The sequence below is a fragment of the Bufo gargarizans genome, chromosome 4, assembly GCF_014858855.1.
Source record: "Bufo gargarizans isolate SCDJY-AF-19 chromosome 4, ASM1485885v1, whole genome shotgun sequence".
Taxonomy (NCBI): domain Eukaryota; kingdom Metazoa; phylum Chordata; class Amphibia; order Anura; family Bufonidae; genus Bufo; species Bufo gargarizans.
Genome location: NC_058083.1, coordinates 297,229,691 through 297,373,869, shown reverse-complemented (window position 1 = coordinate 297,373,869; position 144,179 = coordinate 297,229,691). Strand labels below are relative to the sequence as shown.

The following is a 144,179-nucleotide window of genomic DNA, read 5'->3' as shown; positions in this document are numbered from 1 at the left end:
TAGAGGAGTAGGTAATCCGCTTAGGATGAAACATGACATATCCTAAACATGAGCGTCACCCACAGTCAAACGGATATTGTGAACTATGCCCTTTAACGATCTTTGAGAAAGTGGAGCAAACATTAGCCAAATGATTTATACCCCCACAACAGAAACAAACCCCCCTCTGAGAGCTTAATCCTCTACTATCAGAGGCAAGCAAACCCAGCTGCATGGCCTCCTCCTCAGAGGGGATTGAGAGAGACTGAGAGTTTGTGAGGAAGGTGAACTTCTATGCTCATACAAGAAAAGGCGGTATTCCAGAAGAGGGGAGTGGCGTCTAAATTTGAAAAATTATGGTTGCCATGGATAACCAATAGCCCTCTGCCTACTCGTAATCTGAGAGCTACTTAGGTGTGGGACAGAGGAGATAGGGATGGACGCTTGCACCTGAGACCAGAGTGAGAATGAGAAGGGGTGGGGTTAGAAAAGGGCACGGGGGAGTGTAACGGATCACCTGGCACCCCGACTGAGTGCCTCCGTTGCTAGATGCTCCTAGTGCTTTCCGAGGACTCCAAGCACTCCACTTGACACCGTACGCACTGCAGACCCCACGAACCGCCGTAGCTTGGTTGGGGTCTCACCGTCCTCCACTCACGCTGGACCTACTACAAGGCTCCAGGCTCCAGTGGGTGAACCTCTCCTACAGCCAGAGAGCAGCAACAGCTCTTACAAGAGCTAGTAGTTATGCCAGGGGAGTATAGCAAATCTTCAGCGTAAAGCAATCCCCCAGTTTGATCAGTTATCCAAACACCAGTCTCAACATGATGAAGGATAAAACAGGAACACTTTATTGAGGGCTACTCGCCAGTATTTATGCAGGTCCCCATCTGGTGGACACGCCCCCAGGGGACCAGAATGGAGACTGCGACACACCGAACAGATACAACACATCCCCACAATGCATCATGGTTTCCTCCTCTCTGTCCCGGAGACAACCGAGGGCAATCCAATTATCTCTCAGGACAAAGGGGAGATCGCCAATACACATGTGGAGACAACAGGACAGACATCACCATTTAAACACACAATGTCACACGCTCCCAGCAACCACAGACATTTAACATATTCCCAGATAGCTCAAGTCTGAGTGCATATCATTAGGTGAATGGCACTCAGAATACACGAATACAATTAAACTAGCCATCTGGGTGCCCTCACATAACAAAATACAATTCCAAAGACAGATTTAAGCTGTGCGGCTGGCCTGTCTTCTTTAAAGTTAGTATGGGCCATAATCCTGAGGCAGGAGGCTGGCAACCAGCCCCCTCCAAAACACCGTGGCGAGGTTGGTTTCGTCACAGGGAGTTGGGATGGGGGGAGTTGGGATGAGGAAAGGGTGGGATATAAATTGGAAAATATCTCTGATTGTGACTAATGGATATATGTCTGTATACTTTTGATATGTATCATGGTTGTACAATGGAAACACTCTGTATATACAGTATCTCACAAAAGTGAGTACACCCCTCACATTTTTGTAAATATTTTAATATATCTTTTCATGGGACAACACTCAAGATATTACACTTTTATACAAAGTAAAGTAGTCAGTGTACAGCTTATATAAACAGTGTAAATTTGGTGTGCCCTCAAAATAACTCAACACACAGCCATTAATGTCTAAACCACTGGCAACAAAAGTGAGTACACCCCTAAGTGAAAATGGCCCAATTGTGCCCAATTAGCCTTTTTCCCTCCCCAATGTCATGCAACTTGAATGTGTGAATGGGGAGCAGGTTTGATAAATGTGGTATTATCAGTCTCACACTCTCTCATACTGGTCACTGGAAGTCCAACATGGAACCTCATGGCAAATAAGTCTCTGAGGATCTGAAAAAAATAATAATTGTTGCTCTACATAAAGATGGCCTAGGCTATAAGAAGATTGCCAACACCCTGAAACTCAGCTGCAGCACGGTGGTCAAGACCATACAGCGGATTAACAAGACAGGTTCCAGGCCTCGCCATGGTCGACCAACGAAGTTGAGTGCACGTCCTAAGCATCATGTCCAGAGCTAGTCTTTTTAAAATAGATGTATGAGTGCTACCAGCATTGCTGCAGAGGTTAAAGTGGTGGGGGGTAAGCCTGTCAGTGCTCAGACCATACGCCATACACTGCCTCAAAGTGGTCTGCATGGCTGTTGTCCCAGAAGGAATCTTCTTCTAAAGATGATGCACAAGAAAGCCCACAAACAGTTTGCTGAAGATATGCAGACTAAGAACCATGTCCTGTGGTCTGATGAGACCAAGATAAACTGATTTGGTTCAGATGGTGTCAAGGATGTGTGGTGGCAACCAGGTGAGGAGTACAAAAATGAGTGTTTCTTCCCTACAGTCAAGCATGGTGGTGGGAGTGTCATGGTTTGGGGCTGCATGAGTGCTGCCAGCTGTGGGGAGCTACACTTGATTGAGGGAACAATGAATGCAAACATGTACAGGGGTGTGGAATTTTTTAAAAAAAACTACTTGTCGAAGGACTAAAGCGGGGTCTCAATCTACTTGTCCCTCATGACAATCTACTTGTCCTGATACAAAAAGTAATTTTAAATCAAAACCATATTTAAGTCAATCCCTTTAATGTACATGCCATACTGGGCCAGTGAATCCCTTTAATATACATGCCATACTGGGGCAGTGAATCCCTTTAATGTACATGCCATACTGGGGCAGTGAATCCCTTTAATGTACATGCCATACTGGGCCAGTGAATCCCTTTAATATACATGCCATACTGGGGCAGTGAATCCCTTTAATGTACATGCCATACTGGGGCAGTGAATCCCTTTAATGTACATGCCATACTGGGCCAGTGAATCCCTTTAATGTACATGCCATACTGGGGCAGTGAATCCCTTTAATGTACATGTCATACTGGGGCAGTGAATCCCTTTAATGTACATGCCATACTGGGGCAGTAATCCCTTTAATGTACATGCCATACTGGGGCAGTGAATCCCTTTAATGTACATGCCATACTGGGGCAGTGAATCCCCTTGATGTACATGCCAGTATGGGGAAGTCTGACAGCAGAGCATAGCTGACCCAGAGCAGTCACCACACACACTACCTGCTGGGCTATCTATCACGGCACGGGCTGCCACCATGTCAGGAGCTCCTACTACAGCCGCTGACTAACGTGTGCCTCTGCTGGGAGCTGACTTCCGGCCCATGGCGCCCGACTTCCGGCCTGCACAGGAGCGCTGATAACACTGCGGTAAGCAGCCCGGACTTGCTGCACCGGGCTGTGTATTAGAGGAAAACACGGCACAACCCTAGCCCTGCTACTTGCCCGCAGGGCTAAGCTGCCTGCACAAACTACCTGCCCGGCGCCTGGAACTGCATGTCCCGGGCGTCGGGCGATAGGAATTCCACACCCCTGATGTATTGTGACATACTGAAGCAGAGCATGATCCCCTCCCTTCAGAAACTGGGCTGCAGGACAGTATTCCAACATGATAACGACCCCAAAAACACCTCCTTCCTAAAAAATTAAAATAAACTGAGGGTAAAGGTGCTGGACTGGCCAAGCATGTCTCAAGAATTAAACCGTATTGGGCACCCTCAAACGGAAGGTGGAAGAGCGCAAGGTCTCTAACATCCACCAGCTCAGTGATGTTATTGGGCAGACTAGATGGGACAAATGGTTCTTATCTGCCGACACATTCTATGTTTCTATGTCGTCATGGAAGAGTGGAAAAGGGAAAAGGATTCCAGTGGCAACCTATGAAGCTCTATTGAACTCCATGTCCAAGAGAGTTAAGGCAGTGCTGTAAAATAATGGTGGCCACACAAAATATTGACACTTTGGACACAAATTGGCCATTTTCACTTAGGGGTGTACTCACTTTTGTTGCCAGCAGTTTAGACATTAATGGCTCTGTGTTGAGTTATTTTGAGGGCACACCAAATTTACACTGCGTAAGTGATCGCTCTCTCTCAGGGGTCTCAATCACAGATTTCTCACAGACAACCGTATTGAAGTCCAAACAATGCTTTATTTTCTAGCACTTTAGCACAATACAGCAACCAAAATAACTCCTGCCCGTCTAGGCACTACTTAATACATAATTCATTCCCTGACTTAACTCTAAAGAACACAGTTCACACACGTGATCAGATGCGGCTTTCTCAGCCCAAACAGTCAAGCAGCCTCCAGGCTGTGACTACTTGAGGACCTTTTGGGGGATTATGGCCTAGTAGTCCTCCTGACTCTGGCTATGCGACCCTCGCTCCACAGGCGTTGCTGGGTCCCCCAAAAATTGGGCTATCATGTTGCCTCGTTGCCCCTCAACCTCCTGACTGAGACCACTCAGAGCCTTTGCGGGTCTCTGTTCCAAATCACCCTCTCCGCAGACTAACACACAGAGGGTTGATTTTATGCTTCATTGTTTAGAGCAAGCCTCACCTACGATCACCTCAAGTGAAAGGGAATACCTGTGCCGGAAGGGTGTGGACTGGCAGATCCCACTATCAAACCTATCTGCCAATCCAAGTCAAATCCAGCCCAGAAGAAAATGTATACAAAACTGTCTCAGCAAACTATACTTTGCTGACACAACTGCAGCTTTCTGGATTTTAGTTATGTCACCCAGCTTGGGTATCTGGGTGGGATACACATGCCTTCCTGCACTGTCCACATTACCACAACTGTTATACAAGCTATACACACTTCATATCTTCAGTGTTGTCCCATGAAAAGATATAATAAAATATTTACAAAAATGTGAGGTGTGTACTCACTTTTGTGAGATACTGTAGGCAGATGTCACAATAAAAAAAAATCAGTTTCTCACTTTTGTGAGATACTGTAGGCAGATGTCACAATTTAAAAAAATCTGTTTAAAAAAAAAAAAATGATTAAAAGAGAATTAGATTGCACATCCACAAGCTTAGCTTTGATCTATAACTGCTTCTCAGCAAAATTACCATCACTTCTCAGCGCAATAATTAGTGTATGACCCCCTATACTGCATGCTATATAAGAGGCATTAGTGTACTTTTTGATCAAAAGGCATAAGCCCACTCACCGCGCCAAGGTTGCCTCTTGGAGTGGGACCTACTCTAAATTTGGCGTGGCACTGCCTGGCGACCGCCGGCGCCCTCAGCTCTGCACCAGTGCCTGGCAATGCCACAATAGCATCGGGTCCCACCAACCCACCAGCCAGGCGCCACAGCAACAACAGCCACCACCCAGCACCGCACCGTGTGAACAGCTGTCAAAGCTCAAAAGTTGTCAAACTTCTTTTTACCTGCTCTCAGAGACTCAGACTGAGGGCTGGTAGGTCACTTCACACTTATTCAGGCTGCTTCTAATTAAAAGCACTTGTACCGAATGGGAGGAGTGCTGATCCTAGACAGAATAATCATACATGATAAAAAAAAAGAGAAAAAAGAGAATTATATTGCACATCCACAAGCTTAGCTTTGATCTATATCTGCTTCTAAGCAAAATTAACATCACTTCTAATTAGTGCTATAATTAATGTACAGCCCCCTATACTTCATGCCATATAAGAGGCATTAGTGTACTTTATGATCAAAAGGCATAAGCCCACTCACCGTGCCAAGTTTGCTGTGCGCTGCACTGGTGGGTTAGTGGGACCCTGTGCCAGGGTGGCATTGCCAGGCAGCAAGGGTTTTGTTCGGCGGCTGGATCCCGCCGCCTGCTGGTGTGGGGCTGTGGCACCGGCGGTCGCCAGGCAGTGCCGCGCCAAATTTAGAGTAGGTCCCACTCCAGGAGGCAACCTTGGCACGGTGAGTGGGCTTATGCCTTTTGATCAAAAAGTACATCTTATAAAGGGAATACTAGTGAGAGCTTCCATAATGGGGACCCCCATAAGGTCTTAATGGGGGTCTGGAGAGGTTTGTTGGGGAGTCTAGAGGTCTTACTGGGGGTCTGTAGTGGTTTGACTGGGGGTATAGAGAGGTCTAATGGGGGTCTGGAGGACTGACTAGGGGTCTGGAGAGGTCTAATGGGGGTCTGGAGAGGTCTAATGGGGTATAGACATCTGATTGGGGGTCTGAAGGTCTGACTGGGGGTCTGGAGATGTCTAATAGGGCATAGACATCTGATTGGGGGTCTGAATAGGTCTAATGGGGGTTCTGGAGGTCTGACTGGGGGGTCTAGAGAGGTCTAATGGGGGTATAGACATCTGATTGGGGGTCTGGAGGTCTTACTGGGGGTCTGGAGAGGTCTAATGGTGGGTCTGGAGGTCTGACTGGGGGTCTGGAGAGGTCTAATGGTGGTCTTATCTGAGGTCTGATATTGGGTCGGGGTCTTACATGGAGGTCTAATGGGGGGTATGATCTGAGGTCTAAAACTGGGGTCTGACATAGAGGTCTAAAGGGGGTTTGGTCTGAGATGGGGGATCTCATTTAGGGTTTTATAAGGGGGTCTGATCTAAAAGGGGTATTTTTTGTACTGGCGCACAATATAAAGGAGTGTTTTTGTAGTGATGCTCTGTGTGGTGCCAGTATATTCAGGGGGACTGTTTCTGCAGAAAAGTATTGGGGAGCACAGTGGACACAGTATTGGGAGTGGCAGGATGGGGTGTTGAGAAGGTGAGGAGGATGGAAAAGTAGGAAAGTAAGATGTCTGTTTGTTAAACTCTGCAGAGATGAGGCGTGACAGAAAGAGGTCACCATGGCGGTCTGGTTTGAGAGGAGAAGAAGAGAAAGAGAAGTCACTGTATGGATAAGGTACATATGTGGCGCTGTATGACCCTGTATGTTCTGTAGCGCTGTATGTAATGTTTTCCAAGTATGTCTTTAAAGGGGTTGTTCGCTTTTTTTTGTATGAGCGCTACCTTCTCTGCTCTGTTTACCTGCCTATAACTGCAAATGCTATGGTGAGCAGATGAACAGAGCAGAGAAAGCAGCTCTCATATGAGCGCTGCCCTCTCTTTAAACAGCTGATCGCCGGGGGTGCTGGGGGACCCTGCCGATCTGATATTGATGACCTATCCTGAGTATAGGTCATCAGTAGTAAAAAGAGGACAACCCCTTGAACAGCAGGACTGGAGGGAAGGGGTTAGGTTGAGAATTTAGCATGTGGGGGGGCGTTTCAATTTTTGCCTCGGGCAGCAGAAAAGCTAAGCGCACCAGTGCTGAGTGAAGGGGGGTGGGCCCAAGCTGAACTCCTGCACAAGGGACCATGAGCCTTTAGCTATGCCCCTGAGCGTCAGATCGCTATGTACCTGGTTGGTGGTCGTGAGGAGGGCTTGGGCAGCCCCACGGGCATTGGCCCACCAGGAAATTTCCCTGTAGGGTCTTTCGCCAGTCCGCCCATGGCTGAACTCAGAAAGAGCAGAGATTTAAAGAGGACCTTTCATCGGTCCAAACATTGTGAACTAAGTATCATGACATACAGCGGCGCCCAGGGATCTCACAGCACTTACTATTATCCCTGGGCGCCGCTCCGTTCTCCTGCTATGCCCTCCGGTATGTTCGGGGACTTGGTTATAGTAGGCGGAGTCTGCCCTTGTTCTGCTGGGCGTCTCCTTCTCCTAGGCTGTAGCGCTGGCCAATCGCATCGCAGAGCTCACAGCCTGGGAGAAAAAAAACCTCCCAGGCTGTGAGCTCTACGCTGCGATTGGCCGGCGCTACAGAAGAAGGAGACGCCCAGCAGAACAGGGGCAGACTCCGCCTACTATAACCAAGTCCCCAAAGTCTCCGCCTACTATAACTATGTCCCGGAACATACCGGAGGACATAACGGGAGAACAGAGCGCCGCCCAGGGATAATAGTAAGTGCAGTGAGATCCCTGGGCGCCGCTGTATATGTCATGATACTTAGTTCACAATGTTTGGACCGATGAAAGGTCCTCTTTAAGTGTATGAATTACACATTTTAATAAATATTTACCCACACAACTATACAACATGCCTCCTGCAGATTGCACTGTATTTTGTGGTGAGAAGTCCTCTTTCAAGGGGTTCTCTCAGCAGAGACAATGAGGGGCATTTACTAATGTCTTTGTGCAGGGGTGCACCTAGCCTTTCTGCTGCCTGAGGCGAAAAACTAAAACGGCACCCCCCCTTGCCAATTTCCTAACCTAACCCCTTTGCCACAATGAAAGTGCTCATTGCCCATGGCCCTTCTGCTGCTCCCCTCTTTCCCCTTCCTGGTGCTGCCTAAGGCGATCGCTTCACCTGGCCTCATTGGTAGTACACCCTTGTCTTTGTGTCACAATAGACTTCAGCTTCTGGCGTACGGACTGCCAGAGATGCGCCTAAGGGTCCATTCACACGTCCACAAGTGTTTTGAGTTCCGCAAATTGCGGATCCGCAAAATAGAAACACCGGCCATGTGTGTTCCGCATTTTGCGGACCGCACATGGCCGGCACTTTAAAGATGCCTTTTCTTGTCCGTGTGTGCGGAACGGATCCAGATCCATTCATTTTCAAAGGGGCCGCAAAAGATGCGGAGAGCACACAGTGTGCTGTCCGCATCCGCACTTCAGTTCCGCCCAAAAATAGAACATGTTCTATTCTTGTCTGCAAATATGGACAAGAAAAGGCATTTCTATTTAAAGTGCCAGCCATCGCATATGGTCAATATCCATGTTTTGCGGATCTGCAATTTGCGGACTGCAAAACACTTGTGGACGTGTGAATGGACCCTTACTTATTAGGAGGCATCTGATCTTAATAAATTAGACGCATCTCACTCCGGCTCAGAGGGATAAGAATGGAAAGTCTTGCTAAATGTCCCTCAATGCCTTTCAGATTAATCTTATCTCTATATATAAAGAAGGACGTATATATGTATGTATGCATGTATGTATGTATGTTCCGCGATCACTCAAAAACGCAACCATCGATTTCAACAAACTTGGTATACGCATCCCTTGCTACCTGGAAAGAAATCTTGTGGGGGGTCACAGCTCTCTAGCATGTACCGTTCCTGAGATATTCCCCCAAAAATGAAAATATGGTACATCACATGTCTCAGCCAATAGAAACTCGCAGGTCGTTAGTCTCCACACACAGTTTTACACCAGGTTTCCATAAAAACCCAGCCATTTTTCTTCACTGCTGCAGGTCAGCTTTAAAAGGGGCAGGGCGCTGTGGATGACACTGTTAGGGCTGTTTCACATGAGCGGATGCCGTGTGTGACATCTGCTCCGTGAAAGAGTGCCAGAGCTATTCAAAAGGACATCCCTGTGTGAGATATTCCCAAAAAATGCGTTAGCTAATAGAAGCCTGGTCACATGACCCTTATCAGCCAATAGGAGCTCGCAGGGCCTTAGTCTCCACATACACACAGTTTACACCAATTTTCCATAACAAACCAGCCATTTTTCTTCACTGCTGCAGGTCAGCTTTAAAGGGGCAGGGTGCTGTGGATGACACTGTTAAGGGAGCGGAGTGCTGTGGAGGTCACAGTTCAGGGGCAGGTAGGGTGGCCATCCTCAAAAGATGGACCTAAAAACCTCACCCCCCCAAGTCCCGCTAAGCCATGCCCCCTCACACTCCGCAGCCGACAGGGATTGAAAATAATGAAGGTAAAAATCAACTTCTGTCAGCTGCAGGGGTGGGAAGGTGACTTTCTCCCCGCAGCTCACGCCCAGACAGCATAGTGCTGCTGTCTGAGAGTGAGCTGTTCAAAAGTGCATCCCTGTGTCCGTCCAGGCCCTGCACCGGACAGAGGACAGGGAGTCTGAAAGCAGGACTGTCCGGGCTAAAACTGAACCTCTGGCCACCCTAAGGGAAGGCTGCTGTGGAGGTCACAGTTAAGGGACGGTCGGCTATGGAGGTCAGTGCTAAAGGGCAGATTTCTGTAGAGGCCACTGTTATGGGAACAGGGTGTTGTGGAAATCACTGTTAAGGACATGGAGTACTGTGGAGGTCACTAATGAAGGGGCGGCCTCTATGGAGGTCACCGTTAAAGGGGTAGGCTGCTGTGTAAGTCACTGTTAAGGGGGCGGGATGCTGTCAAGGTCACTGTTAAAGGGGCAGGCTGCTGTGGAGGTCACTGTTAAAGGGGCGGGCACTGTGGAGGTCACAGTTAAGGGGACGGTCCGCTATGGAGGTCAAAGTTAAGGGGCAGGGTGCTGTAGCAGTCACTGTTAAGGGGGTGGGGTGTTGTGGAGGTCAAATTTTAAGGGAACAGAGCTCTGTAGAGGTCACTGTTAAGGGGGCAGGTTATTGTGAAAATCACTGTTAACGAGACGGGGTACTGTGAAGGTCACTAATAAAGGGGCGGCTGCTGTGGAGGTCACTGTTAAAGGGGAGGGCGCTGTGGATGTTACTGTTAAGGGGGCAGGCCACTGTGGAGGTCACTGTTAAAGGGGCGGGGTACTGTAGATGCCAATGTTATAGTGGACACTGTCAATATCTTTTAATGACACACAAACATTAAATGAAATAGATGAAATATTCCCATGCAAAGCCGGGTCCTTCTGCTAGTATTATATAAATTAACCTAGCCTACTTTAAAATTAGGAATTTAAATAGTACAATCAATATATATTAAGTCAATGATTTTATGCTATTCTGCTTTCTTGAAAATATAATTGAAGGAACAAAAGCTTTGTATTCTGATTGTCAGATTGTTCAGAGCTCGTTCACAAGGTAAATAGAAGGATGTTATCTGAGATATGGCTGTATCTAAGCTATTTGTTTTTCTTATCATAGACACTGAACAATGTGGAAGGAACACATTGCCATTTAGATAAAAAATACACTAACAACTCTTTAACCTATAGTGATGATCTGTAACATACTGTATATGTTTCTATTTGGAGCCAACAGAAATATGGACTATAATATAGATTTTTTTTTTATACCAACCCAGGCTTTCTAGCAACTCAGGCTACTTTCACACTCGTGTTTGGTGCGGATCCGTCTTGTATCTACACAGACGGATGCGCAACGATAATGCAAAAGCTTGTAGCCGTTCATAACGGATCCGTTTGCATTATAATAAAACAAAAAAAGTCTAAGTCAAAACGGATCCGTCTTGACTTACATTGATGGGGGGGACAATGGGGGACAGATCCGTTTTCAATTGCACCATATTGTGTCAGTGAAAACAGATCCGTCCCCATTGAATTACCTTGTAAGTCAGGACAGATCCATTTGGCTCCTGCATCGTAAGACGGTCACCAAAATGCTGCAAGCTGCGTTTTAGTGACCGTCTATAAAACACAACGGAGACCAAACGCAGCCAAAATGATGCATTCTGAACGGATCCTTATCCATTCAGAATACATTGGGGCTGAACTGATCCGTTTTGGGCCACTTGTGAGAGCCCTGAAACTCACAAGTGGACCCAGAAACGCCAGTGTGAAAGTAGCCTTAAGCTACATTCACATGTCACACAACAATTTTTAGAACCAATTGAAGTCAATGGGGCTATTCACATGGCCCTTTTATTAACTGCTAGTGAACAGCAGCTGTCAAAAATTAGGACATGTCCAGACGGGCCCCATTTAAATCAATGGGACTGTTAGATAGGAGTGCACCCAGGTAGAAATGGCCTTTGAGGAAATAAAATAAAAAAAAACTACACACCTAATCCTCTTGGACACGCAGAGGCAGTCGCTCATCTATTGATGCTGAAGGACCTGCGCATGGTTACATCATCACACTGGGAGGGGAGCAGCTGCCTCTGTGTGTGCAAGTGGATTAGATCATTTATTTTTTTCAGCATAAAAACATTTACAAATTATCACTGCCGGGGGCCACTAAGTAGGCAATTATCTATCATTGCTGGGGGCCACTAAGGAGGAAATTATCTATCACTGCTGGAGGGCTACTAAGTAGGTATAAGAGAGAGAGAAAGAAAGTGTGAGGGTCAGACCGATCTGTTGGAAAGGGGTTCCACTAGATCTGAAAGACTTGAGGCGCCTCGGGTTTATAGGAGTGGAAATGGAGAGAAGGTTGGGTGTTGAATACTAAAGGCTGCTCCGGGTATAGTCAGGTCGACAAGGTGTCTGCCTGTAGAGAATACAGTAGTGAGCCAATTAAGGGGACTGGTGGGTAGAAATACCCTTCAGATCTCGCCTATTTGGAATATACCCTTTTGAGCGCCAATAGTGGTTGAACGTTACTGGTTGGTATTTGGGCTTTGTGTTGGTGTGAGGAGCAAGTTTTTTGGATGTAGGGGTGTGTATATATGTCTCGAGCTGTGAGATAAAAGCACATATATGTATACGCATTTATAAACGCATATAAAAACCTGCATAAAAGGTCAAAAGATTGTATCTATATAAAAGTCTAAAACATTTTCCACACGGGTAGGATTACTGCAAACTGTCTCAGGTGCCTAAGAGACTGTGTTCTGCAGCATCGTGCGCTGTATGGTATGGTACAGTATGTAAATCAATGGGTTAAAAATCTGTATCCAAGGATACCATTATACATATATTTAAAATAACATATATATAATATAAAAAATAATATTTTTAAAAATAATGTAGTAACGTGGGTTCAGTTACTCACTTCACGAGGGGGGCGGTTTACCAGGATAAGCATAAAACACCTGTAAACCGAGTACCCCCCCCAGCCTGTATCGCTTCTAGAGTATTAACGGATGAAGGCAGCAAATCACACGGGTGCTTCTCTTCAAAGGTCTTTATTTGCATATGTAAGTAAATCCGGCTCAACGCGTTTCGGGACAGGCACGTCCCTTCATCAGGAGCAATATTGTCCATGTCTATATTCCTAGGTATATATACCCTCAATGTCTTGTTTAATTGTTTGTTAAAATGGCCCCTAATTGGCAAAAGGGCGCCAGAAAACGAAAAATGGTGCCAAAATATCTTTGGGGGACCGCCCATGTGTGGGAGAAGGCGTTTTTCAGTCTATCCGTGCGATCGGCCGAAAGTAAGGGTGACCGGCTGCGCTTTTGCGCATGACTGGAAGTGGGTGCGTTCCACGCTGGAGCGCATCGTAACGTCCGGTCTAGTCAGTGGTTTTCCTCGTTCTTCTATTTCGTGCGCTGCGCATGTCCGGAAGTTCGGCCTTGCAAAAGCGCAGCCGGTCACCCTTACTTTCGGCCGATCGCACGGATAGGCTGAAAAACGCCTTCTCCCACACATGGGCGGTCCCCCAAAGATATTTTGGCACCATTTTTCGTTTTCTGGCGCCCTTTTGCCAATTAGGGGCCATTTTAACAAACAATTAAACAAGACATTGAGGGTATATATACCTAGGAATATAGACATGGACAATATTGCTCCTGATGAAGGGACGTGCCTGTCCCGAAACGCGTTGAGCCGGATTTACTTACATATGCAAATAAAGACCTTTGAAGAGAAGCACCCGTGTGATTTGCTGCCTTCATCCGTTAATACTCTAGAAGCGATACAGGCTGGGGGGGTACTCGGTTTACAGGTGTTTTATGCTTATCCTGGTAAACCGCCCCCCTCGTGAAGTGAGCAACTGAACCCACGTTACTACATTTTTTAAAAAATATTATTTTTTATATTATATATATGTTATTTTAAATATATGTATAATGGTATCCTTGGATACAGATTTTTAACCCATTGATTTACATACTGTACCATACCATACAGCGCACGATGCTGCAGAACACAGTCTCTTAGGCACCTGAGACAGTTTGCAGTAATCCTACCCGTGTGGAAAATGTTTTAGACTTTTATATAGATACAATCTTTTGACCTTTTATGCAGGTTTTTATATGCGTTTATATATGCGTATACATATATGTGCTTTTATCTCACAGCTCGAGACATATATACACACCCCTACATCCAAAAAACTTGCTCCTCACACCAACACAAAGCCCAAATACCAACCAGTAACGTTCAACCACTATTGGCGCTCAAAAGGGTTTTTTCCAAATAGGCGAGATCTGAAGGGTATTTCTACCCACCAGTCCCCTTACTTGGGCTACTAAGTAGGCAGTTATCTATCACTGCTGGGGGCCACTAAGGAGGAAATTATCTATCACTGCTGGGGGCCACTAAGGAGGAAAATAGCACTGCTGGGGGTCACTATGGTGGACATTATCATTGCTGGGGGGGCCACTATGGGGGAGATTATCACTGCTGGTGGCAACTATGGTGGACAATATGTATATTGTAGGGGTTGGGATTTAACCACGTCAGCTCCCCTAGCTTAAACCCCCTTAATGACCAGACCACTTTTTACAATTCTGCACTACACTACCTTCACCGTTTATTGCTCGGTCATAAATTTTACCACCCAAATGAATTTTACCTCCTTTTCTTCTCACTAATAGAGCTTGCATTTGGTGGTATTTCATTGCTGCTGACATTTTTACTTTTTTTGTTATTAATCAAAATTTACCGATTTTCTTGCAAAAAAATGAAATTTTTCAATTTCAGTTGTAAAATTTTTCAAATAAAACTACATTTCTATATAGATTTTTCTCTACATTTATTGTTCTACATGTCTTTGATAAAAAAAATGCAATAAGTGTATATTTATTGGTTTGCGCAAAAGGTCTAGCGTTTACAAACTATGGTAAAAAAAAATAGAATTTCCGCATTTTAAAGCAGCTCTGACTTTCTGAGCATCTGTCATGTTTCCTGAGGTTCTACAATGCCCAGACAGTAGAAACACCCCACAAATGACCCCATTTTGGAAAGTAGACACCCTAAGGTATTCGCTGATGGGCATAGTGAGTTCATAGAAGTTTTTTTTTTTTGTCACAAGTTAGCGGAAAATGATGATGATTTTTTTTTTTCTTACAAAGTCTCATATTCCACTAACTTGTGATAAAAATAAAAACTTCTATGAACTCACTGTGCCCATCACGAAATACCTTGGGGTATCTTATTTCCAAAATGGGGTCACTTGTGGGGTAGTTATACTGCCTTGGCATTTTAGGGGCCCTAATGCATGAGAAGTAGTTTGAAATCCAAATGTGTAAAAAATGCCCTGTGAAATCCTAAAGGTGCTCTTTAGAATTTGTGCCCCTTTGCCCACCTAGGCTGCTAAAAAAAGGGTCACACATGTGGTATCGCCGTACTCAGAAGAAGTAGGGCAACGTGTTTTGGGGTGTATTTTTACATATACCCATGCTGGGTGAGAGAAATATCTCTCTAAAAGTCAACTTTACCCATTTTTTTTTACACAAAGTTGTAATTTTTGCTTACCGGTGATTTCCTTTTTTGTTTTGCATTTTTTACCTTTTTATAGGACAAACCTCTCCTTCCCCATGGGACAATGTGCAAAGCGCAAATCGCCCAGAGATGTGGCGAAGTACATTATGCCGCAGGTGAAAGGAGAGGTTTGCAGCAGCTCTGTGTGAAAGGGCCCTAAGAGCCCTGTGTGCCTGTCCTGTGAGATGCAATCCCTATGCTAATAGTGTACCTGTGTGTGGTACTTCCAGAAACACTCCCCTAAGCAGAGGGCAGGGTGGTCAGGGCAGTCAGGACAGAAATAGCGGGTGTCACGCCTTATTCCACTCCTGCTACAGACACAACATCTTTTTCGGGGTGGCGCTTGGGTTGAGGTACCAGAAACGACATTGGGGAAATGTCGCTCGTGTAGACGGCTCACTACACTGGTGGATGGAGCTATGGAACCTCCTGGATACAGGAGGTTCTCGATGATCTCTTCCTGAAATTTGAGGAAGGATCCTGCTCTCCCAGCCTTACTGTAGAAAACAAAACTATTATACAGAGCCAATTGAATTAAATATACAGACACCTTCTTATACCAGGCGTCTGGTGCGGCGGGACACTAAATAAGGAGCCAACATCTGGTCATTGAATTCCACCCCTCCCATGAGCAAATTATAGTCGTGGACTGAGAGGGGCTTTTCAATGACACTGGTTGCTCGTTCAATTTATATTGTCGTGTCTGCATTAATGGAGGAGAGCATGTAAACGTCACGCTTGTCTCTCCATTTCACCGCGAGCAGTTCGCTTCGTTACACAAGGCAGCCCTCTCCCCCCTTGCAAGACGGGTGGTAACGAGCCGTTGGGGGAAGCCCCGGCGACTAGGCCGCGCGGTGCCACAGCAGCCAATCTGTTCTAAAAACAAATGCCTGAAGAGGGGCACACTTGTGTAAAAATTGTCCACATAAAGATGGTTCCCCTTGCCAAATAAGGGTGACACCAAGTCCCAGACTGTCTTCCCACTGCTCCCCAGGTAGTCAGGACAACCGACCAGCTCCAGGGTCTGATCTTTACCCTTAAAGACACGAAATTTGTGCGTATAGCCTGTGGCCCTTTCACAGAGCTTATACAATTTGACCCCATACCGGGCGCGCTTGCTTGGGATGTATTGTTTGAAGCAAAGGCGCCCGGTAAAATGTATAAGGGACTCGTCTATGCAGATGTTTTGCTCAGGGGTTTGGTGTTAAGGTGGTTTATAGGGGGCTGAATTTTGTGGAGCTGGTCAAAAGCTGGGTGGCCTCTGGGACAAGAGGTACTGTTGTCACAAAAGTGCAGGAAACGCAGGATGGTCTCAAATCGTGTCCTGGACATGGCACCAGAGAACATGGGCATGTGATGAATTGGGTTCGTGGACCAATATGAGCGCAATTCATGCTTTTTTGTTAGGTCCATGTTGAGGAGAAGGCCCAGAAAAGTTTTAATTTCTGAAACTTTGACTGGTTTCCACCGGAAAGACTGGGCAAAGCTTCCCGGGTTGGCGGCTATAAATTGAGTGGCATACCGATTTGTTTCTGACATGACTAAGTCCAAGAGCTCCGCAGTCAAGAACAGCTCAAAAAAAAAACAGTGCCGATCTGAGCTGTCTCAACCCGAACTACAGACTGGGCGGTGAAAGGGGGAACTACTGGTGCGGCTGAAGTTGGGGGCTGCCAATCAGGGTTTGCCAGCACCTCAGGGACTCTACGGGCCTGTCTGTGCGGTGGCTGCGACGGGGGAACTACTGCACGTGCCACCGTACCAGCTTCAACTGCCCTTCTGGTGCTTGCCACCATGTAAATATGGCCTAAATAGGCACCAATACTAATGAGTCTGTGCAAAAGCAAATAAGGTCAATTTCTAGACTCACATGGTGACTGCACTGTCCATAGTTGTTATAGTCATTTCCATTTACACATACATTAACTTGTTCACCTCTACTATGCATGTGGTCAATTTATATTTGTCACTTTTTCACAAGGCACTTAGGGGCATATTTAGACTGTAATCTTAATAAGCCCTATACCAGGCGGTGGATCCGCCGGAGTTATGAAGAGGCGCTGGCTTCAGGTGCTGTTCCTAGCTGTCTGACATTTAGACCAATTTTGACGCCTTAAACAAGCGCCAGTCCTTTCCCACACCATACCAACTTTTTTATACCTGGAGTGAGCGGGGTAAAGTTTGCGATCTGCGCCAGAAATACGCCTAGTAAATGCTTAATAAATGACCCCCTTAGTGTTGCTGAGCATTGTGACATCAATGATGACAACTGACGTCCTTGTTGATGATAGCATTCATCTCTAGATACTGCAGTTTGGGAGAGATTTGTCAATAATGGTGCAAAGTCCAGCATTTTATGAGCCAGTGAAAACAGTAAAAAAGACATGCTACACGGTTTACTCATCCTCATTCCACCTCAAAAATAAATTATGCACACTATTAATAGTATTGGCACCTTTTACTACACCTTTTTTCCTGGACACTATTCAAATCTGTCAAGAAAGCACAAAAAGTGCGTAAAAGACATAAGAAATGTGGCCAATTCACTACCTGTCTCCAGACTGTGTTAAAGGAACCTGTCATCACCTTTATGCTACCCATACTAACAGCACCATAAAGAAGAGACAGGGGAGTTGATTTCAGCTGTCTGTCATTTATAAGTTAAAAGTAAGTGGTTGCCGAGAACCAACATCACAATCACTGTAGACTAGGCCTGGAGAAGAGTCCCAGACACTTGAGAAGAGTCCTGGTTATTCAAGACTTCCTGCTCTCCTGCCTATCACTGACAGTCTTCTACCTAGTTTTCTCCCTGTCTCTCTAGGAGATAACTGCCAGTCATCAGCTGGTGGATGAGAGAGCAGGAGATTATGAATAACCATGACTCTTCTCAGGTAGACCTGACTCTTCTCCAGGCCTGTGCTGCAATGGTTACGATGCTGGTTCTCGGCAACCACTGACTTTTATCTCATGAGTGACACACCTCTGACATCAGCATTTCTGTCACTATTTTATAATGCACTCAGTGAGGTCACCATAAAGTTGATGACAGGTTCCCTTTAACCTAATAAAGTAATTATGCTTCCCAAATGTCTATATACTCCACAGCACACTGCAGTCACCACCCCAAAGAAACTATTTAAGGAATTTTAATCCATCACTACTTCCTTCATTTTGGGGAAACTCCCATTTTAACTTGTGTGACAACACTAAGGGTGCTGGCACACAGTGTAGGTCTGACATGCATTCAGGATGCAGTTTTCAATTTAGCCAGCTTAGCAGCCTCATTAACCCCTGGTGTTCTGCATTGTGGGAATGATTTAATTCATTTCAGCTTGCTACCATAAAAAAACGGCATCCTGAATACGTGTCAAAACAGCGCTGTGTGCCAGCAACCTACCTAGACTGAAAGACCAGGCAGGACAGCTGAAGTTTCTAATTACCGTATTTTTCACTTTATAAAACGCACCCGATGATAAGATGCACCTGCATTTTAGAAGAGGAAAATAAGAAACAAAATATTTTGAACCAAAAGGTGTGCTAAAATATGTGCAATACATGGGTGCATTAGTATGGATAAAGGGAGGGGGGAGTCATATTTAACAAAACGTACCGTAATTGTTATAACCAGGGATGAGCGAATCGACTTCGGATGAAACATCCAAAGTCGATTCGCATAATACTTCTACAGTATTAGAATGTATTGGCTCCTATGAGCCGAAGTTATTACTTTGCGAAGTCTCGCGAGACTTTGAACAATAACTTCATAAATCAATTTCTACTGTAAAAATACATTTCCCGAACTCGGGTTCGGTTCCAAGTGGTACCTTGTTTTATCCAAAGTTGATTCGCTCATCCCTAGTTATAACCTGCTCATCCATAAGACTGCACCCAGGGCCGCACCGCCAATTAGGTGATAGCCTCAGGTAGCGCGGCCCTGGTGACAAGTCAGGGGGCGCCAGGGCAGCAGGAGTGGAGATGAGTGTGCAACACCTGTAGGCTGGACGTCTGGGGTATCCCTTGCCCCTTAGGAGGTTTTTACAGTATATGTCCCTTTTACAGAGCAAGTAGTCGTGACGCCAGTTGCAGTTAAGCAACAAGGACATGGAGTCCCCTTTGTAGATAGTAATGTTGGTACCCAGGTGTAGGATTGCCAAAGTGGTGTAGAGCGACCTACAATCTCCCTGAAGGTGTTGTATGCACGTGTCACGGTGCTCCTACCTGGATATCCTTGGATCCTAGACGTGGTGTTCCGAAGTACTGCAAAAGGGATGAAAACCTTGGATGATGAAGGAATAATTGAGTCCAGACTTTGTATTAACGTTGAACACAGCTTTACTTGAATAAACAGTAATCCAAACAGTTTCCAGACATTATCTTGGTCATCAGCAGGTATTGGCTTAACTTCTGGCAGGCAAACACTTCTGCAACAATCTCAGCTCTGCTATACTAGCTGGATCAATTAGGAAACTTTTCCTCTTCTGCTGTAACTGTAACTTAACTTCTGGTAGTCTGTCTCTAACTTTATATTGATCCAGGGAATATTCTCTCCTGGCTTCAGAGGCTTGTAGATGCGGCCTTTGGGCCCAGCGGAGCAGGCAGTGCTCTGCTAACCGACACACAGCCTTCCCCTTACAGGGGCTGCTCTCAACTCACAACCTCTCCCCAAGGAGGGGAGGGGTAGACTGCCTACACTAGCTAACTCCTCCCTCTATAGAGAGGGGAATAGAATGGAAGGAAGGGTTCCATCCTAGTTAACTCACATGTAAATCAGTTACTAAACCATATATGCTTTTACACAGTGTGCAGGATATAGTATTATTTGCAGGAGATGACACAGGATCAATCATTACAGATAGTGGGGGTGCAGAAAGAGTGGTAATGCCTCTGGAGTGTTACATTTGCTACCATTGTGGAAGCGCTCATCTATATATTCATTTGTATCACCATTCTTAGGACAGAGATACAGATGAATGGTGCGGCGGGAGAGGTGTCTCAATTCCCCGTTCCTCTGATAGGCTGTAGGCACTAGACCCGCAGCCTATCAGAGGCCGGTGCATCTCTGCCAGCTTCATGGAGGTAAGTATGTGAGTTAATTTTTTTTATCTGGCACACAATTCAGGAGTGGAGCTCTATGGGGGCACTTCTTACTGGTACATTATTGGGGGGGCACTATGGGGGCACCTTTCTGGCACATTATTGGGGGGCACTATGGGGCATCTATTGAGGGCACAAAGAAGGGGTATTTTATATGGGGGGCACTATGGGGAAAGGGGGAGAGAAACACTATAGGGGCATCTACTGAGGCCACAAAGGGGTATTTTAGATGGAAGGCTCTGTATAGGGGCATTTTATATTGGGACACATTATGGGTGGTACTATGGAGAGGAATGCTAAGGGGGTATCTAGGGGCACTTCTTACAGGCACATTATTGGGGGGTCATCTACTGAGGGCACAAAGAAGGGGTATTTTATATGGGCGGCACTATGAATAAGGGTGGAAAGGAGCACTATGGGGCATCTACGGGGCACTAAGAAGGGGTATTTTATACTCGCACACATTATGGGGGCACAATGGGGACATTAGCTCAACTGGGGGCAGTAAAAGGGGCATTTTTTGTACTGGCACACATTAAAGGGCATTTTTCTACTGTCACATTATAAGGAGAATTATTAGTACTGGGGGGGGCATTGAGGTGGGCTTTATTACTACTGGGGGACTATGGGGAACATGATCACTATGAGAGCATTATTACTTCTAGGGCACAGTGGGGACATGTTGGGGACACTGTAGGGGCACTATTACTACCAAGTGTGCTCTAGCAGAGAATTATTACTATTGGTGGGACTTTGGGGAGAACTATTACTGTGGGGGGCATCCTGGCACAGTATCAGCTTAACACAATTATTTTAGGGGGACATTATGTTTACACTAGTAGTATCAGGGACACTATTTGCCGGGTGCAGTTACGTTAGGGCAGTGTGTGCCAATAATTATTAAAGGGCACTATCTGTGTGGTACTAGTGTTATTAGGGTGTTTATCTGTTTTTGCAGTATAATATTGGGGAGCACTGTTGAACAGTATCGGGGGTGGTAGGATGATTTGTTCAGAAGATGGGAGGATGATGGTAAAGCAGTAAACTAAGATTTTTTTTGTCAAACTGCAGAGACAAGAGATGGGTGAAAAATCATCATGGTGGTCTGGTCTAAAAGGAGAAGAAGAGGAAAGAGAACATCTACATCAAAAGAGACGTCACTGGATGTAAGAGGTATGTGGTGCTGCATTTCCCTGTATGTTTTGTAGTTATCCACGTAATGTTAGGAGGGAAGGGGTTAGGTTAAGAATTTGGTATGGGGGGAGGTGCGCTGTTTCAATTTTCGCCTCAGGCAGCAGAAAGGCTAGGTGCACCCCTGACTGTACCCATGTACTGCAGTACATGGATGTATTCCTATGGATGAGGGGGTTATGGTGACATTTAATATAGGTAAACACTTAGGGAAATTACAGTAAAATCCCAGGACAGTGTTTATATTAAATGTGACTATAAACCCCCTCATCCATTGGAATACACCCATGTACATAGGTGTATTCCTTTGGATGAGGGGGGTTATAGTCACATTTAATATAAGAACTTAGGCCAAAAATGGTACAGTCCCTGGACAGTGTTTGTATTACACATCCTTAAGAATATACCCATATACTGCAGTACAAGGGTTTATTCCTATGGATGAGGGCAGGTTAAGCTGATTGGTGTAGGCGGTGGAGCAATCGGCGCTCAACGCCAATCAGCTCAACATGCAGGGCAGCAGTGCAGAGGAGAATCCCTCTCCTCTCTCTATATCCTCTGCCTTGGAGTGGGATCCAGCTCAATAATGTTGTCAAAGAGCAGGGATGGCCAACCTGTGGCTCTCCAGCTGTTGCAAAACTACAACTCCCAGCATGCCCAGACAGCCTACAGCTATTAGCCTATAGCAGGGCATGGTGGGAATTGTAGTTTTACATCAGCTGGAGGGCCGCAGGTTGGCCAGCCCTGTCATAGAGGCTATAGTTCCCTTGTCAGAGAGGATGGCCTGACAAAATTTAACAACAATATCCACCAGGAACTTCAAATTTATATGTATAGTAAATATAGCAAATAATGAATATATTCAATCTTTATATATGTCTTAGCACGTGCAGAGTACTACTTTAGTTTCTGTGCTTGTTTGCTTTGCATTACAGTCACAGCAATGTTAACACACACATTTATTTCATGTAAATATTTATTTTTTCATTGTACATTTTGGGATGTGATTGCCTCTGTCAAAACTCCCTGACAACCCAAACCAGTTCATCCCCTATATCAAAATGACAAAACGGAAAAAAACATAAAACACAAAGAAAAGGATAAAATATTTATACAAACATAGTACAAATATAAAACCCCATGGATCACATAAAAACATATTATTTGTGTAACCTAAAGCTGCAGTTGTCAAACCTGCCCATAGACATCATTAGGGGCTTCAAGAAAACATGAAAAAAGCTTTTCTTGTCAGAGGTAAAACCACCACAAAAGAAAACTATATGCACCACTGCCTAGGGTTCATTCACACGTCCGTGGAATGAGTCCGCATCCGTTCCGCAATATCCGGAATGGGTGCGGACCCATTCATCCTCAATGGGGCAGGAATGGATGCGGAGAGCACACTATGTGCTCTCCGCATCCGCATTTCCGGAGCGCGGCCCTGAACTTCCGGGCCGCGGCTCAGCAAAAAAATAGAACATGTCCGATTCTTGTCCGTAATTGCAGACAAGAATAGGCAGTTCTATGGGGGGTGCCGGCCGGGTGTATTGCGGATCCGCAATACACTATGGACTTGTGAATGGACCCTTAAAGTGACATTCCTATTCAAGAAAACAAAATTCACATTAATTAGGGAAAGGACAGAACACTTACATGGTGTCCTCAATTTCATTTTTCTAGCTTCAGATCTTCTGTATCCTGGATCCTCTTCTACCACCAAAGCTGACCACGGTGCTCCTCAGACTGCCCAATGCACAATGTGCACCGGTGGTCCAAGGCACTTTCAGGTTTTTTTGTGCACGTGTGATCAGCGCAGGCCAATCTGAGAGCAGAAGAATATCTTGGACACAGGAAATCTGCTGCCCAGAAACTGTGATTTTGGTGCCAGCATCACCTATTAAACAAGCATTTGTTTGTTCATCGGGTAATCAGAGGCACCTTTACACGGCGTTCATATGAATCGTCCGATATAAAGGGATCTTTAGTCTATATGGTATGATTTTAAAAAGTATCACTAAATCTAACCACCCATTTAACAACATACACAGAAAAGTTCCAAACAGCTCGATAACATTTGGAAAAAAATTACGATCGTATCCCTTTAATGATAATGCTATAAAAGGGGTTTCTCACAATCAATAATTATTACCTATCCACAGAATAGAATATAAACGTCTGATCACTGGGGCCCCACCCCTAGGACCCTCAACAATCGGTAGAACGAGGGTCATGAGCTCCCGATTCCTCCTTACTGCAATAGACAGAGCAAGGCTATTAAGTGGTGCAGTATAATTGATTGTCATGTTAAACACAGGGAAATTTGTAGCTATCACATTTTCACGATTAGAAGTGTTGTGAAAACAAATCTTCTCTGATTTGTACAGCACAAATGCTCACAATCTGATGTTGGATGAGATTACAATGTACCTTACCTGCCTTGTTATCCTGCAAAAGCTAGCACTGTATGTTCCAAGTGACATTGAGTTTATTGGCCATATCTAAAAGTATGTCAAATTGCAATGCTTAATTAATAGCCGTGTTCAAGATATTTATCACCTATCCTTAGGGGTAGGAGTCTGACACCCAGCACCCTCACAGTTCAGCTCTTCTGGGCAGCCTCCGGCATCACAAATAACTCAGAGGATGCAGCCAGAAACGGCCATACTGGGTTACTAAAACCAAGCTCCCATTCACATGAACAGCAGATCGGTCAGGGGGATGGGCGTTGGACTGCTGCTGTTCTGATATTGATGACCTATTCTAAGGATAGGTCATCAGTATCTAGAAACTGAACTACCCCTAAAGGAGTTGCTGTAGAAACAATCCATGTCCATATGCCTCACTGGGGCACATGAATCTAGAGAATAGGTCCTCTATAAGAGAGCTACTGCATCGGAGAGCTTACACCTTTGGGAGCCTTAGTACAACTATATATCATTGTGTTGGAGTACATGGGTTTACAGTAGAGGTTGTCCATATGGGTCAATCCCTTGAGAAGTCTGCTAATGTCCTACAGCAGGCACAGTACCTTCTCACTCATTCAAAGAATTCAGAATTTCCATGATGGTGAAAGGAAAGTATGTTTCTTTAGAGCACTCATCAGTCACCACTATCACTATATGCGGTAAATCATTCTGTTCTGATATATACAGTACGTAGTTTAGATCACTACATTTAGAATACAGAATTACAACAATCAACATCATATGAGGAAGAAAGTTCTGGGATACAGACAAAACTAAATGTTAAGTAATACGGAAGTGAATGTAATTAGGACGTGATAAACAGTCATTAAGCATTGCAACAACCAAATGCATTATTTGCATATTTCAAGATGTATGCAAAACACCTGTCAAGCCTAATGCTAATATGAAGGGAGCAGCTGTCTATTAAATTGTACTGTCAGATCTGTCAGTGGAGTGGGAACAAGCAGGGGCACCAATGTGTGCTCCTGCCAGTCCTGGGCTCACCAGGGCGGATACTATAGGACACAGAATCCATAAAGCACATATACGGCTATGCTCCAAAGTGAGAAGTGCTACAGAATTCCCCAACTTCAGGGGCCTGTTTTGCTAATAAATAAAATATATTACAAAAATTGTAAAGGTATAAATGTTTAGGTACACTTTAAGTGTATGCCACAAACTGTTATGTATTATGGAAAGGAAAAAGAGGAAACATTCTTGTATATTTTGGCCTGTGTGTCCTTTATGTATATAATATATATATATATATTTTGAAGAAAATCCAGCGGGAGCACCACCCAAGATACGGGTGCAAAATCCACAAGGGCAACGGCAATGCCCCAATAATATGGTTGAGAAAAATAGGACTGCACTCCAGATAAAGGTGAAAAATAAGTGGAAGAAGGCTCTTGTGAGCCGAAACGTCGCAAAGTTGCCATATCATGGGTGAATTAAGTTTCACTTATTTTTCACTTTTATCTGGCGTGCAGTCCTATTTTTCTCAAACTATATATATATAGGTCCCTGCAGGCTCGGCTCTTGTGTCATTCGACGTGTGTAGTTTATACACGTCGATTGACCATGAGCTCGGCCTGCAGGCCGTTGAGGCGTGTCTTAGAAGTTCTGATTATTCTGAAATTTGTCAAAATTTTTTACTTTCATTATTAAGATTTGTTCTCACGAAAAATTATTTTCTTTTTCAGGACGATTTCTTTGTTCAGTTGCGTGGAACCGCGATGGGGTCCAACGTGGCGCCCACTTATGCAAACATCTACATGGCCCACCTCGAGGAGTCGTCGATCTATGGCAGCCACCACTTCAGACATGTTCTGGGGTGGTGGCGCTATATCGACGATATCTTCTTGGTGTGGACGGGCGACACGTTGGACCTCCTTGCGTTCCATGCTTTTCTCAACGAAATCGACCCCACTGTGAAATTCACTATGGTGCAGTCCATGGATAAACTACAGTTCCTGGACACAGAGGTCCGGATCATGGGACGAGGTTTGAGTACTGATTTATTTGTCAAGCCTACTGACAAGAACACTCTGTTACGATATGACAGCCACCATCCTCGTTCCATGATCCGATCTCTACCCTACAGCCAGTTCTTGCGAGTATATCGCATAGTCAAGGACAGACAAGTGAGACATACTAGATTCCAAGAAATGAGTCAGAAATTTGCCATACGTGGATATCCGAAAAAGCTGATCAGAAACACCATTGATAGATTGGGGAATCAACTCACTGATACTACCGTTCAGAAAGAGGCCCAAAGTCCTCGCATTCCCTTCATCTCCCATTTCTCGACTGACAGCCCGCAAATTGCGGGTGTCATTCGGAGACATTGGAGATTGATAGGGAATAGTTTTCCCGAAATTGCGGAATTTAAATCACCCCCTCTTTTCTCCTATCGGAGAGGACGGAATGTGGGTGATAGACTGGTGAAGGCGGATGTGGGCAGTGCCAGGATCAATGTGAGGACAATGTGTGGTTCTACTCGTACTGGCTGCTACCCTTGCTATCATTGTATAAATTGCAAACTTATGATCAAAGGAGATACATTTTTAAATCCGGCCACTGGTGGGATGATGAAAATCACTCAATTCTTGACCTGTGACTCATCCTACGTGGTCTACCAACTGACCTGCCCGTGTGGGAAGTGGTATGTTGGTGAGACCACGTGGGATGTAAAGACACGATTGAATCAACATCGCTACTCCATCAGGAAAGAAAAGATGGATTTACCAGTGTCCAAACATTTTAAAGAGGCAGGGCACACACAGAGTGATTTGAGATTTCGTATTTTGGAACAGGTAGAATTGGGGAGGCGTGGTGGAGATAGACAGGCTATCCTTAAAAAACGCGAGTTATACTGGATATATACGCTAAAGACGTTAAAACCTAATGGGTTAAACGTGGACTTTAGGGTGGATTAGTGTAGTTTGGTCCTGGCACTGCCCATATCTTATGCCTTCTCTACTTTGCAGGATCCGTATTCCTTTCTGTAGGTCAAATGCACGTGTGTTTCTGCATTTGAATGATTATCTTGAATCAAGTATAATTTTTTATGAGAATTGCTAAAATTTTCTCTTTTTGTTTTTAGATTCATTTTGATCTCACTGCCTTGGTGGAGGCACTGCATGATGTGACGTTCATCCTGGTTCCAGTTGGCTCCCCAATATCTATTTACTCTATTCAACCAATATATGCCTGGTTCAGTGCTTTATTATTTGTGCGGGATTTGTTGTACATTGTTCTGGATGCCCCCGTATACCGTTCATATAGAAAAATTTGATCCGTTTGACCATGGTACCTGCATTATTATGGTTGTTTTTCACCTTTTTTCCTTGTATTGAATGCTTATATTCATTTATGGGTATCAATGTTGTTACTTTTTGAGAGAATAGTGGCGTTCCGTGGGGATCCCCCTGCGATGTAGGGTTGTTTTCCCATTGTTCACGCCGACATCTCATTATTATGAATTGTCAATTAATATGTGACATTCATATACAAACCATGTAAAACAATTTTTTATAATTTAGATTTTGGATCTTTGGGGCACTGTGCCCGACTACCATACGTGCTTTGACATGTGGGTGGCCGTGCGGCATTGCCCTAGGACCCATTTATTTATAATATCGGGTTCCATGGACTAGCAGCTCTATTGAGATCACTTTGATCATGTGATATGTGTTGGGTGGCACCCATTACTGCTCTGACATGCGCACAATGCATTTGATCCAGTTTCGTCCATCTTAGTTGTGGGCGTTAGCCAGCCGCTCGAAAACGGAGGAATCGCGAGATATGATATATTCGCGCATGCGCTAATTACGTGTATTTTCGCGCATGCGCTAATTACGAGATTTTCGCGCATGCGCTAATTACGTATAGTATTTTCGCGCATGCGCAAATCATGCATGGGGACGCCAATGGAGCATGTTTAACGCCAACCATGCAGCTGCCCACCTGACAGTGAGTTTTTAATTCACCTTATTAGGGTAATCACTGACACTTATTATGTTATATTCCATATAAATCACGATATGTGGAATTAATGTAGTTTTACTTTGATGTATTATTTTGGCCAAATGAGGCCAATTTGTTACATGTATTTTTTATGATCACATGTATTGTTCGTTCACTGTATATTCACTGTATTATGTTCAATTGATGTTAATCTATTTTCGATTGATGCCCTTATTTAAAGTGTGTCTGTAACACATGTGCACTGTGCTTGATAAAGACAGCAACAAGCTGTTAAAACGTCGCCTGATTTTGGGTCCAATAAATCATCAACTTTTGAATTGATTTGGAGTGCTGCTGGCTATTTTTCACTTCTCCTATATATATATATATATATATATATATATTAGTGAGACAGTAACAGGAAAAGTGATCAGGTAGTTACATTTCCTCAAGTTTCCTCACATACTGTATGTGTATTAGAAACTAGGAAGTATATATCTCTTCCAAGAAAAGTTGGAGGAGATATCAGGAATCCAGGAAGGCTGAGTATTAGTAGTAAAGTAGAGTCTGCTAAAATCTTTGCTAAGTCCAGTTTTTGTACCTGGACTATTATGGAATGATGGGCAGATTGGTAGTGGGGCTTATCATTCCCTTCCTGGCCAGTATAAGTTTTCTTTGTAAAACAGTCCAGCTCATTATTGGGTTATTTAGGTGCAGGGTGTACTCTAGAGAGAGAAAGCCATCTGAAGAGACAGAACCTGTCTGGATAGATAATTATTGTGATTGCTAGCCTCAAGCATTTACTGTTGTGAGGTAAAACACATTCTGGACTGACCGTTCGGGCACGGACCGAGGGCCCGCGGCCACTAGGGGGCCCGTAAGCAGTGTTCCCTGTAAGCTGCGCGGACTAGTAGCTTCCTTTATGCCTCCGCTCAGGTCCCTTAGGACCACTAACCACCGCAGACCTCTTTTCCCCTGCACAGGGAACAGCACAAGCAGCGCAGCAATGCTGCCTGTGCCTGAACTTACCAATAGCCAAGCTCTATACAGTGAGGAGCTTTGCTATTGGTTAGTTTGGGTGGGCGCCAGAAGATACAGCGCTCTGCAGCAAGGGAAGCCGGCAGGAGCTGAAAGGGGGAGGGGCCGGCTCCCCGATGTATGAGGAAAGCAGCCAGCAAACATGGCATGGAGAAGGAGTGCTGGACCACTGCAGGGGCGCCTGGACATCCAGTGTGACCTGCACCACAAGGTAAAAGTGCAGCAATGTATCGATGTGCGTAATGTATGTAGTCCAGTGTGTGATCTACACACTGCACGGGGCCACCCACATAGTCTACAGCACTGTCACTGCCTCCTGGCCACACATACCTTGTCCCTCAATCTGTTTCTTAGCATTTGTAACCTCAGATCCTGGAGGAAAGCCACATGAATATGAGGGAAACATGCAAAGTCCATGCAGATGTTGGTTTGCTGCAATGTATTGAGCCACCGCGCAAACCCAGCAGTGAAAGGGTTAAGGGCACTTCTAGTATCCCGTGCTACTTGCCCCTCCAGCAGCATGTGCAAGAGAAACGCTGCATGTGCACAAGGCTCTCCTGACCTGGACCTGGTCACTACACCCCCTCCCATCTTTCCTATGAATTTTAGAGTTTACTGTCAACAACTGAGAACCTACCGTCTAGTGTCACCACAGAAAACCAAGGCCCGAAACTTACCTGCCTTCACCGGATGCCAAAGTAGAGGATGACTTTCTCTTCCCACCCCCAAAAAGGATCGCACTCCTTTCCCTGTGAAGGATCTGCAGCTCCAAACACCCCGCAAACTTCTTGTGCCCAAACTCCATGCAGTCAGTGTGCAGGGTGCTGTAGGGTGCAGGGCGTCATTTGATCATGGTGAATTAAGGCTACTTTCACGCTTGCGGCAGAGTGACCCGGCTAGCGGTTCTGTCGCCGGAACTGCCTGCCGGATTAGGCAATCTGCATGCAAATGGACAGCATTTGTAGACGGATCCGGATGTGGATCTGTCTCACAAATGCATTGCAAGAACGTATCCGTCTCTCCGTTTGTCATACAGACAAACGGATCAGTTTCTATTTTTTATTTCCACATTTTTCCCGGTCTGCGCATGCGCAGTCTGGAAGGACTGATCCGGCATTGCAGTATTTTTAATGCCGGATCAGGCACTAATACATTTCAATGTAAATTAATGCCGGATCCAGCTTTCCGGTAACTGATCCGGAATTTTGGACGGAGATAATACCACAGCATGCTGCGGTATTTCCTCTGTCCAAAACACCGTTCAGTGACTGAACTGAAGACATCCTGATGCATCCTGAGCGAATTGCTCTCCATTCAGAATGCATGGGGATAAAACATTAGTTATTTTCAGGTTTAGAGCCCCTATGACGGAACTCAGTGCCGGAAAACTGTAACGCTAGTGTGAAAGTACCCCCTAGGGTACTTTCACACTAGCGTTAAAGTTTTCCGGTATTTAGTTCTAGGGGCTCAATACTGGGAAAAACTGATCAGTTTTGTCCCAATGCATTCTGAATGGAAAGCAATCCGTTCGAGATGCATCAGGATGTCATGAGCTCAGTCACTTTTACGATATTTGGACGGAGAAAATATCATCACCAGTACCATGCCCACAGTGTTCCTATGTCTTGACGCAGCTGCATCCGGACATTCTGTGCGGGGCAAGAAGAAGAAGATGGAAGAGGAGGCAGCGCCGCCAGCATGGAGTCTGTGGGAGAAGCACAGGGAGGCACACTAAGGACGTAGGTAACACTATCACATTATCAGGACTAGTGTTATCTGTTGTTTTATATAGGACTGCTGGTAACACTACCACATTATCAGGACTAGTGTTATCTGAGGTTTTACATAGGACTGCAGGTAACACTACCACATTATCAGAACTAGTGTTAGGCTACTTTCACACTTGCGTTCAGAGCGGATCCGTCTGGGGTCTGCACAGACGTATCCGCACATATAATGCAGATGATGGGATCTGTTCAGAACGGATCCGTCTGCATTATATTTTAGAACAAAATTCTAAGTGTGAAAGTAGCTCAGACGGATCCGTCCAGACTTTACATTGAGTAGCTCAAATGGATCCATCCCCATTGACTTACAGTGTAAGGTTGGACGGATCCGCACGGCCAGGCGGACACCCGAATGCTGCAAGCTGCGTTCAGGTGTCCGCCTGCTGAGCGGAGGCCAAACGCTGCCAGACTGATGCATTCTGAGCGGATCCGCATCCACTCAGAATGCATTAGGGCAGTACGGATGCGTTCGGGGCTGCTTGCGAGAGCCTTCAAACGGAACTCACAAGCGGAGCCCCGAACGCTAATGTGAAAGTAACCTTACCTGTGGTTTTACATAGGACTGCAGGTAACACTACTACATTTTCTGTACTCAGCCATCACTGTGTTATCTGTGTTGTTACATAGGACTGCAGGGGATATCTACTATATTATCTGTACTCAGATAGTTATCACTGTATAGGGGGACCTAGAGACTTTATCGCCCAAGGGCCCACATGAGCCTGGAGCCGTTGCAGCATGTGGGTGGGGGTGTGGCTTGATTGTGGGCGGGGACACAGGGGCCCTATAATCTCCTATTGCCCGGGGGCCCCATGAGTGGTCTGTCTGCCCCTGAACACATTAATGGAATTTTGTTCAAGTGATTGGTAGTAAGTTGCTTGTATAGTCAGGAAACAGTATATGTTTAGTTAGTGCTCATCCAAGGAGTGGCTGATTTGTGTTTCGAGCCTGAATGCAAAGACTACAAAAATAAAGAACCTGTTTGAAATCAACTTATGTGTCACTGTCTCTGACTGCATTTGATCCAATTTTGCCTACTGTTCAGCTAATTGCCACTATATATAATATTTCTTATGTGTGAAGTCTAAGGCCCCTTTCACACGGGCGAGTTTTCCGTGCGGGTGCGATGCGTGCGGTGAACGCATTGCACCCGCACTGAATCCTGACCCATTCATTTCTATGGGGCTGTGCACACGAGCGGTGATTTTCACGCATCACTTGTGCGTTGCGTGAAAATCGCAGCATGCTCCTCTTTGTGCGTTTTTCACGTAACGCAGGCCCTATAGAAATGAATGGGGTTGCGTGAAAATCGCATGCATCCGCAAGCAAGTGCGGATGCGGTGTGATTTTCACGCATGGGTTCTAGGTGACAGTCTATTCACTGTATTATTTTCCCTTATAACATGGTTATAAGGGAAAATAATAGCATTCTGAATACAGAATGCTTTGTATAATAGTGCTGGAGGGGTTAAAAATAATAAAAAAGTTAACTCACCTTCTCCTCTTGTTAGCGCAGATGCCGGTCTGTTCTTTATCTGTGGGCTAAAGGACCTTTGATGACGTCAGATCACATGCTCCATCACCATGGTGATGGACCATGTGATTGGAGCATGTGATCTGACGTCACCTCAGGTCATTCAGTCCACAGCTAAAGAACAGAGTGGAATCTGCGCGAACAAGAGGAGAAGGTGAGTTAACTTTTTTATTATTTTTAACCCTTCCAGCACTATTATACTAAGCATTCTGTAGTCAGAATGCTATTATTTTCCCTTATAACCATGTTATAAGGGAAAATAATACAATCTTCAGAACATCAATCCCAAGCCCGAACTTCTGTGAAGAAGTTCGGGTCTGGGTACCAAACATGCGCGATTTTTCTCACGCAAGTGCAAAACGCATGACAATGTTTTGCACTCGCGCGGAAAAATCGCGCATTTTCCCGCAACGCACCCGCCTCTTATCCGGGCAAAAAACATGACGCCCGTGTGAAAGAGGCCTAAGGCCCCTTTCACACGAGCGAGTTTTCCGCGCGGGTGCAATGCGTGACGTGAACGCGATGCACCCGCACTGAATCCTGACCCATTCATTTCAATAGGTCTGTGTACATGAGCGTTGTTTTTCACGCATCAGTTTTGCGTTGCGTGAAAATCGCAGCATGTTCTATATTCTGCGTTTTTCATGCAGCCCAGGCTTCATAGAAGTGAATGGGGCTGCGTGAAAAACGCATTGCATCTGCAAGCAAGTCCGGGTGCGATGCGTTTTTCACTGATGGTTGCTAAGAGATGTTGTTTGTAAACCTTCAGTTTTTTATCACGCGCGTGAAAAACGCATCAAAACGCATTGCACCCGCGCGGAAAAAACTGAACAACTGAACACAATCGCAGACAAAACTGACTGAACTTGCTTGCAAAATAGTGCGAGTTTCACTGAACGCATCCGGACCTAATCCGTCACGCTCGTGTGAAAGGGGCCTTACAGTCTAGAGCAGGGATGTCAAACTCGTGGCCCTCCAGCTGTTGCAAAACTACAACTCCCATCATGCCTGGGCATACTACAGCTATCAGGGAATGATGGGAGTTGTAGTTTTGCAACATCTGGAGGGCCATGAGTTTGACATCCATGGTCTAGAGGCTCCCATACACATTGGACTATTCTCGTCCACACGACGTGTCCCACGCGGTGGTGGGACACGCTAGCTGACAATTTAATGTGTATAGGAGTTCTCAAATCCTCCCTGACAGATGATGTCTAGGACAGGAGAATCAAGTGTGTCAAATTTGAATGCCTAATCGTTTTGTTTTCCCATAACATAAGCCACTGCCAAATGTGTCTTTGTCTGCACATACAGAGGTGCTTGAAAGTTTGGGAGCCCTTTAGGCTTTTCTATATTTCTCCATAAGTGACATAAAACTACATCAAATTTTTCAAAAAGTAGACAAAGCTAACTAATTAAAACAAATGAGTCAAAATATTAGACTTGCTCATTTATTTATTAAGAAGTTATCCAATATCACATGTTTGTGAGTGGTATGTATGTGAAAAGTACATGAACCTTTAGGATTAGCAGATAATTTGAGAGTGAAATTAAAGTCAGGTGTTTTCAATCAATAGTATGGCAATCAGGTGTGAGTGGGTGAACTGTTTTATTTAAAGAGGACCTTTCACCAGAAAAAAGTATCTAAACTGACTATACAGACGTGTAGAGCGGCGCCCAGGGATCCCTCTGCACTTACTGTTATACCTGGGCGCCGCTCCGTTCTCCAGTTATAGCCTCCGGTATGTTCATAGTTAGGCTCCACCCAGGGGAACCTGCCGGCGTCTCTTTCTCCTATGCTGTAGCGCTGGCCAATCACAGCGCTCAGCTCATAGCCTGGCTATGAGCTGAGCGCTGCGATTGGCCAGTGCTACAGCATAGGAGAAGGAGACCGCGGCAGGTTCCCCTGGGTGGAGCCTAACTATGAACATACCGGAGGCTATAACCGGAGAATGAAGCGGCGCCTGGGGATAACAGTAAGTGCAGAGGGATCCCTGGGCGCCGCTCTACACGTCTGTATAGTCAGTTTAGATACTTTTTTCTGGTGAAAGGTCCTCTTTAAAGAACAGGGATCTATCAAAGTCTAATCTTCACAACACTTGTTTGCGGAAGTGTATCATGGCATGAACAAAGGAGATTTCTAAGGACCTCAGAAGAAGAGGTTTTGATGCTCATTAGGCTGAAAAAGGTTACACAACCATCTCTAAAGAGTTTGGACTCCACCAATCCACAGTCAGACAGACGATGTACAAATGGAGGAAATTTAAGACTGTTATAACCCTCCTCTGCAAGGTCACAAAAGAGCGCAAGCAATCTGTAAGCATCTAAAGGTCTTTCTCACATTAGCTAATGTTCATGAATCCACCATCAGAAGCACAGTCAATAACAATATTGTGCATTGCATGATTGCAAGGAGAAGGCCACTGCGCTCCAAAAAGAACATTACTGACTGTCTGAAGTTTACTAAATATTACCTGGGCAAGCTAGAAGGCTATTGAAACAGTGTTTTGTGGATGGATGAGAACAAAATTGAACGTTTTTGTTAAGATGAGAAGCATTATGGGGGTCATTTACCAAGACCAGCGATTTAGACGCTAGTCTTAATAAACCCCTGCGCTGCCGGTGGATCTGCCGGAGTTATTAAGAGGCACTGGCATCTACCACTGCTTCTAAATGTAAGACAACTTCCTAGCTGTCTTAGGGCTCTTTCACATCTGCGTTATAGTCTTCCGGCATAGAGTTCCGTCGTCGGGGCTCTATGCCGGAAGAATACTGATCAGGATTTTCCTAATGCATTCTGAATGGACAGTCCGTCCTTCAGGATGCATCAGGATGTCTTCCGTTCCGGAACGGAACGTTTTTTGGCCGCAGCAAATAGCGCAGCATGCTGCGCTTTTTGCTCCGGCCAAAAATCCGGAACACTTGCCGCAAGGCCGGATCCGGAATGAATGCCCATTGAAAGGCATTGATCCGGTCTTAAGCTAAACGTTGTTTCGGCGCATTGCCGGATGCGACGTTTAGCTTTTTCAGTACACTTTCAGTACACTTGCGTTTTTCCGGATCCGGCGTGTAATTCCGGCAAGTGGAATACACGCCGGATCCGGACAACGCAAGTGTGAAAGAGGCCTTAGGCTACTTTCACACTAGCGTTTTTCTTTTCTGGCACTGAGTTCCATCACAGGGGCTCTATACCGGAAAATAACTGATCAGGTATATCCCCATGAATTCTGAATGGAGAGTAATCCATTCAGGATATCTTCAGTTCAGTCATTTTGACTAATCAGGCAAAAGAGAAAACCATAGCATGCTACGGTTTTATCTCCGGCGAAAAAATAAAAAACTGAAGACTTGCCTGAATGCCAGATATGGCATTTTCCCCCCTAGGAATGTATTAGTGCCGGATCTGGCATTCAAAATACCGGAATGCAGGATCCGTCCAAACGGTCTGCACATGCGCGAACCGGTAAAAATGTGAAAAAAGATACAAGATGGATCCATCTGTCCGCATGACAAGTGGAGAGACGGATCCGTTCTTGCAATGCATTTGTGAGACGCATCCGCATCCGGATGCGTCTCACAAATGATTTCAGTCACATCCAGATCGGCGGATCCAGCAGGCAGTTCAGACGACGGAACTGCTTGCCAGATCACACTGCCGGAAGTGTGAAAGTAGCCTTACATATAGACCTTTTTCTATGCCTGAAACAGGCGTAGAAAATGGTAAATGAGATTGTGTAATGACCGGCAACACGCACAGGGAGGAAAACAGGGAAAGCCCTGCCCAAGGGAGAGGTAAAGGTGGTGACCCCTAACTCACCTTGCAGCTGGCACCTGCCTGCCCTGACGTCCCTAGACGGGTTCCTCACACGTGCGGCGATCACGTGCCTAAACCCTGGCTCTCCCTGAAATGAGCCCTAGATAATGAACGGGCCGGTGGGATCGCTAGTCCTCACCACTGCACTAAGAGGGAAACACCAGGGAGAGGACAGACAAACACAGACAAACACAAACACCCAGGTGGATGGCAACAATTGTCCACAAAGGTCCAACAGGGATCCGGAGGGTAGCGTTCTAAGGCAACACTCAGAGAACGCAGCAACACAGCTCCAGTGGGTCAGAATAGATGTCCAGGCAGGAAGCTCTATATCTGGCAACCAGAGAAGTGTGAGAGGGGAATATAAGGAGGATTGGGAGTGCTGGACAAGGAACAGCTGAGAGAAGGAGCTACGGATCCCTGAGTGAGCCAAAAGGGTTTGTAAAGCAAACCCAGAAAGCTACAATAAGGAAACTTCCCTATCTGACATAGAGCGCGCAGCCAACCGCTGCGACCTCCTGACCCCGGGTACAACGGAGTCAGGCGTGGGTCTTGACACCCTCGTGACAGTACCCCCCTCTCTACGAGGGGCCTCCGGACACTCAGGACCAGGTCTCTCAGGATGAGAGGCATGAAAAATCTGAACTAGCCTGTCGGCGTTTACCTCAGACGCAGGAACCCACATTCTTTCCTCGGGACCGTAACCTCTCCAGTGCACCAGATATTGGAGAGAGCGGCGGACCCGACGAGAATCAATAATTTTGGATATCTGAAATTCCAAACTACCATCCACGACAACAGGAGGGGGTGGCAGCAGGTGACGGTTCTAGAGGTGGAACATATTTTTTGAGTAACGACTTATGAAAGACATTATGGATTTTAAAAGTCTGAGGTAACTCCAGGCGAAAAGCCACGGGGTTGATGATGGCTACAATCTTGTAAGGACCAATAAACCTAGGACCCAGTTTCCAAGAGGGAACCTTCAACTTGATATTCCTAGTAGACAACCACACATAGTCATTCACTCCTAGGTCCGGACCTGGCGACCGTCTCTTATCAGCCATGCATTTGTATTTACCTCCCATATTTTTCAAGTTAGCTTGCACCTTCTGCCATACTGATGAAAGAGATGACGAAAACCGTTCCTCTTCGGGAACCCCAGAAGACCCCCCCTCTTTGAAAGTACAGAATTGGGGATGAAAACCATATGCACCAAGAAATGGTGACTTGCCAGTGGATTCCTGACGACGATTATTTATGGCAAACTCAGCTAACGGTAAATATGACGACCACAACTCTTGGTTTTCAGACACAAAACATCTTAGATATGTCTCCAGGTTTTGGTTGGTACGCTCAGTCTGTCCATTCGACTGAGAATGGAAAGCTGAGGAAAAGGACAAGTGAACCCCCAAACGGGAACAAAAAGCTTTCCAAAATTTAGAAATAAACTGGGTCCCCCGATCCGAAACAACATCGGAGGGAACCCCGTGAAGCTTCACGATCTCACTGACGAATACCTGAGCAAGAGTTTTAGCATTAGGTAGTGTGGGTAACGCAATAAAGTGTGCCATTTTGCTAAACCTGTCCACTACTACCAAAATCACTGTTTTACCCGCAGACAAAGGTAAGTCAGTGATAAAATCCATAGACCGATGTGTCCATGGTCTATTGGGAATGACGAGTGGTAATAGAGACCCTGCAGGACGTGTATGTGAAACTTTTGCGCGCGCACAGGTAGAACAAGAAGACACAAAATCCAATACATCCTGACGCAACCTTGGCCACCAAAAACGACGAGACAATAGCTCTAAGGTTGCTTTACTACCCGGGTGCCCAGCAAGTGCCGAATTATGATGTTCCTTTAATAATTCGAGACGTAGGTTCAACGGTACAAACAATTTCTCTGAGGGGCAAGAGACCGGAGCGTCCCCCTGGGCCTCTAACACCTTCCCCTCCAAAGCAGAGTGTACCGCAGAGACAACCACTCCTCTTTGTAGAATGGGTACCGGATCACTCACATTACCCCCTCCAGGGAAACAACGAGATAGTGCATCAGCCTTGGTATTCTTTACCCCAGGACGATAGGTAATCACAAAGTTAAACCTGGTAAAAAATAGCGACCACCTAGCCTGTCTAGGGGTGAGACGCTTAGCTGATTCGAGGTACAGCAGATTTTTGTGGTCCGTAAACACAGTGACGGGGTGTACTGCCCCCTCTAAAAAGTGACGCCACTCCTCAAACGCAAGTTTAATAGCTAACAGTTCCCTATTGCCAATATCGTAGTTCTGTTCTGCTGCAGATAGTTTTTTAGAAAAGAAAGCACAAGGACGCCATTTGCCAGGAGACGGACCCTGAGACAGTACAGCCCCCACTCCCACCTCTGATGCATCGACTTCAACAATAAAAGGCTGAGAGACATCAGGTTGGACTAGTACAGGTGCTGAGGTAAACCTCTTTTTTAGAGAGGAAAAAGCAACTTTAGCGGCGTCAGACCATTTAGAAAAATCAGTCCCCTTCCTAGTCATGTCAGTAAGGGGTTTTACGATCACCGAATAATTTTTAATGAATTTCCTATAGAAATTCGCGAAGCCCAAGAACCGTTGTACCGCTTTGAGGTTCTCAGGAAGATCCCAATCCAAAATTGCCTGGACCTTCCTAGGATCCATACGGAAACCTGACGCAGATAAATAATAACCTAGGAATTGTATCTCCTGAACGGCAAAAACACATTTTTCAATTTTAGCATATAATTCATTCGTCCGTAGGACCTGTAGTACTTGTCTGACATGCTCCTCATGTGTTCTCAGATCAGACGAATAAATTAAGATATCATCTAGGTATATTACCACAAACCTGCCGATTAGATGACTAAAAATGTCATTAACGAAATGTTGAAAGACGGCAGGAGCATTGGTCAGGCCGAAAGGCATAACTAGATTTTCATAATGCCCCTCAGGGGGTGTTAAAAGCTGTTTTCCACTCATCCCCCTCTTTAATACGAATCAGATTGTAGGCCCCCCTAAGATCGAGTTTGGAGAACCACCTAGCACCCGCAATCTGGTTAAACAGGTCAGGAATGAGAGGAAGAGGGTATGGGTCTCGGATGGTTATCCGATTTAATTCACGAAAATCTAGGCAAGGACGCAGGCCCCCATCTTTCTTTTTAACAAAGAAAAACCCTGCAGCCACGGGTGAAGAAGAGGGTCTGATGTGTCCCTTAGCCAAACTCTCGGAGATATAATCCTTCATGGCTTGTCTCTCTGGACCTGAAAGATTATATAACCTGGTCTTGGGTAATTTTGCGCCGGGAATAAGGTTAACCGGGCAATCATAAGGACGATGAGGTGGTAACTTCTGACAACCCTTTTCAGAAAAAACGTCCTCAAAGTCCGAAACAAATGTAGGTAGGGTAGCTATGGAGGCGACTAAGCAATTGCTATTTAAGCAATTTTCTCTGCACGGCTCACTCCACTCCAATATCTCCCTGGCCTGCCAATCCACCACTGGATTGTGCGCTACCAAACAGGGGAGACCCAGCACTACCGGAGCGGGAAGCCCCTCCAGAACAAAACATGAGAGCATCTCGTTATGGTGGTCCCCTACCCGAAGGTGTAAATTATGAACGATGTGGGTGAGGTTTCTCTGAGACAGAGGAGCAGAATCTATAGCAAATATGGGAATAGGTCTCTGTAGTGTACAGAGAGACAAACCCATAGTGCGGGCAAAATGGGCATCTATCAAATTTACCCCTGCTCCACGGTCTAGAAAGAAAGAAATAGTCTCTGTCTTATCACCAAAAACAATAACCGCTGGCAACACAAATTGCGATGTACGTATGGAGGAAACGTATACCCCCCGGCTGACATCCTCCACACAGCCTGGGGTTAGTAGTTTTCCGACGGTTTTTTGTTTCTGAGGAAAGAAGGACAGACATTAATGAAATGACCCCTCTCCCCACAAAAAAAACAACCCCCATGCCTACGGCGAACCTCAGGAGGACGGACCTGACGAGTAGTTCCTCCTAGCTGCATAGGCTCGTCTAAGTCCATACAGACTAACTGCTGCTTGGGAGGGGTTACCAATGGCTCCGTTTTTTTCAACCTGTCCCTAAGGCGTCTATCTATACGGATAGAAAGGGACATAACTGCATCAAGGGAAAAGGGGGTCTCATACAATGCAAGCGCATCCTTAACCCTTTCGGATAACCCAGAGCAGAACTGACTCCTGAGAGCCGGGTCGTTCCATTGGGTATCCGTAGCCCACCTACGGAAGTCAGAGCAATACTCCTCTACCGGCCACTCTCCTTGTAGGAGTCTCCGTAATTTTGATTCAGCCAGTGCGACTCGGTCAGGGTCGTCATATATGAGACCCAAGGCCCCGAAAAACTCATCCACTGACCGAAGAGCCTGGGAATCAGTAGGTAAAGAGAACGCCCAGGACTGCGGGTCCCCCTGCAGCAGGGAAATAACAACACCCACCCGCTGTTCTTCATTACCAGAGGAGTAAGGACGCAGTTTAAAGTATAGTTTACAGGCCTCACGAAAAGTCAAAAACTTGTCCCTTCCCCCAGAAAGAAGAGGAGACCTTGGGTTCCGCAACAACCTGGTTACCAGTAGCAACCGCTGGGCTTGCGGTCTGTTGTAATTGCTGCTGTTGCTGGAGGACCGACGCCTTCAATCCTGCCACCTCCAAAGACAGGCCATGAAATTGTTCGGACAGAGCAGCAATTGGATCCATACTGGATTCTAAGTAGGTAAAAAAAATATTATTATTTTTTTTTTTACCTACACAAAAATAAGGGCCAGATATAATGTAATGACCGGCAACACGCACAGGGAGGAAAACAGGGAAAGCCCTGCCCAAGGGAGAGGGAAAGGTGGTGACCCCTAACTCACCTTGCAGCTGGCACCTGCCTGCCCTGACGTCCCTAGACGGGTTCCTCACCCGTGCGGCGATCACGTGCCTAAACCCTGGCTCTCCCTGAAATGAGCCCTAGATAATGAACGGGCCGGTGGGATCGCTAGTCCTCACCACTGCACTAAGAGGGAAACACCAGGGAGAGGACAGACAAACACAGACAAACACAAACACCCAGGTGGACGGCAACAATTGTCCACAAAGGTCCAACAGGGATCCGGAGGGTAGCGTTCTAAGGCAACACTCAGAGAACGCAGCAACACAGCTCCAGTGGGTCAGAATAGATGTCCAGGCAGGAAGCTCTATATCTGGCAACCAGAGAAGTGTGAGAGGGGAATATAAGGAGGATTGGGAGTGCTGGACAAGGAACAGCTGAGAGAAGGAGCTACGGATCCCTGAGTGAGCCAAAAGGGTTTGTAAAGCAAACCCAGAAAGCTACAATAAGGAAACTTCCCTATCTGACATAGAGCGCGCAGCCAACCGCTGCGACCTCCTGACCCCGGGTACAACGGAGTCAGGCGTGGGTCTTGACACCCTCGTGACAGATTGGCCTGCTGGTCCGTCCCCTTCCCCGCCCACGCCATGCCCACTTTTTTAGACCTGGTGTGAGTCGGGCGAAGTCACAGATTGCGACGCAAGGTAGACGTATTTCAGCTTCATAAATGACCCGCTATGTTTGGAGAAAGGACACTGCTTTCCAACATAAAAACCTCCCATCTGGGAAACTTGGTGGTAGTATATCAAGTGACAACTTACCATTATTGATGGAACAACAAATTCTGAATTGTACCCATAAATTCTAAAGGAAATGTCAGATGTTTGTCAGTGAGCTGAATCTCAAGAGAACATAGCTCATGCAGCAAGACAATGTACCTAAGCACACAAGTCGTTCTACCAAAAGAATGGTTAAAGACAAATCACTTAACATTTTGGAATGGCGAAGTCAAAGTCCTGACATTAAGCCAATAAAAGTGTTGTAGAAGGGCTGGAAACAAGAAGTTCATGGGAAGAAACCCATCAACATTACAGAGCTGAAGCTGAAGTCCTCCAAGGCAATGTTTAGGACTAATCAACAATTACCGATAACATTTAGTTGCAGCTATCACTGTACAAGGGGGTCATGTCAGGTACTGAAAGCAAAGGTTCATATAGTTATGTCACTTACAGGCATGTGATATTGGATAATTTTTCTCAATAAATAAACAACCAAGTGTAATATTTTCGACTCAATTTGGTAATTTTTTTCTACTTTTAGGAGTTCTGAAAATTTGATGTAATTCTAGGTCAAATTCATCAAAAATATACTACATTCTGAAGGGTTCAAAAGCTTTCAAGCACCACTGTATATGCTTGAATACACTGATAATGATGTATGTGTATGGAGAGTTGGAAGAGAATGTATATCAGCACTTTAAGGAATTCCCTCTTTATTCCACCTTAACCTCACAAGGATGAGACAGGACCAAAGTCAGAAGACTAGTGTTCCATACCAGGAGTAGAACCACAGAAACTAAGTAACAAAACCAAAGGACAGACAAGAGTCTAATTTAGGGTCAAGGTCAGGATCAGGAACAGTCAAAGCACAGAAGCAAATAGGTTTCCAGGACTTAAGGATAGATTGGGGGGTTGACATTTCAAAGAACTGTGTCTTGATATGTAACAAATCCATACATTTTATTTTTAGACATGATGTTAAAAATAAAGTTTAAAGGCCAATAAAATAAAATAAAAAATCTCTTCTGTTCTCAGGATTTAGAAAAACAAAGTCTTGAGAGGAGAGGGTGGGCTATACAGGCATGACGTATTTGAATATATAAAAAAAAAAAAAAAGCTGCCCTTTTTCCATGATGCCATTTAGCTGCAAGCTAAACAAATCAAATCAAACAGTTCATCGAATAGAACCATGTTCACTACTGAGTCAATGAAGAAATGCTTAATACTGACCAAGATGATGAATAAATTTGCTCCTCATATGGCAACCCTGAAACCAGCAAGACACGGTGAGATTGTTCCAGCTCTCTATTCTACAAACTTCAGTCCTCCTCAAGGTAATGCATTAAAAATATTATTAAATTACTAAATTATGGTACATCAGTAGAAAAAATACATTATACTGGAATACATTATAAATCTGATAAATATCTATTATATTCATTATATATAACGTATGTTTTGGTCTAATATTAAGTATCTTGCAACTACTTCACAGTCTAATTATTTTTTTGTTCCATAGAAAGTGATTATTTTGTTGTGCATCTATGGTGACTGTAGCATCTTTTATAACGTGCAGAAAAAAAATTGTGTCTAGCTGCATCCAGCAAAAATGTTGTGCAGCAGTACTATGTAAATCGTATTAGGTGACACATTGCATTTCTATAAGTTTGTACAGCCATTCAGCTTGGCTTTAAGTATACAAGCAATATTAAAATATAATGTTATTTATAACAGAGACATCACATTGATTGCTAGAATGCGTTGCTCAGTAATCACCCTATTTTAGATTCTATGCTTTAGCATTTATAGTCACATGCTACTTCTCCCTAACAAGTCTAAAAAAAACTATACTTTTCAATGCCTGTTGGTACGTACTGAAATTGCACCATGATACGTATGGATGGATCAGAAATAACATTAAAACTACCTAATATTATGTAGTTCCCTCTTGTGTTGCCAAAACAGCTCTGTCAAGTACAAGGACAAGCTCTCACAGAAGTGCCCTAGTATGTTTCTGGCAGATGTTAGCAGTAGATCTTGAAATCTATAAAGTGGGACCTCCGTCGATCAGATTTGTTTTACAGCACATCCCACAGATGCTTGATTAGATTCAGAGCTGGTGATTTCAAGGGGTTTTCTGAAACGTTTGTACTGATGAGCTAGGTCATCAATATCTGATCGGTGGGGGTCCAACACCCAGGACCTCTGTTGATCAGCTGCTTGAGAAGGCACCAGCTCTCATAGTAGCACAGCGGCCTTCTCTCAGCTCAATAAGCATAGCGCCGGACATTGTACAGAGGCTGTTTTGGTATTTCAGCAACAATACTTACATACTAGTGTTGATTGAGCATGCTCGGCCGAACACCATTTTGACTCGAGCATCGCGTTGCTCCGCCAAACACTGCGTGTGCTCGAGCGCAATGCTCGAGTCAGTGTAATTAAATTAAGCCTCTATTTCTGAAAAGTTTCTGCCAGGATTTGAACTCATAACCTTCTACATTATAGGCAAGAACCTTAACCACTCATCTATAAAGCTGAATGATAAACTGTGTCAGAAAGACCTCATAGTAGTTTCTCATGTAGTAAGTATTCCTATACAGCAGAAGTATCATTTTAAATTTAACTGCAGGTAAACATGCAGCTCTATAGCGTAGTGGTTAAGGTTCCTGGCTCTAATGTAGAAGGTTGCGAGTTCAAATCCCGGCAGAAACTTTTCCTAAATAGAGGCTAAATTAAATTTAAATATACTGGGTGCCCCCAAGCACAGAGCAAGGACTCCTAAGTGCGGACTCACACTGGGGGATTCCCTCACTGTAAAGCAATTTTCTGCATAGACCTCGGACCCGGCACCCTCCCCTCTTCAGAGCAGGGGGTGCCTAGTTTAATGCTCGGGTTCTCCCATTTTCTTCCATTGTGCTCAGGTGCTCTGTAGGGCACCCGAACATCCCAAAGTGTTCTACCCGAGCACTTTGGTGCTCGATCAACACTATTAGATACATGTCAAAATAACATGCACAAAAATAATAGGAACTCAATGGCTCCTGGCAGAACATTCCCAGATCACCACGCTGCCTCTGATCTTTGTCTTCTTCACATAACGCTGTCACCACCAGTTCTGTGAGAAGATCTGGCAGACGTATTTCTCTATCTCTTGTATGATGTTCTTTGTTTTGGTTTCACTTTATCATCTCCTTTCCTTCTGCCAGGTGTCACTTATTTCGACTAATCATCTTCCTTTATAATCCCTCCCATACTGCCTCACTTTGCGGTTTATACTACTTCCTGGATGAAGTGTTCACTGCTGGAGGCTGCCTCTGCTGTTTGTTCAGATAAGTCTTTTACTTTATTGTGTTTCCTTGCTGGCTTGATTCTAGGTGACCCTGACTCCATCCGTATTAAGTGCAGGGAGCCGGTGGTCGTGTCCCCTCACTATTATATGGTTTTCAGGTGTCACACAGGATTAGGTAGGCGGGCATGCAATAGTCCACCATACAGACCTTTGCATGTGCATAGCAGTCAGGGAGAGCTCTTAGGGTTTTATTGGACTCACCTTTAAGCTCCTTAGTTTGGGATCAAGCGAGTCGCTTGTTTATTTATATGTTCCAGCTATCTGCTAACTTCATCCGTGACATTATAAACCGCCATAACCGTCTTAAGCATGGATCCGGTTTCAGCCTTGATTGAACGCATGCAAGATCTTTCGCTGGAGGTAGCAGATCTCCGTAAAACTGTGTCTCAGTTTCAGGTGACCGGTTCTGCTGGCGTTCATGGAGTTTGTACCGAGCCTAAGATCTCGCTTCCGGATACGTTCTCCGGGGGTAGTGAGAATTTTGTTGCTCAGGGATAACGCTCAGTCTTGGGCCTTTTCGCTGCCATTGGGCCCTGGCCTCTCCAAATCGGTGGATGAATTTTTTGTAGCCCTGGGGCAGATATAGGATGACCCGGATCGTATTGCACTGGCTGAATCTAAACTGCGTCTTTTATGCCAGGGTAAACAGTCCGCAGAGATATATTGTTCTGAATTTCGGAGATGGGCAGCTGATACTGGTTGGACTGATGCTGCACTACGAAGTCAATTTTACTGTGGTTTTTCGGAAAGATTGAAAGATGCATTCGCTTTTCATGAGAGACCAGCGTTGTTAGAGTCAGCCATGTCTCTAGCTGTTCGTATTGACAGGCGTCTTAGAGAGAGAGAGAGGAGACTACTCTTTCTTGTCATATTCAGCCCAAGGACAGTGGGGCTGTCTCAATCAGTGCGCAGGGGTCTCAGTCTGTCTCAATCCCCTCTGAGGAGGAGGCCATGCAGCTGGGTTTGTTTGCCTCTGATAGTAGAGGATTCAGCTCTCAGAGGAGGGTTTGTTTCTGTTGTGGGGGTATAAATCATTTGGCTAATGTTTGCCCCTCTAGCAGATTCATGGCGTTTTCTGAGGGTAATGAAAACAAAACAAAACAAAAAAACCTATAAAAACTTTCCATTTGCTACTATTGGCAAGGTTGATGCGGAAATTGAAGGTTTGCCGTTTGCTTGTTGTTCCCGTTTTCTCCTACCTGCCAGGGTGGCGCTAGACAGCAAGAACATTGTTTGTGAGATTTTTGTAGATAGTGGAGCAGCTGTCAATCTCATTGATAATTTGCAACAACGCATGGTTTCCAGGTATGCACTTTGGAAAAGGATATACCTGTTTTTGCTATCGATTCCGCTCCACTTTCTCAAAGATCGTTAAAGGGCATAGTTCACAATATCCGTTTGACTGTGGGCGACGCTCATGTTGAGGATAAGTCATGTTTCGTCTTAAGCGGATTACCTACTCCTCTAGTGATGGGGCTACCCTGGCTCACTAAACATAACCCCACCATTGATTGGCAAGCAAGGCAAATAAATGGTTGGAGTGAGTTTTGCAGAGAGAATTGCCTCACGGCGTCTCTTTCAGAGGTTTCTACCAAGACTGTGCCATCTTTTCGCTCTGAATTTTTTGATGTGTTTTCCGAGAGTGGTGTCCAGGAGTTGCCCCCCTCACCGGGAGTACAACTGCCCTATTAATCTCATCCCAGGCGCCAAGCTGCCAAAATCGCGACTATACAATCTGTACCAATCTGAAAGAGTCACTATGCATACCTATATCTCTGAGAGCCTGAGAAAGGGACACTTCCGACCCTCGAAGTCACCTGTTGCTGCTGTTTTTTTTTGTTAAGAAAAAAGATTCTTCTTTAAGACCTTGTCTGGATTTCAGGGAGCTGAACCGTATCACGATTCGTGACCCATATCCGCTTCCTCTGATCCTGGACCTGTTTAACCAGATTGTTGGGGCTAAAGTTTTTTCTAAGTTGGATTTAAGAGGGGCATACAACCTAGTCAGGGTCAAGGAAGGGGACAAATGGAAGACGGCCTTCAATACCCCTGAGGGTTATTTCGAATTTGGTTATGCCCTTTGGTTTGATGAATGCTCAGGCTGTTTTCCAACATTTTGTGAACAGCATTTTTTATCATTTAATGGGGAAATTTGTCAAGACTCATCTGGACCTCCTATGTCAGGTCTTGCTGATTCTGCTGGAGAATAAATTATACGCTAAACTGGAAAAATGTGTGTTTGCAGTTTCGGAGATTCAATTTCTTGGTTTTCTTTCCTCTTCTGGTTTTCGGATGGACCCTGAGAAGGTCCGCGCTGTGCTTGATTGGGAGCTTCCTGAGAATCAGAAGACGCTGATGCGGTTTTTGGGTTTTGCCAATTATTACAGAAAGTTCATTTTTAATTATTCCTCTGTTGTTAAGCCACTCTCTGATATGACTAAAAAGGGGGTGGATTTTTCCTCGTGGTCGGTAGATGCACTTAAAGCCTTTTCTAGTATTAAAGAGAGTTTTGCTTCCGCTCCCATTTTGGTACAACCTGATGTCTCCCTACCTTTTATTGTTGAGGTGGATGCTTCTGAGGTGGATTTGGGTGCGGTCTTATCTCAGGGTCCCTCTCCTGCCAAATGGCGACCGTGTGCCTTTTTCTCAAGGAAACTATCCTCTGCAGAGAGAAATTACGATGTGGGAGATAGTGAGTTGTTGGCCATCAAATTAGCTTTTAAGCAATGGCGCCATCGGTTAGAGGGAGCCAGACAACCTATTACCGTGTTTACCGACCATAAGAATCTGGCCTACTTGGAATCGGCCAAGCGTCTGAACCTGAGACAGGCCAGATGGTCTTCTGTTCTTTTCTAGGTTTAATTTTGTTGTTACGTTCCGGCCTGGGGTTAAAAATGTGAAGGCGCATGCCCTGTCATGTTGTTTTCCGGGAGGGGGGAACTTTGAAGACCCGGGTCCCATTTTGGCTGAAGGGGTGGTCGTCTCTGCTCTTTATCCTGATTTGGAGGCAGAGGTTCAGGCAGCCCAGGCAGAGGCTCCTGATCTTTGTCTGCCTGGGAGGTTGTTTGTGCCTCTCGCTTTACGACACACTTTTTAAGGAGCACCACGATACTGTCCTTGCTGGTTACCCGGGGAGTAGAGCCACAGTGGATCTCATTGCTCAGAGATTCTGGTGGCCTGCTCTTCGTAAGACGGTTAAGGGTTTTGTGGCAGCCTGCGAGACCTGCTCTCGTGCCAAGGTCCCTCATTCACAGCCATCGGGTTCTCTCCTCCCGGTACCCATTCCTTCCCGTCTGGACGCCTCTGTCCATAGACTTCATTACAGACCTGCCATGTTCCTCGGGGAAGACTGTGATTCTGGTGGTAGTGGACCGTTTTAGCAAAATTTCATTCCCTTCCCTGGGTTACCCAATGCTAAGACGTTGGCGCAAGAGTTTGTTGATCACATTGTTAAATTGCATGGCATTCCTTCAGACATCGTTTCTGATAGGGGCACGCAATTTGTTTCCAGATTCTGGAAGGACTTCTGTTCTCGCTTGGGGGTTCGGTTGTCGTTCTCTTCTGCTTTTCACCTGCAGTCGAATGGTCAGACCGAACGCGTCAATCAGAATCTGGAGACATATCTGCGCTGTTTTGTGGCGGAGAATCAGGAGGATTGGTATTCTTTTTTTTCCCTTGCTGAGTTTGCTTTAAATAACCGTCGCCAGGAGTCCTCTGATAAGTCACTATTTTTTGGTGCATATGGGCTTCATCTGCATTTTGGGACATTCTCTGGAGAGGGGTCTTCTGGTTTACCTGATGAGGAGAGATTTTCCTCGTCTTTGTAATTTATTTGGCAAAAGATTCAGGGTAATCTGAAGAGGATGAGTGAGAGATATAAGCGCGTGGCGGATAAGAGACGTGTGCCTGGTCCGGACCTGAATGTTGGTGATCTCGTGTGGTTGTCTACAAAGAATATCAAACTGAAGGTTCCCTCCTGGAAGTTGGCTCCTAAGTTTATTAGGCCTTACAAGATCTTGTCCATCATCAATCCCGTTGCCTTCCGCCTTAATCTTCCTCAGACTTGGAAGATCCATAATGTTTTTCACAAGTCCCTATTAAAACCTTAAGTCCAACCCACTGTACCCTCCTCTTTGCCTCCTCCTCCGATTATTGTTGATGTTAATCTTGAATTTCAGGTCTCTAGGATTGTGGATTCTTGCATTATCCGTGGTTCTCTTCAGTACCTCGTTCATTGGGAGGGTTATGGTCCTGAGGAGAGGATGTAGGTCCCAGTGGCGGACATTAAGGCCACTCGTTTCATCAGGGCTTTCCATAGGTCTCATCCTGAGAAGGTGGGCTCTGAGTGTCCAGAGTCCACCCGTAGAGGGAGGGGTACTGTCACCGCCAGTTCTGTGAGAAGATCTGGCAGACGTTCTTCTCTACTTCTTGTATGATGTTCTTTGTTTTGGTTTCACTTTCTCATCTCCTTTCCTTCTGCCAGGGGAGGAAAATTGGATACTCGTCAGCTTGACTGTAACTCCAACACTTCCCAATTTATTATTTTAAGCTTCTACAGTATGGCAGCCAGAGGTGTTAAATATGACAGGAGGGTGAGCAGAACTGTCCTTTTAACCAGGGCTGGTGCAAGGATTTTTGCCACCCTAGGCAAAAGCTAATTTTGCCGCCCCCTTGATTCCGCCCTTTGACCACGCCCTTTTTCACAGGACAGGAATGTGCCCCCTTCCCCCTAGTGTACAGGGACTGAGCTGGCAATGTAATCCTGGTGAAGCCAGGTGTAGGGCACCATACTGAGCTGCACATAGAAGAACTGACCATGGTCTCCATGGCACATGTGGAGGCACACTATACCCATAAACAGCAGTAGGGGTCCTTTCCTATTCCCCCTGTCACAGGAGCCTGCTGCCTTACTTACCGTGTCTGAGCCAGAGCTCACATGCTAAAAGGCGGGGGCGCCAAACACGAACCCTGACATGAGCGCTCTGGTGCTTTCCCCTGCCATGGTGCCCGCCGCTCACCCCCTGCAACCTGTGGCATCCCCGTCTCTATGGGGTACGGACTGCTGGCTGCACTACGGAAGTATCTCCGACTCCTCACACACAGCAGAGAGAGCAGGCTGCGGGCAGATAGGCATGTATAGTGCGACACAAGAAGAAACAGTGACCTCTACTAGACAAAGCCCATACTGCGCCTAGGAGACAACTTCCCTGTCTCCTAGGCGCAGTATGGCCTTTGTCCAGTAGAGGTCACCGTTTCTTCTCGTGTCGCACTATACATGCCTATCTGCCCGCAGCCCGCTCTCTCTGCTGTGTGTGAGGAGTCAGAGATACTTCCGCAGCCCAGCCAGCAGTCCGTACCCCATAGAGACGGGGTTGCAGGGGGTGAGCGGCGGGCAGGGTCGGCGCCACCCATAAGGAAAGTAGGCCACCGCGGGCGCCCCAGCAAGAGAGCGCTCTACGCGATGGCCTACTTTGCTTATCGGCCCTGCTTTTAACTCAGGTAGAGGTTGTTCATTTGCAGCCCTGTAGCTGGCAGAGGCTCCATTATGCTGGGATAGAATGGAGGCTTCAAAGCAATCAGCCATTTGGTAAATAAAACTTTTCCTCACACATTACAAATCAGACATTATGTACCTTTATACTACGGATACACAGCACATAGGAGAAAGCTGTCCCTGTAATATGTTGCTTCTACATAACAGATTCACTTTTAGGGCTTATGCACATAGGTCTCTTCAGTGTGCTATCAATTTTTAAAACCGATAAAATACAGTCCATAATTTTTTTTTTTTATTGATCCTTGTGCCAGATCCACAATACTCATTGCATGTGTATGGTGGCCAGAAAACAGTAACACTCAGTTTTTCACAGAACAGTTTTATTGTGAACCAAAAAAACTGATTCGGCCTTGTACGTGAGGCCTAATGCTTCCTATATATTACACCCTATAGAGCATTGTGCTGCAGCACTTGACGTCCTACAGGCATGTGGCTCCACAGCACAGAGCCTTCTGGGACTCTGTGTACCATAGGAAAGTCTCTGTGCCACGTGTAGGAGGCCTCACACTAAGAAAAGGGTAGTCTACGGCTCAGGACTGAATGACTGCCACAGTAGTTCAATCTGTATAGACCTACATTAATTACAAAGGGTATGTATTTACAATCCATGGTCAAATGTGTTGTAAAATAAGCAGACATGTCAACCTTACCTCTATTGATGTGTTCTAATTTACAGATGAATTGAAGAGCAATATTCCTCGCTACATGCCAAATAGTTTTGATAAGAAGATACTTAAATGGACTGGAAGATACAAATCAGAAGATGACATTCCATTAACAATAACGTAAGAATCCAGATGTGTTAACTTTGTCTATAAAGGACATTCACTAAGCGTATACTTTGCAGAACTGATTAAAAGATTGTGGAACCCTTTGGAGCCATTTTACTTATTACTGATTTAGATGCACTTTGGGCTAAGGCAGGGCGCTGGATCTCCTTAAAGAGACTAGCCCTGTATGGAGACTTACTGGAAGTACTCCATGGAATGGAGATTTATTGGCAATGCACCATGGGAAAATAATATGCAAAGAGGTACCTCCCAAGGCATTAAAGGCATCACACCCAGCCAGCCAACATCCTACTCCGTACTGACGAGGGGTAAGCACCCCAAATCAGCTGTCTACGGGATGGATACTTGGTATGGTTTTATTCCCTTGTCAAATCCCAAGGCTTGTTAAAAAGTCAGATTTTGACTTATAGGGAGCCAATTCCGCAAGGTGGCACTAGTGAGATGGCTCTTTTCCTTGAGAGATACCTCTTTGCTCATGCCTTAAATATGAAAACTCCAGCTAGTGCCAGTAGGACAATTCCTCCATATTGAGGAATAGTTTTTTTATGCATCTCAGGTTCACCAACAAAAGCAAGTTTACTTTCATTAATACTCCTTATTTCATCTTCTCAATGAACAATTAGCAGTCGTGTCTGCAGTCCAACCTTGCCAAAATCTGCATCTTATCTAAACATGAAAGCTTGTGTTAATCTTCCATTTGGACAAGTTCTCTTTGTTCTAAAGCCAAAGGCAGTAACTCAATTTACAGTAATAGAAATAATCTACTTACAAAATCACAGATACTGCAGTATGACTTTCAGTCAGTGAAAAGACTTGTTAGAAGGCTGGGGTTACATGGCACAGGATCACACCCAGTTGGATACATTTAAATATTCAGTTCATGTCATTTTAAGGTCTCCATTTAAAGGGGTTATCCAATCCCTATAATTCCCCCCAACCTCGCTCCCCGGCACCCACGTCGCTTCTGATGCCACCACGGCTGCCGCTGCATCTCCCCATCATACGGATCAAAACATTCAGCAAGGGGGGGGGGGGCATCCAATAGCAGTCCGCTACGCGAACAAGCCTCCCTAGCATCGCGGGTGACGAGGGTGCCGGGGAGCGAGGTAAGTAAAACCAGTGTGAGGGGCCATGGAATTGTGGGGGGCATTATAGGGGTAAACTAGGACAAACAAATGTTAAACAGAAGCCTCAAATGGATGCCCAACAGTGACATCTGTCACCCATAGAGCCCCACTGTTTAGAAAAAAAATAAAAAATCTAAACTTTTTACTGGATACTAGTAGTCTACCACACTATTCCATACCTTGTTTTTGTGGTATGCTGACATATACTGGTAAGACGGAGGTCAAATGGCCTCTGTCTGACTAGATTGCAGAAAATTAGTGACATTGCCTCAGTTTTATCTGGAGATTTCACCAGTTACAAAGGGTGAATCCACTGAAAAACTCTGCAGCATAAACTGACATTGCATGTTATGTTTGGATTGTTGCAGACATTTTCTGAAGCATTTGGATTTTTAAAAAATCTCAGCCACTCATCCAATCCATTGTGGTAAATCCACAGCATTACTGCTATGTATGGATGTACACTAAAAGGGGTATTCCGCCACTTCATTTAAATGAGGGAAAACAGGGCCCCCATTATAGTGATCCTCAGGGGCCCTAGCAATTGGACTCCTGCCGACCAGACACGTAGCCACTATTTTATGGATTAAAAAGGGACAACCAATTTAAGCCACTGCAAATCTACACCCCAAACCTACATTCTGCATCCAAACTGCATTTTTTGCGGCTCGGGTTAGGACCCATTCACTTCAATGGGGCGGCAAAAGATGAGGACAGCACTCCGTGTGCTGTCCGCATCCGTTGCCCCGTTCCGTTGTTTCGCAAAAAATAAAATAAAATAGAGCATGTCCTATTCTTGTCCATTTTGCCGACAAGGATAGGCATTGTTACAATGGATCCGCAAAAAAAAGGATGTCAGGATTTTCACGCACGGTTGCTAGGAGACGATCGGGATGGGGACCCGATCTTTATTATTTTCCCTTATAACATGGTTATAAGGGAAAATAATAGCATTCTGAATACAGAATGCATAGTACAATAGCGCTGGAGGGGTTAAAAAAAATTATTATTTTTTTCAACTCCCCTTAATCCACTTGCTCGCGCAGCCTGGCTTCTCTTCTGTGCTGTGTACAGGAAAAGGACCTGTGGTGACGTCACTCCGGTCATCACATGGTCCATCACATGATCTTTTACCATGGTGATGGATCATGTGATGACCGGAGTGACATCACCACAGGTCCTTTTCCTGTACTATGCATTCTGTATTCAGAATGCTATTATTTTCCCTTATAACCATGTTATAAGGGAAAATAATAGCAATCTACAGAACACCAATCCCAAGCCCGAACTTCTGTGAAGAAGTTCGGGTTTGGGTACCAAACATGCCGATTTTTCTCACGCGCGTGCAAAACGCATTACAATGTTTTGCTCTCGCGTGGAAAAATCACGCATGTTCCCGCCACGCACCCGCACCTTTTCCCGCAACGCCCGTGTGAAAGGGGCCTAATACCTCATCTGATCACTATAAAGTCAAAAGGAAACCTGTCACATTGAGCATGGTGTCTGAGTTGAAGGAATCAGGTAAGGCCTAGTTCACACTTCAGTGTTTGATCAGTGATTTCCATCAGTGATTTTCAGTCAAAACAAGTTGCGGGTACAAAACACAGAACGAGTGAAGATTTTTCCATTCTACCTTATCAATGGAGGCTCCATTCCTTGTTTTGGTTTAAAAATCACTGATGGAAATCACTTCAAGTGTGGACTAGGCCTAATAGAGAAGGTGAAACTGAACAGACTGATCAACTGCATCCCCATCTTAAGTCATGTATAAAGAAGACACCTTATAATGCTTGTAAAAAATAGCTGTTTTTTATTCGCCCCAAAAAACAACAAAAAATGTGTTTGAATGAAACCTAATTTTTGGGGTAAATAAAGAAATGTGTAGAGTAGAATAAATTCATAAAACAGGTAACAATGTAACTATAAGAAAATGTTCCCTTCATTGTGACATTTTCATTTTACTTAGGATGGAAATGCTGGTCCGAGCTCGGAACAAGGCACGCATTCAAGTATGTTACATTATGATTGCAATCACTGTCGTAGCCTGCTTTGCCGTAATTGCATCCGGTAAGAAGGTAAGCAAGCTGAAAGGCCATTCATTTCTCTAACATATCTTATCTAGATGCACCGCTCAACCTCACCATTGTCAGCCACGGTACAATCCCACAGTAAACAAGTCTACATTATAGGATTTTAAAATCACTAAGCACCATTAGACGTCAGAAAACCGCTCTGGCAGGATTATCTGTCAAATCTGATGATGTCAAGCGCCATCTGCTGGTAAATGAAAATGACCAGCCACAGCACTGCCTGCTGTCAACCCAATCCAGCTTTCTAGTGAGCATTCATCTTAGGCCTCTTTCACACGACCGCAGGGCTTTTTCAGTGTTTTGCCATCCTTTTTTCACGGATCCGTTGTTCCGTTTCTGTTCCGTTTTTCCGTATGGCATATACAGTATACAGTATTTGCATAGAAAAAATTGGACTGGGCATAACATTTTCAATAGATGGTTCCGCAAAAACATAACGGATACAGAAGACATACGAATGCATTTCTGTTTGTGTTCCGTTTTTTTTTTGGCGGACCCATTGACTTGAATGGAGCCACGGAAAGGGATAGGGATTTGTGGGCAATAATAGGACTTGTTCTATCTTTCAACGGAACGGAAAAACAGAAATACGTTAACGAAATGCATACGGAGTACATTTTTAATTTTTTTTGAGGAAACATTTAAATTAATGGTTCCGTATACGGAACGCAAAAAACGGCCCGTAAACGAAAAAAAAAAAAAAAACGGTCGTGTGAAAGAGGCATTGTGTAATTGACCAGATGCTAGAAATGCAAGGTTTCTAGGGACAGGCTGTCAGTATACGAAATGTGTCAACGTATGCGTCATCACTGAACACATTTTTTTTTAATTTCTATATACACATTGTGAATATGTTGCACCACTCATGTTGAAACCAATTTACAGCTAGTCAATAGCCGCATGACTAACCTTTTACAATATATACAGTATTCCTATACATTGTGGCTCTGCTTCATGGAAGGTTAGATTCTCTGAGATCAGACTATTCTAGTCTTGTTTTAAAGACTGAGGGCTGTATTAGACCTGAGGATCAGCATTTCGATTGTCAGGAAGGAAGTATTCCTTCCCAGCAATCGCCCGCTCTTTAGTGGAGAAGACCACTGTATTTACAGGCAGCGATCTCGTCCACAGTATGCAATCGCTAATGAAATCGCTCGTCCCCATACAAAATCTTTATTTGCTGGCAGCAGACGGTGATTAGACGGAACGATCTGTCAACAGCAAACAATGATTTTTTAGCATGTGATTGCCCATGAATGATCGTTTACTAGTTCATCGGGTAACCGGCAGCACTTTTACACAGGCAGATCATCGCTAAGGAGCGCTCCTACAAACGTTTGTTAGTGATGATGTGCCCAACTACCTCCAGGTCTAATACAGCCCCAAGGCCTTGATTTCAGTAGCTACTGTAGATTTCATTCGTTATTTGTGCCAGTTTCTGGCAACATAAAATGCCAGTTGGGTCTGCACCAAAAATCTGCACAAATTGGTGCATCTAGAGATTCTATACTTTTCCTGGCATGCTTCATAACGGGTGGAGCTGAGCGGAAAGGAATGGAGCTTCATGGGAGAGTGACAGGGCCCTAAGATGTGCCAAAATTGTACTACAATTCTGGAGTCAAAATTTGTCTCAAAGTAAGGCCTCATGCACACGACCGTTTTTTTTTACGGTCCGCAAAAACGTGATCCGTGACCGTTTTTTCGTCCGTGGGTCTTCCTTGATTTTTGGAATATCCACGGACATGAAAAAAAAGTAGTTTTGGTGTCCGCCTGGCCGTGCGGAGCCAAACGGATCCGTCCTGAATTACAATGCAAGTCAATAGGAACGGATCCGTTTGACGTTGACACAATATGGTGCAAACGGATCCGTCCCCATTGACTTTCAATGTAAAGTCTGGAGTCTCTTTTATACCATCGGATCAGAGTTTTCTCCAATCCGATGGTATATTTTAACTTGAAGCGTCCCCATCACCATGGGAACGCCTCTATGTTAAAATATACTGTCGGATATGAGTTACATCGTGAAAACTCATATCCGACAGTATATTCTAACACAGAGGCGTTCCCATGGTGATGGGGACGCTTCCAGTTAGAATATACTACAAACTGTGTACATGACTGCCCCCTGCTGCCTGGCAGCACCCGATCTCTTACAGGGGGCCGTGATCAGCACAATTAACCCCTCAGGTGCCGCACCTGAAGGGGTTAATTGTGCGTATCATAGCCCCCTGTAAGAGATCAGGGGCTGCCAGGCAGCAGGGGGCAGACCCCCCCCCCCCAGTTTGAATATCATTGGTGGCCAGTGTGCGGCCGCACAGCAATGTGCCGCACGGACCTGTCACTTACCAGTAGGAGTAGCTCCCGGCCGGACACAGACATCGCAGCAGCCAGCAGGTAAGTATGATGCTTCTACTATTGCTATGTAACCATGGCAACCAGGACTGCAGTAGCGTCCTGGTTGCCATGGTTACCGATCGGAGCCCCAGCGATTAAACTGGGACTCCGATCGGAACTCCGCTGCCACCAATGAGGGGAGGGGGGGGAGAGAATAAGTGGTGTGAACTGGCCCTACTTATCATAGTGCTCTGTGGCTAGCGTAGTCAGCGGGCACTGTGATTAAACACTGTGGCTTGCAATGTGATGAGACACTGTGGTTGCCAGGTGGCATTGAGACTGGCATAGTGAGAGGGAATTATGGCTGCTAATGTGATCAGGCAATCTGGCTAGCAAAGTCAGGGGGCACTGTGGCTGTAAATTTGATGAGGAATCATGGCTGGTATAGTCAGGGGGCATTATGGCTTCTAATGTGTTGAGGCTGTGTGGCTGGCAAATCACGGCGCACTGTGGCAGGAGATGTGATGAGGCACTGAGGCTGGCATAGACTTCTGATCGGAGTCCCAGTTTAATCGCTGGGGCTCCGGCTGGGGGGGGGGGAGGCCGCACACTGCCACCAATGTTATTAATGCAATACAGGGAGGGAGGGGGCCAGGGGAGGCCGCACACTGGCCATTAATGATATTCAAACTGGGGAGGGGGGGGTCTGCCCCGGATCTCATACAGGGGGCTATGAAACACACAATTAACCCCTTCAGGTGCAGCACCTGAGGGGTTAATTGTACGGATCACAGCCCCCTGTAGGAGATCGGGTGCTGCCAGGCAGCAGGGGGCAGTCATGTACACAGTTCGTTGTATATTCTAACTAGAAGCGTCCCCATCACTATGGGAACGCCTCTGTGTTAGAATATACTGTCGAAGTGAAAACTCAGCTCTGAAAAAGCTTTTATGCAGACGGATCTTCGGATCCGTCTGTATGAAAGTAACCTACGGCCACGGATAATGGATGCCAATCTTGTGTGCATCCGTGTTCTTTCACGGACCCATTGACTTGAATGGGTCCGTGAACCGTTGTCCGTCCAAAAAATAGGACAGGTCCTATTTTTTTGACGGACAGGATACACGGATCACGGTCTCGGCTGCAAAACGGTGCATTTTCTGATTTTTCCACGGACCCATTGAAAGTCAATGGGTCCGCGAAAAAAAACGGAAAATGGCACAATGGCCACGGATACACACAACGGTCGTGTGCATGAGGCCTAAGGCTACATGCACACAACCGTATGTGTTTTACGGTCCGCAAAAAAAAAACGGATGACGTCCATACGCCACCCGTTTTTTTTTGCGGATCCATTGTAACAATGCCTAAAACGAACAAGAATAGGACATGTTCTATTTTATGGGCGGGGCTACGGAACAGACATACTGATGCGGACAGCACACGGTGTGCTGTCCGAATTTTTTGCGGACCCATTGAAATGAATGGCTCTGCATCCTACCTGCAAAAAAAACGGAACAGACATGGAAGCAAACAACGTTCGTGTGCATGTAGCCTAAGGCCCCCTGCACACGAACGTGTGCACCCCGTGGTCGTGCTGCGGCCCGCAATGCACGAACACAGTCCGTGGGGCAGCCACAGCGGATTGCAGACCCATTCACTTGAATGGGTCCGCTATCCGGCCGTTCCGCAAAAAGATAGGACATGTTCTATCTTTTTGCGGAACGAAAGTATGGGACAAAACCCCACGAAAGCACTCCGTAGTGGTTCCGTTCCGCAACATTCCGCATCTCCGGATTTGCGGACCCATTCAAGTGAATGGGTCCGCATCCGTGATGCGGAATGCCCATGGAACGGCACCCTTTATTTGCGGATCCGCAAATGTGGTCCACAATACGGCAACGGGAAGCACACGTTTGTGTGCAGGGGGCCTATGTCTGAGAAAAGTTTCTATCCCTGCACCAGATCCAGCCTGAGCCCCTGTGATAAATCTGGTTCAGGTCTATTGCAGACAGCCTGCCTAAGCTTACGCCATCTTTGGGATTAGTAAATCTGGGCCTAAATTTTTCAGAATAAAAAACACCCTAGCAAGTTCTGTGCAGGCTGAGCACACATTAGCGTCATTGTTCCTGTTGTTCTGAAGTTCTGGATTCAGCACATAACTCTCGCAAACAGAGCCTAACAGACGCTATCGGTTCTGTTCAGGAAGTCCGTTTTTAGTGGAGAAAAAAGTCCCTCATGAGGGACTTTTTTTCTATGCTGTTTTCAATAGAATTTGCAACAGAGGCCCCAAACAGAGCCTTAGTTGCAGATGTGAACAAGCCCTTAGGGCTGTTTCACACGAGCGGATGCCGTGCGTGACATCCGCTGCGTGAATGACAGCCAAGACACGATGCGGACAGCAGAAGCACGGAGCATTAACATGACTGATAATGCTCCGTGCCTCTCTGTGATCTCTTTACTACGAAATCACTGTGACAACTTTATCTCACTGTGATTTCGTAGTAAAGAGATCACAGAGAGGCACGGAGCATTATCAATCATGTTAATGCTCCGTGCTTCTGCTGTCCGCATCGTGTCTTGGCTGTCATTCACGCAGCGGATGTTACGCACGGCATCCGCTCGTGTGAAACAGCCCTTAAAAGATTCAAGTCCAGAAGCCAGCAGCATTGCAAATACAGCCATGGGGAAAAAAATGTCTGACGGAACAAAAATAACACCTACTAATAAGCACTAGTCAGTATAATGTAAGTGAAGTCGTCCACAGAAACCAATAAAATGTTTGCTTTCTACATTGTTTAGGAGTAGCAACAACTTCAATTCCCATGTTTGTCATGTCTAAATTCACATGGTAACCCGTGTCCTAATTGCCATTATTTTTCTATTTAACAGGCCGCTGCACGTCATGAGTCACTAACCAGTCTGAACCTAGCAAAGAAAGAGAAGTGGCGTAAAGAATACGAAAATAAACCTGAAATCGCTGCAACGAACCCTGATAAATAGAAGAAATGAATTATCCCACTAACAGCTCGGCCTTTCTGATCGTATTGGGGGTCAATGATTGGAGACACATGTACTTTACAATCTTCACTGGGTATATTACTACACTATGTCACCTAAGAGTATACAGTTGTGCACAATGTAATACTTTTACTCTATTAAAGTATGTATATCATTAGGAGTTCTGTGTGTGACTACATGACCTGATGTAATATATCTTATCAGGGGACGCAGCGTCTTTCTCCTCCTTCAGCAGCCTGTCATTACCTTTCTCTGTAACTATTCACAAAACTCCTCATTCACCAAAGTATGCATCCGCTATAAGGGCTCGTGCACACAAGCGTATTTTTGGTCCATGTCTGTTCCGCTTTTTTGAAGCCCGTCTGCAGAACCATTCACTTCAATGGGGCTGCAAAAAAACTGAAATGACTCTGTGTGCATTCTGTGTCCATATGTCAGTTCCGAAAAATATAAAACATGTCCTATTATTGTCGGCATTACAGAGAAGGACAGGACTGTTCTATTATGGGCCGGCCGTTCTATTCCGCAAAATGCGTAATGCACGCAGCCGGTATCTGTGTTTTGCAAAACAACAATGGTCGTGTGCATGAGCCCCAAAACAGTACACAAAAGATGGGGAGGAGGGGGATGCAGCTGCAGTATCTCTCCTTCAGTATGTGAAACTGCATGCTATAAGAGAGCATCAGTGATCATCAATCTTCTGGGGCGGTTACCAATGATTTGATTCATGATACAGGCAAGCGGGCACATGGTTGATGTCATCGCAGGGTTACCTGTATGGGCGCTCTCCCGATACAGCTACTAGCTGTTTCTTTTATTAGGGTCACCAGCAGGGCCGTCTTTAATATGGATTGGACCCTGGGCAAGAATTTACTTGGGCCCCCTGGATCCCGCCTTTACACACCCTAGCATGAAATCACGCCCTCCACCACAACACACAGTAAATGGGTCCGCATCCGAGCCGCCGATGCGGACCCAAACAACGGCCGTGTGCATAAGGCCTAAGCACATGCAGTCTCAGGAGTGGTCCACACCACACCCCTGCCTTGCAGCCTCACAGGAGTACAGGACCCGTATCTGCACACGTATGTATGGCATAATTGGGATGCACATCACACATGACGTGACACAGGTCTTCACCAGGCTGCAGGCCAGCAGACACATTATTATTGCCACACGTGTCACATGCCACTACTGACTGTACAGCCGTTCAGACAGTTCACAGTTCCACTTCCTTCAGAAAAGCGAGCATGCCGTGCACTCCAGCGACTTACAGATAGAGGCAGTGGCATTGCTATGGCTGGTGTCATCCTTTGCTCAGGGGGGCCCTCATGGTGTGGTGTGGACTGGTCATTTCCACTAAGGAATATAGTTTAACCATTTCTGTGCAAAAGAGAAAATAAGAAGTCGGCTCCAATCAGATATCTGCACATAGACCCAGACTCTTGGTCTATGTTCAGATATCTGATTGGACCTGACTTAGTAACCTCTTATTTTCTCTTTTGCACATAAACGGTTAAACTATATTCCTTAGTAAAAATGACCAGTCCACACCACACCATGGCCAAGGAAGTCATCGCATCGGCGCGGGATCTCGCTGAGGGGGAGAGGCAACAGATAGGCGAGCAGAGGAGGAGGCTGGGCGGGGATAAGAGCCGAAGAGGCAGAGCTGCCTGGGCTCCAACCCGGTGGACTCCGCCCTGGGCACTTGCGAGCCCTCATCAAAGTTCGTTTTTGGCATATTTAAAAGTCCACCAAAGCATATAAAGGTACTGTGTTAATCATCTGTTTTGCGGCTACAGTGGTATGGCAACTGTTAAAAGGGGTAAATCTGCTGACAGACTCCCTTTAAAACCAGCATGTCAGGAGAGGTGAAAGGTCCTCTTTAAGGCAGTGTTGCAAAATAATGGTGGCAACACAAAATATTGACACTTTGAGCACAATTTGGCCATTTTCACTTAGGGGTGTACTCACTTTTGTTGCCAGCAGTTTAGACATTAATGGCTGTGAATTGAGTTATTTTGAGGGCACACCACATTTACCACATTTATATAAGCTGTATACTGACTATCAAAGTATCATATCTTCAGTGTTGTCCCATGAAATGATATAATAAAATATTTACAAAAATGTGAGGTGTGTACTCACTTCTGTGAGATACTGTATGTATAATTAAAGTAATATTTAAAGGGAACCTGTCACCGGGATTTTGTGTATATTGCTGAGGACATGGGTTGCTAGATGGCCGCTAGCACATCCGCAATATCCAGTCCTCATAGCTCTGTGTGCTTTTATTGTGTAAAAAAAACCGATTTGATACATATGCATATTAACCTGAGATGAGTCCTGTCCCTGAGATGAGTCAAGGACAGGACTCATCTCAGGTTAATTTGCATATGTATCAAACCAGTTTTTTTTTTACACAATAAAAGCACACAGAGCTATGAGGACTGGGTATTGCGGATGTGCTAGCGACCATCTAGCAGCCCATGTCCTCAGCTCTATACACAAAATCCCGGTGACAGGTTCCCTTTAAGTATTTTCATTTACTTAATTCCCAGAGAACCCCTTTAAAGCTGCTTTCACACTAGTGTTTGACATCTCCAGCAGGGAGCAGTCTGTCTGAAATGTCTGGATCCTGCATTGATCCAATACCCGCCGGCCCCATTCACTTATAATTGGGACCGGTGGAGATCCAGCCACAACCCGGTAAACATGCCAAGAATTGGCTGGATGAAAACCACTGAGTGAACCGTTCAGAGGCCAGAACAGCCTGCCGGATCTAAAAGCGCTAGTGTGAAACTAGCCTAAGGCCCCATGCACACGGCCGTGTTTCACAGCCGTGTGCGGGCCGTGGAACCGCGGCCTGGATCTCTCCTGAGAGCAGGAGCGCACGGCGTCACTGGTTGCTATGACGCCGTGCGCTCCCTGCTGCCGGCACAGTACAGTAATACACTGGTATAGATCATACCAGTGTATTACTGTATTGCGGCGGCAGCAGGGAGCGCACGGCGTCATAGCAACCAGTGACGCCGTGCGCTCCTGCTCTCAGGAGGGATCCAGGCCGCGGTTCCACGGCCCGCACACGGCCGTGAACAACGGCCGTGTGCATGGGGCCTAAAAGGTATCTGTTAGCAGAATTGTACCTATGAAACTGGCAGATCTGGACAAATATGGGTCCCAGAGGTGGGACCTGCAAATATAGATGTGGACTATGATGTCATCCACTTTCCTTAACAATTAATGCTGATGGCTCATCCCTCTGATGACATATGGCTACGATATGCCATCAATGTCAGATAGATGCGGGTCCCACTGTTCCTATCATCAGAACATGGCTGCCAAAGTGAACAGAGAGCAGTCATACACGTGACCAGCCATCAGTCACTGCTATGGGAATGTGAATGGAGAGGTGGGTGTGCACTCTGCATGGTGAACTCTCCATTCACCACTACGGAAGCCGAGAGCGTCACAGCCAGGGAGAAGGTGAGCTTTTTTTTTCTCTCTGGCAGTGACACTCTCCGCTGCGACAGGAGCGCTCACAGCCAGGGAGAAGGAGACGTCCATTGAGAAACACAAAAGTCTACTCCCTGTACCGATGGTATGAATTTACATACCAGGCGGGAAAAGTGAACGGGGGGCACAGGGGGCAAATGGCGCACCGCATACAGAAAATATGTAATATGCCATAAGTATGTCCCACAGAATCCACTACTTATATTATATAGCTATGTGGGGAAGGGGGGTCCGAACTGATACATGTTTGTGTCACAGGTGCAGTGTTCAGTCCGGGCAATACTGCTCTCACATGGAACGTCTTTCACGGACTGAATACGATCATGTAAAAATGCCCTACATGACAGACTTGTTACAATGGCCATACTCTGCAAAATGTTTACAACCATATGTGAATTTTCGAAGTATTCCTTTAAAATTAGCTCTGTATCCCAGGACAACCGCACGCGGCGTTATATATATGTAACGTCAGGGAGATTTCCTGAGGGATAGTTAAAGTTTGGGTTATCCAAGAATTCCGCTATGGATTCCGCTACCACGGACCATAAGTTACGGTTCGTGGTAGCGGGATCCATAACGGAATTCTTAGATAGCCTCAACCTTGTACGCCGACCTAGAAAACAGAAGTTCGCTCAACGCTAATTATATCCATTAATATCAACTAATGATGTGACATTAGTAACAGTAATATATCTATCTCTATATACAAAGAACAATACAGTTCAATCAAGTGATATGTTTGTATCGTCTGCGGTTATTGCATTTGGCTTTAGAGAATCGGTGAAGACAAGTGAGCTAATGTCCCTTATGCAGACATTACACTGACATAAGCATCGTTCTTTACATACAAGTTTCACAATCTGCAGCTCCACAGCGCAAGGAGTTCCTAGCACTAATCAGCCAACCACATCATGGCCGCCGCATGTTCCGTACGTCGGCTCACACGTTTTACGTCACTTGTGGGCGGTGCTTCCCTCGGCAGTATCACCACAGAGCAAAGAGGGTTCCGTATGCTGGCTCGGGAATTCTACGTCATTTGGGGGCGGGGCTTTCCTCAGCTGTACTGCCGCTGTGCAAACTTGGAGGAAAAAGAAACTGGAAAGTGAAAGGCACTTCATCTACCTGCCAGCGCTGTGGGCACGTAAGGAGGGGAAGGGGCTGTGTGAGCGATAGGAGACCTTATGGAATGCCGGACACAGTGCATGTGAAGTATGTAGTGGGTACCCAGGAGCATGTATAATCTAAAGTCTGGGGGAGCATTAGATGCCTGGACTAGCCTGACATGACAGAGGTTGCTTCATGCCCTCAGGGTACTACTATGGAGCTCTGACTCTGTACAGGCTAACAGGAGGGCGCATTCATTCAGATTTATTAGATGCATGTTCTATATGGTTCAGTTCACACTGGTGTTAGTGTCTGAGCCAGAACACAGATCTGTCATAGACATCATGGATCCTTTAGAAACAAAACGATGTCACCGTTGGGATCAGAACCTTATTTATGGCCAAGAACAGGACACTCCCAGCAGAATTAAAGGGACACCGTCACCTGGATTTCAGTAGTGTTGGGTGAACTCGTGTTTTAAGTTCTGCCTCCAAAGTTCGGGTTATCGAAGAATCCCATTATGGATTACGCTACCACGGACCATAACGGAATTTGGAATCCATGACAGGATTCTTTGATAACCCGAACTTTGAATGCAGAACTTAAAACACGAGTTTGCGCAACACTATTACTGAGCTATTAACATTATATTCTAGTATTACTGCCCTGTGTCTTGTCATTTGTCTATAAAATCGCTTTAATATGCTAATTACCCCAATAAGGAGCCCAAGGGGCTGTCCCTCCGGCCCTTGGAGCCCAGTTGCACCTATTATCTTGGAGCCCAGCACCGCCCCACTGCTAATTTAGTCACTGCTCATCGCCGACGTAATGTGTTTGTTGTGCCCGAAATCTCGCATATTTCCACGTCGAGCGAGGCTGGCGCATGCACACTTTGTTCCGTGAAGCCGATGCCAGGACACCCCGTGGGCGCTGACATGAGTATCCACGGCGCATGCGCGAGATTTCGGGCACAACAAACCAGGTGCCAGTGCAAGTGTCCTATTCCAAATAGAGATGAGCCAATTTCCCGTTTACTGGTAAAAGGTGAATTGTGTTATAGATTCTGTTATCACGGACCATAAAGGAATTCTATAACGGAATGCCTTTAGAGGTATTCCGTTATTCATTTTGTCATAATAGAAGTCTATGGGCTGCAAAACGGATCTGTCCCGTTTCCGTTAGGCCTCATGCACACGACCGTTGTGTGCATCCGTGGCCGTTGTGCCGTTTTCCGTTTTTTTTTCGCGGACCCATTGACTTTCAATGGGTCCGTGGAAAAATCGTAAAATGCACCGTTTTGCAGCCGAGGCCGTGATCCGTGTATCCTGTCCGTCAAAAAAATATGACATGTCCTATTTTTTTGACGGACAACGGTTCACGGACCCATTCAAGTCAATGGGTCCGTGAAAGAACACGGATGCACACAAGATTGGCATCCGTGTCCGTGATCCGTGGCCGTAGGTTGCTTTCATACAGACGGATCCGAAGATCCGTCTGCATAAAAGCTTTTTCTGATCTAAGTTTTCACTTCGTGAAAACTCATTTCCGACAGTATATTCTAACACAGAAGCGTTCCCATGGTGATGGGGACGCTTCTAGTTAGAATACACTGCAAACTTTGTACAAGACTGCCCCCTGCTGCCTGGCAGCACCCGATCTCTTACAGGGGGATATGATAGCACAATTAACCCCTTCAGGTGCGGCACCTAAAGGGGTTAATTGTACTATCATATTCCCCTGTAAGAGATCAGGGCTGCCCGGCAGCAGGGGGCAGACCCCCCCCCCCCCTCCCCAGTTTGAATATCGTTGGTGGCACAGTGTGCGCCCACCATCCCCCCCCCCTTCCTCCCTCTATAGTTAAAAATCGTTGGTGGCACAGTGTGCGCCCACCATCGCCCCCCCTTCCTCCCTCTATAGTTAAAAATCGTTGGTGGCACAGTGTGCGCCCACCATCGCCCCCCCCTTCCTCCCTCTATAGTTAAAAATCGTTGGTGGCACAGTGTGCGCCCACCATCGCCCCCCCCTTCCTCCCTCTATAGTTAAAAATCGTTGGTGGCACAGTGTGCGCCCACCATCGCCCCCCCCTTCCTCCCTCTATAGTTAAAAATCGTTGGTGGCACAGTGTGCGCCCACCATCGGCCCCCCCTCTCTCTATAGTAGTAACAACCATTGGTGGCAGTGTGCGGCCTCCCATTCCCCCCCCCCCCCCCCCCACCACAGTAGAAGATTCATACTTACCTGCTTGCTGCTGCGATGTCTGTGACCGGCCGGGAGCTCCTCCTACTGGTAAGTGACAGTTCTTTAGCAATGCGCCGCACAGACCTTTCACTTACCAGTAGGTGGAGCTCCTGGCCGGTCACAGACATCGCAGCAGCAAGCAGGTAAGTATGAATCTTCTACAATTGTACTATTGCTAAGTAACCATGGCAACCAGGGATGCAGTAGCTTCCTGGTTGCCATGGTTACCGATCGGAGCCCCAGCGATTAAACTGGGACTCCGATCGGAACTCCGCTGCCACCAATGATGGGGGGGGGGGGGGGGGAATGGGAGGCCGCACACTGCCACCAATGGTTGTTACTACTATAGGGAGAGGGGGGCCGATGGTGGGCGCACACTGTGCCACCAACGATTTTTAACTATACAGGGAGGAAGGGGGGGGCGATGGTGGGCGCACACTGTGCCACCAACGATTTTTAACTATAGAGGGAGGAAGGGGGGGGGCGATGGTGGGCGCACACTGTGCCACCAACGATATTCAAACTGGGGAGGGGGGGTCTGCCCCCTGCTGCCTGGCAGCCCTGATCTCTTACAGGGGGATATGATAGTACAATTAACCCCTTCAGGTGCGGCACCTGAGGAGTTAATTGTGCTGATCACGGCCCCCTGTAAGAGATCGGGTGCTGCCAGGCAGCAGGGGGCAGTCATGTACACAGTTTTTCAGTGTATTCTAACCTGAAGCGTCCCCATCACCATGGGAACGCCTCTGTGTTAGAATATACTGTCGGAAATGAGTTTCACGATGTAGCTCATATCCGACAGTATATTCTAACATAGAGGAGTTCCCATGGTGATGGGGACGCTTCAAGTTATGTTCGGGTGTCCGCCTGGCCGTGCGGAGGCAAGCGGATCCGTCCAGACTTATAATGTAAATCAATGGGGACGGATCCGTTTGAAGATGACAAACACTGTGGCTCAATTTTCAAACGGATCCGTCCCCCATTGACTTTCAATGTAAAGTCTGGACGGATCCGTCTGAGGCTATTTTCACACTTTAGAAAAGATTTAACAATATAATGCAGACGGATCCGCTCTGAACGGAGCCACCGTCTGCATTATGAACACAAGTGTGAAAGTAAAGGGACTCCTGACTTTACATTGAAAGTCAATGGGGACGGATCCGTTTGCAATTGCACCATATTGTGTCAACGTCAAACGGATCCGTCCCAATTGACTTGCATTGTAATTCAGGACGGATCCGTTTGGCTCCGCACGGCCAGGCGGACGCCAAAACGACTTTTTTTTCATGTCCGTGGATCCTCCAAAAATCAAGGAAGACCCACGGACGAAAAAACGGTCACGGATCACGGACCCACGGACCCCGTTTTTGCGGACCGTGAAAAAAAACTGTCGTGTGCATGAGGCCTTATGCAGAGGAGTCCTCTCCTGATCCTGAGTCCTCTCCTGCATAACGGAAAAGAAATTGATCCGTTTTGCAGCCCATAGACTTCTATTATGACGAAATGCCTCTAAAGGCATTCCGTTATGCATTCAGTCATAGAATTGTGTTATGGTCCGTGGTAACGGAATCTATAACGCAATTCTGCTTTTACCATCAAACGAAGCGTGAACGAATTTAATAAGTGGAAATTTGCTCATCTCTAATTCTAAATTCTGACTGTTACGGCAGCTGACAATGACCCAGTGAAGGTTGAGTGACGTCGTTGTTTTGTCTTTGCATGCTTTCTGCTCCACAATTATCAAATATCGAAAAGAGAAATACCAAAGGGACTTAAAGTGAATATGTTATCAGAAAATGACCTATTTTTTATGTTAAACACTAGTGTTAAACGAACTTGTGTTTTAAGTTCGGCGTCTAAAGTTCGGGTTCAGGTTATCGAAGAATCGCGTTATGGATTCTAAATTCCGTTATGGTATCGGAATCCATAACGCGATTCTTCGATAACCCGAACTTTAGACACTGAAGTTAAAACACAAGTACGCTCAACACTATTAAACAGATTTCAAAATAATTTTTGGTGATATAATTTTTAATTGGCAATGTCTATATAAAAAATAAAAAAATAAATAAAATCCTGCCGTTTTCGCACTGGCCACTAAGCCTGATAAGGGGCACAACTTTTCTTGGTCTGTACATATCATTTTACTGCAGTTATCTGTGTATCATTACAGGCAGGATTACACATGACAGATATATAGATAGATAACACATTATCTACCATTCCCAGTAAGTGACATTTAAATCGTTTCCATTTATCCGTTCTGTTCAAAGATAGAACATGTCCTATTATAATCCGCATAATGGATAAGGATTGTACTGTTCTATCAGGGGCCAGCTGTTCCTTTCCGCAAAAAACGGAATGCACGCGGACGTCATCACTATTTTTGCGGATCCTTTGTTTGCGGACCGCAAAATACTGAAAAAGCCATACGGCCGTGTGCAAGAGGCCTGACCTCTACACACGTCACAAAAAGTCCCTAGAAAACTCTCCCATAGAAGTCAGCGAGGTTCCCTTCTATCTATTGTCTCTATGCCCCCTGGTGGCTGTTGTAAAGCATATCTTTGAAGTGAATGTGTCATCAGAAATGACCTATTGTTTAACATATTTTTACATTTTTGAGGACAATATTTTTAATTTTCCATGTCACTATTTATATTTAAAGGGGTTATCCTGGATTTAATATTGATGGCCTACCTTCAGGATAGGTCATAAATATCAGATCAGCAGGAGTCTGAGTCCCGGGACCCCACTCTGATTGGCTAGGCCATGTGACATCACTGTACATCGGTCACACAGCCTAGTTGCTGCTCGCCGCCATACATAGTACAGCAGCTGTGCTTGGTATTGCAGCTCAGCCCCAATTACTTCAATACCAAGCACAGCGGCTGTACTATATATGGCGGCGAGCTGCTAGGGCCTGAGCCCTCCTCACGGCCGGACAGTGGAAGTTTCTGGGATGTATTTTGTGCTGGCGACAGTATTTTGTGTTGGACTGTGGTATTTGGCTCTGTCGGTGTGGTATAATGTGTCACAACATGGTATTGCGGGCCCTGCTTTCCATCTGGTCCAGCTGATTGACGGGGATGCTGGGACTTGGACACCACCGGTGTGATAATGATAACCTATCCTGAGGATAGGTCATCATTATCATCTCCTGGATAACCCCTTTAAACAAAAAACATTAAAATACTGCAGTTCTCGCACTGACCACTAGGCCTAATAATAATAGGTGTCACTTTTTGGTCTGCACAGGTCATTTTACTGCAGTTACCTGCGTATCTGTCAATCTAATCCTCTCTGTAATGATATCACTTCTGTGTACAGATAAGACAGGATCCACCATTCACAGTAGGTGATTGCCTGAGTTTATCCATTCTTCCCTTGTACAATGACCTCTGCGCAGGTCACAGAGCATGTCTAGCGAACTCTCCCATAGAAGTCAGTGAGGTCACCCCCTGACCATTGTGTCTATGGACCATGTGGCTGTTGTAAAGCAATTTTCTTAATGCTCTGTAAAGCAGTGTTTCCCAACCAGTGTGCCTCCAGCTGTTGCAAAACTACAACTCCCAGCATGCCCGGACATGCCTTTGGCTGTGCAGGCATGCTGGGAGTTGTAGTTTTGCAACAGCTGGAGGCACACTGGTTGGGAAACGCTGCTGTAAAGAACAGCTCAGACAAGATGGCCGCCCCCATATTCATGTTAAGGAAATAGAAAATAAAAACAGATTATAAAATAAGATTTCTTTTCAATTTTCTTTTCTTACTTGGACAACTCCTTTAACCAATGTAGTATCTATCTATCTATCTATCACAAGAAGAAAGATGTCCTTTGTTATTCTGCATATTAACATTTACTGTCTTTTGTCAGACTGAGGCACCTATCTATTGCATGTGGACTGGAAGAGTAGCTCCAACATGCTGGTGTGTGACATATGCACACAGGAAGTGTCCTCTGAAGATGACATGAAGAGCCATTTGCTTTTAGCACACATGGAACAAGACTGTTGGTGTCCTTTCTGTACACTTGCTGGTCTCACATATGATGAACTGAGCCACCACATTCACACAGCTCATGCAGACACCTTGGAACCATGGTGTAGTGATGAGGAGCAGTCTAAGGATGCCCATGATGGTCCAACCTCTTCCAGCAGCAGCTCCATCAGTACACCAGACAATGATCTTGGAACAGAACACCACATGAAGACTCCTGAAAAATGTTGGGTTCCTCTAGACGTAGAACTGAATACTAAGAAATCACAAAGCAGCTGTAAAGAAGCGAGTGTCCCCAAGAACGCTAAGACTCTCCATGCAATTCCAGCATCAGAAGCCCCTGGACTTGATAGTGACCCACCTACAGCATGTGCAGCCCCCATTGCTGGCAGTGAAGACCTTGTTATTGAGTGCCCCTTTTGCAGTGAAACTAAAAACTCTATAGACAAACTTGAACTACACGTGAGAAGGGAACATGCAGATATCTTGACGTCGCCCACTAAAGGCTAGTTTATTATATGTCTTGTGTGATAACCTTGTAGGGGTTTTCCAAGATTATATTTTTAATAGGCACAGAACAGGGGGCTGTATAACATGAACCAAAAGACCCTTATTCACTTTTTTTTTTAGTGTCCAGCTGTCCAAAGTTAACGTGACTACTGCTGCCAATTACTGGCTTCAGCCCTCACGTGCCATTCATGCACATGTTGGTGCTGAGTAGGAATGAGCAAACCTGAACGTTGCGATTTCAGGTACCCAGACTTTTTCACTAAAATTTGGGCGATTTATGAATTACTTTATTATTTTCCGTTATAACATGGTTATATCAGAAAATAATGTAATTCTTAAGACGGAATGCAAAAGGGAAACCTTTTAGAGGCATTCCACTTTGCATTTTGTCATAATAGAAGTCTATGGGAGCATAACAGATCCGTTATGATCCCATAGATTTCCATTATGATGGAATGCCTCTAAAGGTTTCCATTTTGCATTCCGTCTTAAAGGGTTTCTGTCACCAGAATTATCCCTATTAAACTGTCTGACATTAGCACAAATCTTTAATGTCAGCATAACCTAACTCTGCTATTCTTGTGTTTATTTATGCCCCCATTACTGCACAATTCAATCTTTTATAATATGCAAATTAGCCTCTAGGAGCAGGGGGGCGTTGCTCCTAGGGTTGCACCGGGTATCGAATTATCGATACCCAATCTATACTTTTGTACCGGTATTGAATCGATTTTGGGATTTGCCTTTTACCGATAGAGGTCGGTTGCCGGCTATGTGATTCTGCAGCAGGCACCCACCTCCTGTATTTCAATTAAACATTAGTTATCTTCATTGGTTCCCCCCCCCCCCAGTATTAAAAACATTGGTGGCGCAGTGCTCCCCCCCAGTATTAAAGTCACTGGCGCCCCCCTCCCCCACACACAACCACCCCAGTATTAAATCATTGGTGGCAGTGGCCACAGAGTCCCCTCCCCTCCTCCTCATTGTTGGCAATGGCAGTTCCGATCGAAGCCCCAGCAGTGTAATTGCGGGGCTACAGTTGGTTACCATGGCAGCCAGGACGCTCCTGAAGCCCTGGCTGCCAAGGTAAGCTCCCAGGTTCTAGCCCCTAAGGGGGAAAATAGTTATTAAATAAAAAGGGGAAATAAAAAATAAATATATATATATATATATATATATATATATACCAAATAAAAAAACTAAAAGTAGCACTCCAAAAATTGGTGCAATTCCTTCCAGCAACCAGAGACCCAGGTTCGCCTAGTACAATCTTAGTAAACGAAGGCAGCACTCCGAATCGAGGTGAACAATAGGGTTTATTGGCCCATGTGACAGCAACGTTTCAGCTCACTCCTTGGAGCCTTTGTCAAGCTAAAGTGACATGTGTATAGTACCGCAACTTATCCTGGTGGCAATCAAAACGACATAATGAATAATTATCAAAAAAGTCCATATAAAACATGATAAAAATATTTGATTTGATAATGTCCATAATGTGATTCCTGTGTTTCTTATGGTGTTTTTGTCTCTGTAAAAAATATGTGAAGGAGAAATGATTGCATTACATTTTTTGCTTCTTTTAGAACATGTCAACCAGCAGTACGAATGCCCTATGTGTTCTCTAGTCTGTTCCAACGCTAACATCCTGCAAGAACATGTGTATCTGCACTTGGAGGACACCTGTGATACAAATACAGGTACTTAGATTTTTCCACTGTTATTAATTAGAAAGAAAGTGGTGCTGTGTGCCTTTTTTTTTTTTTTTTTTTTTTCATGATCATCCTTCGCATGGACAGAGTCGTGGGACAGTTTTTCAGTACATGCATTTATTGCAAATGCAATGTAAGAACAGATGTTATGGGTGTAAGACCTTATTCACATGTCAGTGATTCATGGACGTGTGCTGTCGGTGTTCTCAACGGACAGCACATGTACCCATTAGTTTTAATACATGCATTCACACATCCGTCTTTTAGCACGGTCCGTGGTTTTAGCACAGAAGCATGCCCTATTTCCATTTCATCCACCATGACGGCCACAAGGAGATTGACCCCTGACCTCTGTAGGGCCAGGAAAACAAACGGAGAGTTTAAATTGACCCACCGACCCATTCCCCTCAGTGTTTTCTGTCCCTACATGGGGCAGCACAGAGAGATGCCTCCCTTATAGGGAGGTGAATATTTAGTTTAATTGCTTTATTTTAATGTTTAAGTCCAGTTGGGTATCGGTAGCTGGGGCTCCCCTTACTTCTTTCCTACCCTGGAGGGTCTGGGCTTATCTCTTTCCTTGCCCTCTTGCAGCAGGAGCCAATGCTGGGCATAGGATTATTGCGGGGTACTCTCTCCTGTAGATCGGGAGCCTGTTTACCCCTTCTGCCTGCCATATCTCCTACCTTTATCGGGAGACACGGCAGCTTGTTTCAGGTGGTGGCACTACATATTGGACATCCAGAGCACACCCAGAAGTGTGCGGGGTGTCTCTGCTACAATCCCCATAGCCACGTGTGTTCCGGCATGGCGCTGCATCACCATGAGTTCCCCTTTGGGGAGATATATTTTCTCTTTATATATCACTGTCTGGTGGATATGATTGCTCTTTCTTTCTTTTATTAGGGAGCAAAAGAGGAACTAAAGCTAAATCTCAGAAATGTGCTACCCGCAATAAAAGGCTCCCAGAAAATTATAAGAAGAAACTATGCAAATCTTCCATTAGTGAACAAAAAAAAATGGTATAAAAAGTGATCAAAAAGACTTATGTATCCCAAAATGATACTAATAAAAACTTACAACCGGTCCCGCAAAAAACAAACCCTCACACAGCTCTATTGGTGAAAAAATAAAAAAAGTTATGGACTTTAGTATATGACAATGCAAAATATAATTAATTTTTTATACAAAAGTGATTTTATGCTGGAAAAGTTGTAAAACACAAAAAACTATATAAATTTGGTATACCCATAACCGTAATAAACCCACAGAATAAAATCATAAAATCATATTTACCGCAAGAGGAACCCCCTAAAAAAAAAAAAAAACACTGACAGAATTGCCATTTTTGCCCACTTCACCTCCACAAAAAATGCTATAAAAAGTGATCAAAAAGACATATGTACCCCAAAATGATACGAATAAAAACTACAGCCCCTCCCACAAAAAACAAGCTCACACAGCTACATTGGTGAAAAAAATAAAAATGTTATGGTCCCAAAACAAAACTGTGGGAAGAGATCCATAAATTACTAAACTTAGCAGTAATACTTCAGGTTCCGGTAAAAAACAAAAAAAACAATGGGTCCTCACGCATGATCATAAACCTAAAACTGTTGAACAAGTCAATACTTTGCAGAAGATTCAAGATTGAGTCAATATCCTCCACAGTTCCATTAATAGAACAAGGAGCATTCATGACATTGATCGATCTAAGAGAGGCATAGTATCAATATCTTGGTGCCAGGCCCACACTAGAATCCTTCAGAGTTGGATCTTGAAGAGCTGGGACAAGAAACACACCTCCTTAAACAGGAAAATCCTCATTGCCCGGCATTAATGCCTTTCAATATAAAATAATACTAGTGTTCTGGAATTTTTGACAGAGAAAATACTGCAGCAGTCTGCAGTATTTTATCCGTCCAAAAACTGTACAGTGACTGAACTGAAGACATCCTGATGCATCCTGAACGGATTGCTCTATATTCAGAATGCATTAGGATAAAACTGATCATTTTTTTTCCGGAATTGAGCCCCTAGGACGGAACTTAATACCGGAAAACTTTAACGCAAGTGTGAAAATACCTTTAGAAGGGACGATAATCTTCTTATACAGTATGCTGGTAAGAAAAAGGGTAAAAAGCTCTCAAAAGCCTCGCTAGCTAGATGGCTAAAAATCACAATTGCGGATTGTTAAAAAATCCAAGGACTCCCATGACCGGTAAAAATTAAGGCCCATTCTATGTGTGCAGTAACCCCTTCTTGGGCTGAGAAAGCGGGCTTCTATAGACCAAATTTGCAAAGCTGCTACTTGTTCGAACGTATGTATGTACTAAACATTATAGGCTGGACCTTTCTGCTGGGGCCGACATGGCCTTTAGTAGAAAAATTCTAAAAGCAATAGCCCCCCCCCCCCCCACATAATATTAATCTGTTAGGTTTCTCTGTGGCCATCATGGTGGATTAAATGGAAAACCAGAATTAGACTTACTGGTAATTCTGTTTCCTTGAATCCACCATGACGGTCCAGTATTTCCCGCCCTATATATATATATTAAAAAAAAAATGTGGGTATGATGTTAATACTCAAAAAAAACAACAACAAAGACTTTTTCTCCCTCGTATCATTGGGCATTGGGGGACACGGGACCGTGGGTATAGCTTGTTGCTGCCACTAGGAGGCGACACTAGGCTGAAAAAAGACTTAGCTCCTCATCTGCAGGCTATACCCCCTCCAGCCTGGAGAAAGCATGTCAGTTTTTAGCTTGGTGTCGTAGGAGGCAGACCTCCCTGCTTATGCAGGGCGACTTACTTTATTATTTTTCTTTTTTCCCTTTTAGGTTTTGGGAAACAGAGTCCCCTAGCCACTTTGTCTACCCCGGGAGCAAGGCCGGTGTCGGAATCCCTCACCCCGGATCTCCCCAAGAAGAAAAGGTGGACCAGGGCAGCCCAGCTCCCCTGCTTCCAGCCAGCCACCCAAGGGGTCACCTGAATCCGGTGAGACCCCCGCCATTCCAGTCTCCTGCCACTTCGGGTGCCAGCAGCAGAAGAGGTGACCCTTCTGGTAAGCTGAGGAAGGGTGAAGAGAAGAGGATGAAGATGGGGGTGAGTATGCATTTTCAATGGTACAGTGTTTTCTGTATGCATCAGCTTACAGGACTCGTCATATGCATTACCCCTTTCCATAACTGGCGTAATTTCTCTACCATTGGATTTAGTTCCTGCTATATGCATTACCCCCTTCCATGGATGGCGTATTTGCACTACCTCAGGATACAGTAATTGATGTAGGCATTACCTCCCTTCATAGGGGGGGTAACTGCACTACCACAGAGTGCTGTGCTTGACGTAGGCATTACCCCCTTCCATAGGTGGGGTATTTACACTACTGTTGGATACGGTTCTGACTGTCGTGCTACCCCCTTCCTTAAGCGGAGTATTGCTCTATCACTGGTTGCTGACTTCGACGGTTGCTCCCGTTTAGCGTCCTTCCCAGGTGGAGTGTTAAGGTTAGCTCTACTTAACTGGGGCAGTACGGTACCATGGCTCCTACTGGATGTCCTCAGGCCCCCTCCTCAGTTCTACTTAGGCGGGGCATGCTGTAGCTATTACTGGGTAAGGGGTATTAGCGTTACCACTACATACATACTACATACTAGGGTAACTACTGCACGGCTCCTTCGTCAGGTGTCGGATTCTTCTAGCAATGGTACTGTGTGACCTCCCCCTCAGCTGGAGTATGGCGTTAGAATAAAATTTGTGGCTTCCCTTGTATGGCTTCCTCCTCAGATTCTGGCTACTTCAGTATAACGCCAGTCTCAGAGGGGAATGGGCTTTTCCCTACTCTCTTACTCATTTACACTACTGAGTTACCGTTTCTCTGTCAACTCTTGTCCTTCTGTCGCTACACAGAGGTTTGCGATCAGCACCTCTCCGGGTGCGCTTTACTGGGTAGTTTAGTCCCTATGGCACCCGTCTACCCCTAGGTTGATGTTATGAGCTGGACTTTGGTGGTAATAGTGGATGCTCTGATGTCCTCATGGTACCTCTCTTCAGACGTGACTAATGTCTACGTCAGGCTTCTCAAACTGCATCCCTCCAGCTGTTGTAAAACTACAACTCCCACAATGCCCTGCTGTAGGCCGATACCTGTAGGCTGTCCGGGCATGCTGGGAGTTGTAGTTTTGCAACAGCTGGAGGGCCGCAGTTTGAGATGCCTGGTCTACATCATATCGGTCCGATGGTGGTCATACCTTTCGCTGCTCATTCCGTGGGTGGACTACAAGTCTCTCCACACCAGGCAGAGCGGGTGGCTGTCATGCCTTGCCACCACTGGTAGGGGTTGCATTTATGCTCGGGACACCCTTGCTATTTCTTGTCCCTCCTCGAGCTGACCACCTTCCCTTTCTGTCTACTGGTCCAGTAGCCATGTGTGGTACGACTCTGGCATCCCAGCTCTATTTGTTCCCTTCGTGACCTGGGTTTCTCGGGTACGGTGGGGGTGCTGGAAGTCGTTCTTGCACTCCATCCGTTAGGAATATTTCTCTCATCTTGGTCCTGCTCATTGCCCCTTCTGGCAGAGTTGCCATACTGTCAATATGTGGTCACTGACGTGGCTTCCCATCGCCGGTGATTCTTACATCGGCTTTACTTCTGCCTATCTCCAAGGTATTGGTTCTTTGACATGCAGTTGGGCATGCCTGATTCAGGTGGGTTTTTTTTTTCTCTGTGGTTCTCACCACAAGCCCCTCAGCTCTGGGGGCATCGATCTACCAATTTCCCGCTTCCTAGGGAGCGTTTCTCTTTACCACAGGAGGATCCTGCGGTCCTGGATTTTTAGTTTGGTTTCCAGAGTTGCGGCCAGGTAACCGGCTTCATCCAAACGACCTGTGGGTCGTTTGGGGGCGAATTTCGGAGTGGGTAGCGTCTTCTTGTACGTGCATTTCTCTCTTCATGCACCCACATAAGGCAGTGCTCCGACCAATTCCTTCCTTTTTTGCTGAAGGTAGTCGCCGCCTTCCACGGCATCACAGATGCGTTTTTTCCGTCCTTCTCTCTTGCATTCTAGAGAGCAGGCCATAGGTTTTGGCCTCTGAGGTTTGCTTGTCCTTGACTAGCTCTTTCCGCCGTACAGACTCTTACCTGTTTTTATTTATTTATTATTTGTTGTGTTCTTTTGCTTCGCACATGTTTCTACTGCTTGAGCACAAACTGACATTCTCTCTCCAGGCTGGAGGGGGTATAGCCTGCAGGGGAGGAGCTAAGTCTTTTTTCAGCCTAGTGTCGCCTCCTAGTGGCAGCAGCAAGCTATACCCACAGTCCTGTGTCCCCCAATGAACTAAGCGAGAGAGAGATTTTACAGATGAGTTCACAAAAATCTCGTTATTTCACCCACTATAATCGGAAAACACTGAGGAGAGTGGGTGGGTGGGGCAATTATTTAAAGAGGACCTTTCACGGTTTTGTTTTATTCTAGATAAATACCTTTACTTGTGGGGTACCCCCCCACTGATGCTGCCACCCTGAATTTTTTTTTTTTTTTTTTTATCGCTCCTGCGCCCCGCTGTGCCCCCCCTGTATTTTTCCAGCTTAGTATGTTAATACTGAGCATTGGTACAGGGAGGAGACGACGCCAGTGTTTCTCAATGGGTGCCTCCTTCTCCCTGGCCGTGCCGCGATCCAATCACAGCGGAGAGCATCACAGCCAGGGAGAAACCCTGCAAGTAAAAGGTATTTATCTAGAATAAAACAAAACCTTGAAAGGTCCTCTTTAAACTCTCTCTGTTCCTGTACCTACATAGGTCAGGGGTCAATCTCCTTATGGCCGTCATAGTGGATTCAAGGAAACAGAATTACCGGTATGTCTAATTCCGTATTTTTTTGTTCGTGTTTATGGATCTATTCTACCCATTAAACTCTGAATCTATGAAAACCACTGTCATCATCTGTATTTCATCCATGTTTCACAAACCATTTATAGGAGGTGCTCTGAAAATTAATTTTCAGCTGTGCAGTGTGAAACATGAATGACACAGAGAGAACAAAAAATGGACACGCAACACGTATTCTTCCCGGAAATCTTTGTGGATGAATCACGGACCATCTTATCACGGACACTGATGTGTGGATCGGGCCTAAGAGTTGAATCACCACTCAGGTCCCCCTCTGAGCCAGAACATGGAGTGAACCCCAGTCTGATAGACTCAGGTCTTCCATGTATTACATGGACAGTCATTTGTCTGATCACTGCTTTGCAGATTATCCTGTAATAGTAGAGAGGGTTTCCATAGCTTATACAGATGATTACTAATTATATCAACTGTATGTAAATTGGGACAATTCTGTGCTAATAGATTGTGCTGTACATTGGTATGGATGCATAGTTGGCCACCAAAAGCAGAGGGCCTTTTCCTAGAATTGTCTGTTTTCTAAAACCTTTACCACAATTGGATTTCGCAGTGCAGTAGTAGTGTGGCGCTTTTACGTTCCCACATGTAGGTACCCTAAATCTATCGGTACTAGCCAAACGCACAGAATGAAAGCCTCAATGTATGTAGACAACTGGTGTGTTGTATGCCTGCCACCCATTGTATTATTCGATATTTATATGCATTGCTAGTTTTACTAAAATATATATATATTAGATATACACAGTACAGACCAAAAGTTTGGACACTTCTCATTCAAAGAGTTTTCTTTTATTTTCATGACTATGAAAATTGTAGATTCACACTGAAGGCATCAAAACTATGAATTAACACATGTGGAATTATATACATAACAAAAAAGTGTGAAACAACTGAAAATGTCATATTCTAGGTTCTTCAAAGTAGCCACCTTTTGCTTTGATTACTGCTTTGCACACTCTTGGCATTCTCTTGATGAGCTTCAAGAGGTAGTCACCTAAAATGGTTTTCACTTCACAGGTGTGCCCTGTCAGGTTTAATAAGTGGGATTTCTTGCCTTATAAATGGGGTTGGGACCATCAGTTGCGTTGTGGAGAAGTCAGGTGGATACACAGCTGATAGTCCTACTGAATCGACTGTTAGAATTTGTATTATTGCAAGAAAAAAAGCAGCTAAGTAAAGAAAAACGAGTGGCCATCATTACTTTAACCACCTCAGCCCCCCTAGGTTAAACACCCTTAATGACCAGACCACTTTTTACACTTCTGCACTACACTACTTTCACTGTTTATTGCTCAGTCATACCACTTACCACCCAAATGAATTTTACCTCCTTTTCTTCTCACTAATAGAGCTTTCATTTGGTGGTATTTCATTGCTGCTGACATTTTTACTTTTTTTGTTATTAATCGAAATTTAACGAAATTTTTGCAAAAAAATTAAATTTTTCACTTTCCGTTGTAATTTTTTTTAAAAAAAACGACATCCATATATACATTTTTCACTAAATTTATTGTTCTACATGTCTTTGATTAAAAAAAAATGTTTGGGTAAAAGTTATAGGGCCAGATTTATCATGACTCTTGACAGCTCACTACACTTTAACATATGGCTAAAGTCAGTTTTAGCCAAGTCAGATTTATGATCCGCCCTTTAAGACTGTAATAAATGTGGTTTGACGGTAGCAGCTTTACAAAAGTCGCACATCTTTACTAAAAAGTCGCACGTTTTTATGAAAAAGTCGCATGTTCTATTAAAAAGTCTCATAAGATAAGCATGGTCCTCACTGGAGTGAAATTGCAACTTTTTTTGCGACTTTTTAAATAGTCCCAATAGTAAATCTGTCTAGAGATTCATTTACATAAGAAAACACGCCCACTTTCAGAAAACTGGCGAGCATAGTGCAGAGCAGAAAAAAGTTGCTCATTTGTGCGCAGTTTTAGCGTTTGGGACTTTTTTGGGGACTTTTTCACTCCATTATTCTGACCTGAGCTAATGATAAATCTGGCCCACAGCGTTTACAAACTATGGTACAAAAATTTGAATTTCCGCTTTTTGAAGCAGCTCTGACTTTCTGAGCACCTGTCATGTTTCCTGAGGTTCTACAATGCCCAGACAGTAGAAAAACCCCACAAATGACCCCATTTCGGAAAGTAGACACCCTAAGGTATTCGCTGATGGGCATAGTGAGTTCATAGAACTTTTTATTTTTTGTCACAAGTTAGCGGAAAATGATGATTTTTTTTTTTTTTTCCTTACAAAGTCTCATATTCCACTAACTTGTGACAAAAAATAAAAACTTCCATGAACTCACTATGCCCATCATGAAATACCTTGGGGTATCTTCTTTCCAAAATGGTGTCACTTGTGGGGTAGTTATACTGCCCTGGCATTTTAGGGGCCCAAATGCGTGCGAAGTAGTTTGAAATCAAAATGTGTAAAAAATGGCCTGTGAAATCCAAAAGGTGCTCTTTGGAATGTGGGCCCCTTTGCCCACCTAGGCTACAAAAAAGTGTCACACATCTGGTATCGCCGTACTCAGAAGAAGTAGGGCAATGTGTTTTGGGGTGTCTTTTTACATATACCCATGCTGGGTGAGAGAAATATCTCAGCAAAAGACAACTTTTCCCATTTTTTTTATACAAAGTTGGCATTTGACCAAGATATTTATCTCACCCAGCATGGGTATATGTAAAATGACACCCCAAAACACATTCCCCAACTTCTCCTGAGTACGGCGATACCACATGTGTGACACTTTTTTGCAGCCTAGATGCGCAAAGGTGCCCGAATTCCTTTTAGGAGGGCATTTTTAGACATTTGGATCCCAGGCTTCTTTTCACGCTTTAGGGCCCCTAAAAAGCCAGGGCAGTATAAATACCCCACATGTGACCCAATTTTGGAAAGAAGACACCCCAAGGTATTCAATGAGGGGCATGCCGAGTTCATAGAAAAAAACAATTTTGGGCACAAGTTAGCGGAAATAGATTTTTTTTTTTTTTTAGTTTTTTCTCACAAAGTCTCCCTCTCTGCTAACTTGAGACAAAAATTTCAATCTTTCATGGACTCAATATACCCCTCAGCGAATACCTTGGGTTGTCTTCTTTCCAAAGTGGGGTCATTTGTGGGATATTTATACTGCCCTGGCATTTGAGGGTCTCCGCAATCGTTACATGTATGGCCAGCATTAGGAGTTTCTGCTATTCTCCTTATATTGAGCATACGGGTAATGGGATTTTTTTTTTATCCGTTCAGCCTCTGAGCTGAAAGAAAAAATGAACGGCACAGATTTCTTCATTCGCATCGATCAATGTGGATGAAAAAATCTCTGCCAAAAAAAAAAGGAGGGGAAAGGCGTCTGCCAGGACATAGGAGCTCCGCCCAACATCCATACCCACTTAGCTCGTATGCCCTGGCAAACCCGATTTCTCCATTCACATCAATCGATGTGGATGAATAAATCATTGCCGGGATTTATTTTTATTTTTTTATATATACAAAGTGTTTGCCAAAGCATATGAACACCGCCGCCTCCTCAGCTCATATGCCTCGGCAAACGTATCTTTTACTGCAGAGGAGAAATCTCGTCTTGCAGCGCCGCAAACACCGACTTTTGTGTAATCTGACAGTAGCGCAATGCTTCTGTCAGAATGCACATCAGTGCTGCAGCTAGTCGATCGGTTGGTCCACCTGGAAGGTAAAAAAAAAAGAAAAAACCACGCTGCAACGCAATAAATTTATTAACTTTATAATAACTTTTGAACAGAACATATAAACTTTATTTAACTTTTTGAACATAATGTTAACTTTTTGCTTACTGGTGATATGTCCTGTGAGATGTGATCCCTATGCTAAGTGTACCTGTGTGTGGTACTTCCGGAAACACTCCCCAAAGCATAGGGCAGGATGGTCAGGACAGAAATAGCGGGTGTCATGCCTTATTCCACTCCTACTACAGACACGACATCTTTTTCGGGGTGACGGTTGGGTTGAGGTACTGGCAACGACACTGGGGAAATGTCGCTCGTGTAGACGGCTCACTACACTGGTGGATGGGGCCACGGAACCTCCTGGATACAGGAGGTTCTCGATGATCTCTTCCTGAAATTTGAGGAAGGATCCTGTTCTCCCAGCCTTACTGTAGAGAACAAAACTATTTTATGCAGCTAATTGAATTAAATATACAGACACCTTCTTAAACCAGCGTCTGGTGCGTCGGGAAACTAAATACGGAGCCAACATCTGGTCATTGAAGTCCACCCCTCCCATGAGCAAATTAAAGTCGTGGACACAGAGGGGCTTTTGAATGACACTGGTTGCTCGTTCCATTTGTATTGTTGTGTCTGCGTGAATGGAGGAGAGCATGTAAACGTCACGCTTGTCTCTCCATTTCACCGCGAGCAGTTCTTCATTACACAAGGTAGCCCTCTCTCCCCTTGCAAGACGGGTGGTAACGAGCCGTTGGGGGAAGCCCGTGCGACTAGTTCGCGCGGTGCCACAGCAGCCAATCTGTTCTAGGAACAAATGCCTGAAGAGGGGCACACTTGTGTAGAAATTGTCCACATAAAGATGGTGCCCCTTGCCAAATAAGGGTGACACCAAGTCCCAGACTGTCTTCCCACTGCTCCCCAGGTAGACAGGGCAACCGACCGGCTCCAGGGTCTGATCTTTACCCTCATAGATCCGAAATTTGTGGGTATAGCCTGTGGCCCTTTCACAGAGCTTATACAATTTGACCCCATACCGGGCGCGCTTGCTTGGGATGTATTGTTTGAAGCCAAGGCGCCCAGTAAAATGTATAAGGGACTCGGCTACGCAGATGTTTTGCTCAGGGGTATACAAATCTGCAAATTTCTGGTTGAAGTGGTCTATGAGGGGCCGAATTTTGTGGAGCCGTTCAAATGCTGGGTGGCCTCTGGGACGAGAGGTGCTATTGTCACTAAAATGCAGGAAACGCAGGATGGCCTCAAATCGTGCCCTGGACATGGCAGCAGAGAACATGGGCATGTGATGAATTAGGTTCGTGGTATGACTACAATTCATGCTTTTTGGTTAGACCCATGTTGAGGAGAAGGCCCAGAATTTTTTTTGATTCGGAAACTTGGACGGGTTTCCACCGGAAAGGCTGTGTATAAAAGCTTCCCGGGTTGGCGGATATAAATTGAGTGGCATACCGGTTTGTTTCTGCCACGACTATGTCCAAGAGCTCCGCAGTCAAGAACAGCTAAAAAAAATCACAGGCCCGAACCGATCTGAGCTGTCTCAACCCGAACTCCAGACTGGGCGGTGAAAGGGGGAACTAATGGTGCGGCTGAAGGTGGGGACTGCCAATCGGGGTTTGCCAGCACCTCAGGGACTCTACGGGCCTGTCTGTGCGGTGGCTGCAACGGGGTAACTATTGCACGTGCCACCGTACCAGCTTCAACTGCCCTTCTGGTTCTCGCCACTTCACCATGTTGTACGGCAGTGCTGGTACTAGGTCCAGGCTGAGCTGTGCTGCTGGTGTATGCCTCACCACGTAATCCGACAGCGCCAGCCCCACTCTGCTGCCCTTGAAGCGGATCCTGCGCAACCTGTGGTCTAGCAACACGGGGCCGGGTACGCCTGGTGCTATCAGGGACCTCCTCGTCCGTACTTTGTGTCAGACTGCCACTGCTTTCTACAGGTTCATATTCTGACCCCTCTAGATTCATCAGATGATGGTTCCCATTCCTCATCAGACTGGGTCAGAATCCTGTAGGCCTCTTCAGAAGAATACCCCTTGTTTTACATTTGGACTACTAAATTTTGGGGGTATTCCCTGAGACTACCCAAGGAAAAAAGCAAGCCTGTCTTGCAAATGGGAGGCTAGCGAAGTACCGGAGGCCACTGCGATTGATAAAAAATATCAAAACTGATTTTTTTTTTTATTGCCGCAGCGCTTGTAAAGTGATTGTGCAGTGATAAAAAAATAAATATATTTTTGTCACTTGGGCGGGCGTGGGTGAACGCACGTGTGGGCGACCGATCAGGCCTGATCGGGCAAAAACTGCGTTTTGGGAGGAGGACGAGCTAAGGTGACACTAATACTATTATAGATCTGACTGTGATCAGTTTTGATCACTTACAGATACTATAAAAGTACAAATGCTGATTAGCGATACGCTAATCAGCGAATCAGTGACTGCGGTGCGGTGGGCCGGGCGCTAACCGATTGCTAACTACCTAACCAAGGGGCCTAAACTATCCTAAAACCTAACAGTCAATACCAGTAAAAAAAAAAAGTGACAGTTTACACTGATCACTTTTTTCCCTTTCACTAGGTGATTGACAGGGGTGATCAAGGGGTTAATTGGGGTGATGGGGGGGTGATCTGGGGGCTAAGTGTTGTGTCTTGTGTACTCACTGTGAACTGTGCTCCTCTGCTGAGACCAACTGACGAAAAGGACCAGCAGAGGAGCACAGCAGCCATTTAACACTTTATATTTATAAATATAAGGTGTTAACTGGCCTGTGATTCGTTTTTTTTTAAATCATCAGCTTGCCAGCCACGATCATTGGTTAGCAAGCTGATGACGTGACCCCCCCCCCCTCTAACTTTTGCCGGCCCGCGATGCGCATGCGCGGGCCGGCTGAGCGCGTCGTCTCGCGAGATGACGCATATATGCGTGACTGTGCCTCAGACTGCCGCCTCCGGACTGCGATCCTGCGTTAGGCGGTCCTGAGGCGGTTAAGAAATAAAGGTCAGTCAGTCCGAAAAATTGGGAAAACTTTGAAAGTGTCCCCAAGTGCAGTCACAAAAACCATCAAGCGCTACAAAGAAACTGGCTCACATGCGGACTGCCCCAGGAAAGGAAGACCAAGAGTCACCTCTGCTGCGGAGGATAAGTTCATCCGAGTCACCAGCCTCAGAAATCGCAGGTTAACAGTAGCTCAGATTAGAGACCAGGTCAATGCCACACAGAGTTCTAGCAGCAGACACATCTCTAGAACAACTGTTAAGAGGAGACTGTGTGAATCAGGCCTTCATGGTAGAATATCTGCTAGGAAACCACTGCTAAGGACAGGCAACAAGCAGAAGAGACTTGTTTGGGCTAAAGAACACAAGGAATGGACATTAGACCTGTGGAAATCTGTGCTTTGGTCTGATGAGTCCAAATTTGAGATCTTTGGTTCCAACCACCGTGTCTTTGTGCGACGCAGAAAAGGTGAACGGATGGACTCTACATGCCTGGTTCCCACTGTGAAGCATGGAGGAGGAGGTGTGATGGTGTGGGGGTCCTTTGCTGGTGACACTGTTGGGGATTTATTCAAAATTGAAGGCATACTGAACCATCATGGCTACCACAGCATCTTGCAGCGGCATGCTATTCCATCCGGTTTGCGTTTAGTTGGACCATCATTTATTTTTCAACAGGACAATGACCCCAAACACACCTCCAGGCTGTGTAAGGGCTATTTGACCATAAAGAGTGATGGGGTGCTGCGCCAGATGACCTGGCCTCCACAGTTACTGGACCTGAACCCAATCGAGATGGTTTGGGGTGAGCTGGACCGCAGAGTGAAGGCAAAAGGGCCAACAAGTGCTAAGCATCTCTGGGAACTCCTTTAAGACTGTTGGAAGACCATTTCAGGTGACTACCTCTTGAAGCTCATCAAGAGAATGCCAAGAGTGTGCAAAGCAGTAATTAAAGCAAAAGGTGGCTACTTTGAAGAACCTAGAATATGACATATTTTCAGTTGTTTCACACTTTTTTTGTTATGTATATAATTCCACGTGTGTTAATTCATAGTTTTGTTGCCTTCAGTGTGAATCTACAATTTTCATAGTCATGAAAATAAAGAAAACTCTTTGAATGAGAAGGTGTGTCCAAACTTTTGGTCTGTACTGTGTGTGTGTGTGTGTGTGTGTGTGTATGTATGTATGCATGTGTGTGTGTGTGTATATGTATATATATATATAGATAGATAGATAGATAGATGAAAAAAGTCCAGTGGGAGCACCACCAGAGTACGGGTGCAAGGTCCAACACAGGGCAGTGGCAAACCCCAAAATTGTATAAAGCGAAGTAGGACTGCACTCCAAAATGTAGTAAAATAGCAGTGATTTATTCACCCATGATATGGCAAGTCTTGCAAATTATATTATATATAATATAATATAATTTTTTTTTTTTTTTTTTTTATGATAATGCTGATGTTGTTTTCATAGCTAAGATCACCAGTGATTCGATATTAGCCAGACAGCTACAGGCTGAAGAAGATAAAAGGAGAAGAATAGAAGAGTCAAAGAGAGAGAAAGTAGAATTCCAGAAATTACAGGTACATACCTTCCTTATCCTCCTCTGGACCACACTGCATGGTCAAGCTGATGACCTGATCCTCTATTGTGCCAGGGAACTGAAATACTAATTTCCTTCTCACAAGCAAACCCCTAACCACAGCGCTCTTAACCAGCTAGGGAGCTCTGTGATAGATATTTCATGTGTAGCGTGGGGCTTGGAGACACGCAGCGATTATGTGATCTGCATCTTCTCTGTATGTATATGTTGTAGGTAAAATGGTCTGATAATGTGAAATCGGCATGATTACAGTAGCAAGCTCCCAGCTGTTAGAATAGGATGAACAACCAGTCAGGGGCGTACCTAGAGCATTTGGCACCCGGGGCGAACCCTTTGTTTGCCCCCCCCCCCCCCCTTAATTACACCCCCTCCCTCCCCACCTTAATTACACCCCCTCCCTTAATTACACCCCCCCTTAATTACACACTCCCCCCCCCCCCCTTAATTACACCCCCTCCCTCCCCACCTTATTAAACACCCCCCTTAATTACACCCCCTCCCTCCCCACCTTAATTACACCCCCTCCCTTAATTACACCCCCCCTTAATTACACACTCCCCCCCCTTAATTACACCCCCTCCCTCCCCACCTTAATTACACCCCCCTTAATTACACACTCCCCCCCCCCCTTAATTACACCCCCTCCCTCCCCACCTTAATTACACACCCCCCCCTTAATTACACCCCCTCTCTTCTTCCCCTTAATTACACCCCCCTTAATTACACACTCCCCCCTTAATTACACACACCCCCCCTTAATTACACCCCCTCTCTTCTCCCCTTAATTACACCCCCTCCCTTAATTACACCCCCTCCCTCCCCACCTTAATTACACCCCCCCTTAATTACACACTCCCCCCCCCCCCTTAATTACACCCCCTCCCTCCCCACCTTACCCCTCCCTTAATTACACACACACATCCCTTAATTACACCCCCCCCTTAATTACAAACCCCCACTTAATTACGCACACACACACCCCTTAATTACACAATTATTTACTCACATTTTGATGATGCCTCAGGCTCCGTCCACCGCTGGTAATGGATCCTTCCGCTTCGGTGAAGGCGGAACGGCGTCAGCGTCGTGACGTCATGTTGCGTGCCGCCGCAATAATCCTTCCACAGAAGCCGGCGCCTGGCAGAGTCGCGTCGCGGTGCAGCAGTGGATGGAGGGGTGACTCCGTCATGGCACCCCCCTTGTGAGTGGCACCCGGGGCGGGCCGCCCCCCCCCCCCGCCCCCCCTTGGTACGCCACTGCAACCAGTCAATAAACAGAAAAAAGATAATTTCTTCCTCACAAACGAAGTCATGGATACATAGAAAAGAGGACTTGGATTTTGATATTGTTACTGGGCACTAAACTTTTATGGTTGTAACAAATTTGGAATTCAGTTATTTCAGATCATTGTAAAAAGAACTTTGTCAGCAGAATTCTTACTAGCTATAGTAGTTTACAGTGGAATGTATCAACATATTGGAGGCATGTCCTGCTGATCAATCTGTTGTAGGGGAACACAATGCCAGGTGGAATCTGCGTTGTCTGACACTTTTCTAGCTTGAACTCCCCACCTGCTTTTCCCTACACATTTGTATGTGTTGGAAGTAGTTTCAATGTATAAACCCCAGAGATCATATGTAAATGCGTTGATAAATATGACCCATTTTGCTCATTATGATTCAAGTTTATTTTTTTCTTGTATACTGTAGTGTGATTTATTTTTATTTTATATACTAGAGACAGTTTGGCTTAGACAATTCAGGAGGATATCGACAGCAGTCTGTACAAAATTTAGAAAGAGCAGTTGCAAGAGGACGAATGCGCCCTATGGATTTTCACCTTCATAAAGCTGAAATGATGGAATCTTTAGCTACAGGTGTAGATGATGGTAGAACAAAGACTTCAGGTTGGTATTTTTTCTTTTAATTCTGTCTAAAGGGTGTTTTATACAGAGCCTTAATAGAGCTTGCCTCTTCTCTACCTTTGTATGTCTCCAATTTTATACAAAATTATTTTTTGGGGTCACCTGGTTTCTTTAAAAAATAAAAATGTCATGCTCCAATGGACTCGGTGAGGGAGATTTATTAACATTGGTGTTCCACACACCATGATCTCCCTGCGCCAGAGTGAGATGCACCTTATTTATTAAGACACAGATGCCTCTTACTAAATTAGTTGTGTATTTGGTAGTCCGTACACCAGAAACTGAAGTCTCTACCAGCCAGGGGATGGTGTAGACTTCAGTTACGACTTATGTTTCTACAGAAACAGCCCTCACCAAAGTGACAAATGACCTCCTGAGAGCAAAATGCAACGGTGACTACTCTCTGCTCATTCTTGACCTCTCTGCAGCTTTTGACACTGTAGACTACCATCTCCTACTCACCCTGCTCCAATCTATCGGCCTAAAGGACACTGCCCGCTCCCGGTTTTCTTCATATCTCTCTGACCGTGCTTTCAGTGTATCATTCGCTGGCTACACTTCTTCTCCTCTCCCTCTTGCTGTTGGGGTTCCTCAGTATTCAGTCCTAGGCCCTCTCCTCTCGCTACACAGCTCCGATTGGACAGACCATCAGCAGATTTGGTTTCCATGTCTATACTGGTGATGCCCAACTATACACTTCATCACCCTTTCTGTATTACAGAACACCAGTGACTGTCTCTCCGCCATCTCTAATATTATGTCCTCTCTCTATCTGAAACGGAATCTTTCAAAAACTGGGCTTCTTGTGTTCTCTCCCTCTGCTACCCGACTCAAACCTGATATTTCCCTCTCATTGTGCGACACCATCATCACTCTTAGGCAGCACACCTGCTGTCTCGGTGTTACTTTTGACACTGATCTTTCCTTCACCCCCTATATTCAGTCTCTCGCCTGCACCTCAAAAACATCTCTAGAATCCGCCCTTTTCTCACTATGGAAACAACAAAAACTCTCATTGTCTCCCCGATCCATTCCCGCCTTGATTACTGTAACTCACTATTAATTGGCCTCCCCCTTACTAGACTCTCCCCTCTCCAGTCTATCATTAATGCAGCAGCCAGGGTCACCTATCTGTTCAACCGCTACTCCAGTGCCTCCGCCCTGTGCCAGTCATTGCATTGGTTGCCCGTGCAGTATAGAATACCATTCAAACTGCTTGTTCTGGGGTGGGGGTGGGAGGCCACTGCGCCACCAATTTGCAAACATGTCTAAAATTCTGTTCTCTCTTTGCTATTATGGGGTACTGAGTGTAGAATGATGGGGGGGGGAACAAAATTTTTTTTCATTTTAGCACAAGGCCACAACATAACAATATGTGAAAAAACTGATAGGTTCTGAAAACTTTCCGAATGCATTGTAAATCGCTGATTTAATCTGGTTTTGTTCAACCAGTTGTCAATACCAAATATTTATTGCAAGTATTGGTTGAATCCTATCTCTGAAAGAGCATTACAGCGTTTGCATATATATTAATGCGTAGTGTAAATTAATTCATATTTATATGTACAGGCTGATGATTCGCTTCTGATTTTGTTTATTAAGGAGTTATGGAAGCTTTACGTCAGTATTACAACATTGCTGGGCCAGAAGTGCGTAGAGTCTGGCTTTGCTCTCCATTGGACCACTTCAGCAGTTCTGCAGGAGATAAAGGATGGGGCTGTGGCTTTCGAAATTTTCAAATGCTACTTTCTTCCATTTTGATCAGCGATACATACAGAGACATCTTACAAGGTATTTTAATGCTGTAAAGTTACACTGATTTAGTCCATGAATGTTTTTTTGATAATTCTCTGGCAAACCCGCTAATGTGTATGGAGGTGCCCCAACTTATCTCCAATAGCAGATGTCAGGGAAAGAAGGAATGGGACTGTTAAATTTCAGTCTGCCCAGTTCTTTTGTTCTATGGGCATAGAAGGTACTGCCAGAGGTGTGTGTGAGTGACTTGCTCTAAGGGTATTTTCACACAAGCGGATGCCGTGCGTGTCAGCCGCAGCATGAATGAGAGCCAAGCCGCGTTCTGGACAGCTGAGACACGGAGCATTAACATGATTGATAATGCTCTTTGCATCTCTGTGATATTTTTACTACAAAATCACGGTGACAACTTTTTCTCACTGTGATTTTGTATCAAAAAGATCACAGAGAGGCAAAGAGCATTATCAATCATGTTAATGCTCCGTGTCTCAGCTGTCCAGAACGCGGCTTGGCTCTCATTCATGCTGCGGCTGACACGCACTGCATCCGCTTGTGTGAAACAGCCCTAAAGAAGACTTGTCACCTCTTCTGACAGGTCTGTTTTTAGTAACTACTTGCATTCCCAATGCAATAACAATTCTGGAGCATCATATTTTTAAGGTACAACTGGGTGTTAGCAATTGGGAGTGTGTCCCTGCAGAGAACTGTTGTTACAATTATTTTCTAAGGCGTATTAGGAGTGGTGAAGTTCCTCCACAGCTCTCCACAATTAAGTGCACACGTATGTTATGAATGGATTTGCCGTTCATGTTTTTGAATGACAAATCCACAACATTGCACAGTAGCATTAAAGTCGGTGAGATGTCTAAAATCTCATGAACATGTTGCGGAACATTTCAGTGCGTATATTGGCCTGCATTGCAGAATTTTAAATCCAGAGCTTGTCATTTCATGTTGCGGATCTGTCACAGGTTTGATGCCAGTCAGTTACCTGATAACTTCAGTGGGGAATCCAGTGTTTTAATTTACATATTATTCAGTGTCATTCTTTCTCGTAAATGGCATTGGGGGACACAGCACCATGGGTATATGCCCAGCTGACACTAGAAAGGAAAAGTGTTGGCTCCACCTAGATGGGCTATACCTTCTGCACAGACACTAAACTAACCAGTTTTAGTCTAGTGTCCGTAGGAGGCAGACATGACCTGCTCAGTTTTTTGGTTTTTTTTGCAGGTCTTGCTGCTTTTAGTTTTTTATTTTATTATTTTTTTTTTCTTCTCTTCTGCAGGTTTCGGCCTGCTGCAGGATGGGGCTCCATCGTGGATATTCACTTTAGTTGCGGGCGCGTACTCTCAGTGCCTCACCGGTCACCCAGTTCCCCATCCTCAGTGGCATGCCGGCAATTCCACATCTGTGCGAGTTTGCCGAAAGGGTGACCCTGCGGCTACTGAAGACTCCGAACGATGAGTATTCTTCCCGCTCTCTCGGCTCTTGGGAGGGATCTCTTTCCCCTCCTATCCCAGTTTAGCGCAGGCTTTTGCTGTGGGCGGAGTTTGCCTACTTTTTGCCTGCTTTTTTCTTTGGGCCTCCATCTTGTCAGCCATTCTCGGGGTCGCTCTCCAGATCTTCCTGCACTCCCCCTCCCTGCATCTCCCCTGGCACTCTCCTGTGACTGCTGCAGCACCTCTTCGGGGACACAGCACCTGGGGTCCGGTAGGACAGCCTCTGGCTGGCTGCTTTTTCTTTTTGCAGGCTCAGCTCTCATGTCCTCTTCCAGAGAAGACTCCCATCACCAGCCCCTTCCCCCTCGGGGTTGCCACGTATTATACATGCGCCCGTTGTAATAAAAAGGTGCCATGCGGTCAACCTGAACCTGTTTGTGCACAGTGCCTTGCCCCCAGACCCTCTCAGGACGCCCTGACTGCCCCTTCTGTGTCGGTTCCTCCTGAATGGGCTGCCTCCCTGTCTTAAGCCAACGGGAACCTTGCCCGACACTCCCAATCCTTGGTTGAGTAGCTGGACCACTTGCCTGCCCAAATTGCAGCCGCCTCTGTCTCTCCCAGGGACTCCTCAGCGGACGGGGCACGCTCACGTTCATACATCAGTTCCCGCAAACGACCTCGGGTTGTCACAACCATGTCCCACTCCTTCTCTGCATCCTCGGGTCACTCCCAGGACATGTCTGAGGTTGGCGACGAATCCTCCCTTGCCGCACTTTTCGTTGCCTTGCTGGACTCCTCTGACTCTGATCCAGGATCAGAGCAGAGCACCGCCCTGTCTGTGGCCATGCAGGATCTCATCAGGGCGTTTAGGGACGCTCTCCATGTGCAGGAAGACCCCTCCTCCCCCTCTGCTCAGAAATCCGTATCATTCCACCATTCTAGGTGCCCCGCTCTGGTTTTCCCTAACCATGCGGATCTGGACGCACTCCTGGCCAAGGAGTGGCGTCATCCGGATAAGCGTCTTCAGCCCGCCAAGAGTTCAGACGTCCTCTTTCCCTTTTCCGAGGAGTCCATTACTATGTGGTCTGTTCCTCCTCAAGTAGATCCACAAATGGCACGACTTGCTAAGGCCACCACCCTCCTTTGGCTGACTCTGCCTCCTTGTCTGATCCATTGGACAAGACGATAGACTTATTGTCCAAGTCTGCATTCGTCTCAGCGGGTTCCGCTATCCGTCCTTTGCTGTGTCATAGGTGGCTAAGAACTGTGTGGTATGGGCCAAACAGCTTGATCGGTCCTTACATCCGGATTCTACTCGGAGGAGATATCCATCTCCTTGCTTCTCATCTTCTTCAGGCATCCCGTTATCTTTTGTGATGCTTCCCTGAAATCTGCACACCGCTCTAGTAAGGCGGCTGCCAACTCTTATGGCCATCCGCCACACGGTTTGGCTTGGGCAGTGGATGCCGCCTCCAAAAAGGCGCTCATATCTCTCCCTTTCCTGGGTGGTAGGCTTTTCAGGAAATGCTTGGAGGATCTTATTTCTGAGGCCACGGATGGGAAAAGTTCCCTCCTGCCCCAGAACTGTCCCTGCCGCCGTCCTATGTCTGCATTGCGATCTCAGCACTTTTGCTCCTTTCGGGATTACTCTTCCCGTTAGGACGAAAAGACGTTTCATCCTTCCTTCAAGGCCAAGCCCTCCAGGCACGCCCGTCCTAAGCCTTCCAAACCCCAGTCTGCAAAGCAGTTATCTGCATGATGGGTTTCCCCCGCTCGAATTGCCCCCTCGAGTGGGGGGTCAGTTCCTCTCCTTTCAGGAGCAATGGAGTGCAAGCGTGGACGACATCTGGGTTCTGGAGGTTGTTTCCTACGGATACAAGATAGAATTCTCCGCCCTTCCCACTGGTCGGTTCTTCCAGTTGTCGCTGCCCAGGTCACCCTCCCGGGCAGCCATTTTTTTTTTTCAGGCCATTCATTCACGCGCACAAAGTTATTGTTCCCGACCTCAGAACATTTTCAGGGGTTTTACGCGAACCTCTTCACCGTTCCCAAGAAGGATGGTTCTCTTCGCCCCATTTTGGATCTTTAGGCGCTCAATTATTTCGTCCATGCGCCCCTCGGCCGGTGATTGCTTCCCTCGAGGTGGGCAAGTTTCTGTCGTCCATCTACATCAGAGATGCTTATCTGCATGTCCCCATAGCTCTGTCTCATCAGAGGTACCTTTGCTTCGCGGTGGGTTCTCTGCATTTTCAATTTGTGGCGTTGCTTTTTGGCCTAGCGTCTGCCCAGAGGGTCTTTACCAAGGTGTTGGCTCCCCTTGTCGCACTACTTCGTGCCAGGGCAGTTGCTGTAATAACTTACCTGGACGATCTTCAGGCGAAGGCTCCGTCCTGGGAGGACAACCTGTCCAGCTTCCACATCACCCTGTCCGTGCTGTCCTAGGCATGGTCCTCGACACTCGCCTTGGCCGAGTGTTCCTTCCTCAGGACAAGGTAGTGGCCCTCCAGTCAGGGGTGGCTTCGCGAGCCGTCTCTTCTGTACATCAGGGTGTGCATGCGTGTTTTGAGCCAGATGATTGCTGCCTTTGAGGCAATTCCTTACGCCCAATCCCACACCTGGTCCCTTCAGCTCTCAATTCTTACCCGGTGGAACAAGTTTCGATCGCCCGATCCGCTTGTCCCCTCAGGTCCGCCGGGACTTGTGCTGGTGGCTGAACCCGCTAACCGTCTCTCTCAGCAGATCCTTCCTTCCCCTCTGTTGGCAGGTGATCTCCACAGATGCCAGCCTGGCAGGTTTGGGGGCAGTCTAAGGGTCTCTCAATGACCAGGGTCAGTGGTCGATACGGGAGAGCTCCCTACAGATCAATACTCTGGAGCTCAGGGCCATGGGACTCGCCTCCTCCGCGGTCATCCCATCAGGATTTAGACGGATAACTCCACTGCGGTGGCTTATTTGAACCTCCAGGGGGGCACAGAAGCGTGGCAGTCCTAAAGGAAGCCTCTCGCATCCTGCGGTGGGCAGAGGGACACGTTCCCGCTCTCTCCGCTGTCTATATCCCCAGAGTCGACAATTGGGCAGCTGACTTCCTCAGTCACCAGCGTCTCGACCCAGGCAAGTGGTCTCTCCATCCAGTAGTGTTTCAACATCTCTGTCAGTATTGGGGAATCCCAGACATGGATCTCTCCGCCTCCCATCTGAATCACAAGCTTCCGCTTTACGTCGCCAGGTCTCAGGATCCTCAGACCTCTGGCGGTAGACTTTTTGGTGCTCCCGTGGTTCCAATTAAGTCTCCTATATCTCTTCCCTCCCCTTCTGCTTCTTCCTCGAGTTCTCAAACGCCTCAAAATGGATCGTGTCTCGGCGATATTGGTAGCTCCGGACTGGCCCCGCAGGGAGTGGTACATAGGCCTAGTCTTCCTGCTCGCCGACGCCCCATGGCGTGGCTGTTGAGGCCGTGGTCCTGAGGTTCTGCGGTCTCTCTGAGTTAGTCATCCAGACTATGCTTCATGCACGTTAACCCCAGTCGGCCAGGATTTACCATCGTACCCGGAAGGCTTATTTTGCTTGGTGTGAATCTGGCGAGGTTAACCTTCTCTCCTCCTTTTTTCCGTTCCTAAGATTCTTGCCTTTCTTCAGGCTGGCCTTGAGAAGGGTCTCCGCCAGGTCTCCCTCAAAGGTCAGGTCTCGGCCTTGTCTGTCCTTTTTCAAAGGCCCTTGGCTTCTCGTTTCCAGGTTAAGATTTTCCTTCAGGGAGTGGCTCATCGCGTCCCTCCCTTCCGTTCTTCGGTGGAACCCTGGGATTTGAATTTGGTCCTAGATGCCCTTTAGTTCTCTCCCTTCGAGCCCTTGAAGGAGGTCTCCCTTTCTTATGTCTCCTTTAAAGTTGTGTTTTTAGTCGTCATTACTTCCATTAGCAGAGTCTCCGAGCTGGCGGCGCTCTCTTGTCGGTCCCCCTTTTTGGTTTTTACCAGGACAAGGTTGTCCTGCGCCCAGTTCCCTCCTTTTTTTCCCAAGGTGGTTTCTTCCTTCCGCATTAATGAGGAGATTGTCCTGCCTTCATTCTGTCCCAACCCCTCATCCCAGAGAGCGCTCTCCCCACCGTCTGGATGTAGCTCGGGCAATCTGGCTGTATCTCCATTTAACTGAGTCCTTTCGTCGATCTGACTCTTTGTCGTCCCTGAGGGTTTACAACCCTCCAAAGCTACCATCTCCCGTTGGATTAGGTCGGCTGTCAAGGAAACCTATGTGGCAAAGTGTCGTGAGCCCCCCAACCGGTTGACTGCTAACTCCACTAGGGCGATCGGGGCATCACGGGCAGTCCGGCATCTAGCCTCTGCTTCCCAGGTCTGCAAGGCCGCCACCTGGGCCTCAGTTCACACCTTTTTCAGGTTTTACCATATCCATTCCTTGGCCTCTGCTGGTGCCAGTTTGGGTTGCAAGGTTCTGCAAGCGGCTGTGCGCTAGGTTCTTCGCATGGCTGTTTTTTCCCATCCTCGGGGACTGCTTTGGGACGTCCCATGGTGCTATGTCCCCCAATGCCATTCTCGAGAAAAATTTATTTTTGTACTTACCGTAAAATCCTTTTCTCATTGGATGCTTTGGGGGACACAGATCCCACCCGCTGTTGTTTTTCTTCGTTCAGGTTTTCCGGATTTCCCGGGACCCTTTGATAATGGTACTCTTTCTGGTTTAGGACATGTTGGCTTCACTGTTCGACTGTTTTATTTTTTATGATGCTCCTACTGCTTTTGGACCAACTGGTTAGTTTAGTGTCTGTGCAGAGGGTATAGCCCATCTGGGTGGAGCCAACACTTTTCCTTTCTAGTGTTAGCCTCCTAGTGGCAGCTGGGCATATACCCATGGTGCTGTGTCCCCAAATGCATACAATGAGAAAAAGATCAAAAATAGACTAGTTCCATAAAATTCAAATATGTGGACTGCGTCATGATAAAAACATTAAAACACTAGGGAAAAATGTATAACTTGTTACGAAGATACCATAATTAATTACAAAATCTTTCACTGTGATTAGTTGTACATGGGACAGGTAGGTTTTTTTCTCCCTGGCTGTGACGCTCTGCGCTGTGATTGGACAGCGCTACAGCCAGGGGAGAAGAAGACTCCCACAGAGAGAGACTGCGTCTCCTCCCCATTGCTTCGATGCTCAGTATTAACATACTGAGCGCGAAATTTGCGGAGGGCCATAACAGGGCGCAGGAGCGCTATTTTAAAAAAAACAGGCAGGGTGGCAGCACAGCCAGGGGTACCGCTCAGGTACAGATATTTATATCACACACTACAAACCAATCAAAGGTCCTCTTTAATGAGGCACAATATCTCTGGATATTTGCAGAAATTTCAAAAAGACCTCCGAAGACTCAATACATTTTACAGTAGGATTGAGCTGATATTCTTAACAAACTTAACAAAGTTTTTAAAAGAATCTGGTTCGGAAACAGCAATTTTTTTTTACTGATAACCCATCCTGGATAAGTCATCAGTATCTTATTGGTGGGGTCTGACACCCAGGACCCTCTCCAACCAGCTAATTGAGAAGGAGCCCACGCTTCAGTAAGTGCCGCAGCCTTCTCGCTGCTTTCCCTAGGCCAGTGACCTCACGTTCATCGGTTATTTGCTCTAGGCACAAGTGAATTGTTCTGAGTTGCAATACCAAGCACAGATGCTATACAATGTATGATTCTGTGCTTGGTAAGCTGCAAGAAGGTTGTGGTGCTCACAGGAGCGCCGCTGCCTTCTCAAACAGCTAATCGGCGGGGGTCCCGGGTGTCGGACCTTCACCTATCAGATAATGATGACCTACAGCAGATCTACACATTTGACACTCATGTGTCCTTACTCATGACCAATTCAAAATTTAGTGAGTACTTCTAACTGTTCATTTTAGCTATCTTAGCACTTGGATCCCCACCTTTTAATATGTCGTATATCCAAAGCAACACTTTAAAATCCCCACGCGTTTTTTTTTAACTTAGAGTGAAGATTTGAATCCTTGCTCTTTTAGCCAAATGGACAGATAGCTCTACAGAAGATATGATATGGTAGAGAAACTCATATGATAGACTTTATTCTCTTTATGTGTTTTACTTTTATTGTTCTAGATTTTAGATACATCCCCTGTATACCGAAGATTCAAGCAATGATTGAAGATGCCTGGAAGGAAGGTTTTGATCCTCAAGGTGCCTCTCATTTCAATGGTAAATTGCAGCGCACCAGGGCTTGGATCGGCGCATGTGAGATATATGGTCTTCTAACCTCTCTGAAACTGAAGTAAGTGAAGAAATTTATTTTGTTCATTTTATCATTGTATTTGGGGCACTTTATTTAGATTTAGTTTGTGGTTTGTGCCAAGTTTAAAAATGATTCCCTGTCCACAGGACACAGCCCTACCACTGGACCCCTAACCATCTTGAGAATGGGATGGGGGAACATAACCCCTGCAATCGGTGTTAGTTAATGGATACACAATAACATAGAAGCTTGGCACAACTCTTTTGCTGCCAGGGTTTCTGAACATTTTTCTCTTCTGGTAGCCAGGGCAATATTCACATTTAAGGCCAGTATAAAATAACCTAAATTAGAACATAACTCTGTATACTAAACCTCTCATGTAGAGCTGCAGCTATCGATTATTTTCAAGTATCATGTATTCTACTGATTAATCCAACGATTAATCGACTACTAAAAAAACCCGAATTAAACGTTTTCTATAAAAACTCATCATTTCCCCCTGTCATCAGTCTTATCCCCTCCCCCCAGTGCCATCAGCTCACCCATGCCATCAGCTGCCCCCTCCATTGCCATTAGTTCCTCCCCTATTGCCACCAGCTCCCACATGCAATCAGTTGCTCCCCACCGATTCCACTAGTTCCTCCTCCAATGCCATCAATTGCTCCTCCTCCAATGCCACAACCCCCCCCCCTAGTGCCACCAGATTCCCCCACTGCCATGAACTCCCCCATGCCATCAGTTCCCCCACTCCCCATCCTAGCCATCAGTGCCCAGCCGCAGCGCAAGTGAACTAAAATACTTACCTTTCCTGTAGGGGCGCTGCCGATACTCTAGATATCTTCCATCCTCTTCTTCACACGCTGCACTGTAGTCCTAACGTCACACAGCGTCAGGTCATAGTGCACGCTTATGTGCACTACATCCTGATGATGTGTGTACGTCAGGACAGTGCAGTGTGGTACCGCGGGAAACCATGGAGCGTGAGCAGCATCTAACACTTCACTAGCGCTCAGTGGTCACATAGTACAAACAAATCCTCGATGCATCAAGGATTTTTTTTGTGTTGAGTTACTCGATTAATTTTGTAATTGTTCCAACCCTTCTCTCATACCCATATATTGTCTGAACACATTTTCAACGTTTTTCTGGAACATTTTCAAGATTCCACTCCGAAAAAATGACAGGGATAGTAGATTCTGAACTTTAAACATACCGGTACCTCAAAGTCTTTTATACAGTTTTTCCTGTAAGGAGTCATCCTAATAAGTGCAGTTGTCTCAACATGCTTTTGACAGTTATGTAACCTTCGTGTAACTGTAACAAACAAGAATTTAAAAAGAAATGCATAAAATATTTGTACCTAAAACCCACATCTGAGCAAAAGGCTCTTACAGCAGGCCATGCAGTATTTTACCTTCATAAACAAATATGATTAAACGTGATAATATAGTGCACACTCACCCAGCAACTAGGAATCCAAAACTGACATTTTGAAAAGGCATATGTGTACAAATACAACTTTAACAACTCAATGCTGACATGCGTAGTGAGAGCTTAAAGCTGATATGTTTATGTAAGGATCCCTGTTGGCAGAACGTGAGTGTGTGTGCCTATGAGAGATGTCTCTCGGCCAAGCGCTGAAGTCCAGGAATTAAGGGGCAGACTATAACATTGAAGTGGGTGGGATATGGAGCATGACTCAGTGACTCTTCTCATGCACTGATACACCCAGTAACTCCACTAGCTACATTTTCCTAGCGTCGGGTTCATTTCCAAACGTAATTTTTCACACAAAAATGTTAACTGTATATTTCAAGAAGACCAGTTTCTTAATGTTGTTAACGTGAACATGTAAATGGCTCAATAGGCCTGTTCTGGTGACAGGTTCCCTTTTAAGGCTCCATTCACACATCCGCAATTCTGTTCCGCATTTTACGGAACGGAATTGCGGACCCATTCATTTCTATGGGGCCACACGATGTGCGACCTGGATCCGGAGATGCAGACCCGCACTTACGGGTCCGCATTTCCGTTCCCGAAAAAAATAGAACATGTCCTATTCTTGTCCGCAATTGCGGACAAGAATAGGCATATTCTATTAGCGCCGGCGATGTGCAGTCCGCAAAATGCGGAATGCACATTGCCGGTGTCTGTGTTTTGTGGATCCGCAAAACACACGGATGTGTGAATGGACCCTAAAGGGGTTATCCAACCCATATAATGCCCCCCCAAAAGCCCCCTCACACAGATTTTACTTGCCTCACTCCCCTACACCTGCGTCGCTTCTGATGCCCGCACTGCCGCCGCTCCATCTCTCTGTTGCGTGGATGAAAACATACGGACGGGGGGAAAAGGGGAAGATACAGGCAGCCAATAGTGGGCCACGACGGGGAGAAGCCTCTCTAGTGTCACCCACGATGCTAGGGAAGCTCATTCCCGTCATGGCTTGCTAATGGCTACCCCCTTAGTCACCGGATGTTTTGATCCGCTTTAAAGAGAGATGCAGCAGTGGTCATCAGAAGTGCATGTGCCAGGGAGCAAGGTAAGTACAATCTGTGTGGGGGGCCTGGGCATTTTGGGGTTGGATAACCCCTTTAATGATGTGTATGCACAAAGACCTTCATGCAGTTTTGCATCAAACAGGGATCATAAGTAAAGACTGCACGAAAATTCTACCAACCCCTAATGCAAACAAAATTTCCTCTGCAAACCATTGTAAAAAGAGACGGAAGTACGTAGTGTAGAAAAATGTTAAATCAGAGCTTTGTACTACACAGGAACATTTGGGCTGAGCATGATTTTTACTTATTATTGTTGTGCAGGGTATATTTATGTTTTAATATGTATTTTACAGATGTCGAATTCTTGACTTTCACACGCCTAGTGGTCCATCAGGAACACATCCCCTCTTGTTTGAATGGGTTTTAAATTATTATTCATCTGATACTAGAGGAGCTGAAGGCAAGGTAGTGTGCTCCTCCAAGCCAGCCATTTACCTTCAGCACCAAGGTGATGTACAGCTGAATGATACTATTCTCTTCCTATAGTAGGATGCATCTTATATCATGTTGTATTACATTCAAAGAAGTAAGCAGGATGGCAAGCAATGTGGAATATTGCAGGGTTTATAGGATTTAAAGAGCACCTCTCAGCAGGATCAATCCAAATCACATGTACTGCATGCTAGGGTTGATCCTGCTCATTTTAAAAGGTTACCTGTTTCGAATAAATTGGTTGTGGTGTAAATATAATCACCACCATGGGTCTGTTGGATAACCCATTTAATGACATATCCATTACAAATGTTAGATTGGTTGCTTGGATCCCCAACAATTGCCAGAAAAGGGATCCCCGTGCAGTATGACAGCAGCTAAGAGGAGTTTGAATGGAGAGGTGAAGGCTTGACTGCAATTTCATTCAATGTCTGTGGAACAAAACAAAAAAAAACAGAAGTTCTTTTAAAGGAATGTATAATTTGAAAAAAAAAAAAAAAACATAAAATGCACGCTACAAAACTCAGTATGGGAGACTGACGAAAACTGATGCAGTGGAAACCTCGCTTAGGCAGGGTTCACACTTCAGCTATGTGATCAGTTATTTCGATCAGTTATTGTGGGTCAAAACCACAGAACAGGGGGAAATCAAATAATTACATTTGATCTTTCAGTAGACTTCACTACTGGTTTTGCTCACAATAACCAATGAAAATAACTGACCAAATAACTGAATTGTGAACTCGGCTTTTGTTGCCCATAGCAACCAATCAGATTCCACTTTTCATTTTTCAGAGCTCCTTGATGAAAGGATCAATATGGTTGCTATGAGCAACTAAGCCAGTATTTCTTTGAAGCAATTTTGATAAATCTCCCCTAATGATTATATATATATATATATATATAATGTCACATTATTATGACCACCAGCTAATATCCAGAGTAACTGCCATGTGCGGCACGGACAGCAGCGAGACGGGCTGGAAGTGACTCAATAAGATCCTAGTAGGTTGTCACAGGTATCTGGAGCCATACTGACTGCAGTGCATCCCACGGCTGCTGGAGGGTACATGAGAGAGGATCCATAGTGCGAGACCGACGATTCAGGTGGTCCCACAGATGCTCAATTGGGTTCAAGTCTGGGGAATTAGGGGGCCAGGGTAGTTCTTCGAAGTCTCGGTCATGATCTTCCAACAAGTGACAGACATTTCCAGCCATGTGACATGTCGCATTGTTTTGCTGGAAGATCCCACTGACTCAAGGGGAGACGCAATCACCATGTATGGGTGTATGTGATCTGCAAGGATGGATTCCTAAATCGGTTCAGAGTGCCATTCTCATGGATGAGTGGGTCCTTTGTCCACCTTAAAGTATACACAGTTGAGTCACATTATGACCACCAGCTTATATCCAGAGTAACCGCCATGTGCAGCAATGACAGCAGCGAGACGGGCTCTGAGTGACTCAATAAGGCCCTGGTAGGTTGTCACGGGTACCTGGAGACATGCTGACTGCAGTGCATCCCACAGCTGCTGGAGGGTGCTTGGGGGAGAATCCATAAAGCGAACACAACGATCGAGGTGGTCCCACAAATGCTCAATTGGGTTCAAGTCTGGGAATTAGGGGGCCAGGGTAGTACTTGAAAGTCTTTGTTGTGTTATTCCAATCTATGTCAGACATTTCTAGCAGTGTGACTTGTTGCATTGACTTGCTGGAATATCCCATCCACCCCACGGAGGACAATCGGCATATATGGGTGTACGAGATCTGCAAGGATGGATTCATAGCCAAGTCAGCTAAGAGCGCCTTCCACATGGATGAGTAAGTCCAGAGAATACCAGGAAAACATTCTCCAGACCATAACACTGCCACCACCAGTTTGTGTTCTTCCAGCAATGGGTGCAGGGTGTTTGTTCTCTGAGGTTTCTAGCCTGACACGCCAACGTCCATCTGTTCGATGAAGCAGAAAAGGTGACTCATCAGAGAAGACAACCCTTTGCCAATCAGAGGAGGTCCAATTCTGATACTGCTGCGAAAATTGAAGCCTTTTTTGCCGATGCAACTCTATCAGTGGTGCAGTGACCATCTGTGTGCTTCGGAGCCCCCTAAGCAGTAGGGTTTACTGAACTGTTGTTCTAGACACAGGCATAGCTGTTTGTAGGGCGACAAACAAGCCATAAGCTTTTTTTACCCTGCTTTGTCAGACCCCTGGATGGCAAATCTGTCCCATACTGCTGATTATTACATTTCTAGAACTGTCTGTTACTATTTGCCACTATTTGTCACTATTGCACATCTTGACGCAGTGTTTTTCCTTGCAAAAAAAACTGATTAATGGTGCAAAAAATGACATTAAACAACTGGCTTTTTTGCAAAAAGAGACATAAAGGGGATTTATCAAAAGCGGTATAAAGAAAAACTTACTTAGCTGCCCATAGCAACCAATCAGAATATACCTTTCATTTTTCAAAACTCTTTGCACCTTTCATTTTTTTTTATCGGATTGGTTGTTATAGGCAACTAAGCCAGTTTTCCTTTACACCGGTTTTGATAAATTTCCCTCATAGTGTAACGGCAGCCTTCTGTTGACTGATATAACCAGTTACATTTATGTGGTAAAGTGTATTAATATATTTGTGGGTTTGATGTAGGTCACAGTCGCACTATTGTAGGAATTGAAGAGAGGAAAAATAAATCCTACTGCCTTTTACTGTTCGATCCTGGATGTCCATCTGACGCTATGCAGAGACTGACTAAGAAAAACGTAGATGCTGCAGATCTAAAACACTTTAGGAAATATGTTGGTGGCCTAAAACATAAGCAGTACCAGGTTGTGGCAGTAGAGGGCATTCTCTCCCCAGAGGAAAAGGCAGTAAGTATTGCATGAAATGTGTTCGAAAGTGACTGCTGTGTAAATGATTATTTTGTTAGTGGTTTTGTTTTTCATTTTCCATGTTGAACTACAGTTTCAGCCTGGCCGCTGAGTCTCGCAGTAGGCTGACACTCCGTATTCTGTGAAGATCACTTTTCATCAGTCATCTTCCTTGTCATCACAAACAGAATTAAAATAAAAGGACTCACCTATATATAGATAACACATGATCATGGTGGTCACAGCTCACCCATACTGTACCTCTAACGTTGAAAAAATGCAAAGAGGGACAGCTCTTGCTGCATGCATATCACATCCCGACATTAAACTGCGCCTCTAACCCCACCCCATTCCTGTCTATATACTCAGACATTTGCGCCCAGTCCCCTTTATACCCCAACACAGTAATAGTGTTCAATTGTGCCCCACAAACTATCATGTTGTACTTTGTATGCCACATAGTATTAGTGTCCACACAGTGATGATGCATCTCTAGTGCCTCATTTACACTAATGATGGCCTTACCCCTTAGTGGCTCCCTACACTTTAACACGCATAATGTCGGCATTGTGCGCCCCCATTTGTATGGAGCGGGTGCGGCAGTGAGCCTGCTCCATACACGGCGGGTGCATCATACAGCAGGCACCCCCACTGCAATGATGGGGTACGATGATCGTGCTGAATCCCGTCATGTAACACTTCAGATGCCACATTCAATGCTGATTGCGGCATCTGTGGAGATAGGGAGAGGGATGCTGCTCCCTCTGCCTTTCAAACAGAGCCCCCACAGTGAATTTGCGAAGCTCCGATTGGTTACCATGACAGCCTAGACGCTGCTGAAGCCTTCCAGGCCTGCAATGGTAAGCACCCTGCTGAACTAATGCATGAGGCACAGCTTAGCAGGGACAGTGTCAGAATCCTATTAACCCTAACAGATCTATATTACAGTGAATAGGACAAGGGATCAAAAGAACTCAGGGGCTAATGGTTATTAAATAAAAACTTAAAGAAATAAAAAAAAAAACCAAAATATTCAAAGTTTAAATCACCCCCTTTTGCTAATTTTACATATAAAAATATATACAGAATAAAAAAATAAACATATATTGCCGTGTCTTAACTATTAAAGTATATTTTAAAAAAAATCCCTACGTAGTCATCTTGTTGTCCCGCACAAAAAAAATTGAACCGTGATCAAAAAGCCGTACTACAAAAATTGTACCAATTAAAACTACATTTCGTTATGCAAAAAACAACCCCTTTACAGCTCTGTAGACTGAAATATAAAAAAGTTCAGCCAAATTTAAGGTATTTAAGGCTGATTTACCATCATGTGAGTAGTGCACCTTACTAACCCAGGATGCCCATATCATTCTGCTACTATGAATAGTGCCTATGAACACTGGATTGCTTCCCTTTTGGTCCCCTGATGAACCAGCTCTAATGACACTGGGGAAATGTCGGGACAAGCATTCATCATATCCACTGGCAGGGTCGCAGTAGGTGACAGTGAGGGCTTAGCCACCGAGAGGTGGGGTCAACCCTTTTGGGGCGGGTGCTCCACCTGCAGGTAGATGTAGCCTTCAGGGATACATCAGGGAACAGGTCCCCCCGCCCCCATCCTGACCTCACTTCTCATATGCCAAGTATCTAAGCCCTCGGTCTCCAAACTGTAAGTTGTTGCATCTTTGTTTATTTGGATGGTATTATCCTGGACACATCCAAAGTAAGGCTCTGCCTTTTCTATTTGGCACAGTATGTTATCATATTTTCTACATGTTGTGGGGTATTATTTTAATATCTAATAGTAAAAGTTATTTCGGTACTCTTCAACTTTATAGTTTTTGTCAGTGATAGCCCTTGTGTTTAGCATACAGACAAAAGAAAAGTGTTGTTTTAATTGGCATGATGAGCCCTACAAGGCAGTATGCCTGGTTTAATAGGGTTGATCATGCTGACAGAGGCTCTTTAATGACCTATCGCGAGGGTAGGTCATCAATATCAGGAGCTTGGAAAACTCCTTTAACCCGTAGAGGACCAGCGCTGTACATGTACATCGGGCGGGTGCAGGATCAGCGACACAGACCCAGCAGTCACTGACAGTTTGGCCCCTGCTGCATACGCCGACATCGGTAAAAACACAGATGCTGGCGTATTAACCCCTTGTATGCCGTGGTCAAAGCTGGCCGCGGCATGCAGAGGGTTTGCGGAGGGTACATGTTCACTCTGCTTCCCCATCGGGTCCCCCTTCTGCAGTGACGGGGACCTGATGGCAGAGAAGGCAGCCCGATGCCTTCCATAGGCATAGGGGCTTGCCTTCTATGGAAGCCTGTCTGATTCACCCCCTTAGGCTGGGTCTCACAGTCAGGCTAAAGTAAAAAAAAAAAAAAAAAAGTGTATTTCATAATAATATATAATTTTTTTTTTTTTTTAAAAGCCCCTTTCCCCAAATAAAACGCACAAAAACAAAACAAAAAAACAGACATATTGGGTATTGCCGCGTCTGTAACGGCCAGCTCTATAAAAATATCATATGATCCACCCCCTCACCTGAACACCGTATAAAAAAAATCTAATAAAGACTGCTAAAACAACCATATTTATTTATTTATATTTTTTTTTTTTCACCTTACATCACAAAAAATGCAACACCAAACGATCAAAAAGGCGTATACCCCCCAAGATAGTACCAATCAAAGGTTACCTCATCCCGCAAAAAATGAGCCCCTACATAAAACATTAGGGCAAGAAATTAAAAAAAATATGGCTTTCAGAATATGGAGACACCCAAATTTTTTTATTTTTATTTAAATGCTTTATTATGTAAAACTGAAACAAGGTCATATTTGGTATCGTCACGTCCTTAACTACCTCCTCTATAAAAATAGCACATGATCTAACCTGTCAGGTGGACATTGTAAAAAAACAAAAAATAAAAACTGCCAAAACAGCTATTTTTTATTACTTTGCCTCACAAAAAGTGTAATATAGAGCAAAGAAAAATCATATGTAGCCTAAACTAGTACCAACAAAACTGCCACCTTATCCCGTAGTTGCCAAAATGGGGTCACTTTTTGGGAGTTTCTACTCTAGGGGTGCATCAGGGAGTCTTCAAATGACATGGCAACTTAAAATTATCCCAGTGAACTCTGCCCGCAAAATACCATATGGTGTTCCTTTTCTTCTGTGCCCTGCCGTGTTCCCATACAGCAGTTTCCGATCACAAATGGGGTGTTTCTGTAAACTACAGAATCAGGGTAATAAATATTGAGTTTTGTTTGGCTATTAACCGTTGCTTTGTTACCGGAAAAAAATCTGCCAAAAAAGTGACATTCGGAAATTTCATCTACATTTTCCTTTAATTCTTGTGGAACACCTGAAGGGTTAACAACGTTTGTAAAAACAGTTTTGAATACCGTAAAGGGAGTCTTTCACACCCTATTAACCTATTAACAGATTTATGTCCACGGCATCCCCCATATTAAAACTGTTCTTACCATATGTTGCTTGCTATCATCGTTCCTCCGAAAAACACTTTTTTTTTTATTCCGTATGCAAATTAGGCTGTGAAGGTGCCCAGGGGCGTTTTCATACCAATCCAACTACTTCGCTTTCCCTTTAAGTGCAGGGATAAGGTGTGTTAAACAACATCTACCTACTACTAATCTCCTTTAGGACTTTTTATCACCTTTTAATCCTGCACCTACCGATTTCCTAAGACTTGACTTTTAATAATCATAAATAAAACTTTTTGGTTGTGCACCGACACACATTTAGTGATTTAAAATTTCCAGTTTCACTGGCCTTTATTTGTCTCTTAGGGCTTATTGTCAGTAGTCTTTGCTGACTTATTAGGCCTACTCATTAAATTAGACACACTATTGCCATACTGGGCTGCGCGCTTGCCCGTATTGTTGATGGCACTGTATCAATCCACTCCCCCCTCCGCCGCATCTGCCCGCCCTTGGTCTCTTCTCTATCCTTCCTCCTACTGTCCGTAATCCCACACATGCGCCGATGACCGCTATATCTGCGCGTGCGCATTGAATGACCACAGTCTGGCCGGGGCATCACAGTTTACTGTGCGCATGAGCCGGCTCGGGCCTAACTTACGTTCTTGCTGTGATCACGGCAAGAACGTAAGTTAGGCCGGGGCCGGCGCATGCGCACGGACATGAATCTGTTAATGGGGTCAATCGATGTGAAAGACTCCCTTTAAGGGGTATAGTTTCTAAAATGGGACCATTTATGGATGGTTTTTATTATGTAAGCCCCACAGTGACTTCATAACTGAACTGCTCCTTAAAGTGGGTTTTGGAATTCTGAAAAATGTAAGATTTGCTTCTAAACTTCTAAGCTTTTATTAACTCTTTCTGGGAGGGAGATGGGAAAAACAGCAATACTGCCACTGCTTTTTTACTTTATAAATTTTACGGCGTTCTTTTTTCGGTATAAATAACAATATCTTTCTTTTCTGGGTCAGTACGATTACAGTGATACCAAATACACATAGTTGTTTTTTTTGTGTTTTGTTTTTTGTTTCTTTTTTTACATTTTACTACTTTTTTTTTTGCAATAAAATCCCTTTTTTAAAAGAAAAAATGTTTTTGCATTGCTGCTTCCCAAAACCCATATTTTTTTTATTTTTCTTGCTATGGAGTTGTGTGAGGGCTTGATTTTTGTAGGGCGACTGATTATTACGTTTTTTCGGTGGCAGCTAAGAATAAATTAGCAAGTCTTTGAATTTTTAATTTTTTTTACGGCGTTCACCAAAAGGGATAATTCACATGATATTTATGTAGTCCGGGTCGTTACAGACGTGGCAATACCAAACATATGGGTAAGATTTTTATTTTTTTTCATTGAAAAATTTTAAGGGGATTTTTTTGTTGAATTAATGTTTACTTTTTTTTACCACTTAATAGTCCCACAAGGGAACTATAACATACAGCTTTTTGATTGCTTTTAAATGCAATGTACTATCCTTATAGTGCAGGGGTACACAACCTGCGGCCCCCAGAGCCAAGATTTGGGGCCCCCGTCCTCCTGGCCAGAAACACAGCTGATCGTAAAATCAACTGTGTTTCTGCCCGCAGCGCCACGCGATGGATCATTACAGCTCCTGCCCCTGCACTGTAGCAGGAGCAGGACGGGTCGTCGGCTGTCAGTTATCAACGCTTCTGCCTTCTCCTCACACAGGTGGGCGCTATGTAGGGTGGACCCGGCTTGGGGGCAGAGGAGCGCAGAGCTGCAAAGTTAGGACACCTGATCAGCTCTGCCTGTGTACAATGCCCCCACCACAGGCTGGTTTCCCCTGTAACTGGGGCTTTGGATTCCCCAGTTACAGTGGAAATAGTGCAAAAAAAAAAGTCTGTTTCCCCAAAGGTCTTTCAGTGACCTCTTGGGGACAAATTATCTGGAAAAAATATATTAAATAAGTTAAAAAATTATTTAAAAAAATTTAAAAAATCACAAATAAAAGAAGAAATAAATAAAATATGATGTGGCAAAAAAAATTGAAATTATAAAAATAAAAAATAGTAAGTGTTCACTGCCCCTTAACAGTCTTTTTCATGGCCTCTTTGGGGAGATATTATGTGGCAAAAATATATTTAAATAATAAGTAATACACCAATTATAAAAAAATACAATAAAATATTATTAAAATACAAATAAAAGTAATAAATAAAAAGGAAAGAGTGAAAAATTCACAAAAAGGGTCAGTGTCCCCCAGGTCTTTTTATGACACCTTGGGGGATATTATTTGTAGCAGAAATATATAAAAAATTAAGTTAAAAATAAAAAATAATAAGATACATAAAAGAAAAAACACCCACACCAACCAAAACCGTTGCCATTATCGCACCATTCATGTGAAACTAACTATACATATAAATATAACAAAACGACCGACACAAAATAGGGAACTAATTATAATTTATTTTGGTTTCAGTTTGCATATTTAAAGAATAAGGAGCTATAGTTTGAAAAAAAAAAATACTTTTTAAAAATGTTTTGTGCAGTTTTACCCAAATAAAAATAAAAAATAAATTATAAGGCCCTATCCGTCAAGTGAAAAATTGTTGCAAAAATTATTTTGGTAGTCCCAACACATAAAAAAGTTATAACCGTTCAAACCACCAGGTGCACAAAAACACAAAAAAAGTGTATTTTCAGGCCTGGTTATTAAAGTGTTAACCAATAAGCGCTTTCCCCACTAGTAAGAGAAAGTGCTTACTGGTTATTGCAGGGCGCCTGTAACTGGAAGGATGCGGTAAAAACCAGGGAGCACGTCCTCTGCAGTGAGGGAAATCAGTGATTTATGAACAGGTTCCTGCAGCGTGGCCCCTGAACCAAAAGATGCATACTTACCTGCTCCATGCCGCCCTAACCCCGCTGCCTCCATCTTCCAGTTCCTGCACTTTTACACCTGTCCGTGCATGACCATGGTCACATACACTGCTCCAGTCAATGACTGGCTGCAGCAGTGACACACTGCTTGTGGCCACATCACCGCTGAAACCAGTGATTGGCTGCAGAGGTACATGTGACCATGGCCATGCACGGACAGGTGTAATCAGCGCCGGGAGCAGGTAAGTATAACAGTAAGTCTTCGGTTTCAGAGGCCATGCTGCAAGAACTTGTTAAAAATTAATTTTTACTGGGAAATCCCTTTAAGCCAGGGTGGAGTAGCCATAGATCTCACAGGTAAATTTCACAGGGGGCCGCCTGGGCTCTCCTCATGGCCAGCCATTGAGTTTTTGGGGATGTATTTTGTGCTCATTGGGGCAGTTTTGTGTGATGAACTGTGGGGCGGTATAATGTGCCACAATATAGTATTGCTGGGCCTGACTTCCATCAATTTGTACCAGACTACAAAATGGGGCCACTGTTAGTATTTTTCCAGGGCCAGCAGCGATATTCAGGTCAATTACTGGAAACACGTCTTTATAGGGACACTCACTCATGATAACTGGCGGTATAATTGTGCCGCACATCTCTCTGTGTGATCAGGGATGTGCTACTGATAGTCAATGTAATTAAATGAAGGAGGAATGACGGTGATAGCGATTATTCCTCCCCAGTCACTTTACATCAGCCTGTGTACATTGCGGCACCTTGAAATAGAGCGATGTGACAATGCGGCCCTCAGACCAAAAAAGGATTGTGCACCCCTGCTATAGTGCATTACATTTTAATGGTAATGCCATTTTAACATTGACCAGCAAGCTGCGCCAGAGAGGCACAGCCTGCTGGAAATTTCTGAAGGCTGGTCTGGGGCCTACATCAGACCTCAGACAGCCTTCACACACGTCAGCACCCTGTGATCGCGTTTGTGGGGTGCCAATGGGAGACGGAAGGAGTCCGTGCTCTCTGTCAGCACTTTATTTTTATTTTTTATTGAGCGTATAAAATACACAAGGTATACACAACGGTATGCACCGTACAAAAATCACAATTACAATCTGTACCATATCATATCTACTATTCGTGTTACCAAATATACATTTCCATATATAATGTTATGTTTGCTTTCATCACACTCAATACAAGACATGAGTTCACAAATGCCTCGACACATCAGCCAGGGAGTTAGAAAGATCCTGTCTAGTGTACATTGACTGCGGTGAGGAGCACCACCTTTCCCATATTTTAGCAGATTTGGAAGCGCATCCTCTATTTTTGTATACAACATTCTCATATGGAATGATGGTGTTTACTAAGGTTTTTCCATTAATTCAATGTGGGCCCTCTCTCCCCCATCCACCTAATTGCCACTGCTTTCCGTGCCAAAAACAGGGTCTCCCTCAGAAATATTCTCTCATAGTGATCCCATAATTCGTCATCTAAAATACCAAAGATGCATAATTTGGGGTCCATTGGTACTGTGCGTCCTATAAGAATAGTTAAGAAGTCAGTTATTTTCGTCCAAAACCTCTGAATGTGTGAGCACATCCATATCAGATGCCAAAAATCAGCACCTTCTATGGAGCACCTATGAGAACAGGAATGTGTTAATGCACCAATTTTAAGCAAACGCAAGGGAGATAAGTACCCCTGGTGTATTATACATAATTGTATAAACTTATTATTTATAGCTGGAGATACCAGTACCGGAGATTCTAGTAAATCTTCAATATCCTCGTCAGCAAGGTCTGGTATCAATGATTGCCATTTTGATATCACCTTTAATGGAGCTAGCTTACATTTAACATTCAGTAGATGGGTGTACAATCCCGAAATAAATCCTTTGGGACCCTGGGACCGAATCACTCCAATCATAGGGAATCTGGTAATCTGAATTTGGTTGGTACCAAAATGTGTCTGCAGAGCATGACGTATCTTTAGGAATTTATTAAATGAACTCCTGGGCAAGTCATATCTATTACACATTGTGTCATATGTACAGGAAGTATTATCGTCGTACACATTTCCTAACAGATGTACATTATGTTGTTTCCAAAATTGAAATCCGGGCAATGATAATAAAGATGGGAACATGGGGTTATCCCGTAGAGGAATATCTGGAATGTGATCCGAATACTCATGCAAGGTTTTACATGCTTTCCACACCTGAATACCCAACCTATGTATTGGTAGTAGCTGTCTAGGGAATAAGCTTGGTTGTTCTAACACAGGCCACAATGACTTTATGTTCAGAAATTCAGCTAGGAGGCATTCAGATCTGGGTACTAGGATATCAATAGTTAACCAGGCCTTCAGGTAGCGCAGTTGCCCTGCTAGGTAGTAAGTATATAGGTCCGGTAAAGACATGCCCCCACACCCCCCTCTGACGGCATAAAGTATCCATCGATAGCTTGTGTCTATTAGGCCCCCACAAGAAAGGCGCTAGCATGGACTTGTACTGTTGGAAGACCTTCTTCGGAATAATAAAGGGTGCATGCTCCATAACATATAAAAATTTGGGTAGGACCACCAATTTGATCAAATTGATGCGACCTGCTACCGACAATGGTAGGCCCCCCCAGACCTTAAATTTATCCTTGCAATAATCCAAGAGAGGTCTAACATTGGAAGTATGAAAGGAGTCTGCATCTTTTGTGATAGTAATGCCCAAATATTTAAAGCTAGATACTATAGGTAAGCCCCCATTAAGAAGCTGTACAGGGTCCATGTCATACAGAGGAAAAAGTATTGATTTAGACCAATTGATTAGGAGACCAGAGAATCTGCTAAATCCCTCTATTAGTGATACAGCTCTAGGAAGAGTAGTTTCCACCTCAGACATAAAAAGCACCATGTCATCCGCGTATAAACCTGTTCTGTCTTCCCCCTGTCCCAGACTCAGTCCCCTAAAAACTCCATCCCCTCTAATGCGTATAGCCAGAGGCTCTATAGCTAATGCAAAGAGCAAGGGGGAAAGTGGGCAACCTTGTCTCGTGCCTCTACTCAACTGAAAGCTATTTGAACACATACCATTCACCAAAATATTAGACTTCGGTTCCTTATATAATACAGAGATCCATTTGATGAAATTAGGTCCAATTCCAAACTGTTCCAGTGTGGTAAGTAAATAAGGCCATTCTATTGAGTTGAAGGCTTTGGCCGCATCTAATGAAGCCAACGCCCATCTCTGTCTTTTAGCTAAGCCTATCTGTGTAATCACCTGTACCCGTCTGATATTATCAGATGTAGATCTCCCAGGTAGAAATCCTGACTGACCTGCATGAATCAATGGACTAACCACCCTTCCCAGTCTAGATGCCAGAATTTATGTTAATATTTTGTAATCCAGATTCAGTAGGGATATCGGCCTGTAAGAGCCGCAGTCCACTGGGTCCTTCCCTGGCTTCAATACAATCACAATAGATGCATCATATAGGGATGGCGGTAAACTTCCTTGTCTAAACGACTCATTGTACATGTGCAACAGAGGTTGAGTCATAAAGGCAGCATATTTGGAATAAATCTCCACTGGCAGCCCGTCCGGGCCAGGGGATTTCCCTTTTGCAAGTGCGGCTATAGCATCCGAGATCTCTTGAGCTGTTATCTGGGCTTCCAATATATTCCTTGACTCCTGTGATAGTTTAGGGAACTCTGTCTGATAAATGACTCCTCACCTCGTCCATTGTATAATCTGCACTCCCAGTATATAGCATCTGGTAATACTCCCTGAATCTATTGACAATGGCATCAGGCTCAGTTAGTAGGGTACCGTTAATATCCCTAATCCTAAGTATCGCTGGGGAGGCCTGATTTTGTTGGATTATATGAGCTAATAGCTTACTGGATTGATTCCCCAGTTCAAAGTAAAATTGCCTGGTGAAAAATAACCTCCGCTGGGCCTTCTCTTTCAGGAGGTTCAAATATTGACTACCCTTCATGAGCCAATTTTGCTTATTTTGTTCAGTAGGAACATCAATATATAGTCTCTCTAGTACAGAGCACTCAGAAGCTACCTCTTCCTCTAGCCTAGCAGAGGATTTTAGGCAGCCCCTCAAGTAAGCCTTCAGTGTCTCCCATCTCATCAAGGGATCCACATTGTCATCATGAATCTCTACAAATACCGCTAATTGATCTGGGATACGGTCATTGGATGAGAAAAGAGTTAGCCAGAAGGGATGTATCCTCATCGAATGACCAGCCTTCCTAAGCCCAGGTAAAAATGTTAGAAGCATCGGTGAATGGTCAGATGCTCCTCTTACCCCATATTCAATCTTAAAGTCAGTAGAGCATACATCAGAGTTCCCCATAACGTTATCTATTCTAGATAGACTATTGTGGCTGGTAGAGTGACAAGAGTAAATTTTATCATTGGGATGTTTAGGCCGCCACATGTCTAGCCATCCAACCTCTGCCATTAATTTAGCTAGTAAGGATCCACGTACATCAACACCTTCCGTGGTCCCCTGTGGTTGGAACCTATCTAAGGCGGCAGACATAGTCATGTTATAATCACAAAGCTAATAGCCTGGTGAATTATTTGCAGAGAGGATGGGGGGGGGGGGTATATACACACCCAGCAAGACATAGAAGATGCCTTGGATGTACGCTGCTACAAATATGTATCGACCAGCAGGATCAATCTGCATTTGCTCAAGTTACCACTGCAGCGATTTATGTATCATTAAGGAGACTCCTCGGGACATATTTGTATAGCAGGAATGCTGTGCCCATTGCTGCCACGGTTTTCTCATTCGCTTGACCGTTTCTGTGGTTAAATGAGTTTCTTGCAAACACAATATGTGTGGGTTAAATTTCCGTATCTCAGAAAATACCATGGCCCTTTTCTTAACACTCCCCAGATCCCGGATATTCCATGACATTATTCGCATGTCTGCCATTTCGGTATACTAAACTCAGTGATTCGGAACCCTCGCCAAAACCAATACCTCCCAACCCCCTAAGCTAACACCCTAGCAAACACGTGCCCTGGTGAGCTCAATAGCGTAACACTGACATAGTACAGATCATTGAACACATATAAATAAAACATAGAACAATATAGAGAAGCAGGACTCGGAATATGACTTATTCCAGGTAGACACTTTTCAGTCCTGCAAGTAACTAAACAATGTCAAGGCCCCCGTGGCAACACTTATACGGGGAGTACTAATGGTAGATATTCACCAATCGCACTGATGTTATCAGCTGTAACATGTAAAAGAAACACATACCCTAACTTGCCTCCCCACCCGCCCTCTCACAGCCTAACATGTTCAAGATCCTAAGACCTCACAGCAGCATATAAATGTGTAGCAGAAGGCAGAACATGAATGATAAAAACTAAATTCCTCCTGCCAGGCTAATACCCGCGACACCGAGGCCTAGGTGTAAACAAATTGCATTCCCAGTATTAAGGCCATATAACCTGATATCGTGCACCCTTCTTAGCACGTTAGCATACCACATATGTCCTGAAGAACAAAGTCTTCTTTGGTCTCTGGCGGGACGGGGTCTGCTCTCCAACCAAGTGACAGCTTCTGCCAGCGAGTTGAACAATCTGTTCCTCTCTCCATCAACGATCTGCAGTCGGGCTGGGTACGCCATAGAATATGGTATGTCCAGATCTCAAAGGTGTTTTTTCACTGCCACAAACGTAGCTCTGCGCTTTTGTAATTCCGCAGAGAAATCCGGGAAGAGCATGACTGTGGCGTTTTCAAAGCAGAGATTCTATTTTCACCTCGCCAATTGAAGAATGCGATCCCTATCATTGGAATTCAGCAATCACGCCAGCAAAGGACGCGGAGGGGCTCCTGGTGGCGGTGCTTTGGCGGGAACTCTATGAGCTCTCTCCACGATAAATGCACTGGAAAAGTTGGCATCAGGAAATGTAGACTGCAGCCATGCAGTAACAAAAGTACCAGGATCAGTACCTTCCACTCTTTCTGGAAGTCCAACAATGCGCAAATTATTGCGCCGCGTGCGATTTTCGTAATCGTTGCACTTCTGTTGCCAGAATTCAACTTTCTTTTCCAATTCGGATATTTGCGCAGGTATCGGGTTCACTCTGTCCTCCACATCAGAGATCCTCTGCTCCGATTCTTTAATATGCTCACGCATGTTCTGCATGTCAGCCCTTAGAAGGCCTATATCCACCTTCACCTCTTCCATCTACCCGGATAGAGAACACCAGCATGTGGTGATGGCTAGTAATAGCTGCTCTGTCACCTGTTTGAGTGAAGGCTCACCCCCCTGGGTCGCTTCCTCCACTTCCACTAGCGATTGCCCAGAGGCTGATAATGCGCGTGACCGCGCTCCCACTCCGCCGCCATCTTGGTTATCCAGGAGGGCAAACTCTTTAAGTTTCTCTGCGGCATTAAGAGCCCTGTTTCGGGACATTTTCAGTGCACGGGATCTACCCGGTCCTTTACCCACCGGTGTGGAAATGTTGGCGTTTGTTAAGTTCAGGATAAACCGAAAGTCAGGGTATGAGGTCCGGAACTTCTGCTAACCGCGTCCGCTCATGCCAGCTTCCTGCTACGCCCCCCTCTGTCAGCACTTTACATGCGGGGGGTGCCATGCACATGCACTGTGCAGTTAGCACGTGTATAAATGTTGGCAGCCTGAAAGTAAGGGAACGCTGCTCTCTGCAACGCTTCCCCACAATGTACCAGGCTTCATTCTTCTCCCCAGCGATAACCAAGCCTATAGCATCGGTTTCTGGGCAGAATAGTAGTTGTGGACCACCACGATTGTCCATTCGTGGTGGTCATATGTTACATGCTGCAGCTCTCCCCCTCCTTGTTCCGCCTCCTCCTCCTTTACTTCACAGCGCGATCCAGTGAAGAAGAGGGTAAAGAAGAAACAGTGACACACTTCTCTCTCTCTCTCTCTCTCTCTCTCTCTCTCTCTCTCTATCTCTCTATCTCTCTATCTATATTGTATGTATGTGTGTGTATATATAGCAAATATGGAAGTTCAGGGCAGCACACCTTGTCAAACAACCTGTAGCAGTGGGTGCCAGCGGTATTGCACTTTACCAAAGTGATGATCAATAGAAATAAACACACCGCAGCACTTCCAGTAGGTGAAAATAGTGGGATCCTTTTATTCACCCATGCAACGTTTTGATCCACTTGCTGGGACCATTTTCAAGCAATACATCTCAGTACAAAGTGCATATTTATGAGGTCACATCATATTAGCATACATAAGTATCAATCAACTTTACATAGAAAAATGTACTAGAAAAAACTTTATTATAATGTTATTATATCTGTATGTGTGTGTAAAAAAAAAAAAAAAATATATATATATTACAGACCAAAAGTTTGGACACACCTTCTCATTCAAAGAGTTTTCTTTATTTTCATGACTATGAAAATGTAGATTCACACTGAAGGCATCAAAACTATGAATTAACACATGTGGAATTTTATACATAACAAAAAAGTGTGAAACAACTGAAAATATGTCATATTCTAGGTTCTTCAAAGTAGCCACCTTTTGCTTTGATTACTGCTGCTTTGCACACTCTTGGCATTCTCTTGATGAGCTTCAAGAGGTAGTCACCTGAAATGGTCTTCCAACAGTCTTGAAGGAGTTCCCAGGGATGCTTAGCACCTTTTACCTTCACTCTGCGGTCCAGCTTACCTCAAACCATCTCGATTGGGTTCAGGTCCGGTGACTGTGGAGGCCTGGTCATCTGGCGCAGCACCCCATCACTCTCCTTCATGGTCAAATAGCCCTTACACAGCCTGGAGGTGTGTTTTGGGGTCATTGTCCTGTTGAAAAATAAATGATGGTCCAACTAAACGCAAACCGGATGGAATAGCATGCTACTGCAAGATGCTGTGGTAGCCATGCTGGTTCAGTATGCCTTCAATTTTGAATAAATCCCCAACAGTGTCACCAGCAAAGCACCATCACACCTCCTCCTCCATGCTTCACGGTGGGAACCAGGCATGTAGAGTCCATCCGTTCACCTTTTCTGCGTCGCACAAAGACACGGTGGTTGGAACCAAAGATCTCAAATTTGGACTCATTAGACCAAAGCACAGATTTCCACTGGTCTAATGTCCATTCCTTGTGTTCTTTAGCCCAAACAAGTCTCTTCTGCTTGTTGCCTGTCCTTAGCAGTGGTTTCCTAGCAGATATTCTACCATGAAGGCCTGATTCATACAGTCTCCTCTTAACAATTGTTCTAGAGATGTGTCTGCTGCTAGAACTCTGTGTGGCATTGACCTGGTCTCTAATCTGAGCTGCTGTTAACCTGCGATTTCTGAGGCTGGTGACTCGGATGAACTTATCCTCCGCAGCAGAGGTGACTCTTGGTCTTCCTTTCCTAGGGCGGTCCGCATGTGAGCCAGTTTCTTTGCAGCGCTTGATGGTTTTTGTGACTGCACTTGGGGACACTTTCAAAGTTTTCCCAATTTTTCGGACTGACTGGCCTTCATTTCTTAAAGTAATGATGGCCACTCATTTTTCTTTACTTAGCTGCTTTTTTCTTGCCATAATACAAATTCTAACAGTCTATTCAGTAGGACTATCGGCTGTGTATCCACCTGATTTCTCCACAACGCAACTGATGGTCCCAACCCCATTTATAAGGCAAGAAATTCCACTTAATAAACCTGACAGGGCACACCTGTGAAGTGAAAACCAATTCAGGTGACTACCTCTTGAAGCTCATCAAGAGAATGCCAAGAGTGTGCAAAGCAGTAATCAAAGCAAAAGGTGGCTACTTTGAAGAACCTAGAATATGACATATTTTCAGTTGTTTCACACTTTTTTGTTATGTATATAATTCCACATGTGTTAATTCATAGTCGTGAAAATAAAGAAAACTCTTTGAATGAGAAGGTGTGTCCAAACTTTTGGTCTGTACTGTGTGTGTGTGTGTACACAGTGCTGCCCATAATTATTCATACCTGGCAAATTTTGACTTAGTTACTTTTATTCAACCAGCAAGTAATTTTTTGACGGGAAATGACATAGGTGTCTCCCAAAAGATAATAAGACTATGTACAAGAGGCATTATTGTGGAAAAAAAAAACATTTATCAGCTTTTATTTACATTTGAGCAAAAAATACAAGATGTTCCGCACTGTGGAAAATCTGAGGACGTGGTCGGAAGCCAAAAGTGACACCTGTGCTGGCCAGGAGGATAGTTAGAGAGGTGAAAAAAAATCCAAAGATTACCACCAAGGCCATCCTGGTGAATCTGGGCTCTGCTGGTGGCACACAGATACCTACCACCAGCAGAGACATGCCAACTACAAGTGCACAAAATCCTGACACGCCTACCACCAGCAGAGACCTGCCAACTACCAGTGCAACAAGTCCTGACACGCCTACCACCAGCAGAGATGTGCCAACTACAAGTGCACAAAATTCTGACACGCCTACCACCAGCAGAGACATGCCAACTACCAGTGCACCAAGTCCTGACACACCTACCACCAGTAGAGATATACCAACTGCCAGCAGAGAGGCACAAGTGCCTGAAATGCTCCCTCAAATTGCTTTTCTAAATTGCCAACCCCCAAGTACAGACATCCCGTTTGTCCCAGAATTGAATGCTGTACCAGGTGCTACACTAGATGAAACTGGATTTTACCCATTACAGATTTTTCAGCTGTTTGTAACTGATCACCTTTTTGAGCTTTTTGTAAAAGAGACTAATTTATAGGGTGCTCAATATATAAAAAAAAAAAAAAAAACTCCTCTTACTATGCCCGGCCTGGACAATGGACGCCCACAAAGGTGGATGAAATGAAAACATTTCTGGCCTTAACATTAGCAATGGGTATCATGAAAAAACCTACAATAAGGTCTTATTAGGAGGCAAGTCCCATTGATAGCACCCCAAGTTTTGTAACTGTTGTGTCCAGATACCGATATCAAATTCTCCTCAAATTCTTCCATTTCAATGACAACTGTCAATGCCCCCCCAAGTTCTTCTCCGGGTTACGACCAGCTATATAAAATTAGGCCACTTCTAAATTATCTGTCTGAAAAATGTTTACCTCCTCTGAAAATGTATCAGTTGATTAGTGACTTTAAATTTAAAGAGGACCTTTCACTCGTATACAAACTAAAAACTATCTGTGGGCAGAGCGGCGCCCAGGGGTCCCCCTGCACTTACTAGTATGCCTGGGCGCCGCTCCGGTCACCCGGTATAGGCTCCGGTGTCTCAACTCCGTCTGTTGTATTGGACTGATTTTTTGTAGGAGGCGTGTCCCTTGCTGCAGCACTGGCCAATCGCAGCGCACAGCTCATAGCCAGGCTATGAGCAGGGGGACCCCTGGGCACCGCTCTGCCCACAGATAGAGTTAGTTTTTAGTTTGTATACGAGTGAAAGGTCCTCTTTAAAGGAAGATTACATTTCAAGCAATTTCTTCCATCCAAGCGGGCCGGATATGGCATAAAACTATACAAATTGTGTGAAAGCACAACCGGTTACACTTCTGCATTTCGAGTGTACCAAGGGAGGGACAGTGAACTAAACCCCCAAGGATGCCCAGCTGGTTTAGGAACAAATGCAAAAGTAGTCTGGGAACTAATAGGTCCAAATGGGGTACAAATTATTATTCCCTTTTTCCAGAGCCTGCAAGAATCAAATACGGGAGCTTGAGGCACATTCAGGAGAAATCGCTGAGGTTTTCCACAATCCCTACTGGTAAAAAAAAACTACAAAGAGGAGAATCTGATGCCCTTCATAGTGGCAACCTGATGGCACTACGCTACAAGGATAGAAAAGATGTACTTATACTAAGTACGATTCACACAAAAGTCACTGTGCCAGTAAGAGAAAAGGGGTCTACCACCAATAAATAAAAAACAACTTGCATACTTGATTACAATAAATACATGGGGGGCACTGACCTGTCTGGTCAGGTACTATATACCATACGAGATAATGCGCAAGTCCTATGGTCTAAAAAGTTATCCATCTATTTTCTACAGATGGCAATGTACAACTCCTATGTGCTATGCAAAAAGTCTGGGGGAACACAAATATTTCTTTGGTATCAAGAAATAATTATTGAGAAATTAATGTACCCCGTTAGAACCCCTACCCTACCACTGAAAGCAGCTATACCCAAACACTAAACCAAAGACATCCACAAAGGAGGTGCTGTGTCTGCACAAAACGAGGCATCAGACAAGACACAAGGTACTTTTGCCCTGACTCCCCTTCTCGGCCTACACTGTGTATTTGAAACAGTTTCAAAGTGTATCATACGCAGGCACACTTTTTAACACATGAAAATATTCTCAAAAGTCAGGGGTCGTCTTATATGCCGGTATGCGGCGTGATAAACTCACTTCATAGCCAGGCTGGAGAAGCTGTCCTTCTCCAGCTTCAGGGACAGGCGCCCTCTAGCTGAGCCACCGTGCGCTGCATCCCGGCCAGCCGCTCCTGAAGCAGCCCCCTCTCCCTGCTCTCAGTGGTCTTCTCATGCCGGCAGTATCACATTGCGTACTACCGCTCAGATCGTCTTGAAGACAGGGTGGGCTGGGCAGGCAGGCTTTGTATGCAGTGTGCACAGAAAATACAGGTACATCGCTTGCCGTGATTGGCTGGTTGTTGTATACTGGGTTGGATTGGCAATTCTGAGGGAAGGCAGGGGGAAGCAGGAGCATCGGCACTTCAGCCAATTCTAATGTTGGAACGGGGGATCTCTAATGAAGTTTGGTGTGCATCTTATCTGTGGTGTAAAAAGTCTATCTGGGGAGGAGATACGTGTGGTGGTGAATACAGTACAGTACAGCACCAGTATCTGTACATACTGTACAGCACCGGTACATACAGTACAGCACCAGTATCTGTACATACTGTACAGCACCAGTACATACAGTACAGCACCAGTATCTGTACATACTGTACAGCACCAGTATCTGTACATACAGTACAGCACCAGTATCTGTACATACTGTACAGCACCAGTATCTGTACATATAGTACAGCCCCAGTACATACAGTACAGCACCAGTATCTGTACATACAGTACAGCACCAATATCTGTACATACAGTACAGCACCAGTATCTGTACATACAGTACAGCACCAGTATCTGTACATACAGTACAGCACCAGTATCTGTACATATAGTACAGCACCAGTATCTGTACATACAGTACAGCACCAGTATCTGTACATACAGTACAGCACCAGTATCTGTACATATAGTACAGCCCCAGTACATACAGTACAGCACCAGTATCTGTACATACAGTACAGCACCAATATCTGTACATACAGTACAGCACCAGTATCTGTACATACAGTACAGCACCAGTATCTGTACATACAGTACAGCACCAGTATCTGTACATACAGTACAGCACCAGTATCTGTACATACTGTACAGCACCAGTATCTGTACATACAGTACAGCACCAGTATCTGTACCGGTTCATATAGTACAGTATACAAATGGCTAACAGTCAAGACCCCATCATGGCTCCACCAACAAGAAGAAAGAAATATGAAGCCAGTTTCAAACTTAAAGTTGTAAACTTTGCCATGGAACATAATAACTGCGCTGCTGCAAGACAATATGGAGTAACAGAAAAGATGGTTCAGGACTGGAAAGCAAATGAAAAAGAGTATGCCAAGGGGCAAGTGTCCATTAAGAGGCACCCCACATTGTCCAGAACTCGAAAAACATGTAGCAGACATGGTGAATTAGCATCGCCAAAACCCTTCATTGGGCCAAATGTAACCCAGATCACAGCAACAGATTTAAGGCCACTGTGTCCTGGTCTAATAGATTCTTGGAAAGGCATAATATGGTACTGAGGCAAAAGACAAAAATTGCACAACAATTACCTGCAGATCTTGATGCCAAAGTAAATAGCGTTGGAGGGGTAGTCTTATACGGCGAGTATACCCCAAACCCTATATTTTAGATGCCTGGCCTTGTCAATCAACACTTGGAAGGTATGACTTGGAGGTTGGAGACGGGAGCCTCTAGGTGCATGAGCAACGCCCCCTCCTAGAGGCTAATTTACATATTATAAAAGTAAGAATTCTACAGTAACGGGCACGGATAATCATTAGAATAGCAGAGTTAGATGCAGCTGACATTAGCACATCGCTAATGTCGGCCAGTTTAATACTGAAAATTCTAGTGACAGAAACCCTTTAAAACCGTGCATACCAGAACTGTAAATTTTGACCTGGACACGAGTGCTTTAAAGGTGCATGAAAGATTTAAATGTGCTTGTGATGTTCAAAGTGTTATTTATTAAAGAGTTATTTATTAACATCATCCTGGAATACATTTAGTAAGCATGACATCCAACCCTTGGATAAAATGTTTTTTTGTCATTGCTTGCTGAAAGTATTTGTTGTGTATTCTAAGGCCTAGGATGTGTTTTTTTTGTTTTTGTTTTTGTTTTTTTCCCATTCATTGAATTTTATTAAAGAGAATCTGTCACCAGATGAATATATCTTACATTCAAGGTGCGTTCTTGTCAGTACATTGTAATGGTCTAGGTCCTATTTCGCTAGGAGAAATAGTTTTTTTGACCCTGAATGCAACAAGGGCAGTGGCTCCGATTTTATTTTATTTAATTTTTTTCGTTTCTGGACACAACGCCACCACAGGGCCAACAGTGAAACGTATTCCCACCTGGCCCTGAAGTTTTGCTGTAGCACATTCAGACACTGAGATGCAATGGCATCACCCTCGTTGCAGCAATGGGATAATAGCATAAAATTAAAAAAGACAATTTCTCAACAAAGAGAAATAGGATCAAGACCTTTGTAATGTATTGCCAAGCGCACATCTTGCATGTAAGTTGAATTCATAACTATGTATCTGGTGACAGATTCTGATACTGTATGTAATTAGTGTATTCTACATTTTGACATTTTGGGTGTTTCATTTATTGATTAGCTTTTATTTTTTTATGCAGTAGACAATACATTTCCACAATAGTTTTTTTACATGTTTTTTTCCCAGGTTTTCTTACGGGAAAAATAGTATATACTATGGATCAGAAAATATATGGCGATATCATATACAGTTGCAAGAAAAAGTATGTGAACCCTTTGGAATGATATGGATTTCTGCACAAATTGGTCATAAAATGTGATCTGATCTTCATCTAAGTCACAACAATAGACAATCACAGTCTGCTCAAACTAATAACACACACAGAATTAAATGTTACCATGTTTTTATTGAACACATCATGTAGATATTCACAGTGCAGGTGGAAAAAGTATGTGAACCCTTGGATTTAATAACCGGTTGAACCTCTTTTGGCAACAATAACTTCAACCAAACGTTTCCTGTAGTTGCAGATCAGACTTGCACAGCGGTCAGGAGTAATTCTTGACCATTCCTCTTTACAGAACTGTTTCAGTTCAGCAATATTCTTGGGTTTGTCTGGTGTGAATCGCTGTTTTGAGGTCATGCCACAGCATCTCAATCGGGTTGAGGTCAGGACTCTGACTGGGCCACTCCAGAAGGCGTATTTTCTTCTGTTTAAAGGGAGTCTTTCACCTAATCTGAGCGTTTTAGACCGCTCAGATCAGGTTATAGACTCTTTAACCCTCATTACGATCATACCTTTGTCTTATGTGTCCCTCGCCCAGATAATGAAAATAATACTTTTTAAACTTATGCAAATTACCTTCTGAAGGTGCCCAGGGGCGGCGTTACTGGGCGATGTGCCCAGAAAAACACACCTCCAGCCGGCGGACGTCACGAGCGGCACCAGAGGACGGCGGGCTGGGAACTGGCCCGCACCTGCGCACTGCTCTGCCCATTATGGGCAGAGGAACATCCTTTCATATTGCGCATGCGCCGGCCGGCTGTCTTTAGTTGGCCGGCGCATGCGCAATATGAAAAGCTGTTCATCTGCCCATAATGGGCAGAGCAGTGCGCAGGTGCGGGCCAGTTCCCAGCCCGCCGTCCTCTGGTGCCGCTCGTGACGTCCGCCGGCTGGAGGTGTGTTTTTCTGGGCACATCGCCCAGTAACGCCGCCCCTGGGCACCTTCAGAAGGTAATTTGCATAAGTTTAAAAAGTATTATTTTCATTATCTGGGCGAGGGACACATAAGACAAAGGTATGATCGTAATGAGGGTTAAAGAGTCTATAACCTGATCTGAGCGGTCTAAAACGCTCAGATTAGGTGAAAGACTCCCTTTAAGCCATTCTGTTGTTGATTTTCTTCTATGCTTTGGGTTGTTGTTCTGTTGCAACACCCATCTTCTGTTGAGCTTCAGCTGGTGGACAGATGGCCTTAAGTTCTCCTGCAAAATGCCATGATAAACTTGGGAATTCATTTTTCCTTCGATGATAGCAATCTTTCTAGGCCCTGACGCAGCAAAGCAGCCCCAAACCATGATGCCCCCACCACCATACTTCACAGTTGGGATGAGGTTTTGATGTTGGTGTGCTGTGCCTCTTTTTCTCCACACATAGTGTTGTGTGTTTCTTCCAAACACCTCAACTTTGGTTTCATCTGTCCACAGAATATTTTGCCTGTACTGCTGTGGAACATCCAGGTGCTCTTGTGCAAACTGTAAACGTCGAGCAATGTTTTTTTTGGACAGCAGTGGCTTCCTCTGTGGTATCCTCCCATGAAATCCATTCTTGTTTAGTGTTTTACGTATTGTAGATTCGCTAACAGGGATGTTAGTCTATTCCAGAGACTTTTGTAAGTCTTTAGCTGACACTCTAGGATTCTTCTTCACCTCAGTAAGCAGTCTGCGCTGTGCTCTTGCAGTCATCTTTACAGGACGGCCACTCCTAGGGAGAGTAGCAGCAGTGCTGAACTTTCTCCATTTATAGACAATTTGTCTTACCGTGGACTGATGAACAGCAAGGCTTTTGGAGATACTTTTATAACACTTTCCAGCTTTATGCAAGTCAACAATTCTTAATCGTAGGTCTTCTGAGAGCTCTTTTGTGCGAGGTAGCATTCACATCAGACAATGCTTCTTGTGAAAAACAAACCCAGAACCGGTTGTGTGTTTTTTTTATAGGGCAGGGCAGCTGTAACCAACATCTCCAATCTCATCTCATTGATTGGACTCCAGTTGGCTGACACCTCACTCCATTTAGCTCTTGGAGATGTCATTAGTCTAGGGGTTCACATACTTTTTCCACCTGCACTGTGAATGTTTACATGGTGTGTTCAATAAAAACATGGTAACATTTAATTCTTTGTGTGTTATTAGTTTAAGCAGACTGTGATTGTCTATTGTTGTGACTTAGATGAAGATCAGATCACATTTTATAAACAATTTGTGCAGAAATCCATATCATTCCAAAGGGTTCACATACTTTTTCTTGCAACTGTATGTATTTTTAGTTTTACCTTAGTACTTTTGCACAATAAAAACGTGTTTTATGGAAAGTGTTTATTTTTATTTATTTTTTGTCGACAGATTCCAAAAGCCATAACTTTTTTTTTTTTTTTTTTTCTGTCAATGGTGTGGGATGCTGTTAAAAACTGTTTACCTTGCCCCTTATCCAATTTCTTATATTTTTTTTGCTAGTTTGTGACATTAACATTTTTCAGATTATCCAACTAATTTTTATGTAAGATAAAGACATGATTTATTGAAGATAAAGATTTATGCTAAACCTATATCATCCATGTGAAAAAAAAAAATTGCTCCCTAAACCAAATAGCTTATTGTGCCAGCCAAGAATTTTGACCCACTCACGCTTGCAGAATTATTTTATTTTGGCCACATACAGTACAGACCAAAAGTTTGGACACACCTTCTCATTCAAAGAGTTTTCTTTATTCTCATGACTATGAAAATTGTAGATTCACACTGAAGGCATCAAAACTATGAATTAACACATGTGGAATTATATACATAACAAAAAAGTGTGAAACAACTGAAAATATGTCATATTCTAGGTTCTTCAAAGTAGCCACCTTTTTGCTTTGATTACTGCTTTGCACACTCTTGGCATTCTCTTGATGAGCTTCAAGAGGTAGTCACCTGAATTGGTTTTCACTTCACAGGTGTGCCCTTTAATAAGGTTTAATAAGTGGAATTTCTTGCCTTATAAATGTGGTTGGGACCATCAGTTGCGTTGTGGAGAAGTCAGGTGGATACACAGCTGATAGTCCTACTGAATAGACTGTTAGAATTTTGTATTATGGCAAGAAAAAAGCAGCTAAGTAAAGAAAAACAAATGGCCATCATTACTTTAAGAAATGAAGGTCAGTCAGTCCGAAAAATTGGGAAAACTTTTGAAAGTGTCCCCAAGTGCAGTCACAAAAACCATCAAGCGCTACAAAGAAACTGGCTCACATGCGGACCGCCCCAGGAAAGGAAGACCAAGAGTCAGCTCTGCTGCGGAGGATAAGTTCATCCGAGTCACCAGCCTCAGAAATCGCAGGTTAACAGCAGCTCAGATTAGAGACCAGGTCAATGCCACACAGAGTTCTAGCAGCAGACACATCTCTAGAACAACTGTTAAGAGGAGACTGTGTGAATCAGGCCTTCATGGTAGAATATCTACTAGGAAACCACTGCTGAGGACAGGCAACAAGCAGAAGAGACTTGTTTGGGCTAAAGAACACAAGGAATGGACATTAGACCAGTGGAAATCTATGCTTTGGTCTGATGAGTCCAAATTTGAGATCTTTGGTTCCAACCACTGTGTCTTTGTGCGACGCAGAAAAGGTGAACGGATGGACTCTACATGCCTGGTTCCCACCGTGAAGCATGGAGGAGGAGGTGTAATGGTGTGGGGGTTGCTGGTGACACTGTTGGGTATTTATTTAAAATTGAAGGCATACTGAACCATCATGGCTACCACAGCATCTTGCAGCGGCATGCTATTCCATCCGGTTTGCGTTTAGTTGGACCATCATTTATTTTTCAACAGGACAATGACCCCACACACACCTCCAGGCTGTGTAAGGGCTATTTGACCATGAAGGAGAGTGATGGGGTGCTGCGCCAGATGACCTGGCCTCCACAGTCACCGGACCTGAACCCAATCGTGATGGTTTGGGGTGAGCTGGACTGCAGAGTGAAGGCAAAAGGGCCAACAAGTGCTAGGCATCTCTGGGAACTCCTTCAAGACTGTTGGAAGACCATTTCAGGTGACTACCTCTTGAAGCTCATCAAGAGAATGCCAAGAGTGTGCAAAGCAGTAATCAAAGCAAAAGGTGGCTACTTTGAAGAACCTAGAATATGACATATTTTCAGTTGTTTCACACTTTTTTGTATGTATATAATTCCACATGTGTTAATTCATAGTTTTGATGCCTTCAGTGTGAATTTACAATTGTCATAGTCATAAATATAAAGAAAACTCTTTGAATGAGAAGGTGTGTCCAAACTTTTGGTCTGTACTGTACATGGGAGGCTTTTCGAGCAGCTCAATGGGACTCAAGTCAGGCCAGTCACAGGTTGACTTGCTTGTGTGCTTTGGATCATTGTCCTGCCGCATGACCAAAATGCTATCAAGCTTTGGGCTCATGCACAGAACCGTATGTATTTTGCGGTCCACGAAAAAACTGATCCGCAAAAAATACGGATGACCTCTGTGTGCATTTTGTATTTTGCGGAACGGAAGAGCTGACTCTAATGGAACAGTACGATTGTTGTCAGTAATATGGACAATAACAGGACGTGTTCTATTTTTTTGCGGAACAAAAATACAGACATACAGAAACAGAATTGACACGGAATAACTTCCGTTTATTCCATGAAAAGAATGTAGCGGCCGGTCGCAAATGCGCGGGGCCAGTCCATTTATTTCTACGGGAGGTATAGTGTGGCTATGTCCGGAACTCCTATAGAAATGAAAGGAGCGACCGCTCCATTCTTTACAGGGGAGTTGCAGGAGGTACGGGGCCACTGTTCTTGTGATCGGTGGGGGGTCCCAGCGGTAGGACACCCACGGATCTGATAGTTATCCCCTATCCTAAATGAAGATGCATTTTATTGAATAACTCAACGGCTATACTCCATTTTGCATTACATGCAATTACAAAAGTATTCAGATCCAGGTGCTGGTTCTAAAACTGCAGGATATTTTTCGTGAGACAATCCTTTTAAGCAATGATCAGATTCAACAGGTCTGGCATTAATCATGCCTGGGTGCATTGAACCCAGTTTTCAATTGTATTTGGTTAGATGGTTGACTAAGGGGCAGTTACTTTTTCCCATAGGACCATGTATGGCTGAGCAGTATTTTGGCTCAACAACATTTTCCCTTCAATAAATGAAATTTGTACTAACTTGGATTATGGTTTTAATATTAAAAGTAGTTTGATTCAAGCGTGGCAAATATGCAAAAATAAAAAGGTATTTCTCAGCAATGTAGCTGCATCTTGGCTTGTTTTTTTGCAGGATTGGCTTTAGTTTTTTTATTGGTACTATTTTGAGGTAGATATCATTTGAGTAATTTTTATACATTTATGAAGTCAATTAGTGCAGCAGTACTAAATATGTATTTTTCTATGGTGAACTATTAAACAAAATGTAAATTAGTTGTCAGAGTTAAATAAAATAAAACTGGCAGCAGCAGTAAATGTGATAAAATAATGATAATGAGGCCAGTTATACATGGTGTGTAAGAGACATCACAGCTGCAGCCAGGAACACATGGATTTTCAAGGTAAGTACAACAGCCTCATCAGATTTTTTTTATCTGGTGACACATGTGCCTTAGGCCTCTTGCACACGAACGTTGTGCATCTGCTCCATGCATTAGGGACCGCATTTTGCGGTCCCCAATGCACGGGCGGCGTCCGGAACAGATCGAGACCTATTCAACTTGAATGGGTCCGTGATCCGTCCGCACCGCAAAAAAATAGAACAAGTTTTATTTTTTGCGGTGCAGAGGCACGCACAGAAACACCATGGAAGCACTCCGTAGTGCTTCCGTGGGGTTCCGATCCGTGCTTCCGTTCTGCATCTCTGTGATTGCGGACCCATTCAAGTGAGTGGGTCCGCATTCATGATTCGGACCGCACACGCTCACAAAACGTTTGTGTGCAAGAGGCCTTAATCCCTCGTAGGGGGCTAAAAATCACTGTAATAAACATTTTTTTAAAAGTAAAAAAAAAACACAATCTTAAATTCAAATCACCCCATTACTAAATTTACATATATATAAAAAAACTAAAAAAACTAAAACGCAATTGGTGTTACTGCATCTGCATGTTGAATCCACAACAGAAAAAAATAATTTGAATAGACATTTTGGCTTTTTTTTTTTTTTTGTCACCTCACCTCCTTAACCACTTCAGCCCCGCTAGCTGAAACCCCCTTCATGACCAGAGCACTTTTTACACTTCGGCACTACACTCCTTTCACCGTTTATCGCTCGGTCATGCAACTTACCACCCAAATGAATTTTACCTCCTTTTCTTCTCACTAATAGAGCTTTCATTTGGTGGTATTTTATTGCTGCTGACATTTTTTACTTTTTTTGTTATTAATCAAAATGTAACGATTTTTTTGCAAAAAAATGACATTTTTAATTTTCAGCTGTAAAATTTTGCAAAAAAGACGACATTTATTGTTCTACATGTCTTTGATAAAAAAAAAATGTTTGGGCAAAAAAAAAAAAAATGGTTTGGGTAAAAGTTATAGCATTTACAAACTATGGTACAAAAATGTGAATTTCCGCTTTTTGAAGCAGCTCTGACTTTCTGAGCACCTGTCATGATTCCTGAGGTTCTACAATGCCCAAACAGTAGAAAAACCCCACAAATGACCCCATTTCGGAAAGTAGACACCCTAAGGTATTCGCTGATGGGCATAGTGAGTTCATAGAACTGTTAATTTTTTGTCACAAGTTAGCGGAAAATGATGATGATTTTTTATTTTTTATTTTTTCTTACAAAGTCTCATATTCCACTAACTTGCGACAAAAAATAAAAAATTCTAGGAACTCACCGTGCCCCTCACAGAATACCTTGGGGTGTCTTCTTTTCAAAATGGGGTCACTTGTGGCGTAGTTATACTGCCCTGGCAATTTAGGGGCCCAAATGTGTGAGAAGAACTTTGCAATCAAAATGTGTAAAAAATGACCGGTGAAATCTGAAAGGTGCACTTTGGAATATGTGCCCCTTTGCCCACCTAGGCTGCAAAAAAGTGTGACACATCTGGTATCGCCGTACTCAGGAGAAGTTGGGGAATGTGTTTTGGGGTGTCATTTTACATATACCCATGCTGGGTGAGAGAAATATCTTGGCAAAAGACAACTTTTCCCATTTTTTTTATACAAAGTTGGCATTTGACCAAGATATTTTTCTCACCCAGCATGGGTATATGTAAAATGACACCCCAAAACACATTCCCCAACTTCTCCTGAGTACGGCGATACCAGATGTGTCACACTTTTTTGCTGCCAAGGTGGGCAAAGGGGCACATATTCCAAAGTGCACCTTTCGGATTTTGCAGGCCATTTTTTACACATTTTGATTGCAAAGTACTTCTCACACATATGGGCCCCTAAATTGCCAGGGCAGTATAACTACGCCACAAGTGACCCCATTTTGGAAAGAAGACACCCCAAGGTATTCCATGAGGGGCACGGCGAGTTCCTCGAATTTTTTTTTTTTTTCACAAGTTAGCGGAAAATGATGATTTTATTTTTTTTCTCTTTTTTTCTTTACAAAGTCTCATATTCCACTAACTTGCGATAAAAAATTCTAGGAACTCGCCATGCCCCTCACGGAATACCTTGGGGTGTCTTCTTTCCAAAATGGGGTCACTTGTGGCGTAGTTATACTGTCCTGGCAATTTAGGTGCCCAAATGTGTGAGAAGTACTTTGCAATCAAAATGTGTAAAAAATGACCAGCGAAATCCGAAAGGTGCACTTTGGAATATGTGCCCCTTTGCCCACCTTGGCTGCAAAAAAGTGTCACACATCTGGTATCGCCGTACTCAGGAGAAGTTGGGGAATGTGTTTTGGGGTGTCATTTTACATATACCCATGCTGGGTGAGAGAAATATCCTGGCAAAAGACAAGTTTTCCATTTTTTTTATACAAAGTTGGCATTTGACCAAGATGTTTATCTCACCCAGCATGGGTATATGTAAAATGACACCCCAAAACACATTCCCCAGCTTCTCCTGAGTATGGCGATACCAGATGTGTGACACTTTTGCGCATCTAGGCTGCAAAAGTGCCCAAATTCCTTTTAGGAGGGCATTTTTAGACATTTGGATCCCAGACTTCTTCTCACGCTTTAGGGCCCCTAAAAAGCCAGGGCAGTATAAATACCCCACATGTGACCCCACTTTGGAAAGAAGACACCCCAAGGTATTCAATGAGGGGCATGGCGAGTTCATAGAAATGTATTTTTTTGGCATAAGTTAGCGGAAATTGATTTTTTTTTTGTTTTTTCTCACAAAGTCTCACTTTCTGCTAACTTAGGACAAAAATGTAAATCTTTCATGGACTCAATATGCCCCTCAGCGAATACCTTGGGGTGTCTTCTTTCCAAAATGGGGTCAGTTGTGGGGTGTTTGTACTGCCCTGGCATTTGAGGGTCTCCGCAATCATTACATGTATGGCCAGCATTAGGAGTTTCTGCTATTCTCCTTATATTGTGCATACAGGTAATGAGATTTTTTTTTTCCGTTCAGCCTCTGGGCTGAAAGAAAAAAATGAACGGCACAGATTTCTTCATTCGCATCGATCAATGTGGATGAAAAAATCTCTGCCAAAAAAAAAAAGAGGGGAAAGGTGTCTGCCAGGACATAGGAGCTCCGCCCAACATCCATACCCACTTAGCTCGTATGCCCTGGCAAACCAGATTTCTCCATTCACATCAATCGATGTGGATGAATAAATCATTGCCGGGATTTTTTTATTTTTTTTTACATACAAAGTGTTTGCCAAAGCATAGGAACGCCGCCTCCTCCTCAGCTCGTATGCCTCGGCAAACGTATCTGTTACTGCAGAGGAGAAAATCTCGTCTTGCAGCGCCGCATACACCGACTTGCGTGTAATCTGACAGCAGCGCAATGCTTCTGTCAGAATGCACATCAGTGCTGCAGCTAGTCGATCGGTTGGCCCACCTGGAAGGTAAAAAATGAAAAAAATAAAAAATAAATGAAAAAACCAGGCCGCAACGCAATAATTTTATTAACTTTGGAACAGAACATGTAAACTTTAACTTTTTGAACTAAACATTAACGTGTTTGCTTACTGGTGTTTTTTTTTAACCTTTATAGAACAAACCTCTCCTTCCCCATGGGTCAATGTGCAAAGCGCAAATCGCCCAAAGATGTGGCAAAGTGCGTTATGCACTTTGTCCCTGGTGAAAGGAGACGTTTGCAGCAGCAGTGAGTGAATGGGCCCTAATAGCCTGTGTGCCTGTCCTGGTGAGATGATCCCTATGCTAGGTGTACCTGTGTGTGGTACTTCCGGAAACACTCCCCTAAGCATAGGGCAGGGTGGTCAGGACAGTCAGGACAGAAATAGCAGGTGTCACGCCTTATTCCTCCCTGCTACAGACACGACATCTTTTTCGGGGTGACGGGTGGGTTGAGGTACCAGCAACGACATTGGGGAAATGTCGCTCGTGTAGACGGCTAACTACACTGGTGGATGGGGCCACGGAACCTCCTGGGTACAGGAGGTTCTCGATGATCTCTTCCTGAAATTTGAGGAAGGATCCAGTTCTCCCAGCCTTACTGTAGAGAACAAAACTATTATACAGAGCCAATTGAATAAATATACAGACACCTTCTTATACCAGCGTCTGGTTCTGCGGGAAACTAAATACGGAGACAACATCTGGTCATTGAAGTCCACCCCTCCCATGTGAAGGTTATAGTCGTGGACTGAGAGGGGCTTTTCAATGACACGGGTTGCTCGCTCAATTTGTATTGTCGTGTCTGCGTGAATGGAGGAGAGCATGTAAACGTCACGCTTGTCTCTCCATTTCACCGCGAGCAGTTCTTCGTTACACAGTGCGGCCCTCTGCCCCCTTGCAAGACGGGTGCTAACGAGCCGTTGGGGGAAGCCCGCGCGACACCATAGGCGCCAATCCGTTCTAGAAACAAATGCCTAAAGAGGGCCACACTTGTGTAAAAATTGTCCACATAAAGATGGTACCCCTTGCCGAATAAGGGTGACACCTAGTTCCAGACTATCTTCCCACTGCTCCCCAGGTAGTCAGGGCAACCGACCGGCTCCAGGGTCTGATCTTTTCCCTCATAGACACGAAATTTGTGTGTATAGCCTGTGGCCCTTTCACAGAGCTTATACAATTTGACCCCATACCGGGCGCGCTTGCTTGGGATGTATTGTTTGAAGCCAAGGCGCCCGGTAAAATGTATAAGGGACTCGTCTACGCAGATGTTTTGCTCTGGGGTATACATATCTGCAAATTTCCAGTTGAAATGGTCTATGAGGGGCCGAATTTTGTGGAGCCGGTCAAAAGCAGGGTGGCCTCTGAGACGGGAGGTGCTGTTATCACTAAAGTGCAGGAAACGCAGGATGGTCTCAAATCGTGTCCTGGACATAGCAGCAGAGAACATGGGCATGTGATGAATTGGGTTCGTGGACCAATATGACCGCAATTCATGCTTTTTAGTTAGACCCATGTTGAGGAGGCCCAAAAAAGTTTTAATTTCGGAAACTTGGACTGGTTTCCACCGGAAAGGCTGGGCATAAAAGCTTCCCGGGTTAGCGGTTATAAATTGTGTGGCATACCGGTTTGTCTCTGCCACAACTAAGTCTAAGAGCTCCGCAGTCAAGAACAGCTCAAAAAATCACAGGGCCGAACCGATCTGAGCTGTCTCAACCCGAACTCCAGACTGGGCGGTGAAAGGGGGAACTACAGGTGCGGCTTGGGGACTGCCAATCAGGGTTTGCCAGCACCTCAGGGATTCTAGGGGCTCTACGGGCACGTCTTTGCGGTGGCTGCGACAGGGTCACTACTGCACGTGCCACCGTACCAGCTTCAACTGCCCTTCTGGTGCTCGCTACTTCACCATGTTCTACGGCAGTGCTGGTACTAGGTCCAGGAAGGGCTGGGCTGCTGGTGTATGCCTCACCACGTAATCCGACAGCACCAGCCCCACTCTGCTGCTCTTGAAGCGGATCCTGCGCAACCTGCGGTCTAGCGACACGGGGCCGGATACGCCTGGTGCTATCAGGGAACTCAGCCTCCTCGTCCGAACTTTGGGTCAGAGAGCCACTGCTTTCTACAGGTTCGTATTCTGACCCGCTAGATTCATCAGATGAGGGTTCCCACTCCTCATCCGACTGGGTCAGAAGCCTGTAGGCCTCTTCAGAGGAATACCCCCTGTTTGACAAGTGGGCAACTAAATTTAGGGGTATTCCCTGAGACTACCCAAGAAAAAAAAAGCAAGCCTGTCTTACAAATGGGAGGCTAGCGAAGTACCGGAGACCGCTGCGGTTGATAAAAAATATCAAAACTGATTTTTTTTATCGCCGCAGTGCGTGTAAAGTGAATGTGCAGCGAACGCGGTGGGGCGGGTGTGGGCGAACGCACGTGTGGGCGACCGATCAGGCCTGATCGGGCAAACACTGCGTTTTGGGTGGAGGGAGAACTAAAGTGACACTAATACAATTATAGATCTGACCGTGATCAGTTTTGATCACTTCCAGATACTATAAAAGTACAAATGCTGATTAGCGATACGCTAATCAGCGAATAACGGACTGCGGTGCGGTGGGCTGGGCGCTAACTGATCCCTAAACTACCTAACCAAGGGGCCTAAACTATACCTAAAACCTAACGGTCAATACCAGTGAAAAAAAAAAGTGACAGTTTGCACTGATCACTTTTTTCCTTTCACTAGTGATTGACAGGGGCGATCAAAGGGGTGATCAAAGGGTTAATAGGGGTGATCTGGGGGCTAAGTGTGGTGTTGGTGGGTACTCACAGTGATGTGTGCTCCTCTGCTGGAACCAACCGACGAAAAGAACCAGCAGAGGAGCACAGCAGCCATATAACCCCATCATATTTACTAATATGATGGGTTATCTGGCTTCTGATTGTTTTTTTTAAAAATCGGCAGCCTGCCAGCCGCGATCATTGGCCGGCAGGTTGCTGACGAAATACTTGGCGACGAAATGCCGGCCCGCGATGCGCATGCGCGGGCCGGCTGTGACGAAATCTCGCGTCTCGCGAGATGACGCGCCGATGCGTCCAGGAGGAATAAATCAACCACCTCCCGGACGAATCGGCGCGTTAGGCGGTCGGGAGGTGGTTAAAAAATGTATGTACTCCAAAATGGTACCAATGAAAACGAGAGGTTTTCCTCTAAAAAAAAAAACAGTACCTCACACAGCTCTGCAAAAAAAAACTAAAAGAAAGAATATAGCAATGCAAAGATGTTATTTTTTTTTTTCAAAGATATATTTTTTTTAAGTATTTAAAATAATAATACAAAATATATATTTAGTATTGCTGTACTCATTGTGATCTACTGAATAAGATCTCCAGGTCATTTTTAGCAAACAATGAATGCCAAAAAACAAACCCCCAAAAAATAATGAAATTGCTTTTTTTTGCCAATTTTACTCCACAAAGAATTACAAGATATAGTAAATTAAGTGGTGGCGTTAAAAATACAACCTGTCTCGCAAAACACTAGCCCTAAATACAGCTATGTGAACAGAAAAGTAAAAAAGTCATGGCTTTTGGAAGGCAGGGAGGAAAAAAAGGCTGCCCCCTGGAATGGTTAAGGGGTCATTTATCAAACTGGTGTAAAGTAGAACTGGCTAAGTTGCCCATAGCAACCAATCAGATTCCACTTTTCATTTTACAAAGGAGCTGTCAAAAATGAAGGGTGGAATCTGATTGGTTGCTATGGGCAACTAAGCCAATTCTACTTTACACCAGTTTATAAATTACCCCATATATTTGTGAACTACAGTCAGATTTTTTACTGTATGGAATAACAATGATCTTATTTTCTACATAGTACCACAATGTTGTTTTTCATGAAATATTGATATTGACTGTATATTGATATGATGCGGCATTAGTGTCTATCCGGTGATGACTAGAACGTTGGCTTTTCTCTGACACAGCCTTGTACTTGATCAGGTGCTGTTTGGAGAATTACTGCTGCCTTTAAGTGCTTATGCTTGCTATACTAATGTTGTGCTTCAGCCTGCCTAAATCCACTCAAAACTTTTTAAAAAATCAAGTTTTATTGCAGGTATTTTCAGTGCTCCACAATCTTTCATTATTAAGGGCATGCTCATATCTGTAGCGTATCCTCAGCATTTTAAAGGGAACCTGCCACCAACTTTATGCTGACCTCACTGAGGGCAGCATAAAATAGTGACAGGAATGATGTCAGCGGTGTGTCACTCATGAGCTAAAAGTAAGTGGTTGCTGAGAACCAGCATCATAATCATTGCAGCCCAGGCCTTGAAAAGAGTCAAGTCTACCTGAGAAGAGTCCTGGTTATTCCTAATCTCCTGCATTCTCACCCTTCTGCTGATGATTGGCAGTTGTCTTCTAGAGAGAAAGGGAGAAAACTAGGTAGAAGACTGTCAGTCATCAGCAGGTGGACAGGGAGAGCAGGAATATATGAATAACCATGTCTCTTCTCAGGTGCCTGGGACTCTTTTTCAAGCCTAGTCTGCAATGATTGTGATGTTGGTTCTCAGCAACCACTTTAACTTTTAAAGAGGACCTTTCACCTGAAAATGCAAGTTAAACTAAAGATATACCCTTACTTGCTGGCCCCTGGTGGTGCTTATTCAGTTCTTCATTTTGCACTCAGTGCCACAGTTTGTCCGCAGTGCCCCCCGCAATATTTCCCGCCTTCTATGCTAATGAGTCATTCGGCTCAACTAGGCGGGCCTGCAAAAGTCCTCCCGGGCGTGTCTTTCTTCTCCCTGGCACGGAGCGAATCCAATCAGCGCGCTCCGCTCTTAGCCAGGGAGAAGAAGCTCCAGTTCTTGCGAGATTCGCGAGAACTGGAACGATTTCATCCATCCTGAACAGGCGCCATCTTGGATTCCCGCAGCAAACATTGGAGCAGCGTCGGAAGCGGCAGCTCAGGATGGATGAAATCGCTCCAGTTCTCGCGAATCTTTTCCTGGAAAACTTTTGCAGGCCCGCCCAGTTGAGCCGAATGGCTCATTAGCATAGAAGGCGGGAAATATTTTGGGGGGGCACCGCGGACAAACGGGGGCACTGAGTGCAAAATGAAGAACTGAATAAGCACCATCGGGGGCGGAAAGTAAGGGTATATCTCTAGTTTAACTTGCATTTTCAGGTGAAAGGTCCTCTTTAAATGTCAGACCGCTGAAATCAACTCGCCTGTCTCTACTTTATGCTGCCGTTAGTGTGGGCAGCATAAAGTTGATGACAGGTTCCCTTTGAAGTGGATGAGCTTTTAGGAATTCTTATCCTATTATAGTCAATGGGGCCATCAGCTTGTCAGATATCTTGCCGGCAGCCTGAAACTAGCCTAAATCTATTGGAACGACAGGCACTCGCCATCTGTGACCACCCAGAGATATCTTAAAAAATTAAGGTTTATTGGCAATTGGAATTACATTAAGATACGATTAATAACAGTGCATAAAAGAGGCTAAAATACTTCACGCACAATATCCTGTGTGGCGCATGAGCAGGAGACACTAGCCTCCAGGACCAGGCGGATGGCTACTGACCACGCAGCCACACCAACCAAACAAATATCCACCTACGCAGTATAAACAGCTGATTGGGTTTTGAGTGCCGCACACTTCCTCAACCACAGAAAAGCCGTTCAATATATCCTCCTCTGTGAGAAGTTGCTATCTTTCATAAAATATGACAATCTTTCTCCCCTTTATAACATGTAGTTAAAAAGGCAAACAAAACAATTTAATATAATAAAACAAAATGGCGTCGATAGTCCTGTTTAGTCCTTCTGGACTATAGCATATGTTAAGAGTGGGCCAGTATATAACCCGGCACCTCCCATCAGATCGACATGTTTCGAACCAAAAAGCGGTTCCTAATCATGATCCAAAAGCACCTTGAACTATGGGTATTCTTATACCTTGCTACCACCAACCAGAGGCGAGGAAAAAATCATGGATCATGATTAAAGGGATTCTGTCACCAAGTTTTGGGCTATAGCGCTGCAGACATGCACGGCTAGATCGCCGCTAGCATGTCCGCAATATATCTGTCCTATAGGGCTGTGTGCTTTTAATTTCTTTAAAAAAGGATTTTATAGATATGTCCTCCGAATCAGCACCGCCTATGTCCTCCGAATCTCCTCCTTTCATCAACTATAGACTGCCGCGAGCTCGCGCATGCGCAGTTCTTTCCCTGAGGCTGATGCCAGCACAGGGAAGGAACACTATACCGGCACTGCGCATGCGCGAGCTCGCGGCAATCTATAGTTGATGAAAGGAGGAGATTCGGAGGACATAGGCGGTGCTGGGCTCCTTCACAGGCGGGGGTGGCTGGGCTCCAGGAAGGTTAGTACAGCCCCTTGGGCACCTTACAAGACTAATTTACATATCTATCAATTCCTTTTTTAAAGAAATTAAAAGCACACAGCCCTATATGACAGATATATTGCGGACATGCTAGCGGCGATCTAGCCATGCATGTCCGTATCTCTATATCCCAAAACTTGGTGACAGAATCCCTTTAAGAACCGCTTTTTGGTTCGAAACATGTCGATCTGATGGGAGGTGTCGGGAGTTGAAGTGCCACTGCTTTGTATTGTTGTTTCTAGGCTGGAATAAAGACTGCTGGAATTTCATTTTCCTGTGTTGGATTTTCTTCTTTTGTAAGCAGTTGTAACCTTCTTATCGGCGCTGTAGGCAGGAAACTTTGTACCAGGTGAATATTGTTAAAAAGGAGTCGTTTATATTCTTTTGTCGACGCGTTTCAAGGGCGTACAGCCCTCTTCATCAGGACAATAATACAATACACTGTTGTCTCTTACAGACATTATATATATATATATAAATTTATATATCCGATTCAGAACTGTGTGTATACAATTAAACGTGGTATAAACCCTTAACTAACAAGTGAACATCAAGCATTGATCTGACTGCAGCTGATGTCTTGTGGAATACATTAATCCCGAGTGATAATCTGGCACACTCTTAAAGGGATTCTGTCACCTCCCCTCAGCCAAAAAACGATTTAAAAGCAGCCATGCAGCACAGCTTACCTGGATTAAGCTGTGCTGTTTAATCTTGAAATCCGTCCAGCAGTTACTTTAAAAAACGACTTTGATCAATAAGGAAATGCGTCCTGAAGGTGCCCAGAGGGGCGTTTTTTTCTTCCTAGTGAGCCCAGTACCGCCCCTCTTTCAGTGCCCAGCCCGCCTTCCTTGTATTTTCTAACTGCCGCCCCCAGCCTGCCACAGCCTCTCCTGCCTCTCCTCCCCCCCGAACGAAGTCTCGCACAGGCGCAGTACCCACTGAGGGCTGCGCCTGTGCGATCATCAGGAGACTGAGGGCGGCAGCTTCATCTTCGTCACTGGGCATGCGCCGAGCCCAGTGACGTCCGATGCTCTCTCTTCCCTGCTGACTGAGGGAAGAGCGAGCATCGGACGTCACTGGGCTCGGCGCATGCCCAGTGACGAAGATAAAGCTGCCGCCCTCAGTCTCCTGATGATCGCACAGGCGCAGCCCTCAGTGGGTACTGCGCCTGTGCGAGACTTCGTTCGGCGTGAGGGAGGGGGAGGAGAGGCAGGAGAGGCTGTGGCAGGCTGGGGGCGGCAGTTAGAAAATACAAGGAAGGCGGGCTGGGCACTGAAAGAGGGGCGGTACTGGGCTCACTAGGAAGAAAAAAACGCCCCTCTGGGCACCTTCAGGACGCATTTCCTTATTGATCAAAGTCGTTTTTTAAAGTAACTGCTGGACGGATTTCAAGATTAAACAGCACAGCTTAATCCAGGTAAGCTGTGCTGCATGGCTGCTTTTAAATCGTTTTTTGGCTGAGGGGAGGTGACAGAATCCCTTTAACAAATGCTATAGTCCAGAAGGGCTAAACAGGACTATCTGCGCCATTTTTTATTTTTTTTATTTTATTACATTGTTTTGTTTGACTTTTTAACTACATGTTTTATAAAGGGGAGAAAGTTTGTCATATTTTATGAAAGCTAGCAACTTCTCACATAGGAGGATATATTGAACGGCTTTTTGGTGGTTGAGGAAGTGTGCGCCACTCAAAACCCAATCAGCTGTTTATACTGCGTAGGAGGATATTTGTTTGGTTGGTGTGGCTGCGTGGTCAGTAGCCATCCGCCTGGTCCTGGAGGCTAGTGTCTCCTGCCCATGCGACACACAGGATATTGTATGTGACTGGTTTGGAAGTATTTTAGCCTCTTTTATGCGTTATTAATTGTATCTTAATGTAATTCAAATTGCCAATAAACATTATTTTTTAAGATATCTCTGGGTGGTCACAGATGGTGAGTGCCTTTCGTTCCAATAGATTTATTAATTTTTACTCAACTTTTTTGACTGGGTGAGTCAAATACGACAAGAGCACCAGTTCTCTACCTATAGACAGGTGAGGCTCTATATCACTAGTTCATGAAACTAGCCTAAATTGACCTGAAGTGCAGATAAGAAATCTGCAGCCTATCAGTTTAAGCTGATTCCACGCTTTACAATGCTGAGGGTGAAATTTGCTGTGGTTTAATCGACGAGAGTTGCATGTCATTTATGTGGTGGTTGCTGTGGATCTGAGGCAAAATCCACATGGATTTTTAAAATCTCATATTCTTAGTCTGTACTGTAATATACTGAATTTGTCACACACAATCTGTTTGGAAAATCTGCACTTAATCAGCACCATCTGCAGGTATTCTCAAGGTTACTATGAAATAGGTACATGTTTAGCAGACTGCATCAGATTTTTCAGACTTTGAGTGGTTTTAAATAATTCAATGATGATGTATCCTTCTTTTTTAAAATAATGCATTTTTGCAAATTGGCCAGAACGTCACAAAACCTGTTTGTGCTCGTGGGACTGAGTTGTAATATCTCACACAACCTGCTGCCAGGCGGCCATGTTCTTCTAGTCCTGGACAAACTTAGTTCTAAGTATGATAAGTAGAACATTGTTCCCGTTATAGATGCTGCAAATCTAATATGTGGTTCTTCTATTCAAAGGTCCGTTTACAGATGTCTAAAGTTTTTCGAGCTGAAAGAATTCCTTAAAGAAAAATTTCCAACCTTTAGTTGTGCAATAAATTTAAATGGAAACATTTACCCTAAACTGTCTGATGGGTCTATTCCTGTTAAATAACAATGCTGTCTCACACTGGCTTGGATCCGCTTTTAGATAAATAAATATATAATTTTTTTAATTTTGTAATTGTCTCATATGTATGTATGTTTGTAAAAATAAATATGCTGAAGCAATGCTAACCAACTTTTTTTTAACATGTTTAATATGTTAACTGGTTTCATTACAGTATTGAAAAGTTGTTGGTTTTGTAATTTGTGAAATGTCTTTTTAAATTATTTACCCCCTTAGTACACAAACATAGTAAAGGATTCTTTACGGTAAGAGCAGTGAGACTATGAAACTCTCTGCCTGAGGAGGTGGTGATGGCGAGTACAATAAAGGAATTCAAGAGGGGCCTGGATGTATTTCTGGAGCGTAATAATATTACAGGCTATAGCTACTAGAGAGGGGTCATTGATCCAGGGAGTTATTCTGATTGCCTGATTGGAGTCGGGAAGGAATTTTTTATTCCCCTAAAGTGGGGAAAATTGGCTTCTACCTCCAGTTTTTTTTGTTTTTTTTTTGCCTTCCTCTGGATAAACTTGCAGGATAACAGGCCGAACTGGATGGACAAATGTCTTTTTTCGGCCTTATGTTCTATGTTACTATGTTACTAATGACCAGCAATTTTTTTCTGTTTTCCTTCTCCATATTTAAGCAGCCTTAATGTTATTTTTTCATTGACGTGGCTGTATAAGGCCTAATTTTATGCAAGAGTAATTGCAATTTTTTGGTGCCGTTTGAGGGTATATATAACATTTTTTTGGTTTAATAAGATGCAGCTAATGGTGAGATAAACATAGGTTTTTGAGGAGGAAAAATAAGAGTGGACAACGTTCTGGGGGATCTGCGGATGACACACTGTTCTGGGGGATCTGCGGATGACACACTGTTCTGGGGGATCTGCGGATGACACACTGTTCTGGGGGATCTGCGGATGACACACTGTTCTGGGGGATCTGCGGATGACACACTGTTCTGGGGGATCTGCGGATGACACACTGTTCTGGGGGATCTGCGGATGACACACTGTTCTGGGGGATCTGCGGATGACACACTGTTCTGGGGGATCTGCGGATGACACACTGTTCTG

The 144,179-nt window shown here is 44.8% G+C and overlaps 2 protein-coding genes across 3 annotated transcripts; both read left to right on the top strand.

Moving 5' to 3' along the window:
• Positions 1 to 42,799: 42,799 nt before the first annotated feature.
• Positions 42,800 to 60,318, top strand: FAM162B (family with sequence similarity 162 member B). Its single transcript, XM_044292471.1, has 4 exons — positions 42,800 to 42,997; positions 51,246 to 51,354; positions 54,454 to 54,562; positions 59,802 to 60,318. Exons 1-4 carry the CDS (start codon positions 42,853 to 42,855, stop codon positions 59,910 to 59,912), a joined length of 474 nt encoding a protein of 157 aa, XP_044148406.1. The 5' UTR covers positions 42,800 to 42,852; the 3' UTR covers positions 59,913 to 60,318.
• A 4,171-nt stretch (positions 60,319 to 64,489) lies between these two features.
• On the top strand, positions 64,490 to 143,230 carry ZUP1 (zinc finger containing ubiquitin peptidase 1). 2 transcript variants are annotated; one of them, XM_044290685.1, is made up of 10 exons: positions 64,490 to 64,587; positions 70,660 to 71,286; positions 72,875 to 72,988; positions 87,095 to 87,204; positions 88,962 to 89,130; positions 90,751 to 90,939; positions 98,465 to 98,633; positions 101,449 to 101,603; positions 104,239 to 104,459; positions 142,969 to 143,230. In XM_044290685.1, exons 2-10 carry the CDS (start codon positions 70,707 to 70,709, stop codon positions 143,014 to 143,016), a joined length of 1,755 nt encoding a protein of 584 aa, XP_044146620.1. In that variant the 5' UTR covers positions 64,490 to 64,587; positions 70,660 to 70,706; the 3' UTR covers positions 143,017 to 143,230. The 2 variants fall into 2 exon arrangements, with proteins under 2 accessions (XP_044146620.1, XP_044146619.1); XM_044290684.1 differs by having other exon boundaries at positions 64,497 to 64,655.
• The last annotated feature ends 949 nt before the right edge of the window (positions 143,231 to 144,179 follow it).

What these genes read in the sequence shown, in the direction of transcription:
- ZUP1 (XM_044290685.1), top strand. Translation starts at nt 70,707, where the DNA reads ATGCTGGTGTGTGACATATGCACACAGGAAGTGTCCTCTGAAGATGAC. An exon ending in CACCTGTGATACAAATACAG is followed by an intron (nt 72,989 to 87,094) that starts GTACTTAGATTT and finishes TTGTTTTCATAG; the next exon opens with CTAAGATCACCAGTGATTCG. An exon ending in TAGAATTCCAGAAATTACAG is followed by an intron (nt 87,205 to 88,961) that starts GTACATACCTTC and finishes TTTATATACTAG; the next exon opens with AGACAGTTTGGCTTAGACAA.
- FAM162B (XM_044292471.1), top strand. Translation starts at nt 42,853, where the DNA reads ATGTTCACTACTGAGTCAATGAAGAAATGCTTAATACTGACCAAGATG. An exon ending in GACATTCCATTAACAATAAC is followed by an intron (nt 51,355 to 54,453) that starts GTAAGAATCCAG and finishes CATTTTACTTAG; the next exon opens with GATGGAAATGCTGGTCCGAG. An exon ending in TAATTGCATCCGGTAAGAAG is followed by an intron (nt 54,563 to 59,801) that starts GTAAGCAAGCTG and finishes TCTATTTAACAG; the next exon opens with GCCGCTGCACGTCATGAGTC.